This window comes from Temnothorax americanus, unplaced genomic scaffold (assembly GCF_048541705.1).
Source record: "Temnothorax americanus isolate GAGA-0224 unplaced genomic scaffold, ASM4854170v1 Scaffold59, whole genome shotgun sequence".
Lineage (NCBI taxonomy): Eukaryota > Metazoa > Arthropoda > Insecta > Hymenoptera > Formicidae > Temnothorax > Temnothorax americanus.
Genome location: NW_027509741.1, coordinates 132,693 through 249,999, shown reverse-complemented (window position 1 = coordinate 249,999; position 117,307 = coordinate 132,693). Strand labels below are relative to the sequence as shown.

General features: G+C 33.8%; 3 protein-coding genes and 1 pseudogene across 5 annotated transcripts; 3 read left to right on the top strand and 1 right to left on the bottom strand.

Annotated features, from left to right (window-relative positions):
• The first annotated feature begins 5,552 nt into the window (after nt 1-5,552).
• LOC143904846 (UDP-glycosyltransferase UGT5-like) lies at nt 5,553-11,857 on the top strand. Of its 3 annotated transcripts, XM_077419807.1 has the most exons (8): nt 5,553-5,715; nt 5,799-5,893; nt 5,987-6,342; nt 6,548-6,784; nt 7,433-7,849; nt 8,449-8,677; nt 10,174-10,393; nt 11,375-11,857. In XM_077419807.1, the coding sequence occupies exons 3-8, from the start codon at nt 6,112-6,114 to the stop codon at nt 11,649-11,651; spliced, it is 1,611 nt and encodes a 536-aa protein (XP_077275933.1). In that variant the 5' UTR covers nt 5,553-5,715; nt 5,799-5,893; nt 5,987-6,111; the 3' UTR covers nt 11,652-11,857. The 3 variants fall into 3 exon arrangements, with proteins under 3 accessions (XP_077275933.1, XP_077275934.1, XP_077275935.1); XM_077419808.1 differs by lacking the exon at nt 5,799-5,893; XM_077419809.1 differs by lacking the exons at nt 5,553-5,715; nt 5,799-5,893 and having other exon boundaries at nt 6,208-6,342; nt 6,541-6,784.
• Nucleotides 11,858-21,334: 9,477 nt separating this feature from the next.
• On the top strand, nt 21,335-98,913 carry Tk (tachykinin). The gene is made up of 7 exons (XM_077419793.1): nt 21,335-21,492; nt 91,973-92,165; nt 92,303-92,569; nt 92,881-93,138; nt 93,356-93,590; nt 94,377-94,610; nt 96,134-98,913. Exons 2-7 carry the CDS (start codon nt 91,974-91,976, stop codon nt 96,142-96,144), a joined length of 1,197 nt encoding a protein of 398 aa, XP_077275919.1. The 5' UTR covers nt 21,335-21,492; nt 91,973; the 3' UTR covers nt 96,145-98,913.
• LOC143904851 (uncharacterized) lies at nt 67,748-70,124 on the bottom strand. Its single transcript, XM_077419812.1, has 4 exons — nt 70,033-70,124; nt 69,802-69,946; nt 67,923-68,137; nt 67,748-67,832 (listed from the first exon to the last, which is right to left on the bottom strand). The coding sequence occupies exons 1-4, from the start codon at nt 70,122-70,124 to the stop codon at nt 67,748-67,750; spliced, it is 537 nt and encodes a 178-aa protein (XP_077275938.1).
• Nucleotides 98,914-110,695: 11,782 nt separating the features above from the next.
• On the top strand, nt 110,696-114,338 carry LOC143904850 (uncharacterized; annotated as a pseudogene).
• The last annotated feature ends 2,969 nt before the right edge of the window (nt 114,339-117,307 follow it).

Genomic DNA, 117,307 nt, shown 5'->3' with positions numbered 1-117,307 from the left:
ATCGAAGAACCTTATTCGCGTGGATTCAACGTTTCTTTTCTATCGCTAAAATCGAAGTACCTTATCCACGTAGATTCAACGTTTTTTTTCCATCGTCAAAATCAAAGTACCTTATCCGCGTGGATTCAACGTTTCTTTTCTATCGCTAAAATCAAAGTACCTTATCCGCGTAGATTCAACGTTTCTTCTCCATCGCCAAAATCGAAGTACCTTATCCGCGTAGATTCAACGTTTCTCTTCCATCGCCAAAATCGAAGTACCTTATCCGCGTGGATTCAACGTTTCTTTTCCATCGATAAAATCAAAGTATCTTATCCGCGTAATATCAATGTAGATTTTGCGTAGATATTTCCACTGTTTTACTGACATATAATTTATCAATCTCAGGAGACATTGATGTTGTCAATCGCAATAATATAGCTAAATGGAACGTTTTAATGAATAATTTATAATTAATTAAGCTGATCCATCAACTATATGTTTTGCAACTATATGGTTAAAGGTTAAAGGATATTTATCTAATGAGGCCCTTGTAAGGATTTGATAAGAATGTTTTAACTTTATAAATATACTTTTTTCATAAATATATTTACGAACACAAAATTTCATAATGAGCCGGCACTGGTTTCGGATATTCACCCGACATTAAGAAATAATATCATATATCCAATTAAAAATTTTATTACTTTTTTTTAACTAAATTTGTTTCTTAAGATGATTTTTGAAAAATTATATATTTGCGCTGGTTACGACATATGTAGACTATATATAACACTTACATCTAATTAAGAAGTAGTCTACCACGTAAGGCAGTTAGCTCACGATCCAGAGGTCCCGAGTTCGAATCCCACCAAGGTAAGTGTGTTTTTCTGAGTTTTTCAAATACGAGAAAATATTTATAATCATAGACTGCATCTTAAGAAACAAATTCAAATTTAGTTATAAATTAGTAATAAAATTTCAATAAAAATAATTTTTTTTTTATGCCGGGTAAATATCGGAAATCAGTGTCCTCTAGTATTAAGAGGTTTTTTTTTGAGTGAGTAATTCAATACTAACAATAATAAGCACCAGTAATCCAGTAATTTATTACTGTGTATTTTTAGTACTTTTTTCTGTAAGGGACGTGAAACTTTCACGTAAATTCCACGTCGAATCGATGATCTCATCCACGTGGATCCGACTACCGTTTTTAAGCGGATGATCCACTCGATTGTCTACGTGAATTCTACGTCGCTGGTCCACATGAAAGAAACGTGGATTCCACGTTCCTGTTTTACTGGGGATATCAGAGGAAAATCCTCTAGCACGAACCAGGAGCCGCCAAACTACAGAATATTTTTTCAGCGTTTGCCATGCGATTTCAAAATTGTTGGCGGTAACCGCGATGTTTGCGATGCATTCGGCAGCGCGGCCCCTCAAACACGAAGACAAGAAATGTATGCGCGTGAAGTCGTCGAGCTCCCTGTTCTTACGGATAAGCGCGGTGAATCTATCGCGGAATTGCTCCCATTCATCGTAATTGCCGTCGAAAAAGGGCATAATCGAATGGGCGGAAGGTGAGAGAGAGAAAAGGCCGAACCGTCCGTATACGCATGGTCGACGTGGCGAAAGAGTGATTGGGACTCACTACCGGTTCCAGCTCTTCGAGGCACTCGGCCATGTAATCCAGGGCGGCTTCGTAGGCAGCATTCGTCGTCTCGAACGGTTCTCCATGAAGTAGGGGAGGGTCGCTCGCACGTCCGCGGGAATTGTCCTGGCTAGGGCCGCGTGTCCGTTCAGGAACTGGTTCCAAGTCTCCTTGAGTGACGAGATTTGGGAACGGATTTTTGCGGGAGAGAGATTGTTTCTTCCGATCCTCTTGAAATTCTCCAGAAATCGCTCGATGATTCGCTGGAGCTGCGGCTGTCCGCCCAGTTGCTCCGTCATGTCGCACTAGAATGTCGCTTCTTGAATCTCTGGCCTGCCTCCGCACGCGCGCCGAATCCGGCTCGAAGAACCAATTTGTTCAGGCGCAATATCGCTGAGATCGCCTGAGATGCCGGGTCGCTCAGACTTGAGCTCGGTGCGGGTGTGACTCGGAGGATTCTGGTGGGTACTCGAGAGCAAGAGAGAATAATGCGAGTGTAACAACACAAACTTTAATGCTCAAAATGACAGTGCAGAGAGAGAGAGAGAGAGAGAGATGATAGCCCTTTGTTTTCTCCAGTCCTTGAGAACTATTGGCGCTTCGTGGTTGTTGCGAGCGTTGACCGGGGTTTGGCACCGCTGAAAGGCCGTTCGGCGTCGGGCGCACTCTCACTCACAATTACAAAATGCAGTGGAGAACAAAACTTTCGATTCTCCTTCCCGATTACAGGCTTGATTCGGATAGAGAAGTCCGCGAGCGAGCGAGAAACGGAGCGATCGAGGTAGGATCCAAGTCGACTCTATGCTTCGTCTCGGGACGAGCGACTGACTCCGAGAGCGATCGCAAGATATCGCGTCGGTTTTGGGGATGTTTATTTTCTCGCGTTGTTGCTCGCTCGCTCGATAGATGTGCACGCAGCGGGCGCGTGATCTTAGAGACGCTCGAATTTGCGCGTAAACTTTGCACAATAAGCGAGGTACGACCGTATGAAAATACAATGAAATGAAGGAAGGCGCTTTTGACGGTCTGGAACTTAGCTGGCTAATAACATTATTCGTATGAGGCTGACGTACAATTGTTCAACTTCGAACAAAAATAAATAATAGGATATGATTTTAAATAACATTTTTCAGGTGGAAGTTGATTTAATTCAAAATTTTGGTTAGAATATTCTTCTAATGGTTTGCCACAATTTTTTATCCGCTTTTTAATTTTTTGCATGTGATTTTCAAATTTAAAGCAACTAAAGGTATCTAAACAGCCAAGAGTTTTGACATCATTTGCAAGATGTTGTAAGTTATGAACATTATGTGAAAGATATTCGAGTCCGAAAATATTTCTGTACTGTGAAATAAACCAAATTATTAAAGAATGTGCGAAATCATTAAGAACTAAACATCGTTCTGGATCCGCGAGTATACGAATAGTTATACTTAGTAATAAAAAATGATTATAATAATCTTGAGATACAAATGGCTGATATTAAATGGCTTTAACAAAATTAAACCTAAATAAAGCACAAAAAGGCAAACTTCGGTAGCTTTCCAACTGTCAACATATGATAAATTTTTTGGCATTCTTGCAAATTCTTTAATTATATATTTTCTTGAGTCAATTAGATGTTTGTCAATTGAATCGATTGCAGCACTAGGTAATCTTACATTTTTCCTACCCCTAACATAAAATTGCAATAAACGTCTTGTACCTAAACCAAAAAGATGCATATAATCTAGAGGAATTTGTAAAATCATATCTATAGGAAGATTTCATCTACATGATGCTCTTCTTGACTACGAGTACGAAATGATTCGTTTGTTCTTAATGTAGAATTAATTTCCGGAAACACAACTCGATTACATATAAAATCTCTTTCTTGTGAGCATTTTGAACATGAAAAATAACCTGTGTGACCTTTCGTACAGGTGATCAGTGACTTAGCAGGAGCATCGCATAATATTGCATTTAATAGGACTTTACAATGATTGTTATCTAATGACACACCTCTTGAAGAACAATTTGTGCTTCAGGACGAAGAAAATCATTGACGTTATTTGGTTTTGACATTCCATAAAATATACCAACTGCAAAAGGCTCGGTATAAAGAATTTCAATTGATGCAAGAATAGGCCAAAATTGGCTACCTGAACTTTTACTCAATGGTAAGCCATCGATATTAATATTTATTTTTACTTCACAAGGCACGGTTTTACAATATTTTGATATAGAACGTTTTATTCCCGAAGTTAATCCAAAATGAATGTATCTTCCACCACTAACAGAAGCTATATTTTGAGAAATATTACGTGGTGTTTACATTAAAGTTTATCTACAGTACCTTGAGGTATACAACATTCTGAAACTAAGATTTGCAAATCTTCTTGTAAACTAAAATTTTGTTCATTTTGTGAGATTTCATTATTAAAATCGATTGATTCAGTAGAAAAATCAGATAAAGAATCTTGATCATTATCTTGATATGCAATTGGAATGTCGAAGCTATTAGATGTTGAAGAATCATAATTATCCCTTGATAAAATTGGGATATTATTGGATTTTCAATGTTCATATCGGAAAGACGTTATATATATTGCCAGTCAGGTCGATTTAAATTACTTTAATTGTTATTATTGGATGAATCCAAAGTGTTATTATTACTGAAATGGGTATTATATACTATCAGTTTTATTTGAAAATGTTGTGACCTCTGAATTAAAATCATTACACATAATTTCTACATTAGATTCAAAATTAGTTTCAGAATTAGTTTCAAAACATTTTTTTAGGAATATTTGATGTAGTTTCAACCTTATCTAATTGAGAAATGTGAAATGAAATTAATTGGCTTTTACACCTTTTTGATAAATGGTGATATGCTTTCGGCATGTTGAAATCTTGATTATTAATATTAGAATAAACAATTAAGCTTTAATAATTAGAAAAATGATAAACATGACTAAGTATTGCAATAAAACAGCGTGTCGACTTTGCCCCTGTCGACTTTGCCCCGAACGTCGTTTTTTACTTTTGTTACTCCAAAAATATAAAAATTTTGAAAATATGCAAACATTATTATCGGATTCGTATAAAACATCGAATTTCCCATCAAAATCACTTACCGGTAGATTTGCAAGAGTAAAGCTCGATGAAAGAGTAGACATTTTCGAGAAATCAGAAAAATTACTTTTTACTATCAAAAACGCTTATGTCGCGTTAAAAATTACACTATAACTCAGTATGTTACCAAATTCCGTTGATAATACTGGCACATAAAGACTCATTTACAGTATGAAAGGCAAGTTTCTACGATAGATTTAAATTGGCAAAAAGCCTAGTGTCAAGTTAGCCCCGTTGTCGGCTTAGCCCCGGTCTCCCCTACCTATAATAGTAGCATAATCTTTTTGCAACTTATTACTAACAATAAGTAGCAAAACGTTTAGCAAAACTTTTGCTATTGCAACAAAAGGTTTTACTATTATTGCAAAATTAATAGCGTTTGCTGCAAAAAATATTTGTTGTCCCATGTTTAACGAATAGATTTGCTTTTTTTTCATGTATTAGTATACTTAAAAATGATTCATGACTGTGTGCTGAATATGCATTCTATTCATTGCATTAGAATTGTAAAAAAAAAAAAGAAGCTGATAAAGCAAATAGTGGGTATATAAGGCAGTTACAGATAATGTGCTTATATACGGTATATGTTTATTAGATACTTTTAGATATACAGTATAGATGTATTAGATATATTAGTTATATTAGATATACAGTACATACATATGTATATTATAAATAGAATACACTATATCTTTATATATTTTTTTTAGAAAATAATTTTATTTTTTTTTTACATGATTAAACTTATCTTTAAATAAGCTTCAATTTAATTTAAAAAAAATATGAAATTTTTAAATATATTGAAAATATTTTAAAAATTATAACATTGTATTTTTAAAAAATCTAAATACATTGCTATAAAGTACCTTTGAGACTATTAAAGTTTTGTTTAAAATATTTTTGCATACCTACTGTTGTATCGCTGATATTCACTTAGAAAGTCGAAACATAAAAGTCAATTTTCTTCAAAGGTGTGTTTCATGAATGTGCATAAAATTACTTATGAAAAAAATACGTGTTTCTTATTATGATACATATTACTGATACGTACTAGAATATCCAAAACTGGTCTATTTGTATTTAAACATCTATTGTATTTAAAATATCGGGAAAAGAATACTTGAGTTCCTAAGTTTCTTACGTTTTCTTGTAAGTTATCGAGAAAATGTAGGCAGTTGCTAGTTATTACGTAATTTCAAGTTTATCTGTTACTTACTGTTAATTTTGTGCTTATTAATATAGGTCAAAAGGGCTATTAACTTGAAACAAAAAGTAAAAGAATGTAGTGCTGGACTCGTATACTAATATATACGGTTTCTGGAATTGATCGGAAGATCACGCGAGAGACTTTCACGTTCGTACCAACAATGAAAAGTTGTACCATCTTGTTTCACCTTGTTTGTTGTATTTTAATGGGCCTTGTGACTTCGTCGAAACCGCTGTCGATTTTACTCCTGCAATCTCTGCCATCGACCAGTCATCACATTTGGGCGACGAATTTGGTCAAAGGATTGCTTCATGAAGGCCATCATGTACACGCAGTGAGCACACTTGAGACTAAGGTCGAGGGTAAACTCGCACAGAACTTGACATATGCCGTAAGTACATATGTATTACAAGACTCAAAAATATTCTGGATATGCATCTATTATTTCCAATTTGTAAAACACAAATGCGAAAGAATATAAGTTGTTTTTTTAAATATTGTTTTATATTTTATGTGAGATTAATATACTTTCGAGAAATCTAATTTATTAAGTTCTACATGTCTTTTTCTCCTAAAATAAAAAGTACAGTTTTCAGATTTTTGAAGGTCTTATGAATTCTTCCGATGAATACGAGGATTATGGTCCGGCACAGTGGGAAAAATACAATGCATTTCATATGGCGTATGTTACATATCAATGGGCCATCTACGGATGTGACAGAGTGATAAAAACTAATGCAGCGAAAGAACTTTTAGAAATGATCAAAATCTTTAAGTTTGATGTCATAGTGCAAGACGTTACTCTACATCAATGTTTGTATGGACTGTGGAAGGTAAAGATAAGCGATGTATATTTAGTAAACTGTAATTATTAAGTCCGTCGCATTTTTAAGCGACTGAAATTGTTTTGTAAGTCAAATTTTGTTTACGGCATTGTACAGCTTTGAAAGTATTTAGTCATTGTTCAATCAGTGATAACTTTCCATTATCGCTTATTAGTTGAAATAAATGGCATTTTTTAAGCTGTAATATATATAAGAAAAAAATATAAGAATGTAAAAATTCTCGCGGCCTTCTCTCTATGGATTGTAAAACACAATCTAATTGTAAAAGAAGTTGGAACTATATGTATATAAAATTATATAACTTATTTTATAAGATGATTAAAATGATGATAGATACAACGACATGAATAATGCACTAATGTTTTGCACTGTATGCTAATAAAATAACGGATTTTTGTTATAAAGTAGTATTTAATTAATTTCATTATTTTTTCTCAATCATTTTCACAAATAATAGCTACTTAGTTTTAGCAACTTTGCCATTGTTACCTTATACATTAAGAAAAAAAAATACTTAAAAATTTATTTGTGGAATATAAGGTTTATTTCACAGAAATAAACCTTTTGTGAAATAAAGCTTTTATTTCACAAATAAATTTTGAAGTATTTTTTTCTCAGTGTAAGTATTCTTTACAGGTTGCTAAAGGTAAGCCACCCATAGTTGGCTTTATTCCGTTAGGCGCTGCACCATGGCTCAAGGATTATATCGGTGGTCCAAGTTACTCAACTGTTCGACCTTATGCAAGTTCAGATATTGCAAAACCCGTAGGTTTGTGGCAGAGAACGTGGAATACTCTGTATTTTATCGCGGACGATTTCATGAGACACTATTATTTCTTGCCTATCGTTCAACGGCTCGCCGAGGAATACATAGGCCACTCAATCCAGCCATTACATGAAATAGAAAAAGACAGTATTAGTATCGTATTAATCAATAGTTATTGTGCATTCGAGCCTGGGATTCTATTGCCACCGAATGCCTTGGAGACTGGAGGATTGCATGTTCAGGTCGTGCAACCAATTGTTGGAGACGTAGTGGTAACATATTCTGAGGTAAGAATAATTGTTCTTGTTACTTAAAAAGTAGCAAAAATATAGCTGCAATATTAGCAAATAAATTGTGTATACTAAGGAAACAGAATTTTAACAGAATTTTAGATCGTGATCAAAAACATTAGAACATTCTCGGACTTACAATTTCTTTTCACAGAACTTATTGCAAATATAAAGTTTTAAAAAAACTTAACAAGAAATATAATTTCCTCAATCTTGTGTCTTCTATTAACAATTAAGTGGAATTCGAAAAATGTATTTCACTAACACAGGAAACAGTAATTCTTAAAATATATAACACAGAAAAAGATGTTACATCACGCGTCCCAAATTACGCATACGACGTAATTGTGAAAAACACTGCCTAACATATATATGCTTACAAAGTTGCAATACAATAGCACTTAAATATATGAGTCATTGAAATCCAGAAACATGTGACAACTATCCCATGAGACAACTAACTCCGGTCTCCTTTACGTTGCTTTTTGCTTATAGAATAATACGTTTTCTTAATGTATTGCTTACTTTTGAGCTGTTTTGGAAATTAAGATATATATTTTCGTACATTATTAAATGTTTTTATTATTATTTTGCAGGATGTGCGGATATTTCTTGATGGAGCAAAGAGCGGAGTCATCGTAATATCGTTAGGAACAAATTTGAAATGGAAAACTGTTGAACTGAACAAGATTAAGAGCATAGTATTTGCTTTGTCGAAACTGAAGCAACGAGTGCTTTGGAAGCTAGATGCTAAAGCTAAAATGCCATTTCAAATACCGGACAATGTAATGACTGTGAAATGGATACCGCAAAGAGAAGTTCTGTGTACGTTTCTCGATTCTTATATAGAAAAATACAAAAATCGTAAAACATGATTTATATATTATATATATATATTTCAATATACATATGTTTAATTACTTATTATACATTTCTTTAAAAAACTGTTATACGTATTCAAGATTACCTTTATGACTTACTTGTAATTTTTTATTAACGATTAGAATGTTAATTTATAAAATTCAATTTTTAGATATTATTGTTTTGTGTTATCTTAGAAATAGCATTAAAGGGATTCTATAGTGGCAGTAGTTACCGACATTTTTTTATTTTAAGAAATCTTTGAATTGGTTTTACAGAATTGCAAAATTCTTTTACATAATTAAAATACGCACAAAAATCTAGTCCGCGAGACACGATTTCATATCGGAAACAAAAGAAAATTAAAAATTTTACTAATCTGGGCACATACAGCTGTCATCTGACGACAATAACAAAAATACTACTGCAGTTTATATACATATAAAATGACACCCAGGCGGACTAAGGACAACATGTAGAAACAATATTGTGTAAATAGACCTAAAATTCAACGCCTAGAAAAAAATATTTTTTCTAATAAAGTTTTATTAAGCAAAAGCACATTCAGGTTGATAGGATAAGCAGTATTGCGTGTAGCGAGAGATGGCGCAGCAATCGAACAAAGACAGATGCCTCTCGTTAGACCAGGACAGATATAGATATATTAGAGTTCATCTAGAAAGAGTTAGGACACCGTCCGCCATTAACAGGGGAGAAGTTAGTATGGGAGTGAGACAAAGCACAACTCGAAGTACGAGAGTGGGGAGGCTGTCTCTCTCGATCGTTCGCATAATTCCCTGTTAATGGCAGACGGTGTCTTAGCCAACTCTTACTAAAAGAACTCTAGATATATAACACAGAAAACAGGATTAGAAATGTTGACATTACCGACGTCGAGGAAGTTCGGCCTCCACTATAAGATTCCCTTAAGTAGAATAAGATTTGTAATTGCGAAAATTACTTATACGTTTTTATATTATTAAAATCACCACTCAAGTATTTTAGTAAAATATCTCAATAGATTTACACAAACGCATCGCGCTTATAATTAGTTTTTGGATTGAACAATTCTTACACATATCATTTATCATAGTAAAAACTCAATTTTAAAAATATATACGGTACAATGTTTGCAATTAAACTCATTTACAATTAGTTATTTTGTAGTTCGTAATGCCTAAACAATTTTATTTTATTTTATAACTTTGTATACTACAATAACTTTATTTTTTTTTTAATTACACAATTACATTTTATAATATAATCTTGTTTTAAAAAAATTAGTTTTTCTAATAAATTTGTTTAAAAATAATTTGCAAGCAACAAAATTTGTTGATTAAAAAATACTAGTTAATAATTTATAAATGTAATTTTTACAATTAACAAAATGCTTATATCAATTTCATATTTTGATTATAATAATTGAGTCATAATTTGTTAGAATAAATTTTTATGTTTAGCTCATAAGAATGTGAAAGCATTCTGGGCGCAGGGTGGTCTTCTCAGCACGCAAGAAGCCATTTGGGAAAATATACCTATGATCATAACGCCTTTTTTTATGGATCAAAAGTCCAATGCGGAAATATTAGTGGCTAAAGGCGTTGGTATTCGTTTGGATTTTAAAATTATATCTACGCAATCCGTACTACACGCAATTGAAGAAATATTTTATAACAAAAGGTATTATATTTTAATATAACAATTATTATTTGAAAAATAAACACAATGTAATTATCTCCAATAATGTCTAAATTAACATAGTATAATTAGTTTTATATACAGTCCTGTAAAAATAATATGCAAAAATAATATAGAATTATATATAAAAAATATAGAGAATATAATATAGAATTTTATTTTTTGTTGTTTGCCTATATTTACCCACACAGTAAAATATATCTGAGATATAGCCAGATATCTTTATGCCTACAATTTCAAGTCAAATCTAAGATATCTTATTTTCAGATATTCACAGAATATTTACAGGACATTATTACTTGATATCATATTATATCTTTGAAAAAGACATCTTTGCAACATTTGCATTCGAAATGGTCGATTTAGAGTCAGCTTTTATATTTTATAAAGATCAACTCAAGTTTATTCATAGCCAATAAAACAATCCGAGAGGACTTGGACGCCTTTGTGGGCAAAAGCCGCGAGGGAACTAAAAAAATTTTCACTCGGGCGGCGAAGGAGGTAACGACTGCGGCGCGAAAGCATCTCACCGCAAGAGGACTTTTCTTTCAATAAAGAAAGAAGGAGAAGAAGAACGCTCCAAAGCATTTGTAGCGCCAAGTGGACCGCAGCCTTAGAAAACTTTTGCTTGAAAAACAATTAATTTCATAAGTCGAGAATTTAAAAAAAAATTCATTTATTCTTGCTATTTGGGTTGTATATATGTAACATATCTGCTTTTAAATGAGGCATTGATATCCGATATATATATATGCAGATATCATATCTAAGATAAAATTATCATGGCTTTTTATAATCTTGAAGATGTCCTGAGATATTCTCATAATATCTTGCGCAATCAGATATTCTGTCATTCAGATATCTTCTAGATCTCTTGATGATATATTTTGCTGTGTGGGTAGCTTTATCTTTTAGTTAAGTTTATATTGTAATATTTATAATGGTAAAATATTTTTCGTGCAGTTATACAAAAAACATGAAACGATTATCCAGCGAATTTCGGGATCGACCATTACCGCCATTAGATTTAGCTATTTGGAGCATTGAACACGCCGCCCGTCAACCAAATGGAAGTTTAGCAACGCCGCTGAGATTTCAAAGCTGGGTGGAACAAAATCTGATCGATGTCTATGCATTTCTGGTTTTTACTGTTTTTAATCTTTTGATAATATTGTTAAGTGTATTTTTTGCATTAAAGTTACTCATTAATTTTTGTTATAATCGCATCGTGCGTGTTTAAATTGAGCAAGAGTAAACAGTCGTAAGTTGTTGAAATATTAACAGATATTTCGTATAGTTATATATGTAATGTTATATGTAATTTAAGAAAATAGAATTAATAAATAAATGTAGAAACTGTGGTATTAACTTTATATAAATATTGTAAGTAATAAATAGTATGTTGTATTATGATAAATTGTCCAAATAAATAAAGATGCTGGTAAACATTAAGAATATTTTATATATTTGATAAATCAAAACTCTTTTTCGCAATGAATAAAATAAAGTGTTATTGTTCAACAACACGTACTTTTATTAAATATTTACACCAATATAAATATTTTAAAACATTTTTATAATTTGAATTTAAAGATGCAAACGTTATTGTTTAAAATAAATTTTAATGATTAATTTCAAAACAAAAAGATAAAATTTCTCACAAAAAAAGATTGAAAAAGATCAAAAAGATTGAAAATAATGTCGTTAATGTGGAAAGTCTAGAAATTTCATTTCAAAATGTAGATCGATTATGCGTTAATTCTCTTTTTGTTTTATTCGAGATTTTTCTCCCTTTTCTGGAATTACGTAAAAACGGTTTTTCGGCATATAGATCCTTGATACGCACGCCGCGCCGTAGGCTGGTTTGATTTCATTATTTCTTTCGATGTGCACTGACCTATCTCTCAGGATTCTCACAATCGTATCCTTTATTCTTTCCGTCCCTTTACGATCTGATTGAATGATTCCGCTAAAACGGTTCCGTTTAGATGATGTTATCCTTTGTATCTAACAATTGTGATAGCTTAACTAAAGAAAAGAGCAAATCAAAGTTGATATTTTTCTCGCAATAAACTATGAGTATCGTGAAGAGACAATTGTCTGAGGCTGTAGGTATAATAAAAAGATGCGCAAGAAAGTGATGTTGAATGTATCGAATATGTGCGCACACAAAAATGTGTTGAAAAATTAAAAAAACACTGTAATTATTATTAATCAAGAAAAGTGAAAATAGAAATAGAGAACGGAAGTGAAAACGAAAGTAAATATTATAGTGTTTGAAGAGAAAATATAAATAACTTCTATTTCCGCTGCTTTCTTTTCTCCTTCTTGACAGCAAGAAAATAAAAAGACGGTCTTTCCAATCTTACAATTAAGTTTAAGAGAATCTTAATTGAGTCTTAAAAACATATGAGGTCTTTTAGAGATCTTAAACTTCACCTTCTATCTTTTATTTTGCGCAAGAAATAAATAATTGAGGCTATCAATAGTAATTAAATTATTCTTTTACTTTTATTTTTTATTTGTTAATATTTTAAGCCAAAACTAAAGATAGTAAAAAAATATATAATATTTAATGCTAAAAAATTAAATAAATTTATTTATTTATATATATATATATATATATAAGTATCTTTAATTATTCAATATATAAAACATCTTTGAAAATTCTAACAAGCGTTTTAAAATTAATGTTTCTTCTATTTCATATGTACACGCATATATTTTTAAAATATATTTTAAACCTTTCTTTGTTATAGCAAAAAATTGTGCCGGAGTAATTATATACTCAACCTATTTTGCTTTATTTTTTAGTAAAACAATATTTATTGCAGCCGATGTTTTTCTTATAAATGGCCAAGTAGTTCATTTACATGCTATAGACGACCTGAAAAGAATGCTAAAACGGATGCAAACTCATCACGCGGTTATTACTATAAAAACAGTCAGAATGTCTGACTGTTAATCGTGCCTTTTAATGTCTCCTAGTATGTTTTTGTTTGATTTACGGAAGCATATAAACTGACTGGGTAATCTGCATTTGCAAGTTATGAAAATATTATATATACTTATAGATTAGGTATGTTCTTAACCCTCCAGATACCTTACGTTTTTGCGCCCGATATTACCTCACCAGGGTCTGAGAGACCCCTGCCGTTTTCTCTAGCTTGTATTTTTAAGACAAATACATCAATTTGAAGTCTTTTTTTTAATCGATGCGTCTTTTAAAGATCTACAAGACTGTGCAAGTTAGATTATTCCAAGTTCAAAAATGTAAATGTTATTTAAAAAAAAAAAAGACATGTTTCTGAAAAAGCGAAAAAGATTGCTTTTTTTCAAGTTGACGTAGTATAAAAAGATACAAGGGTTTATGAACGTTTTAAAGACCCTGCACGTTTTAACAATGTGCAGAGTCTCTCAGACTCAGGTGAGGTAACTGAGGGTTAATAATTACTATTGTAGAATTGTATCAATTTTAACCACATGCTGATTCTAACTTGGGATTAACTCAAAGTACAGATCCTTAATAAAAATATCAAAAGTTCAGTCATTTGTTACGAGTTACGAACAATCGCAAATTGTATTTTACAAGTATTTTATAAATATTTTATAAGTATACACAGAGAGAAACTTCTGGTATACATGATATAAATAATGAAAAAAATTTTAGAAACGCAACTAAATTATATAAAAATTTATTAATTTGTTTAATTTCAAGTAAACCTTTTTACTGTAATAGAATTTTAAGACTGCAACAGATTTTCGAGTTTATTAGAAATTACATGAATGAAAAAAATCTGAAATACACTATAAATATAAAATATCTTACTAAAAATCTTAACGCTATGAAGACGATTTTTTGCAATGTCCCTAAGACAGGACTAATAAATAATATGTTTTCTAATAAGGCATATGTAAATACAATTTTATCACTAGGCAAGAACGATTTGTGTTCCGTCCACGGAAAAGTTGACAATTTTTCTTAAAAAAATTATTTTTTCTGTCTTTGATTATTGTAATGATTTCACACATGAGAGATCGAAACTTAGAGAGCACGATTTAAGTAACACGATCAAACATATGCATCAAGGCATGAAACACACAAATCTAAACAGCTATTTCTCCCGCAAGAAAAAAGGGATACATTACTTATTGGCTTCTGAATCCAGACTATTCACTTGTTTTCCATAGGACAATTTTACGGTTGAATGGAGAAAATGTGAGGAACAGATTTCGAAAAGTGTTATATCGATGTCGTAATAGATTCTACTTTTTCACAGTTCAATATTTCATTTACTTCGTATATGTGGCAAAATCAAAAGTGTTTTAATTATTTTTGTGTATTTTGGATATTACATGTCGATACATATAAGACATTTAAAATCTAATAAAAATTTGCAGTAAATAAACAAACATTTTAAGACCATATAGAATTAAAGCATTCGTCGATTGATCTTTGGACTAACAATAAGATTTTAGTCTGACATTTTAGTCTGTTTTAAAATTTAGTCGTCTGTTGCTATTATGACGAGAGGTTTTGCCGTTCTTGGATTAAACAGTTGATACAATAATTTATCGGAGATGAACACACAAATGTTCGATGTATGTATGTTCATTTATGAGCAACGCGACAAGTCACTTTAACTCGATTGCTGTGTTTCCGGTATGGTGATAACAGGATATCGAGTATTAAATCGGAATCCATCAATTTCTGAAAGGAGATAAACAAGGACCTTTGACAGGATGCGGTTCTTCGTAGCATCAAATTTGATCGATCAATGTAGTGTTGGATTAAATCTTTTGCTAAACTAAAAGTAGTCTAGCTACCAAGTGCAAGTGGCAAATTTTTCCATTCTTTTCCATTCTTTTACTCTTTACGAACGGAACATTTTCGTTTCTCGCGTTCGGGCGAAGCGACGAATCAATACAGATATGATATCGAAATTTTTTCAACACTTTGCTATAGCTACAACTCACGAGCAAGATTGAAGATATAAAAAAGAAATTGAATGAGTTGTAACCAAATTGCTTAACATGAAATATATATATTGAAAAGCACAATGTAATAATTATAATATATATATAATTGTACAATAAAGTATTATAATTTTATTATAAATAATTTTTAGAGAAGCAAATAGAATTTATTGATACTTTAGCAAAAAATTTATTTCTATGTGATTTTCATTTGTTTTGTAATAATAAAACGATCGTAAAGATTATATTTTTGCCTCTCGCGATAAATCACAAGCGCACAATTAAAATTGTATCAACTGATTACAATTTTTCGGCGCGTGATCAGTAAGAAATAAATTTTCTGATATAAAAGCCATACAAATTTTAACGGAAAATGTGCTAAAGCGCCTGCGAGGAAAGCCGGTGGCGAGATATTTTTAGTTTCGACATCAATTGAATTTATTATATAAATCAAGCGAACATTCGTGTTGTGTGATGGGCGATCTGCTAGCTCGTATTATATTAGTATAATGTAAAACAAAAGGATGCGGATAGAGTCGAGCAATACGTGAAAAAACTTCTCTCAATAGCAAATAGATGTGATTAAATAAAAGAAAATAATAAAGAGAAATTTACTTCAAATAATCTCAAGTATAGCATTAAGAGATTTTGCAACAACACTGAAAAAAGGTTTTGGTTATAATAACCAAGGCTTGGTGAAATAGCTTCAACTAAAGGGTTTAGTGATTATGACAAAATATTTGGTTAATGTTAACCAAATTTGTTAACATTAACCAAATTATTTTGTCATAATCACTAAACCCTTTAAGTTGAAGCTATTTCACCAAGCCTTGGTTATTAACCTTTTTTCCGTGAATACGTTTCTCTGAATTTAAGATTATATTATCTACTGCTTCCATTTAATGGAAAATTTTTGTTTTTATTTAATAAAAACAAAAAAATATATATAAGTATTTTTGTTTATATTGTAAATATACATAATTTGATATGTGTTACATATTGAATAATAAAACAATTGCAATACTGACAAAATTTAAACAATTTTAACACACACGTAGGGGAAACGAAGGCAAAACGGCACCTGTAGGTATAACGGACCACTTTTAATATATTTAAACCATTAGCACTCTGTGTGTGTGTGTGTGTGTGGTGGTAACTAGCGTTATTAGATAGTATGTCTTCTACTCACATTTGGTCAGTGCGCTCGAAGCTGTTATTCGTCTATGCACTGTAATTTGGCAAGATAAGATTTTTTTTTTATGGTTTGATCTAAATTTTGCAATTTTCAACTAGCCTTCAGTTTATTTGGTTTATCGTAATAAGTTTTACTGATGCATATATAAATTAATATTGTTCTTTTTGTTTTAAAGTAAAAAAAAATTAAAAAAATAATCCAACATAATTTCAAGTTTAGAGATTGATTTAATCAGTACCCAAAAGGCAAAACGGATCAAGCAAAACACATGGTCTGTTAACGACATTATGACTTTGACATTGTTTAAACGTTATTATTATTATTTGTTAATTTAGATGGTGAATAACTACAAAAGAAAAATGAATCGACAGTCTTGGGACGAAAATAGTATGAAAAAATTCTATTGTAAAAGTTACTGCTGGTGCAATGGGTCTCAATAAGGCGTCGTTTTTAATGCGCCAAAAACAACTTAAAAAAAAAGACTGACTAAATATAATTCTACCAAAAATATTGACAAAACCACAGAAAAAAAATGATAGGTCCATTTTGCCTCCAAAAGTAATCCGTTTTACCTTGCTATGAATAAAAATGGACCAAAAGGATAAAATTATTTAATATCTTTTTTATCTGTGACTAGACATCACAGACGCGCGCTTCGCGCGCGCTATTTAACTTTAATATACACACAATTGTCAAAATATGCTATGACAGCCGCTCACGAAGTTAGCGCAGCAACAGAGTCAATCAGCATCGCGGAAAAGAGCCAACAAAGCAATTCGAGACTTTCGAGAAGACTTCGAGAGATACGAGTATCGATTTAACATGCCTTTTTTTAGAAAGGATTTGATTAAAGTCTGATTAATAGATAATAAGAAGAAATAAATTTCTATTTTATAACATATCTATATAATTATGTTATAATAATTTTAATTTTTATAATAAAGCTTACTGTTTCTGTGCGTAAATATTTTTTGTTGTTAAGTGTGCCGTTTTGCTTTTGTTTCCCTCACATATACAAACGGATAGATAGGTGATAGACAGACAGATATTATAAGAAAATTAGATGCAAATTTTACGAAGCATATTCTCTATGTACAAATTGCAGGATATATACATGTTTCTCAAAGAAGAACGTTAGAGACAGTCACTCGGGAATATTTTCTTCTCTGATCGTTAGTAACGGTTCTCGACCGTAACAGATCGACCGTGAAACTGAAGCCATTTTATTTTCTTGCAAATGCCATAGTCACTCCTCTTAAACTCCTTAGGAAAAACCACCGTCAGTTCTTCAATCGAAAAACCAACTTTGTAATGTGTTCGACGATAATATTATACATACAATAAATCGTTCAACTATATAACGTAAGGTATGTACATGTCATAATCCACTTTTTAAGAGTTTTAATTATGGACATGACTTACATCATAATAAAAAGTTTATAAATTAAAGAACTCGTATAATTCATAAAATTTGTTTATCGATATTAACCGCAATTCCGCAATTAATTATTATTCTAATTTATAATAGCTCTAATTATTATATTATTTGAGGTGCATTCGTTAAGAAATTTAATAAGAAGGAATTAAAAAGTTGCAACAGATTAAGAGTTATTTAATCTTTTAATCAAGAAAATATTGCTGTGAAATTTTTTTGATAATCTATATCTGTTTTTTAAATATATATTTTTAGGCCTATAAGTTACTTTGTATAGTGTTTTTTAAGTGACAGCTACAGAGCGGACCCAGTTCTCTTCGCACGCAATTCAACAGAGAAGATAGAACATCGAAGATAATGCCTCTCGACTTCTCTTTCACATTCACACACACATATAGAAAACCAATTTGAGAATGTCAACGAGGATGCTTGAACATATGCGTTTGTAAGCCGCAACACACGTTTTTCTCAAAGGTCAGTATAATGGCGTCGACTACCCTCTACTTGTCTTTTATATAATACATCAGCTTATAAAAATACTTTACAGAAGTGTTATGTTATAAGGTAACTTTTTCTTTGTTCACGAAGAACATTCGCGACTATAGGCGCAAATCGCGCTCGATCGATCGAAAACGCTTGTGTTGTTCCCTTCTATTCGAGAAGTAAAGTAAGCGATCTATTAGAATATCAGAATAATATAAATTTAATTAGTTACTCTAACATTTTTTAGGAAATATGTCTTTAATTTGGTAAATTATCTTTTTTCACTTCTTAATTGGATGGATATTAATATTTAAATGTCAAACTGACAAATATATGTCCTGACATTTATTTTCAATTTATCTTTTTTAATCATATATTACTTTTTATTATTATGATGGGTGTACTTTTCTTTCATTACAATGTATAAAATATGTATTTTTTGTGCATTTATTATATATATAAATTACTATATATGTATATATATATATATATATATATATATAGACTATTATACAGATTTATATAATTTTGCGAGAGTTTTACGATTATTTGATATTATATGTTTCTGAGCATCAACGTATTTTAAATTATTATTTAAATTTATAACTCTCTCTTTCTTTCTTTCTCTTTTTTCCTATCTTGAATATTTGGTTATTATTTGTGTGTAAGTATGAATAAAACAATGTGTATTGATGAATTTATTAATTATATATTATTGTTACATGCTTGCTATAAACCTCAACTTTTTGTGAATTTTTATATTTAATTTTCGCTTTTATCGCGGCAGTTTTTTGTGACAGTTGGACGATAACAGAGAGATATACTGCAATTGCTTAATGCGAGAATCTCGTTAATCGATAATGTCAAACATATGACACGTTCGACGATTAGCAAATACTTTTTTCTTTTATTCAAAGAGTGCTGTTAAAACTTATGTGGTATCACATTGATAACATTTATCTTTATAGCACTTTAGAGAACTAAGGCAAATGCTACTAATATTGCTATTATTTGTATTGTACTATGGCCAAGAATAGCAGATCGACGAAAGTCAAAGCACTCTGTACAAAAGTGAATACGAATGCTTTATTTGTGTGCGCGCCTAATAAATTTTCAATGTTTCAGAACGGCAAAGTTTGTTACCTACCCCAGTTGTGTTCTATGAATCTTCATAAAGATTACAATCTTCCGAGATCACAGATAAAAAGCGATTAATAGCGCGTTTTTGGGGTTCTAATTCGGTTATCACGTCTATTTCCTCGGGTGAAAATTACGTCTCCGCATTAACAGTGTCTATATCCCGATTTTTACTAATATATTATTAAGACATTACACATAAAACTGTTACATATTTCCCTGTCGATCTCGTATCATTATCAGAAATTAAAACGTTTAATTAATTGTCTTAACTGATTTCCCCGCTTTAATTGGCTATTAACTTATATTACACAAAAGGTATGCCTGATGATAGCTCGAGGTTTAATATGCAAAGGTGAGAATGGCGTCTCTCTCCCTAGATATATCGTCTCTCTTGATAAATGATTCAGGTTCTCTCGGAGGGTAATACCGAGAATAATGCACAGCTCGGTTGCTTAATGTATTCTGGTTGATAGAAAAAGAGACATTACGACGTTTCGCGTTTTTTTTTGGAACAACTGCCGAACTTAATGATGCCGGTAGGCTTTTATAGGGACATTATAATGACTGCGACTTTTACTATAAAAACTGTACTCCTTTATAGTGGTTTTTTTAATAGTATCTGCTTCATGTCCTGTTACATCATGATCACTCTTGTGTATATAATTTTATGTGCAAAGTATTAATAACGTTAAATGTGTTTTTACACATAGACATATTCTAGAATGTCTTTTGAAATATAATGACATTTATCTTTTGCTTGCAAGCAATCTTAAGTAAATTAAAACGTGAAGAAATGTAATCTTAAATATGTTTTATGTTATATGCTTAATATAATACTTTTCATTATATTCTTAAATTGTGCTAGCAGAAGAAAAAGAGAAAACTGTGTATATTCAAGTACTTATTTCTTATTTCTTAAATTTTGAATTTGCAATATAAAAACCAGTTTTTAAAGCTCTTCCTGGTCAAATGACATTTTTTTACTGCAAATGTTAAAGATAAGTACTGTTAAAAATAAAGAGAAAATATTATTTTATCTTTCTTTTTTGTCCGGAAGGCTTAAAGAAGAGACTTATGTTAAAGTATAGAAGAAAGTAGTTTTTTCGAGTGTAAAAGTTACGTTTTTATATACATAAATCATTGATTGCTTTAGTTCCATATATATATCAACCACCATTCATTACACAAAGTAATAACAGAACGCATCTTTAATTCATGTTCGTTTAATTCGCGAAAGGATTACGAGTATCGACTCGCCTCATTTTTTAGGCAAGTCAGGCAATGGGCGATGACCACCAATTGAGGTGTAAACTACGAGGTCATGGTTGGTCAGCGAAGTAAGTGAACTCGTCATACGTACCAAACGCGATATCGCGCCATCTGTTTAATAACGGCGATCTTATAACACCTTCCCATTCACCAGAGTGCGAGAGCACGTCATCGACGTCACAATTGAACATTTTTCACGTGGGCGAAGTACGCGGTTGAAGAAGTGAGCAAAAAGGGAGGATCGCGCGCAATAAAAGGAGAACAGACGATCGCCGTTCATGTCCAGGTGCAGGCTCTCTTTAAACCGATCGGTGGGGGCCGTTCTACCCCTGTTCTGGGCGCAAGCTCAGTCCTCTGATTGGTCTTTGTGCCCCGTGACGTCACCGCGCCGCTAGCGTTACGTATAACTTCAAGCACGCGGAGCTTTGGATTCAGTCAGTTGACTGGTATTCGCCATACCGAGCAGGTCTCTCACTTTGAGATATTAAAGATTGCCGAACTTGAAGACGGATCGTCAAGCTCCTTCTGATCTAACTGTTACATCGCCTTGTTTTTTGAAGTCTCCGGTCTTACTTCCGAAAGGTAAGTTTTAATTTTTAATTTAGCAGATACATTTTTTAGTGTATTGTAAATAAGAAATTGTTAATAAGAAATGGAAGAAGATTTATGAACAGAATAATAAAAAATGCTATAATGATTAAAAATTAATGATAATTAATTTTTTTAAAATATGGTTTATAGAATTAATCAATTACTAGCGTTTCTTTTTATTTTTTTAATAAATTTTACAATTTATTGGTTAAAAAGTGAAAAAAAGTATAAAAATTGTGCTTCTTATAAATCTTAAACTTGTGACAACCTAAATAATGTTCATTTGTACTTGAAAATGGTAAGATTTATATTTTAATAAAAACAGAAATTGTTCAAATAAAAAATATATTCTGTTTTACAGATATATAAAAAAATGCTTAAATTATTAGTAGTTGTGACCATATTTATGTTATAGAAAATTATATCTTTAGAGTTATAAAGAAATGGTTTCAATCTCCTTTAAACAAAATTAATTTAAAACAAGGAATTGTAAAGATAATGATCTTCATTATTGAATAAATTATGATAGAGTAAATTTGTTAGCCTTTTCGTAAGATCAAGAGTCGAGTAAGTATAGCATGAATTTAATATTACCTTTCTTAAAGCCCTTAATTTGGCTGCTTCTTGCAGATTAAGAGTTTATACGTTGCGTGTATCTTATAAATTTGGCCATTATACTGATAAACTTTACAAAATGTACGGTTATTAAGACAAAACTGCCAGAAGATCTTTCACGAAAAGTTAATTATTTGTTACGTAAACTTTCTGTTACGTAAAGAAAGTTATAGAACAAAGAAAATAATATATATATATATATATATATATATATATATATATAAGATTAATAAAATATAAAATAGATAACTTACATATAAATGATTTAAATCGAGTCAAACTCTGGAAACTAATATATGTGCAAATATAATTGTAGTTTTTTAGCATAACATCTTAATGCTTAGATCTGCTTAAGACGTTTATAAAAAAAATATTTGAACACTCTTTCTACTGTGAAAATTATGTCGTTTCAATTTTCCATTTCAAATATTTTATTACATTTTGTAATGAAAGGATAAACAGTTTTTGTTTTGCTAATTGTGAGGTAATAGCTTGTATTAGTTCGGTGGAAATTATTCATATTATTATAAATATTATGTGAGTCATGTCATTTTTGGAGAATGGAATAAACTGCAAGAGCTTTTTGTTTTCAAATATTCAGTTATACGTATGTACAAACTATACTTTGTTGTAACGACAGAAATCCATTATCCTCTTAACTCAGCTTTGTGCAAATTTAACCCAACATCAGTCGTTTAGTCCGCAGACAAGGGTCGTCGGGCAAGTTCCGTGCCAATGTTCGATTATATCATAGAAGCAACAGGCTTCCGATGTAATATGTGTAACCTTATATGATAGAAACAGATTTTCTTTTTTTATAAAACTGATTAAAAGCTCTACGTTTATTCAACATTGATACGAGTTTTACGATTTAACTAAAATTTGTTAATACATGTCATGCAACGTGCAAATAACGTTACTTTAGAAGTATATTATAGACTATAAGAGCATTACGTGACAAAGTTTGAGTGCTTTATGCTTTATACCATTTTATGTTGGAAGATATGCACATAACAAAAATGCAAAACGCGTAAATTCCTTAATTATATATTTTATCAAACTTTAACATGTGATAAAAGGTATAATATAATAACAATATGTCATGGCAAATAAAAAAAAACTAAAACAATTTTTACGGTTAAACAATTTTTTTAAATAATTCTGCCACGCATACATCGATAACAATTGACTCAAATTATTTTTTTTCGAAAATAATTAATATCCGTTTATAAACTTCAGTTTAACAATATTTTGATTATAAAAATATTTAACATTAAATTTAAAAAACATTAATATTAAATATATTTAAAAAAATTATTTTTAAAATTTATATTTATTAATAATATTTTACACATAAAGAAAAAAAGATAAAAGAAAGAATGCAGCTGCTTTGGATTATTGGTTAAAAACAAAATACGAGCAACGAGATTTCAATATGTATTAAATATTTTTATTTAATATCTGGCCTTTATTTTTTTTTTCGTTCTGATTTCTTGCGCATTGACATACCATTTCCTGTTTTCTGCATCAATATTTTCTGCTTTTCTAGCCGCTGCAACTATTCTGTAACATTTTAATGCAAATACTGTTTTTTAATTAACGTATGACTTTTAGATGACAAAGAGATAATAACAAAATATTTTCGACTAATATTTTTTTAGAAATTTGCATTTTCCATATTTCACATTAAAAACATTTATTTTGAAGTAAGAATTTAGAAAATTAATTTACGAGTTTTTGAAAGTTTTTATTTGTTTGCAATTTAATAAAATTATTGTAATTTATTAGTTTTAATTTTTTATATTTTTTAATCTTTAATATTTGAAATATTATTTGAAATATTATTATTTGTACTTTACAAATCCAACTTTATTTTGTAAATTGCAAGAAGCTGTTCTAAAAGCTGCTTATCTATCATATGCAATACGCAAATATCACAATATTTTTTTGCAGGAATCATTTCTTTATTTCTATAAAAGCAGAAAATAAAAATACGGAAAGAGTGTTGAATTATAAGAGGCATATGTGCCGGCCAATTCTATTTTCTGTACGGCATGGCGGCATGAAAGGCGATTGAAAGCAATTTTAAGAAACGTCAGCCGGAATGTGGCTTAGTTCGGAGAATGGGAATCTCGCGCGGAGACAATCTTAATTCCCGATGTTTTACGACAGCGATACCTATATATCTATTCTCCTGCGACTGTTTCAAATGCGGTTTACACCAACGCCGATGAAGCATACTTCACGTCACCGAGCTAACTCCGCTACCCGTCGCTCGTTAGCGCGAAATACAGTCATCCACTATAACAAGCCGATGTGCTCCGAGGGGACGAACATCGTATTTATTGAACTCTACGGGACGTGGACGCGAGTATAAGTGCCGAAGTTTCTATCGAGTGGGAGTATGCCCCGGGACGTGGAGCAACTTTTTAAATTCCATCGTGCTTGTCTATTCCGCGGACCTTTCTCATGTTTTTATCGGTTCGAAAATTGACGGTTAAACTCGCTCTCTCTCGCTGGTCTCGCATGTACAAGCCACGATATTTCTCCGTGATGAAAATTTTTACTCGTGGTGAAGTTCCTTCTGTCTGGGATTTCGTGAGAAATCTTTCAGGATATTGGCGACAAAATAATCGTTATTTTGATTTCACTATTGTAGCGTTAATCCTTTACTCGGAAGTTAAGCTATACTCGATATCATATTTTATTCCAGTAACTTGAATGTGGAGCTATGTTTGACATGGATATTTCTAAAAGTTTAACGTATTTTTTATATTATTAAATTTTTAAACATGACGACGTATTATAATGAAATTTAATGTTTTTAAAAATAAAGGATTTTTTTATTTAATTATCGGAGTTGTTGAAATATAAAATAGCGAATTTATTACAGAGTGCAAAGAATTAAGATTCTTCGATGTTCTTCGCGGTACTTCGCGCGAGAAAAATACCCGAAAGCTAGTTTGCACATTCTTCATTTAGTTTAAATCGTAATTATGTGTGAGTATGATTGATTCTATTAAAAGCACTTTTAAATGCTTAAAAAAACGACAAGAGAGATGCAACGTTCTTTTTTAATAAAGGCTGCATTCTGATATTCACTGTCAGTATATAGGTACTAAAAATCTATATTTTTCTATATTTTACGTCACGTGTATACTATAGATTTTCAGTACTGACAGTTGCTGATAGTAAATATCGAAATACAGCCAAAGTTTCCTAAGAGAATTAAATAAGACATTATTATAATTGTTTTATATTGATATTGTGTTGGTCAAGTATCAGTCTCTAATTATTAGGAGTATAATTAATTTACGTCATTGACTTACTTAGATATAATATATGTTGTTGAAACGAGGTCCCTAGCTGAGGGCCGTTCCACAGTTTAAATTGACAGTGATTGTGTATATAATTTACTCAGGCAAAGGGCATTCCCATGTGTGCAGAAATCATGAAAGTAATTAGCAAGTTTTGTATAATGCAATCTCTTACAATAATTTCCCCAGGTAATCTCTAATTAAGTCAGAAGATTAATCGGCGCAAAAACTTATAATTTATTTAAACGTTTCATTATCCAGAGCTAATTCTTATGCAATGTGCGGACTATGATATATTCCCTTATAGTCAATCGTTTTAATTATTTGATTAGGCAATCGCGCTCGCGATCTGTGTGACCTGCAAATATTGCAGTAATCACGACTTGATGAGAAATAATATTTTAATAATAAATAACGTTTTTATATATCTTCAGCAAATATTTTACATTAGCAAATATTTGGCACAATTTGTTTATATAACAAAGGATACGGTTTAATTAATAATATATATTCTCAAATACACGTTTCGACCATGGTTTGTGGTCCTTATCAAGAGTGCACTTGATATACATACACTTGATAAGGATCGCAAACTATTGTCGAAACGTTATGTATTTAAGAATATATAAGGTGTTTTTAAATATGTAGGAAGTATTGCGGTAGTAGATTTAGGACACAAAAACAATGAAAAAAGTTTATATGAACATATATGTCCTATTTGATCTTGTTTTCGAATTATAGCCATTTTTGTGCTTCAGTAATTTATACCTGCTTACCTTCATAGATGCTCGAAATGGTCATTTTCGGTTTGTACTTATAAACAGTGCTCAATATATCTCCAGAATATACTTCTCGATCTTGTTGATTTCATATACATTCTATTGAGTAAATTATTAAGTGCTTCTAATAGAAGCAAGAGAACGAACTGAAGTGAGTAAACTCAATCAATAGAATGTGTGAAATCAACAAGGTCAGGAAGTATTGCGGTGATATTGAGCATTGTTTATACAAATACAAACCGAATGTGGCCATTTTCGAGCATCTGTAACGTTAAACAGCTCCATATTACTGGAGTACAAACATAACTGTAACTCGTCAACAAGGTCAAATAGGACACATGTTGATGTAAACTTTTTTTTATCGTTTTTGTATCTTGAATCCATTACTGCAATGCTTCCTACATATTTGAAAACATCCTGTATATTAATAAATGGCCAGTTAGATATTGAATGAAACCTCCTTTGTTAATCATTATATTGCAGAAGAAAAAGATTACTTCTGATTGTTTATATAAAATTTAGAATAGTTTAACAATTTTTTAAATTAAAATTAGGAACAATTTCAAATTAAGATTATAATTTATTATTAAACGTTTCCTAGAAGTACAGGATGCTTATCTTTAAAATTTATACAATATTAATGTCTGAAGTAAAACATTTGATATAGAATCTTTTGCTATGACATTCTCCAATAATTAATAATTTCAATTATCCGATCTGTTGTAAAAATAAAATTAAAATAATGTCAAACTGTAATCAACCGCAACGTTAATCAAATTTGCAAATTTCCATATTCATGAGGATAAATTGGCAAATGTTTATTTTCAGCTCGATCGTAATTCAGTTGAGAAATCAAGGTCTATAACCTATTAATGTCTCTTTATTTTGCAATACTATGAAGTAACTATAGAAAATTATAGATATTATAATATTATATCTGCGTACAAAAGTTATATCTTATAGAATTTTATATAGTTTCCAGAATTAATCTCATACAACTCTTACACTTCTTTGCTTCTTTTTCTTATCTCATATCTGGATTATTAGTAGGACAAATAATATTTTAAAGTAAAATTATAAAATATAAATCAATTAATATATTATTATCACTGCAATATGCATATGTGATTTGACGAAAAAAAAAATAATGACATTAGTTGTTCCATATACATTCTTTTCTATATACATTCTCTGATTATAGTATTTGCATAGAAAATGGGACACGCGAAAAGACAATTGGATGAGTTTTGAGAAGGGTCTTACCAAAGAGATTACAACTTAGGGAACGATAAGAATAAAAAAAAGAAATGCAAGGGAATAGCAAATTATAGACTCAATTTCCGGAACTCCTACTCATGAGAGATTAGTAATCTTCATCAGGATTGAGTCTAATTAAGATTGTGATTAATTAAATAGTCTAATAATAAATTAAATGTTTTCTTCACATACTCTTTTTTACATATATATTGTATATATAAGTATACAGAATATTCTCTTATAAATGTTATAAGTAAACTAATTTTTAGTCTTACAAGAGTCTTTGTATACAGTTATTTTTTTTACCTTTAGTCATAAGATAATTCGGATGGTCTAATTTCACGATATTAAAATTTTTCAATGCACAACACTTGATCTCTCTCTCTCTCTCTCTCTCTCTCTCTCTCTCTCTCTCTCTCTCTTCCCCTCCCTCTTTTTTCTCTCTTCTTTCTCAATAAAATAATATTTTACAATATATACCCACCAGTGGTAGATTTTGAATAACAAGCTATTAATGATAATCACTGACAAATCAAATTATCTGAGCACCTCATTTTGGCATGGGATATCCGTGTCCATCGAGTCCATAACCGCAGATTGCGTATCTCGAACAATGGAATAAAAATAACTCTGCATTCCTAAGCGCATTATAATACTCTATCATCCGATTAAACTTTCCAAAACGGAAATAATATTTCGAAATCTTGTTTACTGGTTTCCGAAATTGCATACGGAGGAATAGCGAAACGATGAACAGAACGAGAATCGTCACGTTTACATACATATACGTGAATTAATACGCGGGCATTTCCAAACTGGCATTATAGAGGCCTATTTCTCTTGTTATAATTGCTGTATATTTCAGATTTTGTAAAAAAAAAAGCTAGTTGATTAAAATTTAAGTGGTTATTTGAACTAGCAATCTATTCTAATATTTTTATAGCTTATATTTTATTTTTTATTTAAATTAAATAATTTAATTTTAATTAAATAAAATTAACTCTGCTAAAAAAATATAATAAAAAATAATATGCAATTTTACAAATTAATACGTAAAAATCTTAATATAAAGAGAGAGATTGCTTAATAATATTAATTAAATATTAATTAAACTGATATTACTATATAATGCATATACACATATAGATAAAAAAAAAATAAGCATACATTCATATTACTCTTCTCTATACATATATATTTATTTCTGATTAAAAAATTAGTTCATTTAAATGTAAAAGGATATAAAATGGACTGTTTTAATTAAAGAGATAGATATGCGTATCTTTCTTTGGTTTATAACTCCTTTTTCTAATTTTTATAATTCTGCTTATTGTTAGTTTTTAGTAATTCGTACATACATATATTATAGCTTAGACAAAGGTTTTCGATTGAAAGATGCTCGCGACATGAATTCATGTTTACTTAGCAGAGTGTATCTTAAATATAAGTCGAAATCAATAATATTTAATACAACCGGAATAGCTGAGATTAAACATGAGACCAATAAATAGAGAATAGCAAAATTAATACATTTATACATATATTGACATATATAGTTTTTATTATATAAATTATTAAATTTTTATAGCAGTTATATATGTAAAACACATAAATCATTTTTATATTACATTTATTATTTTAAATCTATAATTGATGTTTATAATATCTGCTCAGTCTCAATTGCGAATTATCTTTATTATTAAAATTATTTTGACATTTGTGTAACGTACAACGAAATAAAATCGAAATCGACAAATGTGTCCTATTTTCTTTTCTTTTATGTGTTTTGTGATTTGAAATTAATGTGTTCTACATGTACATATTGTACATTGGTGAATGTACATACGCAAACCGTGTAGATATAGCTCTACGTGATCGAGATTACTTTCCTTACCTTTACTGGTAGAATCTAATTTCTTTCTGCTATATATATCTTACTTTTACAATCTGACGACATGACAAACGGCTACATGATAACAATAAATTATTCGTAGAGTGACTACTTGTCTCTCTCGTGTATTGTCGAGAATTGTCTTATCAGTTGATTACATTGTTCTACTCCTTCGGAGAAATAGGTGAGTCCGAATAATCATAGATTTTGTTATTATTTATGAATAATCGTAGATCTCGCTATTATTTATGCAATAATATCTCCAAGACACGCTAGACCATCTTATTTAACTAAACACATTATTTTAAGAAGATAATTGAATACATGTTTGTACGTAATTACGTTACTTTAATTTTAAAATTCTAATTGGTTTCAATAATATATCTTAATAATAATCTTTATATTTAAGATATTTTGAAGCCATATTTTATTAATTAATTGAAGTTTAGGGACATTAAAGTTGCGCGCTACAGCGTCTCTACTGTTTATTACGAACGAAGTTTGTATGTTACGTTATTTAATCTTTAACAAAACTTCCGCTAACGAAATTTATAATTTATACCAGCAATATGCAAATGTTTGTATCGAGCTTTTGCCTCGTTTAATGCAGTTTGTTCGAAATCTTCATAATGTTGCAAATTGACTTTTTAATTTTAATTTGCTTTTATTTCATACTCCAGTTCAAGTAAACAAAATGGTATATTGTACAATATTGTGACACAAGGAAATATTTTTACATTTAATAGACAATTCGGGATTGTAATTTTTTGTGAAAGAGTGTTATTTACTATTAAGTGTTTCATCGAAACATGATTTGCATCTTTTCGTATCGTGATGTTTGATTACCTCGCAATATTTAATTTTAACAAATGCTATTCTATAATTAAATCATTTAATAAAGATTTAATAATTGGACAATATGTCAGAGTGTCTTCTGTTTAAAATACAGTAAATCCTCATATAACACGGGGGATGCGTCCCCGTGCTATATGAATCTGTGTTATACAGTCACATAAGATTATATGTTCATATATAATTTATGTACATTATGCATATATTTATAAACATGTAATTAGAAACATATTTATAAAAATTGTAAGATTTATTATAAAAATTTTAAAATAAATACTAAAAATAAAACGATAAAATATTATTTTTTATTTTACTTTAAAACAAACAAATATTGAAATTTTTCTGTCATGTTATACGAGTTCGTGTTATATAAACCCATGTTATATGGGAAGTTAACTATCATTTGTATTATCCTCTGTTCAAACCGACACTGATGTGTGGTATTCGATACGTGGTAACGAAAACGTTCGTTACAAGAGCTGCAAAACACCCACATCTATCCTATATTCGTGGATTAGCGTTGATTTCCGTGGACCTTCAATCTAACTTTTTTATAGAAAATTTGAGCTTAATTAAATTTAAAAAAAGAAACAAAACCAAAAAACAAAAACTATGTCTATCATCAGATAAATTTACAAATTGCTATTTCCTCGTGCGCGCACAAGAGATTACTTATCTATAGGTATCATATTTATAACCACAGAACGTAAAATATCAATAAATGTCAAAGTTAAATCCATTGGTTGGATATACTGCGGTATCCGCTTATTTTGCGTAAACACTACGTATTACAGCAGGTTTGTAGATTAAATTTGTCCATGCATTTGTTCGAATATAGCTAGGCCCAATTCGCAATTTTATGCTGTCGAACGCAAATGTATTGAGTTATTCAGCAATGACAAATGCCTTGTCGATTTCTTCTGATACGACGTACCTTTCTGCATCTAAAAGTTTTTGTGGGGCTATTTCTTTGTGCAAATATGCTAGATTTTATCGGCTTTATATATCAATAAAGCTCTTTTTGTCAAAATTATTCTTCCTACCTACTCCTGATCCAATTTGCAATTAATCTCTTTTCAGCGAAAATTCTCGATGACGCGTGATGTCATCCACATGTGTTCAGTCTTCGATATTACATCTGTAACAAGAAATTAAAATTCCGTTAAAGCAAATTATGAGACAATTAGATAATAAAAATTCTCGAGGTATATTACTTTCCTCTCGCTAGTTTTTATCTACTAAATTCGTTAAATATTTCCATTTGTAGTGAATATATTATGATAGACTGTCATGTTGTTGTCATGCCATGCGGGAATATTTCGCAATGCAATAATGTCCAGTTATGTTGCAAATTGGTCACAGCAATAGCTAATTGAATGGATTCGTACAAGTTAATTAAGGATGTATTACCTATACTTTCCCAGCCAAAAGTACAGTAATCTGAGAAATTCAATATATATCGGTTGTATGCATACTTTAACGGCTTACTACTATTTAATATCATAACGAGGACATTAATGTTACTGATTTAAGTGATTTTAACAAGTTATTATGATTATTAACAGCGTATTTGTAAATATTCTTAATAAAGGCTCAAAACTTTTGACTGGGAATCTTCCCTGAATCTAACTGCTAGAAATAAAAATTATACATGTATAATGTGGATAAAGACAGAAAGTAACGGTTAAATATGATCAAAAATATCACGCAATAGTATAAAATATTATTATAAAATGAAAATAATACGCTAAATACGAGAATAAAAAATATAAATATCGAGCAAATAACACAAGAAGACGTGGCAACACCGCTTGATTTTAACTGTTGGCTGCACTGAACGCCCGACTGCTATCACATGACTGTCATAGTATCTGTTGTATATTGACAGCCGATTATTAGAAAAGTGTGGTTAAATATAAAATGTTGAAGTGAATAAAATCCCGCAGATCCCGCTTTTAATATATAAGGGCAAGTGAATTTCAGATGCTGTATATAAACATCGGCTGAAAATGTCGGAAACCGGCAAAAAAAGGCGAAAAATATCCATATTAGTTATCGATGAAACAACGACGTTGCCACGTCTTTAGGCGTCTTCGGCGCGTCAAACGCCAAAATCTGCGAGAATGCTGCAGTTTTTACTTTTTTTCTCAGAAACTAGTCAGTGAATCATCGTGAAATTTATAGAGAACATGTGCCAATGTATCCTCTATACACCGTAATTTCTCCGAGATTTGTTTTCTATTTTTTCTTTACATTCTGAATGTATATGTTTGATAAACTGTCAATCTCCATAAGAACACTTACAAAATTAAAAAATTAATATCTTTTAAACGAGTCAGACAATCAATCTGAAATTTAACACAGGTTTTTAGAACATATAAGTGCACAATCTCTGTAAATTTCAGCTTGATTCCTTTATTTTGACTGAACGGACATACATCCTTAATCTGATTAAAAAGTACAGAAAATGCTAATCACGTTCTGAGCGTAAAGATGGGCAATTAATTAAAATTTTCCGTTGCGATATAACATTTATACCGAACTTGATGAGAATCGCGAAACATCAGTAATAAAATTAAGATAATAATTAATCGTTGTTCCGTTTGCAAAAATTATTCTTGCAATTATATAAAATTACGTGTCAAGCAATAATTAGTTTTTGGATGCCGCGTGTATAATCAGTATGTCTGACACATATACGCTCGTACTACTTGCTTGCTAATGTTTTTGTCTTACAATCTCTGTCACTTTACGTAAGCACAAGATTAATAAACATATATAAAACATTTTTTTCTATGAGATCGTGTTTTTTTGTTTTATTGTGAAATTAGCATAACGGCATTTTAATGCGCGACGATAATTACATAAATTACTATATACCATTATATATAACCATACATATAATTACCATACAATCGTATAAATACTATAGATTACTTTACGCTATCATACTTTCTCTTTCAATCTTTTTTTTATTTAGGATAAAATATCTTCAGTCTTTTTATATCTTTATAGAATCTTGAATTAAATTAAAAATTAAAGATTGAAAAAATTATTATTTAGCAAATACATTTAAATAATTTTGATAAATAATAAATTATATTTTTTTAACGTGTGATTTTAAATTGAATTAAATTATAGAGAAACTTAATTTGAGTTTTAATTGTGTGTTGTGCTAAGATATTTAATTTGTAACCGTGGTTGCAAATTTTATACCATTATATATTACATATGCTTCAAGATAAAATTTTTACAGTTTAATGCGTTTTCCAAGGCAATTTTTTGGAATGCATGTTTACAAATAGAAAGTTCCATGTTCGATAAATCATATGTTCTCAACAAATGGCATAACGGAGTTAATTTTAATATCTATTTTAAAATGTGAGAAACGGCAAAACATATTGCGCGACATAAAAAGTTTGACGTTTAAGCAGGCTCCGAGGAACAAAGGAAAACTAGTAATACACTTGTTGAGCCTGCTTCACATTTTGCATTGCATACGGAGATATAAACAACAATATTATAGCATTACAGGATTTTTAATGATAAAACGTTTCACGTAAAGATTCCACTTAAAAAACCAAACCGTTGAAATCTGTTATTATAGTATCGATTGTATTTTTGACTTATAGAATAAGTATGTGGTTAGTTGTTATTTTAAATTACAAATTAACAAAATTTATCAAATGCACGTAAAGCAATAATCGAAGTAGAATGAAGTATATGATCACTTAATTCGATATGCATACAATTCTATTTAATCAATTTGCCGCATTATAGAACATGTATTGTTCTACAATAAACTATTAAACACGTAAGTCCTATTGCATTGACCGCAATTGTTAAATAATTATTAATAGTTGTGCGAGATATTTCACGCGTCACATTTGGGGCGGTTATTCGCAACGAAGCGTGCTATTTTCCAATTACATTATGTCGCATCTGCTACTTTACGTTGCATGTTATATTGGACAGCGTATTATACTAAAGAGATAGCGGACAGTAAGTGGATTTCAAAATTGCTACGGTATTTGCTACGGTATCACGTTTATTCTGAGATTTTTACTTGATGTAAGATGTAAAAAGGTCGATATGAAAAATTGTGGTTTATTAAGTGTTTCGTGCATGCATATCGAGTTTGTCTCTTTCTTCAATATCAGCGAATATACCAGCGATCGCAGATGGGAATACTGAAGGTCCGTCTCCCTCCGGCAAGACAATTTAAAGAACATTTAAAATCTCAGTAGGCTAGATACGGTTTATATATATATATGTATGTATAGGTGTTTGTATATTTTTACAAGGTACACAACCGTCAAATAAATATCTTACGATGTGACGAAAGTAGGTCCTGGGAGGATTCGCACGAAAATTTCATAAATCAAGCTCGTGAGAAGAAGAGAAAGAAAAAGCGGGCATGTTTTTCTTGGGACAAATATGAGAAAATATAACATTAGTTGTCTCGCGTATTGAATGACAATGATATTATGAAAAAGAAGGATTGTAACGCGAAGACAGAAAGCGTTGCTTTAACAATATAGAGTATTAGTTGCGTTTGATATATTCCGCTAATAATTACAGGAAAAAGATATCTATGCTAACTTTGTTACATTTAATTAATTAATTTAAATAAAAATAAATTAAATAAAATTATAATAGTCTATTTTTTTGCATGTAGTAAAAAATAAAAATAAGTTTTTTTAAATTATTACTTTTTATTAAATTATTATTAATGTATAAAGATGTATTATCCAAAATTATTTTTTATTTTATTAAATTTTTATAATTCTATTTCATTAAATATAATCCGTATTTTACATAATCATAACTAAGCCATGCCTTTTTTTGCAACAAATGTAAAAAAAGAAAACGGCATTTATAATGCATCGGGAATTATGAAATTTTTTGTACCATTTGGAATGTGACTAAACGTTCTGGAATGGAATTTTATGTAATAATAATGCAGATTTTGCAATTAAGAGGTACAGATAAAATGTGATTAAAATTTAATAAACTATATTTTTTCTATTTTTTTACAAAACCAGTGTGCAACGATATTATATACGAATGTTTGATAAAGGAATTGTTGTGTAACACAATATCGTGTAATTCATGTAATAATAATTTAATTGTAATTATATAATGTGCACGCACGTGTATGTATATCAAATGTATATATTTTTATATAAACAAGAATATTTATATATTTTACATAAAGTGGTGTGATAAAATACTTATAAAATAAGCGACACTCTCGGGAGGCATAAATGCATCACAGATAAATGTATCGTTTTATATGTATAAAATCTTCCATATTGTCATTTTGCTTTAGTTTTCACTAGACTGTTATCGTCGAAACAACCGCTCCCAAGAAAGTAGGCAATTTCCATGGTGGCTCTGGTACTTTGATAAACAAAAGCGGAGGACGCATTATCGATTTCAAAGTTCTCGCGTATTTCACGACACGCAACAGCTTTGCATATTTAGATCTTTGCGTTCAGGCCGTTGGATATAATCGCGCGTTACTTCCTACCTTCTCGTAGGAAAGCTTATAGCGCTCCAAGTTTTCGTTCGTCGAGGCTATAACTTTAAGAAACCGGCGCATTCCGCTACGTCTACGAATATGGTTGCATCGCGATGCAAGATATGCGGTGGTCAAGCACTCGCAATCCCAACGTCGACAAACATGACGCTGGTGGAGCGGAAATACCTCATTGATCTATTTTGCGTGTATCCCACAGCGTGCATCAGTATCCCGTGGGTAGATTGGTAAAATAAATTCTGGAACCCGGAAAACTTCGTGCTTTCATATCACGTCCGTTCGGCGTAATGATATGATCTTGTCACACATTTGACCGCAATATGATGTGCACTTGTTTCTTATTTGCATATGTGCCGATATGTAGGATTGCCTGTTGCGTGTTAACGAAGGAAACAAGGAAAAGAAAAAGGTGAATACTTGCGTTGGCACCGCGAGACCAATGGTGGCTATATTAACCTGTAAAGAATATCGACTTTTAAAGTAAAGAAGACGTGTTAGGAATTAAAATTTCTGTGTAAAAGACTAATATTTTGTACAGAAAAAAAGAATATATTAATAATAAAGGATGAAAGCTATTTATTTGAAAAGACTTAAAGACAGCATTTATATATAAAGTACATTAAAATTCTTAAAATTTATTTGCAATTTTATTACAAGAGAGTTGAATTTTGAATGTAATTTAATTATTGTATACATATTCTTTTTTTATAGAAATTTTTGTTTTAATTTAAGACATTTATAATTTATATTTTTAATATTTATAATAATAAAAGTCAGAAACATGGCATTTCATTATCCTATAAATGCAAACTAAAATCAGTAAACTTTAACAATTGTGGTTTCAACATTTTATCAATGATATATATCTTAACAGTTAGATGTGTTATGAAATGTATTCACACAGAAGAGCGTCTGACGTGAAAGATATAGCTGATTATAGTACAAAACGGTGATGCTAGGGAGATTTCAACGCACCGTATGATGAAGTACAAGCGGGATGTTGTTATGACGCGCGGCAAATGCCCAACATTTCTGGGTTACATGAGGCATAATACACAAATAAAGGCATAAAACAGATAATAAACCTTCGAGTTGTTTCTTGAAAAATCTTAAAAGACGATTTTTCTTGGTAAGATAATTGTGTTAAGAAATTGAATTTAAAAAATAAAAGCTCTCCAAATATGAAAAAAAAATGAAAAGTATACACAAAGAATATTATAGAGAATATTATATCCATTATGTGAGAAAAAAAGTGATGTTGTATCAATAGCATCCTTTTTTGTATATCAACAGCATCAGTGTTATTGAGATAAAATTTATTGATGCAACATCAATATTAATGAACAAAAAACATCAGATAATTGTTTTAATAATTTAAATATTTGGTCCAATAATATCTAATTGAATTAACTACATATGCTTGTGGCAGCCCGTGACATCGACGTTTAATTGAACCAACTCCATTTTTTTTCGTGTAGGAAATGCTTTGGAATAAAATATAATTTTTCTTTGCGTATTTAAAATTATCATTGCAGAATTCCAATGCACAAATGATGCGAGAAATGATGGGTAAGAATGTTGCCGTCGTATTTATTTTTAAAACTCACAATCGCGTGTATCGCAACAGGTAAAGTGACCAGGGGGGATGCTGCAGCAAGATGAGATCCTGATTGGAAGCTCGTTAGAAATTTACTCACGGTAAATCGTGGATTACGAAGCTCGAGGTAAATATAATTTGGACGCTCTTAAGCGGTAATCGTCCTAAGCAGACAAGTTTTCTCATTGCCAGCTAACCGGACGCTAATCTGACGGTAATTGAATAGCACTCCGTTATTGCTTAAAGTTAATTAGCTCCCTAAGCACAGAAACGTAATTTAAAAAATAAGACTTTTGTATTTGTCGATTATAAAGCAGTCCATTTATTTGTTTACTGGATAAAAATTAATTTAATCATTTAATTAACACCTAAATATTTTAATTTATAATTATGTATAATAATTATTATATTATAAAATTATAAAACTTTAATTTTTTTATTATAACAATTTTCATATTTTTATACAATAATATAATGTAATAAAATTTTATATTCAAATACTTTAAGTTAATATTTTAGAAAATTTTAATGGTAGCTATAAACATATTTAGAACTAGAAACTTTAAATTTGTTGTAATTAATTACTTTCCATGTGTTCGAAAGTGGACCGCGCGCGCGAGCGAGGACACGAACCGCGAATAGGAAGAGACAGTCAAAGAGCAGAGTTGACGGACAAGTACAGTTTATTGGTCTATTTACACTATTTACACAAGCTGTATCGCAATTATGAGGATGAAAGCGATTGTGTCGCGAAAGCGCATGCAAGCGCCGATGCAAGCAGTGCGAATGATTAAGCGAGCGAAAGAGCGAGCAACTCTAACTACTAAGGCGCACGCGAAAGAAAAGGAGCGAGCAACTCGAAATATATTGACAGCGGCAACTCGGAAAGCAGAGCGCGACTGGCCCTGTTGCCAGGGGCGCGCGTCCTTTTAAACTCTCGGGGGCTTCTCGCAAATTCGAGACTTCTCCAACACACAAGTCACCGGGAGAAGTCCCCGAGAGATCCGTGATCGACAATTATAAACAGAGGAAACAAAGCGAACACGCAAAGATCATTCGCTCGGCAATGCCTCGGTTTCCTAATTGTTTACTCGTTAGGTCGTCACGGCGTTACGGCGATAAAGCACGCTCGAGTCTCGGTACTCGCAATTACGGTGCTGACATGTAATTTATTATTTTGACTCCGATATCGATGTGAACTTTTAAGCAATCTTAAACACCATGAAATCTTTTTTAAATAAAATTTCAAAAAAAAGTCTTATTTAAAATATATATTACTTAATTAAGGCTTCCGCACAATGAAAAATATAAGGAACAAAGAACAGATATTAGCGATTATATAGAAATAAGAAATCTGGAATAAAGATGGATTAATACACGACTTCTCTCCGATAGGTTAAAAATCTATTGTCTGTGTTATTTCCTGTTTCCTGTATTTTTCATCGTGCATCCAATTTTATTCTTAATTCTTTAGTCCTAATCGCTAATATTTGTTCCTTATTCCTTATGTTTTTTATTGTGCGGAGACCTTTATAAATGCAAAATACAAAATATTGTCATACAATTATTTATAATCAAACAAAATATAAAATTATAAAAATATGATATAACATTACTGAACATTAATTTATTATGTAAGAAGAATCGGGCATTTGTGCAAATTTATGGGGCGATATATTGTTCCTGCAAATTGCAGTTTTACATATATGTTATTAATAAAACTTTCTTAATAAATTTTACTTTTATATTTTGTTAATTGATGTTTAAGAAAGTTATTTATATTTGAGATGATATAAAGTTGTATCCCCCTTTTCTCGAAAGATTTTCAAGAGTAACTTTAAGCTTAATTAAAACGCACCGAGAGTTAAAAGGTCGCGATAAGTAAAAGCGGAGCATCTTGTATATCGTTTACGACTTAGGAAAGTGTGTATAATTTTAGCGTACAGGAAAGAAAGCTTTATCTCGTAGATATCTTCAAAAAGATGTAACAAGTTGAATCGTACTTTCCTCTTTAAATATGAGAAAATTTGTATCATGACAATCGATGTTATAACTCAATCAGTTTGGCAGAACAAATGATTACAAAAACAAATATTAATATTAGAATTAATATTAAAAGATAATCTTTTGTGTACGAATCATAAATAATAATGTAATTTATTCTTAACTGTTGTATAATAAAGAGTTTAAAAAATATATAGAATTTATTTAAAATATATAGAATAAATTATTCCATAGTCTCGATATTTAAATGTGAATTAATTTTTTTATAAATCTTTTATTTTGTTTATCATTTTCTTAAGAAAAATCTATCTAGATGCAATTGTTTATCCAAAGACACATTTATCATCATAATTATAGATTCACCAATAAGAATTTTACAAAGTAACATATATAACAATAAAAAGGTTTAGTATTTTGACTATATAAACGTTATACATAAATCTGGACAATAGAGCGTAATATCTTTATTCTTCATTCCTTGCTTCAATTTCTTATTGCAATTCAAATTTCTCAAGTCGAGATCGTGCAATCATGCATTTGAAAAGATCGAAAGAGTTACAAGGATGAGGTTCATGGAATTGCTTTGTGGTACTTTAAGAAAGGTATTGTAATTGCAAATTGCTCTCCGATCCTGAATGGTCTGCTTTCTTTCAAGCACACGATATCTACGAGTAAATATGAAATGTTTTCTGGAAATCTGAGTACCAACAATGCACACAATTTGCATCGTTTAATAAAGACATTTCATCCATTGATGAATAAATTTATTTGTGCTATTTAAATAAGAATCAAGTAATGTGGTAAAATAAGCTCGTATGGAGTAATCTCATATTGAGCCAGAAAGTGTTTGATATATAGATTAAGATTGGGCTTGTAATTCAGAAGAGTACACAATAATGCGTATAGTAAAAGCATATAATTATACGTATTAAGCAATGCAATAATTTTCAGTTAATACGCTCTTAAAATACTACCTTGCATAATACAAACGTGACGTATTGTCAATATTGTGTCATTAGAGAATCCATTCATTTTACTTAAAAATTTATTTTATTTTATAACAATTTTGAAACCGTAATATAATTATATCCAGTGTATATGTGTATATATCTGTATGTTAACTGCTATTAAATTTTGAGATGTACAAATTAGAATTAAATTATTAACTAAAACAGAATAAGAGAAGATTTATTACAATATTATCGTATTGATTAAAATGTATTTTTTACATGATAATGATCAAATCGCCCGACGGGCGATCACGAGTTATTATTAACTATCCAAACTACTATTTTCTGTAAATAATTGATAAAGTACCTACAGATATTAATTTAAAAATATACATTAATTTTTTATTAACAATTTTAATTTAATTGCATATTGCAATTAAAATGTAAAAATAACGTCCGTTTGAATTCTTGGTCAATTAGTTGTTCAATTAACTCAATTAATTTTGCACTTGTATCAAAGTAAATGGAAAAAAAACATCAGTCTTTCGAGAAAGCGTATCTGTATGGCTTGCTTGGTAGTAATTGATTTGCAAACATGGATGGTATTTAGACGGAAATTCTTCGACGGGACAACAGCTATAGTTGAACACTTCACGACCCTTCGTGCCATATAATCGAAGCGAGAGAGCGCGACCACCAGTTTACCATAGACTCAGTTTACTAGTTCTTGTCTATGTGCGGCGGTAGCGAGTCTGATGCTAATCTGGTCGGAATTGCCCTTTCCACAGTTCGCGTAGGCATGAAGCGCACCGAAAGTCAAGGTCGCAACATTAAATACTCAAAGGAGATGTAACGATGTTGACATTTTAAAATATGAAGAATAAACATACGATTGAATACAATATAAAGAATATTTTAGGGCCATGGCACAAAAAAAATTAAGCAGTAAAACTTAAGCGGTAAGCAAATCAGCCAATCGCAGTCAAGAACTTAAGTGGCATAACGTAAGTGGTAATAACAAATCCAAACTGTTGATTTTCTTACTGCTAATGTTTTACTGGCTTAAGTCTCCTTATGAGTTTGATGATGGTTTTAGATAATATTTGTCTAAAAAATTATGGTGTTTAAATTTGATTCTTTTACTCTGAAAAGATCATGCATAACTTAAATTTAATAGCAGCGAACACTGCTTATTTGAAGCGATTTTTATTGGACGATATGTAATTGAGAATAACACTGTTAGTTCTTTTGAAAATCATTTTATGACAATACATAAATACAGGAATATGCAACGATATAAAAATATACTCTTTTTTAAGTTTAATGTCGTTTTATATTGACACGCGACGAATTGGACGCGTGTGTCTTCTGGGAGCTATCCTGCAGATTTATGTAGCGTCGAGAGAGATGAATATTCTATAAAATCACGTATGAAAACGTATATAAATATGTGGCACAGGAAAAAACAGATAGGAACTTGGCGCAGATAGATCAAGACTTTAAGAAACAATATATATGTGTGTGTTAGTGCACTTTTATTTTTGGTTTTTAATTTTTTGTTTTTAATTTAATTCTGTATTTTTAAAGTAATAATAGAAGAAAAATAAATTTATATTTATCCCTTTATTACCTTCGTTAGGCGAACGCTAATTTGTAATCACATCTTTATTTCTTCAATTGCATAGATGTGGCATAAAATTTGACTCTAAAACATTTTAATTTTTTATTTACAACTTTTTAGATTATATCTGTATGATTATTTTGCAAAATTTTGTTTACAATTTTTAGATTAGACTTTGAAAGTGCTAACGTACGTGTGATGCTCAGCGCTCATGTCAAGAACAAATAAGAGCGCTTATGTCATGCCAAATAAAAGTTTTACTGTTTTAAATTGATGTACCGATCAATGTTTCATTCTCTTGTTCTTACAAGACTGTGTTTGGGAGATTTCTAGTGTCTGTCAATCTCTAATCGACCATTAACTTTCAGAATAGCCAACTTCTATTGATTATTCTGAAAAGTTAATGATCGGTTAAAGTTAACAGATGTTAAAAATAGTGACTCTTGATCTGAGAAAACTATGTGGCAATATCACACTAATACAGTGACAAACATACAAGCGCAGCGCAGGACTAACACGAGAGACTGACGTTCGCTTGGTGAAGAACGAGGGCAATGGAGGTTTATATTTATTCTGTGCATATTTTATATATATATATATAATATTATGTTTTGTATATATATATAACATTTAAAATTGTACCGAATTACACAAAACTGAAGTTGTATCGCAGATTGAATGATTTTTAAAATTACAATAATCAAAAGATTGATTTAATACTGTTTATGTTTTTATACCCTTTATTCCGCTTTTGTGATATACGGTTTATTTATCTTTCTCCTGATAAATATGAAATGTCAAAGCAACCAATAAATAAATACTGGCGCAAGGGGAAAACTGCGAAAGGTTGTTAGCGATAAGGATACGAATTTGACAAATTGCTATTTCTGAAAAGCATTGCAGCTTTATAAATTATTTTTGTCCTTTTCTAAAATATTTACAATATTAATACATTTATTAGACGGGTTTTTAGATTAAAATGTCAATTGTAATTGCTATTCACTAATATATATTATAATATATACAATATACATATATTATTTATTGTACATATAGATGTATGTATATATACGCACAATGTTTACATCATATCATAGTATATACTGTAAATTTGGAATGTAATCTTTTATATTGTGACGTTACGGCCCGCCACTTCGTGGCAGCGCCCCGCCGCCGTCACAAGGCGCGGAAATTCGCGCCCAGGGACGAGCCAGGGAGGCGACGACGAGATCTCCAGAGGCCAACATTTTATATCGTTTCCGCGTTTTGACTATTCTTTTATTTTCATGTGTAAATTGTAATGAGCACGGCGCCTCACCCACACCACGGCGAATTTTCGAGGGAGTACCGATAACGAGAGGGGTCCGGGAGGACCAAGGACCGAGGAGAGGTGGCGAGAGCGGAAGCTACATGGATCACGGGCGGCGAGAGCAACGCGGCAGGCGTGCGGCGAATGAGGCAGCGATGGACAAGGCCGCCGATAGCGGGGCCCCAGGTACCGGGGAAAACCCGGCCTCAGCAATCTGCCTCCACGAAATACCGGCCCGCGGGGTGACTGATCACCGCCCCGAGGTCAACCGGAGGCACACCGGCCAGAACGAAGTCCAGTCCGCTGCCCAGGGACAAATTGAAGAAGTCGCTACGCCGTCGAGGGACCGTTGCGCGCCCCCGAAGGATCCACCTTACGACGATCCTGCGTTAAAATATCGCGCGAGCTTGCAAACTCGCTCTCGATTGGTTGGCACGCCCTTACGGAAGGAGGTGCCGCATCGATTCCGCTATCGAGCGAATCTAGCGGGACACTCTCTGGTCGTCCGTCGGCGAGTCCGAACGTTCTTCTTAAGATAGGTACGCGATAGCCACCCCGAGTCGGGAAAATCTGTTACGCTGCGACGATCCTCCGTACGAGATGACGGCGATCCGAAGAGCTTGCTACGAGGAGACATCACATCGGTGAGGTTGCCCGCAGTAATTAATATCGAGATGTAAAGCCACGACGCCGCCCTCCGGTGCACGCTCTCGTCCGGGAAAAACGTTGTAACATCGCGACGCGTACGGTCCTTTGAGACCGCGTATCGAATGGCGATCGACAGCGAGAGCGAAGGGCCTCGGGATGGTATCGTGGCCGCGGAATTGAGATAAAGACGCGATTGCGAGCCTCTGGAGATCGCGATAAATTCGTGACGAAATCCGTTACTGCAAGTCCGTTTCGTGTAATGTCCGCGCTCGTGGTTGCGTCTCGCGCCTTCCGTGTTCCCGGCGTATCGGATTACCAAATATTACTCATGTTGGAATGTCGTCCGCGTCGGCACATCAATCGCGTTAACGTGCCATTTATGTGGGCTAATTGAGTATTAGGACAGTTAAGTTCGGATGCGTTGTTTGGTGATTGCGTGTGAGGTGCTAGCGGGAGAGCGTATTCGCATGATTTACTCCATTCTCGCGATAGGCTCAGTGCCGTCGTGATCGTGTGTTATTATTGCTCGCGGTAATTCCGCATAGTTCCCCGCGTTCGTTCCAGGATTCTGCGCTATTTCGAGTATCCCGGTGTATCGTTCTGCGCGTTACAAAAATCACTGAAGACAAGAGTATTGTATTCACCCGAATGACTCGCGTTAGGCTTAAGATAATTGGCGACAGAATTCTCGTGCGACTCCCGGCGTTGCGTTCACGCGCTCCGAGCGTGAGGTACCGCCCTCTCGCGATCTTTCCTGCGAGATCTTATTTTCGATTTCCTTGATGATTTCGTGTTTACTGTCGATGTTCCATATTAATTGTTTCGTCATACTGTACCTCTCTGATCTAATCGCAGCGCTTTCTGCGCGTTTACTATACGATAACGCAGTACTTCGTTCATTCTGGCGTCCGCGCTATCATTATTTCCTTTTTGTTTCATTTCTGACGCTCGCGTGATTGATTATATGATTTGTCTGATTGACCAAAGCCGAATCGGCCTTTATTGTTTCACGCGCGAATTTTGAAAGAATAAATGTTATTTTTATTTGTTAATTGCTTGAGTCCGTGGCCTTATTTATGGCGTGTCACCCCGCCGAATATCGCGCTGCCTTTCATCACCCCCGTTTCGCTTTGCGTCTCGTTTTGGGTTTTCTTTTGCGATTTCGCGGACGCGCATTGACGCGTCTGGCGCCCAACGGTAAATTTGTTTCGCGAAGTGTTGGAGGTGCAAGGGAATCGTCGGAGAGGCCCGTCATCCCGCTCTCCTTACTCCTTTTGATCCGGCACACGTCCCGGAGCGGTCCGGGAGTGAAAATGTCGTGACAATATATAGAGAACAAAAAATATATGATTTTTTTTAATCTATAATGTTACGAATATTTTCGTATAATGTTATTACGGTAATTATTTTCTACCACAATTTACATAATATATTCTTATTTTTTAATAAAATTCTATGTCAGTTGTAACATAGTTAATGAATTTATGTGATTAATTGATGAATATTACAATTCAAGATATTCTAAATGTGTTCTAAATATTATGATCGCATAGGATTAAAAATAGAATATGAGATAAATCTGATCGTTTAATATTATAGCCTAACACGATAATATAGCTGCAATGTAATTACATTATTTGTCAAATTACGTCAAGTAGGCAAGAATAAAATCATATATCTACAACACAAATAAAAATGAACAAATGTGCACGAATTATTAATAATAATTACTACTACATGTCGTTAAATAAAACGCGCAGAGAATAATAAAACACAATTTTTTGTTGTATTATTTAGAGATAACAACTCAGATTTAATATTGTATGCCCATGATGCATACGAGCGATCAAATTTCGGTTTTTCACCTTCTTGTCATTATTCTAAAGTGTCAAAAGTATAGCTGATATAATGAATATTTCATCGTTCTATTGTCAAAATGTAGGTTGCAAGCAATCATTTAATTGTTATATTATTTATTCATTTCAGCTAACTGTTTACATACAAGTATTTGTCCAGGCTTAAATTTTTCGTCACAAGTATGTACAAGTCATACAGACAGTGTTTTTTGGAAGATCTTTCATGACATCGCTATTTACCGATTTATTTCGATGCTGCTTTAATAAAAAAAAAAACGGTATAGATATAATTCACGTTTTAAAATAAGCATACACATTTCCTCATTTACCTGTTAAGGAAGTACTGCGAAAAGTTGTCAGTTAAGTCTCACGATTATAACGTATTCAGGTATGAATATTCCACATTAAGATTGTTCTAAAATAATGATTAATTAAAGAATAATAATTACAAATTATTTTATTTTAATGGTAATAAGCCATATTGTATTAGAAAAAATGATAGTTTTTTCTTAATTTTACTAAAAATATAATACCTTATGACCTAACCATCCATTATATGATATTCTTCGAAAAAATGTAACGTACAAACAATGTTTATGTAGTGCAATTAAATATAAAATTACATTTAAGTTAATTATTATTTCTATTGCGGCAAAGTACAATAAGATTGTTTATAATTTTGAGTATTATGTAAAAATAGAGTAATATACCAATGAAATTTCAGAAAAAAATGATATTAGATTTCGTCGAAAAACATATGACGAATAGCTCCATGGTCGAATAACTCTACCGCACGTTATACGTTCAAATAAAGACTGATAATTGACTAAAATCTCACGGCACAGATGTTTTTCCGCGAGAAAAGAACTGCGGATAATACCTCGTTGTATTAAAACATTACTCTGGTGTCTATTATACTTTCAGAATTAAGCAAAATAAACATATAATTGGTGAGCGTGCATTGAAAGCAAAATACAGTCGGAACAACAGAAATCTTTGCGACGATCATCACTAGACATAGGGTGGCGAAGAGTTACAGTTGTATCGTATAACTATAGTCGGCAACTGCAATAGTCGTGAAATTATGGCAATATCGCGTTGACATTTAGCAGATACTCTTGAAAGCTGCTCGCATGCTCTTTCAGAGTTGTTAATACGAGCGAAGGTGTAAAGCGGTGCGAAAGGTAATGTATAATGTTATGACGGTGCCTGTCCTACCTTTATGATTACCATGGCACGAAGGTAATTACTGAGTGGAGCGCTTCGCGCCGCTTATCTTACGCGTCATTAAATTCTGACTGTACCACTAATTACATGTATGCGACGTGTGCGTCGAATCTCTGAATGACTCTAGCTTCAGAATAACTGACTAAGAATAGAAATAACTGTTAATAATAATTTTTAAATACTATAATTGAAGGTTACGTAATTTAATGTTATCCTGGAACGTTACTGAATGTTACTAAAATTATTATAATTTTATGTAAATATTATAAAAATTTTTTTTTGCAAATATAATTAACTGTACTAAGCTAATATTAGAAGATAGCGGATCTCGCAAAGATATATGCGAATAAATTATTAAATGCGCAAGTAGAGCGATAAAAGTTTTAATCGACCTTTTGTTTATTTGGTTGAAAAAAAATGTTTTTATTAAATCGAAAAATTAATATTCGAGTAATTAAGTCTCGCTCGTTAGGACACCTCGATATTATTAATGTGTATATTTGCATGTACATAGATACACCAGAGCAATTGTAATTTATGAAGAAATTATTTCAGCAATAGATGATATATCGTGCACTATCATTATCGATAAATAATCTTTTACAGTTTTAATATTAATGAGTGCATTTTAATTGTTTTGTTTTTCACGTTGAGCATACTTTAGTATTTCCTATGTCAATAATGTAATACACGAAGCTGTTTTACATCAGAATTGGAGAATATTCAATTTCAAAGACTTGGTAACTGTGTATACAATCAATTAATGTCTATTCATTTATGCGCGGCATTTTAAGTAGAAAATTATGATAAATGCATATAAATCTGTGTTACGTCATTAATGTTATTATAACGTATTTTTATTTATGGCTGCGGTCCACTTGACGCTACAAATTGCTTCGAAGCATTGCTTTTCTTTTTTCTTTCAATAAAGAAAGAAGGAGAAGAAGAACGCTCCAAAGTAAGTATTTGTAGCGTCAAGTGGACCGTAGCCTAAGTCGCACAAAACACTCGGTGTCGGTGCTGGCTGGAGGAACGTTGAATTCTCGTAAATTTGCGCTGAATGGAAAAATAATATTTTTATGAATTATTAAGCCTAACAATTGTCAACACTTCTTCTTCTTCTTTTCTAGTTTGTTTTCATCCACTCCTGGACATAGGCCTCTTCTATTTTCTTCCATGTCTTCCTTTCCTGTACTGTCTGCATCCACCTCTTTCCTGCGTGGCGTTGGATGTCATCACGCCATCTCGTTTGTGATCGGCCAACGCTTCTTTTGGATTCTTTTGGTCTCCATTTCATCAGGACCTTAGTCTATTTGGTGTTGCTTCTCGCAACATGTCCCGCCCATTGCCATTTTTGTCTACTTGCTCGTTTAACCACGTCGGCAACTCCTGTTCTTCTCCTTATCTCTTCGTTTCGGATTCTATCCCTCAGGCTGATTTTCAGCATTGCTTGCTCCATTGTCTTCTGACAGATTCGTAATCGGTTTGCGCTGTTCGCTGTGAGAGTGATTGTTTCGAGTCCATATGTCGCAACTGGTAATATACACGTATCATAAACTTTCCGTTTGAGGTTGATTGGGATTTTTGGTTCTCGGAGGATGTAGCTTAGTCTGCCGAATGCTGTCCACGCCAAGCCGATCCTTCTAGTGATCTCAGCTGTCTGGTTATTTTTTCCTAGCTTGATCTTGTGCCCTAGATATACGTATTCTTCAACCATCTCTAAAGTGTGGTTATCGATGCTAACTAGTATATTGGTGGGGCTCATGATTTTTGTCTTCTGGAGGTTCATCTTCAGGCCGACCGCTTGGGAAGCTTCCCTGAGTTCTTGTATCATTGTTGCGAGCTCGTCTGCATCGCTGCTGAATATGATAATGTCATCCGCAAAACGGAGATGGTTTAAACGTTTCCCATCAATATTGATGCCTTTTTGATCTCATGTTAGCCTCCCAAACACATCCTCCAGCGCCAAGGTGAAAAGTTTTGGTGAAATCGTATCGCCCTGTCTCACACCCCTCCGGATAAGGATTCTACCTGTAGTCCAATCCTCTTCCATTTTAACGTGGGTGGCATGCTCGTATATGAATTTGATCAAGTTAGAATATCTTGAGTCAACTCGTGCTTCATCCATTGCTTCGAGCACTGCCCATGTCTCAATTGAGTCGAAGGCTTTATAGTAGTCTATAAAGGCCATATGCAGTGGGATATTGTACTCGGTGCATTTTTCTATAAGTGTGCGTACTGTTTGTATATGATCATTCGTGCTGTACCCCCTTCTGAATCCTGCCTGTTTTATGGGTTGGTAGAAATCGAGCTTCTGGCTTAAGCGATTCGTTATTATTTTGGACAACAGCTTATAAAGGATTGAGAGTAGATTAATAGGTCTGTAATTTTCCATATTTGTGCAGTCGCTCTTCTTAAAGAGCAGGATGACCTCTGCGTTTTGCCACGAGTCAGGAATCCTGCTTTCTTCCGGACATCTGTTCAGCAGTACCAGGAGTGCTTTCTCTAATTTTTCCCCTCCAACCTTAAGGTAGTTCGATGATGAACGACTTTTGCCAAAAGTGATAGGTTTTATTTTTTATATCGAAAGAAGGAACTCTCCTGAATCGATTAAGCCCAGAAAGAAGATAATTCACCGTCCCGTTCTCAAGATATTTAATTTCAAAATTAGGTGATTTTAACATTGGTCTAATAAGAAAAAAGATATTTTCCTATGAATAACACGAGTTTGCGAAAAATCTTTTGCCAAAAATGTCCGAACAATATATATCGATAGAAAGAGGACACTGTGAGGAAGCCTATAGTTGAAGGTGAACACGATCCACCGTACAGTTTTTTTTTTAATTAATAATTAAAGTTTGGTTTCCGGTGCTCAAGCGCTGATTTTCACAACTCGAGCGTGGCGACGTTGCAACGCCGCACGCTGGGATCGTCGGCGTAAGGTTAGGTGTACGTTAGGTGTGAGTGAGCGCAAACAAACAAGTGTACCAACCGCACGAACTGTTTGGCGTTGCCAAGTCGCTGCCCTCATCTCGTACATGAGGGCAGCGAGGAAAATTGTTTATGTAAAAAATTACATGCACCTTGTGGCAAAATTACTGTACTTCAGTAAATCGCCATAATAACGCAATAATTCAATTGAAATAATCTCCGAAGTAGAGCACTCAAGAGTTGGCACTAGTTGAAAATTAGTCAAACGACGCATTAACACACACTTCATTTTAATCTATTTCAGGCAAAATATTATTCTACAACGTAAAAATTACTTATTAATGGTCTTTCTACGTTGTTACGAAGCTTTGCAATGCATTATCTTATTTTTTTATGATCATATAAATGATTTGATAAAAAAATCATAAACATTGTTGTGACTTCGGCCCTTCATCATCGAACTATCTTAAGCATCTCGACTGTTATCCGGTCTTCCCCTAGTACTCTGTTGTTTTTTAGTTGTTTCAATGTTGCTTTCAGTTCTGACTTGTTAATGTCTGGTAAATCTTCGGATCCTACATTCAGAATTGTCTGTCTCGGTCGTCCTTGCTGGTTCGGATTTGGAGCTGATTGGCTGTAAAGTTTTTGGTCAACACTATGTACGTGTAATAAATATATAGTTTTTGCGAATAAAATTCGTTGAAATTTTGAATAGAAATTGCTTTTTATCGCGCGCGTAACTTTGTAACTCGGATTTTTCATACTTTTCTGGATCATGTTCATATTTTTGCTATAGAACGTTGGATGAAAAGGCACAATATTCTGTACCGTTGTCTCTTTTTAAAAGCATATATACATTAAGCAAGATCCATCAGTCAACGAAGCTTTTCTCTTTCCAACGTTTTGTCAACGGAACGTTGACCGAGAGGCCTTAGATGAAAAAGACAAGAACAAAGCACACAATATGTACTTTTCATTTTCGTGAATTTCATGAATAGAGCGCGTTAGATTCGCATTTTAAATCAATGGTATAATAAAAAAAATTAAGTTAAGCGATTTAATATTTTTAGTAGCAAGTTGGAGTTTTCTTTAACTTATGCTGTTCTTAAAAAAGATTTGATATTAACGCACAATGAACGAATGAGAAGTTACAACGTTAATTAGCTCAAAACAGTGGTGTTGTAACTTATCCTATGTTAAATAACATAATGAGACTTGCTCGCACAGATTTTTACAAATGATAGTGGGAGTTATACTTATTTATTGTTTTTGTCTTTATTAGCAGTCTCGGGGAAATAATGGATATCATTATTCATATAAATTTTGTAGGAAAACTTTTCATTAATTAGTGACTCGGACTCGGAGACTGACAGAGTAATCTTCTCAAAACTTACGAGATGCATAACTTTAAAGAAATATCTTCTTCGATATCGTATGTGTGCTCATACTCTTTCATAACTATACGAAAGCGAGTACGATCAAAGCGAATACATCAATTACAAGTTGTTGCAAAGAAATTGATTGCACTTTAACTGCACAGCTTTAATATACTAAATTGATAGTGACATTTTTAATATGCTGAATTATATTAAATGTTTAATTAATAAAGATTCAATTTTATTTGTTTGTAATACACAAATTACTTGTATAAATTTGAGCTATGTACGTTTAATGATTGTTTTAAATACAGTAAAAAAATCCATATTCATAACTCGGATGTGCGTTTCATTCTGTATCTTGCTTGTCTCATACAACGTCATTTCCTGAGAATCTTATTACCTTCAATTGTTAAGTGAAGTGAAGTACAGAATGCGAACGCGCGATCTTCGAAATTTAAAATTCTAACAAGATAAATCTGCAAGTAACAAAGGAACGAATTTAAAAATTAATATAGATGGATTTGTGAAAGCTTGCTAATCGCTTTTAACTCTCTTTACGTTGAAGCAAACGAAAGTTAATTAATTATTTTTGTTAGACAATCATTTCTATGTCCAACCTTGGACAGAGTTGCTCGATATTGATCTGATTCACCCTCCAATCGCGTATATTTACCGATGTTACTCTACCAATGCGGCAAGTTACGACGTGTTTTACGACGCACGTTAGTTTGTTGTAACGACGAGAGCTGCTCGCACGTGCGTTTTCCAAAGAAGAAACATGTTTCTTTTATTTTTATTTTTATATCGTATCACGTTATTGGGACGTGTTTTTATACATCGTCTGCGACGCCGCTCACGTTGCTTCCGGACATTTGCTACTCCGCTCTCTGTTTTACATCGCCGCGGTGGCGGCGATCAGTTTTCCGCAATGGTGAATCTAACGTCACAATTTAATCTTGAGCCGTGAAATTGCACGAGTCGGCAAATTAGAATCGGGCGGTTATGGACGACTATATCGAGCCTTGAGTTGCGCACGCACGCTTTCCGCGGACGCCCCGCGACAAATGTCTCTTAATGAATCCTCGACGGTTGACGGATGTAAGGGTTGGCTAAAGCGATTAACGACATTTGCTGTCAAACTAATGTCGTTTGAAGGCACTTACAGTCGTTATGCATGTTTTGTTACCAAACCACAAGTAAAATTTTCTCTCAAAATGTACGTGCGCGCATCTCGTCTGTTTTTCTTACGCTATTCTCCGTTAAAATTGTTTATTCTATAGCTGCATATGCATAACGTAAGACTGTCTAGTCCAATGAGCATCCAGCTAGCCATATTGATTTACATAACAGCATGTTTTACGTTGGATACTTATTGACCTAGGAAGTCTTATACTCTAACAGCAAATGTATTCTGAGAATGTTCAGAAGATATCGTAAAGTATAAAATATTATAAGGATGTTCTCAGTATATTAAGTACATCATATATTCTATAGATATACAGGATATTATTGCTATTAAAGATGTTATGCATATGCAGTTATGTCATTTTGTGTGTGGCAGGCCCTAGATCCATTAGATAACGATTGTGCACGCGCGGAGCACACTTCCCTGTAAAATTGACGCGCGTTTCCAATCTTTCGATTATATGTATGTGAGGAAGAGGATTAAATCGCGGTCGGTTTAAAGTGTCGCCTACCATTTACCGAGTAGTCATTTATTAATGGCTAACGAAATGACGATTCAATTTGCAGTAAATATCTTTGCGTCGGTTTTAGTTGATGTCTGCTCAGTCTGCTCAGTCTAATCTAAATACCAATTGATTGTACGAAAAGATAATAATAATTTAATGAGAGTAAAAAATAAAAGAAAAACCTGATATATCGTGAATTTATATATCATTTTATAAAAAAAGTTTATACTAGTTTTTAAGCAAGATGAGTTTATAGAAAAATTAACGACACATTATCATGTATATAAAAATTTAGCTAGTACCACATTTTCTAGTCAAGAACATGATGGTTATAGAAGTTTGTATGAAAATATACTTGAAATTGCTTCACTTGCCGCCTCTTTCGTGTTTGGAATAATCATCGAGCTACACGTATCTTACGATACATCTTATATATAAACAAAAATAACCTATAGATAACGTCTTCGTATAAATAGATTAAACGTTCCACTAAAAATATATAACCGCACTTTTATTCGATTTAAGCGCAACTATATCGCGTGGAAAATTCAATACAAAGGCGTGCTTTTACAATCCATTGAGAATTTGTTTTTTATAACTCGTAATAAGCAAGGGTTGAGTCTCATAGCATGACGCATGAAGAGCGTTCTCGCATACTGTAATATAATGACGTCCGCATATCCGATATGTGTCGTCACGGAGTTAGAGGGAGTAGAGGGAAGGGGTCAATGTGTGTGTGTGCATTTCATGTTAAGTAGAAAACCGTCCATTGCTCTTTACGAAAAATTTATTTATACTTTTTATATATACATATATATTTTTTATTTGGCCGCAAAAATGTACACATATTTTTTCCGAGATAACGATAACTGTAAAGATACAAATTCAGGCGAAGAAAAATAAAGAAGAAGACTTATATTTAATATTTCTTTGAACATATTGCACATATTGCATTTATTTATTCGAATTGATCCAGCGTAACACGTAGCTGTTTTAACGTCGAAGATAGAAAGGAAACTTTAAAGGGTGGAAGTAGCTCGTTGTAGTTGGAGGGTAGTTGAGAGAGTTATCTTACAAGCCATTTTTCTAAACTTCTTTTTAAAGCTTTTCTCGCCATTTTGTAATGACTGGAAGCGAAAAATAAGTCTATCATCTCTTTGAATAATTGGAAGAATAGTACAATTCGCTGATTTTCTTACGCTTTAATTTTTCTTTTCTCAGACACGTTTCATATTATTTTTGCATTTTTAATAAAAAAGTGCGCTTATTATCCAAGAGTATTTTTCTTGGGATGAGACAAAGGAACATTACAATAATTTTTCTCTTTGTTATACTGAACGCTTGATTGAAATGTTTATTACTTGTTATATATTTTCTTTATAGGTACACACAGATTTTGCCTTAAATTATTTATCATTTCTATCAGATCTTCTAAAATCAGTGTCTCCTCTCGAAGCGTTTTCATTACGTAAACGTGCAATTGTTCGGTATAAAATGTTGCCTGGAATAACGTTTCCAACGTTTAATGATTTTTTTATCGCTACCTTAAAAGCCCCACGAGCACCTTTGTAGCCGAAAGGTGGTTGAAGTGAAATACTATCCTGAAGATGGGAAGAAAAAATTTAGAGGAGTGGGATTTTAATCAGTATCCTTAAAAATCATTTTAAAACTGGAATTATCGTGTGATATCATATATTCAATGAATTGCTTATTAATTTAATCTAATTATCAGAGATTATTACTAGAAATCCATTGGTGATATCTGTTACCAATATTATGATAAATTTAAGATAAGGATGCAAGACACGTCAGACCTTTACATATCAGCGTGAACATTAGATGAAGAATAATAGAGCATAATAATTAAAGCAATTTGATTTATTATCACCATTCTAGTTAGTCTAGGATGATTTTTATGCCATAAAAATTATACTTAAATCCAGCAAGATAAAATCGGTCTATTAATCATCGTTTAATCCAGTTACGCGAATTTGCGAATTCTATATAGATAGATAGATATTCTTGCCGTAGCACTAAATCGCGGCGCATTTTATGATATTAATCTATTTATAAAGTTGCCGTATTTTATGAGATAAACAATATTTTGTGAACCTGGTAAAATCTTGTAAAAAAGGATATTATTAAAAAATACCTATGTTACCAAAAAGGATATTACCGAAATTTTACAAACGTATATCTACAAGAAAATATATACGTAGCGATTGTGCGTTTGTAGATTATAATGTATTAAATTTTTTGTTACGGTCGAAAAAAATGCAACTAAATACGAAAAATAATCAATATAATTCGTACATAGTATATAAAAAATTTGTACTTAAGGATTTTTTAAAATCTATTCTTTATTATAAACCTGTTTTTTCTTTAAAAAATTAAAAGATTTTATTTAAATTTTGATATAATTTGTTTTAAAATAATTCTAGAACTATGTTACTGCAGTTTAGCTTATGTAGTTAATTGCTCGAATACATTATTTTGTATAATAAAAAATCATAGAATCTCACTTCTCGAAGTTTTCACGTGTGAGAATACATGCGCGCTGGACAATATTAATACTCTTAATTGCACTGTATATAATGTAATGTATACAATGGTATAAGCGTTACTACGCGTGGATACAAATGAGAAAAGGTAGAGATGTGATTTTGGAAGATAAAACATTACAAGATTGAAAGCAGCGATCATTATAAATGAAACCGTATTATTCCAACCCTCCCGCCTGCGCAGATATAAAAATCCACTTTTTGAGCATCCCCTTTTGGAGGATCGTAATGTCTCTGTTATCTGATATTATTATCTACATTTTTCGTGTTTTCCCAATTTTATTTTATTGTTTTATTTTTACGCAAGTCGCAGTGATCATATAATTGAATTGCGAGGCAAGAATAATAATCACAGAAACACGAATTAGGATTCAAAAAAACCGTTTACGCAATATTAAGTTATTATAATTATTAATCAAAATTTGAAGTTAAATTAATTTAAAAAATGGATATTTTTCTTCCGATTATTTGCTTTTTGTGTGTGTGTGTGTGTGTGTGTGTGTGTGCGTGTGCGTGTGCGTGTGCGTGTGCGTGTGTGTTTCTTTAAATATATTTAATATAAAAAATTCGGAATGCAATGGAAAATGCAAAATTTATTATAATGCAAGAAAGCAATACATATTTAAAAAAAGTTTCTGAAATGGTTTTAAACCTTAGAATGCGGAACGCGACAGTTTATATGGCTATGAATAGATCGTAGAGTAAATAAATATTTATCACTTAAATGGTTAGATCAAGACGATATAACGCGATCATATATGCTTTGAAATTGTAGAGTCTTGTGAGCATTAATCATTTATAGCAGACATCTATATATTGCCAGAGCGCAAATGTCATTAATGCTACCTAACATTATCCGTTATTTAATATTACACTTTTATTTTATTTTATGCAATGCTAAAATTTTGTGTGTGTGTGTGTGTGTGTGTGTGTGTGTGTGTGTGTGTGTGTGTGTGTGTGTGTGTGTGTGTGTGTGTGTGTGTGTGTGTGTGTGTGTGTGTGTGTGTGTGTGTGTGTGTGTGTGTGTGTGTGTGTGTGTGTGTGTGTGTGTGTGTGTGTGTGTGTGTGTGTGTGTGTGTGTGTGTGTGTGTGAGTTGCAGTTTCTATACATTTAAACAAGATAAACAATGATGAAATTATATTTGTTATTACTGTAAATACATTTACATAATTAAATAATCTTTTCTTGTCAATTTATAATAAAGTATCTGTGTAAATATCGATTATTTGTCATGATTTATATTACTTAAAGTAAACTTATACATTTCAGAGCATAACGGAACATTAGTCTACGGGACATAACGTCTTGTTCTTAAAATATTTTATTTTTTCTTTCATATTCTATCAGTAAATACCTATATTATATTACGCGATATTGATGCCAAAGATTATTACACCAAAAATTTCGATTTTTATTTATATTTTAATAAAAAAAATGTGTAGTGTAATAATAAGAGGAGTATTATTAATAAAATATTATTATTATATAATTAAAAGTGTAATAATACATTTTTCTATATACATATATTGCGTGTTCTATATATAAGTTCTAATAAATCACTTTTAAGAAGTTTTAACTATTAATAAAAAAGTTTTGTGGGATATCCCATTATGTCCCGCATAAAAAAACTCACGCTTTCAGTAAAACAATAATTTTGTCCTTTTAAACTATTCTTTTGTAGTAAAACTTGTGTTTTTCTTATAGTGGATATGTCAAAGAATATTTTGGTGCAAGACCAAGTTTATTAATTGATTTTTAATATGTTTTAAACTTGTTTAAACCCTTTAGCATTCTTATTATGCCCCGGGTTTCCTTATATATGTGTAATAAAAACATAAAAACTGTATTTTTAAGAGAAAAATAATTTAAATATAAATTTTGTATTAATATATATTATATATTATTAGTTTTAAATTCTATTAGCAATTATCTAACTGTCTAACATATAGAAAAATGAAAAATCTGATAATAATTTGTTTCGAAACATAAAATTTCATTCAAGTCTGCTTTCAAACTTTGAAATCAACTTATTATATTGAAACAGCTACAGTAGTTGAGAATTCTCGAGAAATATTGTTTTATCTTGATACATTCAGTAGAACACAAGTATTTTGAAGAGGAGAAATTCTACGGAGTAACCGCGAAAGAGGTTCGTAGGTTTTTCATTCATAGTTCTGCAATTTCTCTTCCGTAGCTTCTGTTGGATTTACTTGAAATTGTTAGTTGATTTGTCAAGTTTCCAGCCAGTACGATTGTACTGTTCTCTGCCATTTCATTTCCGAATCAGCTTATTTCCGCGTATCTGTATTTTCTTTCACGTTTTTATTTATCTCTCATTTATTGAATATTTTTCCTTTTTTTTTTCATAAATATATCTTTACTTGCTACATTCATCAGCATTGTCAGTCTCAGATATCTTGTGTAAATATTTGTTTATTAAATTTATTAATTTATATTTAAATTGCATATTGTTATACGTTTTTATTATATATGAGAAGAATTGTTATTGCAATAAGTATTGATTTTTATCCTTATTCATTAAAGTTTAAATGTTAAGGCTCAAATAACCTTTTATATATACGTTAATCTTTAATTGACATTAATCAGGAATAAAACGGAGGCATACGAAGTAAAATAACAGGCCTCTGTACGTGTATGTAAGCATTGACGTTGTGCGGAAAGGTATTATGTGAGTATAATTTGAAAGCAAAAACTTGTTCAAAAAATTTTGTGCAAAAATCCCAAATTATTATCGACGCGGGAGAAGTGCAGAGCGCATTTACGCTAAAAACACAAAAAACGCGCACCGGGTGCTAACAGACTCTTGCGATGAAGAAGAGCATACATGGCACAGTGTACATATGAAATACTCGAGATTTACTCGTGCATTTTCAAAAATAAATTCTTAACTTGAAATTAATTATCATTAAACGAAATTGTCGAAGTAATAAGTGTATTTCTAGTTTATAAGTAATTGAAACTTTTGTTTTGTCTTACGCTTTAGACGTATAAATATCAATAATATAATTTTATTCTTTTTTAAATCCGGAGTAAATCTTGCACAAAATAATGATTTATTTACAGATATTTAATATTAAATAATTAAAATTTGTAAAAATTGATAATAATTGTAATAATAAATCATGGGACACTGTGTGTGTGTGTGTGTTAGTGTCTCGCCCCAAGTATACCTAATACGCGCAGCGCGAGACCGCCGCCGCCCCGTGTATCTTTACGCGAGCCAACGAATTGCGAGTATAAAATTAACGTAAAAAAAATTAAAAGTTAATTTGTGATAAAAAACGATAAAGAAAACCTGGTATATACTATTTGAAACACATGTCATGTAATAGTCTCATAATGCAGAAAACTCATGCATGCTTCTGTCTTTTCGTCGTTCACCGCATAAGACATTTTCTATTTATTTATAGGAATGCCATATATAATCAAAAGAAAATGTTTTCTTAAGATATGCTCCAGTGGAAAGAAATAATGACGTAAACTGAAATACATGCATTTTGGCTTTATCGTTAAAAAAAGATATAAAAAATACTAGATATAAAAGATGTAAAAGAGATATTAAAAAAAAGGGGTAGACTTCCGAAAACGGCCCCCCTCCGATTTCGATGAAACTTTGTGAAAAGCTTCGTTTTGGGTTAAAATGAAAGCCCTTAAAAGGAATTTTGGCGACTCCTATGATAAAGCCATTTTTTTAGATAAAATGATAAAAAATATAGGAAAATCTTCGTAATTCTACAGGATGTTATAAATTGAATATATACTGTTTGTATTTAATGATTTAATGTTTTTATTATATACTTACAGCAGAATACATAAATAATATGCTTTGTAATATATTACACTTTCCACGCGAACCGAGGTTCACGCACACCCCCCCCCCCGTGCTTTCGGGGGAGGTGCGGTAGTCCCGAAATAGTTCACGCATACACTTTCCACGCGAACCGAGGTTCACGCACACCCCCCCCGTGCTTTCGGGGGAGGTGCGGTAGTACCAAAATAGTTCACGCATACACTTTCCACGCGAACCGAGGTTCACGCACACCCCCCCCGTGCTTTCGGGGGAGGTGCGGTAGTCCCGAAATAGTTCACGCATACACTTTCTACGCGAACCGAGGTTCACGCACACCCCCCCCCCGTGCTTTCGGGGGAAGTGCGGTAGTCCCGAAATAGTTCACGCATACACTTTCCACGCGAACCGAGGTTCACGCACACCCCCCCCGTGCTTTCGGGGGAGGTGCGGTAGTCCCGAAATAGTTCACGCATACACTTTCCACGCGAACCGAGGTTCACGCACACCCCCTTCCGTGCTTTCGGGGGAGGTGCGGTAGTCCCGAAATAGTTCACGCATACACTTTCCACGCGAACCGAGGTTCACGCACACGAGGTTCATGTACCTCAACTTTTTTTAAAATCTGAGAAATAAGATAAAATTGCATGGCATTTAAATATCTTCGTCAAGATCTTAATTAACAATACCTAGACAAAAAGCTTCAAGTTTTGTTGAAAAAATAACTGTTTGCTAAAAAAACGAATAATATTTACGTAACAACACAACGAGAATCTATTCATTGTTACGCACGGAACCGTGACGGAAAGAACAATGAGAAAAAAATAAGATACGGCACTGTGAAGTAATTATAAGAGATAAAAATTTCGGCAAAACGTTTGCAAATTCTTATCTTGCAATTGCATACAATATTTTTAATTATAATATTAGTAACTTTGATATCTTGATTAATATGTATACATATATGTATATATGGTAGATATTGAACAGAGGAAAATGATGTATGATATATGAAAATTAGTTAAATAATTACGTATTTCTAAAATATAATTTATTTATAAAATTATGATATTATAGTATTTATTTGATTAATATTTAAAATGTTTATCTAAAATAAAATATATGTTAATACAGAAACATTTTGTCACAACTTTTTGACTTATTAAATATTAGAAAAGAGACGACTTTTAAGAGAATAATCTAAAGATTCTGCAATCATTAATAGAGCTAGAATAAACAAACAAAATAAATTATTAACCAGTAAATATAATTATTATAAGCTGTATAACTAAAATATCTCTTTTAAATGGAAAAAGTATTTTTTCATTTAAAAAAGAGGAAAAAATTAAAAAAGAAGGAAATACTGCTTTTATTAAATATTCATAAACTCGATATATCAGAGTGAATGGAGAAGTTTAAGACTTAAGTTCAAGTGTTGAAAAAGCTATCCGATTTGCTTGCTGAGTAATTGACAAATGGTACAGTGCCTCAGTACTAGTTCCGTTTTAGATAGTAGGTCTTTATTAAAATCTGTTTTTTTTTTTTATATCCGAGATTAGAAATTGCGTAGGTGTTTGTATGGGAGATTCTAATGGGTAAAAGTATCTTACAATTGTTAATTAAACAGTTATTTAACAGTCTATATTTTACTTAAATTTAAGTCTAATTTAAGTCAAACTAATTGTAAGATTAAGAGGGCCGGTTGTTCCAATTTATTGATAAACTAACTAATAGTTAAATCATATGTCTATCCTTATTGTTTTATTTAAAGAAAAAACAAAGACACATATGATTTAACTATTAGTTAGTTTACCAATAGGTTGGAACCACCGGCCCTAAAGACTTTTTTATACATACATATATTTATTATTTTACATACATTTTATAAAATAAATATTTTCCATAATATATATATATAATTTTATATTGTTTTTTTTGTAAAATCATAAAAAAAAGTTTCTTTACAAAAAATAGCTGCGTTTTAAAATAATTATTTTTACAAACCATTTTGTTTCTTAAAATAATCAAAATGTAAATTATTGCTACATTCAATTATTTTATTCTTATATGTGTTAAATGAAGAAATAATGAACTAAAAATTTAATATCTAAAAATAATATGACATTACATTATAAATTTGTATGTGTCTAAGCAGCGCAAGGTATTTTTTAACGCACAAATGTTCACACACACACACACACACACACACACACACACACACACACACACACACACACACACACACACACACACACACACACACACACACACACACACACACACACACACACACACACACACCACACACACACCACACCACACACACACCACACACACACCACACCACACCACACACGCACACGCACACGCACACGCACACGCACACGCACACGCACACGCACACGCACACGCGCGCGCGCGCGCGTATAAAATGTTCTACTGATTAATGCTGAAGTAATATATTACAATGAAAAATATATTTTTTGTCTAAATTATATTTTACAATTTTTGCGAACCGAAAGATCTATTAGTAAAGAATTGCGTGAAGCAATTGACATTTTTCGAAATAATTTTCTCTCATAAATCGACATTTCCTACATCGACCAAAATTCGATTCATGCCTTGAGTAAATAAAACGAGGTTTACGAACGGCGCGAAAGTGCATTCATACTACCTCCATTAACGCAATTGCTCCATGTGATTGCAGCCCGAGCAAATTCATTTTCGAATGGACGAAATCGATCGGGCCAACCGCCGATTCAGCCATAATCGGCGGAACAGTCGCATTCCTTGTCCGCTTCTCGTGAAAGGCTTTCCGGCGACAAGCTAGGCATCCACATCGGGCTTACAAATTTTTGCACATACGTCACATTGTAGCGGAATCCCGTATTAGCGTCGCCCTTCACGCGACAGCTAATATTCGACGATCTTTTGTAGAGCGTCAAAGGTGGTCCGCCTTCTCCTCGCGGCGGATAAATAAGAATCTTCTCCGAGTTCGCTCCGCCGTATCTGCGCCTCGGCTTCTCAAGCCTCGGGCGAGCGGAATCCGTTAACCATTCTCTCTCGATATATCTTGCTCCACGGACGGCCCTCCGAGCGCTGAACTCGAATTGATTTTTCTCGTCGTCGTGAGCGTATTTCCGCGCATTAGTTCTCGTTGCGTTGCGACAGGTGGACTTTGACGGCTTGCGGAATATATCTTGATTTACCGCCTTCACCCGCTCGCAGAAGGACTCGAGTTTCTTCACCGGATCTTTTTCGTCGTGAGAAGTAGATGACGAGCAGGAGCAGCAACAGCAGCAGTAGATCGTATCGGATATCCTTCGCGATGAATCGCTGTTGTTTCTCTCCGCATTCTCGCAATTCCCGATGCAGGTGCAAGAACCAGTCAAACACGCCGCTGGAAAATCGTGGAAGGGCTCCTTGCATTCACATGTGGAGTCAGCTCCGTCGTATCTTAATCCTGAAGAGTCCCTCGACACGCGTTTTTCAAAGCTTTTTATCGCGTAAGAGAATTCCTCATCTGCAGGATATCTCGCGGTAATCTTTTTTTGTAACGCCGTCCGCGTTCCCATTGCTTTTCCCTGGCTGCTCTTTAAATCGTTGCTCAATTTCTTGTACTCCCGAGCCACTTCGCTCGAGCCACGGCACGCCCGATCGTCTCGAAATGATGTGCGCGGCTTTAAATCTCTTAAGTCGATCGTATCGTCGTAGTTATTCGTCCTCGCATCATCAAAGACGTCGAACGCATGATTTTCACACATTCTTATCGCATCCTCATCCTGCAAATATTCTTCCATCGATAAATTGATCTCGGATTCCCCTTCGTCGTTATTTCGTGACCGTACCGATTTAAGCAACGTTTTATGGAGTGTTGCCGCTGTATAATTGATTTGTTTGCTCATTGGAACTGGCCGACGCGCGCTCTCGCGTTGCAGCCGAATGAAATCGTTCGCGTTTTCGGAGCAACGGCAATACGTCGAGCAGTCCGCTGTCTCGTCTCGCTCGGCGTTCTCGCAACAGCAGCCGAGCCATTGCTTATCTTCGTGGGTGGGTACCATTTTACACAGCTTCCCGGATTCCCTTAAGAGGCCGGATCCGCGATGGCACAACAATTCTTGGTTCCCTAAAATATCCGGCCTTCGTCGCCATTGATTTGTGTTGTTTTTGCCGTTTGTCTCTCGCCAGTAACGCCTATTGATTGATGTTCCCATAATGGAACTAGATGCTTTCAACGGAGATCCTTCATTCTCCCATCGCAAAGTTTGTCCCTGCAATAACAAGCTAGTTTCGGGCAGTCTCGCCGATGCCGTCAACCTGTTGGATCGCGAACTCAAACCCCAAGAAGTCGGTCGTCTGGATCTCCTTACAGGATAACAATACCCTGAAGTATAACGTCTTTTGTAGCCTCCGTTCCGTAGTGGAGCTTGATAAGAGAACGCTGTATCTCGACTGGAATAAATTTTATTAAGTGGCTGTGGATTCTCAAAGTCGCTGATGCTACTTTCTCCATTTAATTTCTTCATCCGTGCTTCTCTTCTAAGTTTGCGGTTACAATAACGAAGATTTCTTCTCGTCGTCTTCTTGTTGGGTGCACTTGGGCAAATGTTTACGTAACATGAGTTGTCGTCAAATTTATTTCTGCGCAGTGACTTAAATGTATGAACGTTTGCAGATTTTCTATCGGTGATTCTCGATCTGCTAATTCTGGAATTGCGAGTGGCGTTTTGAGGCCAGTCTTCGGTAACTTCAAGGCTGGCCGCTTCTGTAACTGCAGGCCTTATTTTGTGGTTCTTTCTGGAATACCAATCGTAGAGTGTCGGTGAAGATTCACGATACTTGTAAGAATTTCTTGATACATTCGGATGTCGATAGATAGATTTAGTGGATGTATTTAAATCTCTCCTACAATTTTCTCGAACGGTAAGATCAGAATTACCACGGAAATGAGGTTTTCGCGCCGAACAGCAACGATTGCGAGCATCCGTGGCATTATGACCGAGAGACCGTTTTCTCTCCCTTCTCAAAGCCGTATTTTTATGTTTTCTCGACGTCACTCTAGATTTATTTTTTTTAAATGATCTAAATTGTGTACCTGAACACCTTACGCTGCAGTTGCTGGACTTTTTTGTGCCAGCATAATCCTCGTCGCCGCTGCTCACCTCGAGGTGACAATTCTGTTCAACGTCCTTAATGTAATTCAATATATCTTCGTTCTTTAGCCTCTCAAGATGTTTGCTCTTGCTGTGTTTCTCATAATTTTCAAACCACTGAATGTCCTCGGGATCATCGTTACCATCGAGATAAACCATTTTCCCATTTTTTGACATTATTTATGTTCAGTATGCCACGTGCGAATCAAAATGTAACCTCGGTATAGCGACGTACGTTTATAAATCTCTCGGATGAGACGGCGAGCGATGTATCACGTTTCTTCGCATCGTGATTTGAATGCACCTTGTTTATCGACATGTCAGTGCTGATGTTGGACGCACGCAAAACCCATGAGCCTGCGACAGCGTGTAGCTAAGCTGTTTGAAGGATCTTCAATAACTTCGATATTTTTAGATATTTTCGATATTGTTATACGATTCAATCGTGAATTTGGCCACAGAGGTATGATCGATGTTTTCCACAATCTCCTTTCTAAAAAAGGGCATGTTAAATCGATACTCCGCATCTCTCGAAGTCTTCTCGAAAGTCTCGAATTGCTTTGTTGGCTCTTTTCCGCGATGCTGATTGATTCTGTTGCTGCGCTAACTTCGTGAGCGGCTGTCATAGCATATTTTGACAGTTGTGTGTAATATTAAAGCTAAATAGCGTCTGTGATGTCTAGTTTAATATAAATCCGCATGATCCACATAAATTTACAAGATTTCGAGATGTTCTGCGTGATGCAAGAAAATAGTAATATTCATAATAGACCAAGAATCTGTCCTAAATGCAAGTGTAAATTTAAATCTTGAAAGTTTACGTGCAACACGCGGTATATGTAAATATAAAAAAATTATAAGAGATAAGAAGATGATAAAAGAAAAAAGATGATAAGATGGATAAGGATGATATTTGTGTAATCGACTTTTATGACAAGCATATAGAAAATAAACTTTATAAGAAGAATAGTAAAATGATATTTTTCATTGGAATTTCTGTGCATTTGAATCCCAAATAACATATTTCCTTTTTTAGAACACAATTAACCGACAAACAACACATTTTTTTATCTCGGCAATATCTAGCTTTAAAAATGAGTAGGCGATTATTTCTATAATGTTTTAACAAACAAGAAAACAAAATAATAAAAATATACGGCAAAATAATATGTCCCTCTCTTTTTTGAAATCTCTGTCCATTTGGATAATCGCGTAATAGTGACATTTCCGAATCCAAATAATTCCAAGAATAAAGTTACGTTAATGTTAATCCGATAATGCAATTTTCTTTTTTTTTCTCGTGCATCATAAATTTCTCTCTCGTTAAGGCCAAAGCGCAGCTACAGAAATGTTGGGCGCATTTTTACTGGCTAAGAAGACAACATAGGTAGACAAGCAGAATGCAGCGTGGCAATTTTTATTAAGTAGTATACGTTTATGCATTAGCATGCATCGCTTGTTTTAATAACGTCAGTTCCCACTTTCCCAGTTTCCTCTTTTATACAATTTTTCTAGTTAGCAGAAGTAATGTGAAGTAATAAATAAGTTAACACACGAATGGAAATAAACGTCAGTTCTGCCGGCTATACCTCACGCTTCATATAACGTTAGAAGTGATGCCAAGTTACTAATCTCCATTAACATTCGACCGTTACATTCCATGACATTTTATTTTCTATGTAGCATTTATTAATCACTTTTGTTAGTTTTGCGCAATAAATCTATTTTGTAGAAGTTTGACGAAGCGTTTTTGCAACGTGTCGCTAAAAATATTAATCCAATTTAATGGATGATTGATTTAGTTTTATTTAGCTAACGAACGATTTATTTACGTGATGTAGATATATTTGGATTTCTATGTGTATACGTATAAAGAAAGTTGTAAAACAAAAAACAAAGAATAATCTAAATACTAGGGTAATCAACTTATATGCAATATAAAATTTTGGATATTTGTAATTAATTTACTAATATTTAGTATCGAACGCGGTTTTTGAGATTATATAGATATATGTTACAGAAAAGAAAGTACCTATAGGCGATATATTATCAAAGTATGCGCAGGAATGGTAATGCTTTATTATGCTTTCGAATATGCTCGAATACATTAACCAATAAGATATATGTCAAATTGATAAGAGTTTGAATAATTAAGCGAGAAGTAAGTTTCTATATAGATTTCTATTTTTATGGGATATACATTAATTTATTAATTATTTATATTTTATACTATATTGTATAATATAATTTATAAAATTTATATATATTATGATTATATTATATATTTTTTTATATATTATATTTTATAATTGTTTTTTATTATAATTTTTTAAATTAAAATTACAAAAATATCAGATATATTGTTAATTGAAACATGCCGTATCACTTCTTGGCATTTTCTAATTGGCTTGGTTTTTTCTAATTGGAAATACTCTCGGCGCTGGAAATTTATAATTTGAGATACGAGATCAGAGAACAGTATTGTATAAATTTGTTTTTTATACGTTTTATTTAAACAGATAATATAGTTTTATAACTGGCTAAAAAATCTGAAGAAAAATATGTAAAACGCAATGTGTGTAAAGTCCATGTAATTTAGAGCCAATTCAGTCAAGTTGATCATCGGTATTGCTTAATTAGGTTCTGCTTTTTTAATTACGCAAGAACACATTTTTTATATCTGTTATTAATACATATCAATTACGTATATATAAATTATTCATTTAGTTACATTTAAAAGCTCTCTTTATAAATGATATTTTATTAATATATTGGATTATAGAATTTCAAATGGCACGATGGCTCGTTGCAGGCAATATCGTTGGTTTTTAGCACCCATTGGTTTATTTCTATCAACAGCGATGTGGCTTTATTATTGCAATAATTACTTTTGCAAAGAACATGAGGATGACAAAGAGGAAAATTTAAAAAAACGATAATTATCAGTCTAATTAATATTTTTTGAATGGCATTTAAATTGTTAATAATATTATGTCATAACCGTGTGATTAAATTATTGTAATAAAACTGTCGCTGTCGAATGCTTTTACAAAAGTCAATATTATTCATATTTATTAATATTATATACATTTGTGTTAATATTATATATATATATATATATATATATATATATATATATTCATATAGATTTTTAAATATCAGAAATTCTTTTTGATATTTTGTTAGAAGAAATAAACAGGGTTTATGTGCAAAAATAAAATTCATTTATTTAATTTTTTTATTCTTACAAAAAATAGTTATTCATTCATCAAAATACGTCTTCGCTTTAGAATGCTCGCTTTTCTTTTTTGTTGAGTATCCATTTCAGTACGGTAACACGGTCTGTAATGATATAGGATTAAATTTAATTTTAAGTTAAAATAAGAATACTATAATACTGTATTTAAATTTTAGATGAATTATAATTCTAACCGCAATTCCGTTCCCATGTCAATGATGGTTTCTCGTAGTCGTGCAACAACTGAACGCCATAATGCCACAGGATCGTTCTCGACGATGTCTTCTTTTATACACTCGTGTCCAATCCACGTTCCCATAGTGAGAATGGCGATCACTATTACAATTCCTTGTAACACTAACAGCCACTGATTTCGAAGCACATTCCTCCAGTATTCACTCGCTCCAATCTATTTATTATACATCGTAAATTATAAAACACAGAATGCATATATGTATATTGTATATACAGGTAGTGTTATTTTTTCAACTTGATTGTATAATACGAAGCGTTTCTAATCTACGGAATATATTTTTAATTACATAATTAGAAAAGTCATGTCTGATTAAATTTATTTACAGTAATTTTAAAAATTAAAGGATTATAATTAAATCAAACTAAGCAACTTGCAAAATCACATTTTTAGTTAATTTTGACTAAAATAAATTTTGTAGAGATCTTGATTTTCTCTAATATCAAAAATAAAAAAAACTTTTATCAAGTTGGTAAAAATTAATTCTTTAACGGATATCTGTTAAAATTAGGATACGTCCTGTGTACAGTTCTTTATTATTCAGGTTAATTGGCTGTTAAAGAAATATCCTATATACCATAGGATCTTTTCTCTGCTACCAGATCTCTCTTACGTAATAACGAGATTACCGAAATACAAGCTAAGAAAAGTTTGTTTAGTTTTCATTATGGCGAGCTCTCTCAAACGGGCCACGTAAACTTTTTTCATCTTCTGAATTTTGGGAAGCGTTCTGTACGAAAGCTTCATTGAACCCGAAAGTTTAAAAGCCTCTCATTGTAGTACGCAGGAGTGCGCTGACACTTCCTAGAAATCGCAACACGACGACAGTGTGTCGTAAAAATTCTATTTATTGACTTTCTCGGCAGCCTTTTCAATTGCTCAGCTGTCGTTAAAAGCCCGTTGCAACGCACTTCCACGTGACGCTGAGCTATTACCCGCAAACTGTATAACATTTGTTCTTTAGCAACAGTGAGCTCTTTTTTTTCTTTCCGTTTATCATGTATGGAAATAAATATCCTGACGAGTGCAGGATTTGCGTCACATATATCGGATATTCCTCAGATGGCTCAAATAATGAGTGATACAATAGGATATAAATGAGAAATATATTATTTCAATGTTATTAATTTATTTCAAATGGTAATCCTTAAGTGCACATATGCAAAGCAACTTTTTGATGTACTCTCCTATAGGTTGAATTGAAACCGCACAGCTTTGCATATCTCTTTGTACATCTCTCACATAATAACAAAAATAGTCCAAAAAGGATTTAAATGGTATACAAAGTGTTCAAAGGGTTTAAAAAGAGTTCAAATATTTTAAAAATTAGTAAAAAAGAAATTTTTAAATATTTTTTTAAGAGTCCTTAAGTAGTTATTAATTATTTAAAGTATACTCACAAAATACTACAAAAAACTGCGCATTTAAGGGTTAACAAGAGAAAATATCAAGAATTTTAATATTTCTTTACTTGTTATAAACTTATCTCATCATGAGAGAATGTATTTGTCTTTGTCAGAATGTTTTGTCAGAATGTTGTAAAGCCTGTCTATAGTTATAAATTTCAAATTTCAAAATAACATTGATAATATATTTTAATATTAAAACTTTAAAAACTAATGCGTTAAACGAAGAATAATAAATTAATTAAAAATTGAATGCAAAAAATAGTTTTGACCGGATTTTGAACCTAGATAGCCCTGTACTTTTCGCGAGAGCTTTCACGGCTGTCAAAGTTTATCGTTATTAAAGACCTTCGGAGTTACAATAGAAGGATATATTAGAAAGAAAATATTACGAACAAATTACAGCAGAATAACCTTTAATTTATTCTTGTAAGAGTCTTCATTTCTTTGTACTTCCAGGGTATTTACAGTTTTATTGTCGAAATCACCACATTTAGTATTTACTCGTAACCTTAAAGCTTTTGAAGTATAATTATCCAATTTGTCAAATTTGGCTATACTGAAAAAGATAATTATTATTGCTACATTTTATTTAATTATTCAACACATATAAAGACGGCGCTATCATGCAAATAATGATTTTACGTAATAATATGTGAATTCGAATAATTCTTAAATGATTTTCTTTTTGCCCTATGGAATATATCAAATGGCGAATGAGCTACGAATTTTACCATACTGTTATAAACAAAAAATTTAGCGAAAACGTGAAATTAAACTAAATATTTAATTTATACGCTATCGATTTATTTTTGCTATCGATACTATGAGAAAGATTCATGAAGTTAAAATTAATAATGACTGTTCCAAAATTCACTGCTAGAAATCTATAGTATATGTATTATATATGTAACGCGTGCTATAGATTTTTAAGCAATGAATTTAACAATTTGGCTTTGCATTCTAGTTTTATTTTATACATAGATTTTATTTCGAATTCCATTAAAGCGCTTGTATATGTATAGATACCTATACATATATAGAAATTTCAAATAGTTCCTGGATTTAAAAAAATCGAATAGGATTATATAATTGACTTTTTTACTGTAAAGTTTCTAATTTTATATACAATTTATTTATTGTAAAAAGAGATTTATCATTTAATTCAATTTTATAAAAAAATCAAAAGTATAATTATAATTAAAAGTAAAAGTATAATTATACATATAAATACGATTGTTCAATTTACAGCTGTTCTTATATGCAAGAATTAAATCCTTAAATAACAATCAACATAACGCTACAAACGCTTCTTAAGGGATTATTATCTATTCTGATTAAACTGGGCAACTATATCACGTAACCTCTACGGTTTCCGATCGGAAATGCTGGTTTCCGACTGGTGAGTTTCCGACGGCAGTACGCATATGCCTTATCTCGGATCTCGTTTGAAATCAGCCCTCCATCGTCGCAAAACAAAACGAGTGATAGCAGCCTCGTTCAATCACAGGGTAGAAGCTTTCCGATCGGAAAGCGGTAGTCTCGGAAACGACATTTCCTTCGCCCTCAAAGTGTCGGAAAGCTTAAACCTTTCTCAGATATAGTGCACAACATTCCTGACTTATTTCCTCGCGTTTCTCTTCTCTCCTTGCGGTTATGCTAAAGTTTCTTCCCTCGCTCGTGCCACTTTAATCGAACTCTTTAAGGCAATTTATTGTCTTCATAAGTAAGATCAAGTTTTCAAGTTCAGTAGGAACTAACTTATCTTTTAATATGACATATAGATGTATATATACTTTGTATATATCTTTTTTATATACAATTTTATCAGTTCGCAACATTAATGACGAATAATTTAAAATTATTATTTAAAATGTCAATGTTGAAAAAAATATGGAACAATACAAATTGTTTTTACATTTAAAGCTATAAACATAAGTATAGTGCTAGCTTGCTCCGTTACGTTAGACATCAGTTGGATAATATTTCCTCAGAGATTAGCATCCACTTTGTTATATCCGAGAATTTGCCACGCAATGTCATTTATAATCCTTTACTACAGTATTAATACTGGTATTAGCCACAGTTGTTAATGTATCATTATATTATTATTGGCTTCTACAATAGCTGTTTGCAACGTAATGCTCATTATCTAACATTTGTATACAGTTTACCGAAAATAATCTAATTTATCATACATGATGTTGAGTAACTTAGACTATGGCTGTTGAACGCCATACAATACAACATAACAATAAAGCTATTTATAGAATTAGTGTTGGTTATAATGTTAGTTTGGATTACAACATAATCATTTATTTGTGATAAATTTTACAAAATATACATGTTCGCTCTTGAAAGGTGTTTAGTAATTTATAATGCATAATTCGGCTTTTATTTTAATTGTTAGTTGTTAAACTGCTACTAAGTATTATTAAGCCCATTTATTTTTAAATCGCTTCACACAAAAAATGCACAGGACGACTTTAATTATTCTGATTGACTAATCTTCATTGATTTTAATATTTATTATTATTATATTATTGGCACAAGTAGAAACATATATCCTTCAGAAATAATCAGTAAATAATAATAGTAATTAACATATTTTACAAATTTTTTGCTAACATCGCTACATGATAAACGCATATATAATATTTACAAATTTTGATAAATATCCTAAAAATAGCGAAGTTTCGGAAATAACATTGTCATGCATGTTTATTTAACATCATTAACTTCCATCTCGCGAGCGAGGTTATATTTATTTTAACGATTTCATGTTATTGATCGATCATATCATCCATTTGGAAAATAAAATTAGACTACGTTAGCATTTCAACATAACAGGCGCAATATGCATAGTGAGCTTAAAGATGAGTATAACGTTGGAGGCAAAGGTCATCCTTAACTCTCTGGCGACGTGGGTAGGAATCCCACGAGGAAGTGGTGTAAGATTGATTGCAGGCGCGAGAAAGGTGCGAGAAACGAGTCGGAACGGTGGTCAGCAGTTTTTGCACCAACCAAGCGAACTGACGTATATACTCGTCCAACATACAAGTTGATACTTACTCGATGTCGCGTGGTGTGATTATACTTGCGTTCTATTTTCGCAAGGCACGAAGATAAAATCACGATTTGTCCTGCAAATCTCTAGGACAATAAACAAACAGTGCTTTTGTATTACGATAACTTTTTTTGGTAACTATTTTATTTGTGATGTATTTAAAAATACATAGTTATGATAATAATAAATTTCTAATGACATCTATTGTCAGATTCTCTTTCTATCAATTATATTTTTCAACATTCGTTTAATGTTTGTTTGACAAACCTTCTTTATCAATTTATTTCTAATTAAGGTAATTATGCAGTATAGGGGAGGCACCTCCGATGACCTTGACCTTGACATATGTTGTCAAGGTCACCCTCCTGAGTGACCTTCAGAAGGTTTTAGCCGTCGCTCGTTTTTTATTAAAAAGTTATTAACAAAAAAAGTTTGGCGACCTCACCGATTTTAATGACCTTGATATATGTTGTCAAGGTCATGACCCCGAGTGACCTTCAGAAGGTTTTAGCTATCGCTCGCTATTCGTTAAAAAGTTATTAACAAAAAAAGTTTGGAAAATATAGTATATATAAGTGCATATATAGGTTACCCAAGCAGCATTTTGACGTCCGCCCGACGTTAAGATAAACACACTTAACGTTGGTATCCAACGTTTTTGCTACGTCGTTCCAACCCTCTTTTGCACTAATTTGGGGAATCAAATTTAGGTTGTACCAACGTTGGAATCCGACTTATATAAGTTAAATTGAGGTTACATTTTTCCACCAGTTTTAACGTTGGTATGTAAACTTTGATTTTGTACACTCTGCTAGACCTGAGGTTATTTTTTCACAACGTACATTTTAGGTGTAGTTTTCGTGCTTCCATTCAAACCATATGACGGCATTGGTGTAATAAATGTATCATAATACGTACTTATCAATTTGGCACAAATAAAATGGCTTTATAGGAAAAATATAGTTTGCGCAGTCTTTGATACTATTATGTAATTTTGCCATAAATACACGAACCCAGCACTGAAATTGTATAACAAAACCCACTTTATTGATAAATGTGGAAATGATAGGTCAAAATTAGACGAATCCTTTCTAAAATATTCCAATTTACTAAATATTCTAATAAATAATTAAAATTTTCCAAAGTGTAAATTTTAATTTTTTTTTATCAAAATTACTTTTAAGATAAATATGTTGTCAAAACCTTAACAACATATATTATATAAATGCTTTAAATTGTTAATAAAGTGCGTTAAAAAATTTAAATCTAAATATACTGGAAAATGGCGGATTATTTGCCTTCCTCTTTGAGGAATGAAAATGGCGAAGTCAGCGTTCCACACTATATCAAACTTTACGTAGTAAAAGGTGCGATAAATTCTACTAAAATTTGTTTTCTCGTATAAAATAATTAACTTTTTCAGACTTTTCCAAACTAAGTAGTATACCACTGTAGGCAAAATTGTACCTATATTGACTAAAAGTCTTAACAAGGTCGCCAAACTGACTTAACATGTCGATAAAGTATCAATTAGTTGAAAATTCTGTACTAGATTTGCGAATGAGTCGTATATCTTAACCAAATCCGACCTATGCAATACCATCTATATGGTGATCTAGAGCATGGTTATGGCAGCCGTGCAGCCGAGCGAACGCGCTCTCGAGCTGTGAACCGCGCGGCGCGCGCGCGTTGTTTCCCGACGACGCGACGATAACCGCGTGAGATGAGATGGACCGGTTCGGCCGTGGATCGTCAACATTCGTCGCATAGTCCTCGTAGCTCACGCACGACGCCGCGAATTGCCGTCGACGATGCCCGCTTGACGCAGCAGTAATCTGCTCTACATTCTTTTAGGCAGAATTTGTTACCATTTCTCGCGATTTCTTAACGTCAGTCAGAAATAACCACAGGCGACGTTTCACAACGTTAGCGTTTTACAACGTTTGATAACAAAACGTTGTTTTACGTTGGGAATTACGTATTGAAGTCGCTCGAAAAGTGTAGTGCAGAGTATAACGTCAGGCGAACGTTAAATATCTTAACGTCGGGTAATAGGACTTAAACTGTTTCGAATTTGACGTTGGAAAAGTGATAAAAAAAAGCACGTCGTAATTTTAACGTTTAGACAACGTCCAAAAAACGTTAGTAATTATAAGTTACATTATATAACTTTCTTGAACCGCTTACAACGTTGTGATTAGTAGAAAAGTAGTCCTTAGTCGGAAAGTTAACCGAAAAATGCTGCTTGGGTAGTTGACGAGCTTAAACACTTAAATACTTTTAAAGCGCGTCAACTAATCTATGTAGGTTAGTGATCAACGATTTACTGCTTTAAATGTTGTGTTTTGGTAAAGCAGCGACTTTTTCGCAAAATAAAGTATTCTCTGCTTTAACAAAAAGACTTCAATTTATCAACAATTTACTGGTTTAAATGTTGTGTTTTGGTAAAGCATATAAAGTTATAGAAGTTGTGATCTTCTTTAAAGCAGTGCACACACACATGTGTGTATGTCCTGCTTTATAGAAGTTGTGATTTTCTTTAAAGCAGGGTACACACACGTATATATTAGTTATTTATGTCTTCTAATACTCAAAATAGCTGCTATATTTTCCAAACTTTTTTGTTAATAACTTTTTAACGAATAGCGAGCGACGGCTAAAACCTTCTGAAGGTCACTCAGGAGGGTGACCTTGACAACATATGTCAAGGTCAAGGTCATCGGAGGTGCCTCCCCTATACTGCATAATTACCCTAATTAAATATAATGACAAATTATGATTTTCTATCGGCTTATAAAAAAATTAATATTAAATTTAGCAAGAAATTTGGAACTGAAAAAAAATGCTGGTATATCTCTTTAATTGTGTCAAAATATGACATACGACAATTATGACTGAACGACTTTCATGAACTTTATCAATTTATTAATCATTCGTTTACGTCATGCCACGTGCCAACTGTTTACACTGCAATACTGTTTGCATGCAACATTTCATTCAAATTCATGAATGGAAATCAGATTATCCAAATATCATGCTGCTGTGGTAAATCTTTGGATATTTAATGTAATGGCTAATTTAACGGTTAATATAAAATAATGGCAAAAAAATTCTGACGTATAAGTTGCAGCATAATCGTATAATCTTTATTTTAGAAATAGGATGATCTTTAAAGTTTTGAAATGTTCTATACATAATAAATATAACTCAAACTGATTAACAATTAAATACATAGATATTAAATGTGCATATGTACGCATCAGACTATATATATATTTTATCTTTAATTCTTAAACCTATTACTTAAAGCTAACAAATATACTTACATATTCCGATATAGGTATCCATTCCCCATATACAATCAGTAATTTAAAAAAGTATCTACAAATAACAAAAAGATTTGTAATGTGAATTACAATTTGAAAATTGGAAAGCGAATAGATGTAAAAAAATGCAAATTTTTATAGAAAGTTAAAATTACTCACTGCTCGGAAAATCGTTGCAGCTGTTGATGTAGATCCTCGAGTTGTCACGGGTCAGCTTCTTGCGGTTTTGAGGGTGAACTCAGAATATTTTGAGAAGCACTCTCGTGATGTGGCACAATGACTTCGGTTCAAATGTCAAGATATATGATTCGGTAAAGAATCGACCTTTCGACGCAAATCTCGTCTTTGATAACGAGGATGTAACATATCCTCTTGAAAAGATATGTCATGAGTCATATTGCAGGTTTTTCTTTTAAACAATATTATGTATTTGCATGGAAGGATCATCTGTACGCAGAGAAAGACTACCGTATTCAACTTGAAGAAGATTACGAGATGTAAGTATTTGACAAACCGGATTTCTCTTCGAGCACAATTCGCAATTTATATAGGGGAAAAATTAAAAATATAAATAAATAAAATTAAACTAAAAAAAGAATTAAATTAAAAATAATAAACACTCAGCATATTGGCAAATACAAAAATAAAAATTGTAATAGTAGATTATTTCTAATTATATGATATAAATTAAACAATTTGAACAATTCACTATTCCATGAATAATCAATAACACACACATTGCAAGAATTATGTTAAATTAAAAAAACAAATTATAGAATTTGGGTTAATAACTAATAGGTATGACTAATAGGTAAATAGGTATTGTGTGCCTTTAGAAAACAATTATATTAGATAATATAAATAAAATCTTTGTTAATCAAAATTCCGTGAGACTTCTCTGCTAGAGATTTCAATCTCAAAAGCAATCACGATAACAAAATTTCTATTATACTCAGAGTGGTACAACATTGTGTTTGACTATCAGAGTTACTTGATATATATGAAACTATTCAACAAGTTTCGTACCATTATCAAGAATCACGTGTCCCAGGAATGGATGAATTGTTCGCGGGAAAGCTTTGTTCTGGTAGGAATATATACTAAGTGTCATCACTGTCTCTTCTCTTTCTTTCAAAAGACACTAAATGAAAAAGTTGTAAAAACTTATTACTATTAATGCCTTATTGTGTACATTATACCTTTTAAAACATTTACGTACACACATACGTAACATATATACATTACGTAACATATTGTATAATTGTGTTATGAAATAAGATAATGAATGAATCATATGACTCATAATGGAGATCAGATGCTTTTATCTTTATTTATTAAAAAAGTACTTTAAACACAATAATCTATATATATATGGTAACTCCGGTATATACGCCGCAGCTAAGGGAAACTTAATTTATTGAATACTATTTACTATAATATTCAAAGGCAAATGAATTATACCAATAAAAACTTTATACTGTCCATACTACTATAAAAAAATAGAAATATAAAATATTTATTTTTTGTATTTGATAAAAAAAATTTTTAGAAACTCTTGCATTTTTGCCATATATCCCAGAGAGGTAGGTTATATGACATTCATGGAAAATATATACGCTTTATAAAAAATTACAAATAATGTTTATAAATAAGGCAATAAATTGTCATAATAAGTTATAAAATGTGTGTAAAAAGTTTATTAAGATGTAAGAATAATAAAACAAATTATAAAACCAAAAAATTTTTAAAAGAAATAAAAGAGTGATAGATGCATTAAAGATTATTGTTATACAATAAAAAAAAAAAAGAAAAAAAAACGGGCACAGTTGTTACTATGTCCGTTTTTTTAGCTTATAAATTTTTTTTTATAAGAAATTTCTCAAATTATTAGCATATAATGAATTAATTTCCTTTTAAGAAACTTTATAAGCTAAATAAAATGATGTTGAATCAATATGCAAGTTTTTAATTTGCAAATTTGTATTTGTTTTCTGTAGTTTAAAAATTTTTTAGAAGTAAAACATACAATAATTTTTTTTAAAGATATTTTTAAAAAGACAACAAATATACATCCCGTAAAATTTTTTACCGTAAACGCTTTTCAGAGGTCTTTTCTCTGGTCTTCTGTTTAACATTTAGTACATTTTTTGCTTGCTTTCTTTTGTATGCTAACATAGCGCGAAGCAAAACTTCATCTATTCCATCAACCATAACTAAATTTAAAAACAGAGAAATAAATAAATAGATTATACAAAGATACATTACACAGCTTTAAAATTTATGGTTAAACCTGACTAATTAATAAATAAAAATATTTGTATTACATGAAAAAATTGAAACCTTTTTTTTAAATTTAGTTAAAAATAAAATTAATTAATTTAATTTAATTTACTCCTGGAGAATTCATTTCTTTCATTAGAGTGAGGGCGCAAATCTTTTACATCCAAATTTGTAAAAAATAGCTCTAAATAGTTTACTCTAAAAATATTCAGTTTTGAACACCACCGTATTTTAAATTGACATATAATAACTACGTGAAAACAGCAACTTAATTTTTTTTTTAATTGAAAATTAAAGATAAAATTAAAAAAAAACAAATTTCATGGATGTGTGATCAGTCTCTTATATTAAATCAAAAAATATTTTCCTAGTGTCGGTAATCCGCATGCCCTTTTACCATTGGCGATCCGTGGTTCTACAGAGGCGCCACTCCTAGGGCCTTCATCCTACAAAGGCGCCACTAACATCTCATCAAGGGGCCTTTCACCCTAGAAGCGCCAATACTATCTATTCTTGTTCACTCACTGTCTGTCTGGCATTCTTGCTGTACATACGCATCTTTTTGATACGAGTTATAATAAAACGTGTGCATAGCAGTTACTCGACGTGTACGTTCGATTGCCCTCCCGCGCTTACCTGCTAACACCTAGAAAATAAAGTTTGCATTTATTAATTGCATGTTTTTGAAGCATGTTTACGAGGCTATTATTCTATAAATTTTATGAAGTTCCGACATTTCTAACAAAGAGAAGATACTTAAATGAGGTCTCCGATTCATTCAAATTTTAATATACTTAAGAAAATCAATTAATAAAGTAAATGAGTAGTTTTTTTGTTGTAAACCGATTTTCATGAAACCAGTACTAAAATTTTTCCAGAAAACAAAGCTAAATCTTAAAAAAATTAAACCCATCGTCGCCATCTTCAAAAAATTAGAATTTTGGAATCAGATCTCAGCGTTTTAGAACATTCTGAACACATTGCCATATCAAGAAAATCGGTTATAAAAAACCACCAAAATAAATTGCAGGAGCATTTAACTCACATTGAGAGCTTTATATTTTTTAGATATTGCGTCGAGTGACACTGTTGCGAACCTTGCGCTCTTGTAACTAGCTTATAATTACATAGTTTATTATTCATGCAGCGCAAACGAGTGTGCATTAAGTGTACCAAAACAATCGCCGGTCAATCTGTCTTCTGTAGTAATGCGCTAGGGAGTTTTATCCGGGTTGTGTCAAATCGTACTTAAGGTAGTTGTATCGCGACAGTATTAGTCAAAAATAATGATCACACTGCAATACGATAATGTACGGAAAACTCTACTTATCTGTGTAAAACTTTTGACTGAGTTTGTACTGTTTTTACTGTTTTCACTCGCGTCAGTAATGTCAGTATATACCATCGAGATTAACTCGCGACACTCGCGTTAGTATGTGCTATCGAGGTTATTTTGAATAAATAGAAGAAATAGAAGCGAAAATATCTGTTGAACATTACAAAGGAAGATTAATGAAAAAAAAAGTATTAAAGAAAAGACATAAAGCTTTAGCGGCAATGTCTGAACTATATTTATATCTAATCTTTATATGCGCAGTGTTGCAAGATTTTTACAGGTTAGCTGTCGTATGCGTCCACCGCTATGAGAAATTGTGTACTTTGTGTAACAATTGCTTCAAAACTAAATAGATAAGGGTCTTGTACTTTTGTAAGAATATTTTTACAAGTCTCTTTTATCATCTCTTTGTTTTTCATTAAAATCCTATGAGTAGTTTGATCGCTACAATTACAAACGTGATATAGGAAGCCGTTTTCGTCCTACGATACATGTAAAAAGTGCTAAGTTTGATTTCCATTATTTCAACTTTGGTATAGTCAAGCTTTTTCTACTTGCACGTGTGTGTAGAGCGTGTTTACATTAATGTGCTGTTCAAATTTTAAAAGATTCCTATGAAAATGGGTTTTGTGACACAACTACCTTAATCAGTAATCACGAAAGCTGCTAGTGACTATTGCAAATCTCAGCTGTCGAATATGCCGATCATAAGAGATGAACGCCGTACGTTCTCTCATGCCGTTCAGGGAGACACCGCGTCTGTCGCTGTTGGTGCCGCGCACTCTGGCGCGCATGCGCATCCTATCACGTGCGATACTGCGGGCGGTGCCGCGCATGACTCAACGAATGACTCAACGAATGAGCTTTTGCGTGGGTTGATTGAGCGGATGGAAAAGTCGGATGCGAAACTGACTGCGTTTATTGACAGTCAGCAACGCACTAATAAGGAAATCAGTGACAAACTTAGTCACTTAAATCGTCTTGCTGATACCGTGGCTCAAAATAGTCAGCGCATTGCTCAATTGGAGCTGGATAATGCTAATCTGGTTCGCGAAGTCAGTGACTTGAAGTTTGCTCAGTCAGCCTATGGTTCTCGGGGCACTCATATAGCGGTAACGAGTTGATTGTTTCTGGTCTGCCTTCGATGATATCGATCACTCCTTCCAAACTCGCCGAGATCATTTTGACAGCGCTAAATGTGCCTGACTTGTCGTGTCATGTTCTCAACGTGAGAATGTTAAAAAAAAGCAATGCCGACGGCTGCTCAGGATCATTTTGCGAGTACTACACTATCGAGTTCAACGATTGTTGTTGTGACCTCGAGTGCTGTTCGTGACGCAATTATTGCAAAGAAGCGTGAAAAAGGTGCGCTTACACAGGCAGATGTATGTGGAGGTGGTTCTAATCGCAATATTTATGTGAATGAACTGCTTTTAAAGTGCACTTACGACTTATTACAGCGAGCTAAGCGCTTCGCTAAGGAGAGCGCGTTTAAATATGTCTAGGTGAAGAATGGCCTGATATTCGCTCGACGCTCTGATGGCGAACCCGTCATCTTTATCAATACTGACTCTGATCTCGCTAAGCTCGTTTGACAAGTTCGGCCTGTATGTTCTTCGTCGTCCGTTGGTGTGCAGAAATCAATACGACATTCTACATCGTTTCGCATAGCTCAGTTCAATGCTAATTCCCTTCGGGGACATATTGAGTTCATTAAGCTACATTTTAATACTAGCTCTTATCATATCATCTCTGTTTCTGAAACGTGGCTTAATGCGAGTGTCTCTGATGAACTTGTGGCGCTAGACGACTACTTTTTGATTTGTCATGACAGATTGGAACGGATGGGCGGTGGGGTGGCATGCTATGTACATAAATCGTTAAAAGTTAAAATTCTAGCTACCTCCAGTAATGTTTATGTTGATGTACCTGAATACCTTCTAATTGAAATACGTACTCCAGACGGTGAATCAGTACTATTCGCGTCCATCTATAGAAGACCCAAAGGTCACCTCTTGCATGACTTTGTTGAGTCACTAACTCGTTTCTCACATCTTTACAAAAACATAATTATTGGCGGTGATTTAAATTGCAATCTGTCATCGACTAATTTTGAAGCGAATCACTTGCGTGAACTCATGTCTGGCTTATCTTTACATATTGTTAACTCCGAACCTACATATCATACTGCGTTCTTTGACTCTTGCCTTGATGTCCTAGTTGTGGATGATGTTGACAAAGTTTTATCATTTTCCAAATTTCTAAGTCCTTTCATTGCGGGTCATGATCTGTTAGAGTTGTCAATGTCACTCAATTCTGATCTAATATCTGAGCGAACCATTACTCGGCGGAGTTACAGAAGCTTTGATGGTTCTGAGTTCTCTGAGTACCTCGAATCTATTGCTGATGCTGTACGGATTGAACTGGATAAATTGTCTGACGATACTGATGTTGATGGATTTTGTGGGGTCCTGTCGGATGCCATGTTAGAGGCACTTGACACCTTTGCCCCTATTCGTGTACTTAGAATTAAAAGGCCACCTGTGCGGTGACTTACGGCGGAATTGATTGCTCGGCTGCGTGCTCGTGATCGGCTGTATAAACAAGCTAAACGTTCTAGCAGTCTTTTAGGCTATGCCACTTATAGACACTTCCGCAATGAGCTCAATGCTGATATCAAGCGTGCGAAGAGTGAATTTTACTACAATTCACTTATTAACATCACCGATCCAGCAAAGTTATGGAGAGAACTGGCTCGATTAGGACTTGCGAAATCTACATTCACATCTCCGCTACATTTTAATGTATATTACGCCTCTGTTTCTAATGCTCAGCCTCCATGCCTACATTCTGACTTTATATCTGCTATTGCTTCAGTCACTAGTCCCTCAAATCATCCAGAATTCATGTTCTCCTCCATCCTGCCATGTTCAATTTTTGAGCTCATCATTGCACGACTCTTACACTCTTACGCTTCTGGCTCGGATGGTATCCCACTTTTTGTCTTGCGTATTGCGTGGCCCACTTTTTCGCCATGGATTACCTCTTTACTTAATCGATCGTTAAATGCGTCTTTGTTTCCGTCTAAATGAAAGAGAGCGTACATTCGTCCTTTTTTGAAAATTTGTACACCTCTTTCCCCGTCGGACACGCGACCAATTGCAAATTTGCCGGAACTGTCCAAACTATTTGAGAGAATTGTTGCTTCACAAATAGTTGACTATTTAGATAATTATGATATACTGAATCCTAGACAGTCTGCATATCGCCAGGGCTATAATACTCAATCTGCGCTACTGCGTGTCTGTAATGACATTAAGTTGGGGATTGAGGATGGACTCATTACCATAATGATTCCCTTCGATTTTAGCAAAGCGTTTGACACGGTTCCTCATTTACAATTACTCATCAAATTAAAAGAGATTGGTTTTTCTTATGCTGTTATAAACTGGATTTTCTCTTATTTAACTGGCCGGTCTCAAGCAGTTGTTGATGATGAAAGCATTTTTTCTAATTGGCTATTTACTTTATCTGGAGTGCCTCAAGGTTCCGTGCTCGGCCCACTGTTGTTTGCTTTGTACATTAATGACATTTTTAAAGTGTTGTTGTATGTGTCACATATGATTTTTGCTGATGCTATTCAGATATACCGCTCATGTTCACCTGCTAATATTCTTCACGTTTTAGAGTTAATATCTAGAGACGCCAATGCCATTTTTGACTATGCTAACAGGAATGGCCTTAAGCTTAACCCTGCTAAGTCGAAGGTTATTATATTTGGCAGTCAAGCACATGTCAATGCAATTAATCTCAACTGTCTACCACCAATCATAGTGAACAATACTCCACTACCATTTGTAAGTGAGGTGAGAAATTTAGGTGTTATTTTTACGTCTAGTCTTTCGTGGAAGAAACACATCTCCTTTGTCTCACAAAGAGTTCACTGTGCGCTACATAATCCAAAGTTTAACAAGAACTCTCTCTCTACCGATTTCAGAATTAAGCTTGTTACTACTTTGATTATGCCGCATATAGATTATTGTTGTCTTGTCTACCATGCCCTGAGTATGGCATTAAACACTAAATTGCAGAGACTCGTCAACTGCTGCATTCGATTCATCTTCAATCTTAGATATGATGAACACATTACTCCATATAGACGTCAATTGGGATGGCTCACTGTTGAGAACAGACGATTATACTTCCTTGGATGCCAGATGTATCGTATTCTTCAAATGCGATCGCTTATGTATTTACGTAAACTATTTACCGTCCCTGACTCATCGCTTAGGAGATCTGACAGGCTTGCTACTTCATCAGCTCAAATCTTCCAGATACCTGCTCATAGAACTGTAACCTATAGAAATTCTTTTCAGCTCTCAGAAATATATTTTTGGTATTCCCTTCCTAGTAACATAACAACAGCACCTTCTCTTGCATCCTTCAAAAATCTTCTCCGCTTGTTTTTATTGTCATCTGAATCTGTTTAATACTTTGGGCTTTCCGTGCGAGTTGCATTAGTGCAATTGTTTAGTGTCCACCAGTCGGATAATACAGTTTATTGCGTTGCTGCGTTTTACATATTATTATCTTAGCTTAAGTTGCGCGTTATGTATTTTTAATTTAGTTTTTAAGTTATACTTTAAGTTGCTTTTCGCCTTGCTTTTGCGTTTCTTTTTTGTAGTTAAATATTAGTTTTAAGTAATACAGTGGGATGCAATATAATTGTCACTAAGTTTTTTTTTATTACTATCTTTTTTCTTCTTCGTTTCTCTACTTCTTTCTTAGCTTATATTATATTGCATTCTATGTCTGTGCTATTTTGTATATTTGCCCTATAGCTTAAGTTCGGGCATAATAAAATAAAATCAATCAATCAATCAATCAATCAATCTCTCTCTCTCTCTTTCCCTCTCTCTCCCTCTCCCTATCCCTTTCTCCCCCTCTCTCTCCTCTCTCACTTTCTCTCCCTTTCCTTCTCTCCCTCTCTTTCTCTCCCTCTTTAAAAACATTTCTCTCTCCCTCTCACTTTCTCTCCCTCTCTTTCTCTCTCTTTCGTAACCGATTTCCAAAAAGATACCGGTTCCCAAAAAGATCGGTAACAAAAAACTATATAATTTATAGCACTCTCCGGAAAATTATACCCCTGTTTTAAATACAATTTTTTAAAATTCAATCAATTAATTCTCAAAAAATTGAAAAAATTTCGGTACTGGTTTCCAAAAAAATTAGTAACGAAAAATTATACACTTTATAGCATTTTCTGGAAAATTATATCCTTGTTTGATCTATAATTCTTTGAAATTCGGTCAATTATTTCCCAAAAAATTAGAAAAATTAGAAAAACCGGTTTTTAGAAAATCGGTAACAAAAAACTATATACATAGTGGCACTCCCCGGAAAATTCTACCCCTATTTCATATACTTTTGGTAAAAATTCGGTTCAGGGGTTTGGGCTGGGCGTTGATGAGTCAGTGAGTCAGTGAATCAGGGAGTCAGTCAGAACATCTTCCTTTATATATATAGATTTATTACGTACTTGTAATATTAACAAATCAATTACAATTCACAAAACTATATAGTATACTCATTTTCAATCTATCTAGCAATGTTATTCAATAAAAAATATCTTTTCTGTGTTAATATCTTTATAACATTTTTGAAATTGACATACACACTATCAATTCAAAAGTTTTGGAAGCACTACCTTCTGAAAAACAACAGTGCGGTGTGCCAATAAAATTCTTCTTTTTCAAATAAAATTTTTCCTTGAAAAATGATTAGAAACAAATAATACTGTGTTCAATAATTAAATCACACAGTAAAGTTTTTTGTACATGACGTTTTTCTTTAGAAGTATTGGTACTACTGTTGTTTTTTTTTAAGAAGGTAATGCTTCCAAACTTTTGAACGGTAGCGTACGTGCGATGAGAAGCACGTATTCTTACAAAAAGCACATTTCGTTAAATCTATTACAAAACTTATTTCTTGTTAGATTTTCGAGATCTAACTTTCGTTCAGATATTCAATCTGGAGATGGTAATCCGGAGGTACGCATATGATTTTGCTTGAATTTCATTCATATTCGTGACGCACATCGGAAGATTCTGCTTCCTCCACTTTATGTTTGCTTGAAAACTCGACATCCTCCAAAATTCCTCATTTGAATAATAAAGTTAGTAAAGTCAAACTGCTTCCGACAATATTGGAAAGTACATATCTCAAGCGATTAAGTAATACGGAAATTGCCAGCAATGTGCGACCACGCACATTGGATGACTTACAAGAGAGAAGCATGCATTTAATTTTTTTTTTAATTGACATTAATTAAATAACAGATAATGCAATAAAATTTCTCAAAATATTGTGCTTTTTAATGATGTAATTTTTCTGTACTTTAGCGGTCCATCGGTTCTTATTTGATACACGATCAAAGTTATAAAATCTTTTTACTTATAATCAAGACTTTGTCATTTGTTCCTACAGCCAGCTTATTAGTTTCATTGAGATAATTGCGTTCACGATGATTGTCTGATTTACATAAAAATTGAAATCTTTGGTAAATTAGAGAAAATGCTTAATAATGAATATTTTATGAACGCTAGCGACTGAAGCAGAGATTGTCAATTAGGAAATTTTTGTTGATAGTTTTTTAAATTAAATCTAAATGCTCTTTTTTAATTTAGAGAAAATCGAATTTGTGATGACGCAAATATTTTTTTTAACTCAATTGTGTATACAAATTCAGAGAAAGTAAAGTACTAACACGAACGAAAAAATAAGGTTAATTGTTAATACACGTTGTAATACCCGTAGTACCTATAATATATTAAAGTCAAAACTAACGAGAAACGGCTATTTGATTAAAAAACTTTGCTACAGTATAAAATAATTGTCCATTTTTATACCTTCACATGTGCAATGACCGAAGTCCTAGCCATGTGCATAGGTGAACAAAGAACAAGATGTCTACTTTATATGTATAAAAAAAGAGAGATTTATTTAATGACAATTTTATATCACATTACGTTATTATATATCATATTTCCATAATTCTTATAATGTATAAATGTACAAATTAAAATACTTACTTATAACAAAATGCTTTATTATAATTTTACTAATTTATTAGTAAAATAAGAGAGTATTATTATTACTACATATTTTTTATTATAAACTTTTATTATTGATTTCTCTGAATTATAGATATATTTCTTACATAAAATGGAATGTGTCAGTTTGAAATAAAAAGTTACACTGGCACGTCTGGTTTATTAAGACATGTTTATAATTTTTGATACGAATCATGGTTCTTGCACAGCTAGAAAACTAGAACACGCGATTCACAATGCGGATATCTAGGCAATCCTCAGCATGCATGTTTTACATTATGTACATACTACGCCACGCTACTTTGAAGACATAAATATACGCTCGCCAGAAACAATGGAGAGACTCTTCTATCTGTGATTTTCCTTCGTTGCAATTTTTTCTCGTGTATGTTTAGATGTATCTTAGCTTTTCTACCGATCTCTCTTTTTCATGAAAGTTCATCGTTCAAGTAAAGCGCCCTTGTGTTTCATATATGCGTACATACATTATTGACTATACATATTAATCGATGTATGCTAGGTCTTTCTGCACTATACATGATACAAACGTCAATGTTCGCCGGGTTTTAAAGGTCAAATTTTAAAGTAAACACACTTGACATTTCGCTCGTTTTGCTAAAAATTTTTTTTTTTTAAACATGCTAACGTAAATCATTGAATATCGTTACTTAGTGCTGGAATTAATTAAAATATGTAATTACAAATAATAATATTTTGTACTTTTTTCGTGGATTGGTATAATTAGTATATCATTCTATATCAATCGATAATCATGACATATATAACTTTTAGGAATTAATATTCTTTAAAATTGGTTTTCCTAAAATCACTATTTGGTAGCCTCATTTTTGCATATCATTTACATAGTATTTAATTTGTAGGGAAAACAGTTAATTGCACAAAATACAGTTACTTTGCTACGTGATGTACAACGTTATTCGTAGTACGATTTTATCGTTGATGATCTTCGATGCGGAAATCGGAATTTCCACAAATCGCGCAATTAAACGTGTTGCACGAAAGCGGGAACGTTCAGGCTCTTGATCGCGCCGACTTTAAGGGAGTAAATCGCGTAGGACCATGCTTGCTTAGAACGATTACACGAGTGACCGATCGGTGGTGAGGCTCACCATCCCAGCAGCCGTCGCAGTCTCTCACGTATTCGCCGCCCTCCGCCCCTTTCTCCTCTCTTATCATGTTGCTCCTTTTCTCATCTTCTCTGCCCGACATGGCACGTTCCCGGCTTCTCGTGCCCCTTCGCCGAGCTAGAATTCTCGCTCCGTTTACTTTGCGCGCAACGAAGAGGCTGACCTCGGCAGTTTACAATGGTGCGCGCATTAACACGTCCCGCGTTGTCTTGGCGTCTTGCGATATGATTCTAAGACGCGATTGAGATCTGTGGATATATCGCTTTTTCTATTTCTTTTTATTGGAATATTATTATAGCTAAAGCATGTCAATGAGCGCGCTCTGATATTATTACAGTTCTGAAGTAAGAGTGTGGTTCCATTAATTAGAAAAGTTAAAGTTTATAACAGCGTGTGTTTATACGAAATTAATCGAAATTTATCGTTGGTATAGTTATTGCATAATGTGCTGCGAAATATCGCGAATGTATATAGAATATATAGCCGTGCAGCAATTGGAATTTATACGTATCATTAACGTATTAACATTAATCGATGATACGGTTGCATATATTTACGTAAGCAAATTGGCTATAGCCCATGGGACAAAGTATGCGTGTTTAGGACTTTGGAGTTTACGCCTACTCTATATTTACTCGCGCAAATTTACATCCGATTGCAACACTTCGCTATAAGAAGCTGATATATATACATATATTATGTGGTTCATTATCTGTACTATTTGTTATATATAATAAAATAAAACTAAAACCAAAAAGAAGAAAAGAGCACGACTTATAAATATAACGATGGACTACAGCAAAAAAGATAAACAAAAAATAATATATAAATATTAAGACACTACATTTTTACTGAAATATTTAAGAATCAAATGAAATAGTTAATGTAATTATGCGATTCCACATCTTTTTACGTGTTTCAGCAATTATTTTTAATTATTTGCTTGTAGTGAAAAACAATGTAAAAGAAACGAGTCTCTCTGGTCGCAAGCTTTCGAATTATGAGTATCTCTAAATATGAAAGAAATTATTAAACTTTTATATTAATTGTGTTAAGTATTTATTTGCATGTCTATGACATACAATATGCTAATGTCACGTGACTCACGTGTTTACGCATGAATATTGGATCGCACTGAATGGAAATTTATTAAACTGAAATCGATCAGCGTGTCAATATGACGGCAAAATAATATGCTTTAAAAAATAAAAAATAATAGCGAAGCAACGTCGCTCTTCCACTCGATAGCTTTTACGAAGTTTTACATGCATATATACATAGAGCTGTTGTATGTCATATAAATCACATATTTTTAATCAACTCTTCTTTAATATTTCTATACAGAAGAAACAATGTTATACGTAAGACATCAAAAATATTAATAAAAATTATATTGCAATAAATCTGTTAAACAAAATCAATTACATTTTAAGACTTTTTATTTCAGCACAGTTAAAAAATAAAAAATATTTACACGATTAATTAAGTATGCTTATATATACTTAACCAACAATAAAAAATATTTATAATAAGAAATAATTACTTAACTATGTTAATTTTTAAAAACTAATTGATACATACTGAAAACATTTTTTATGTTTAATTTATTTAATCAGAAAAGAGATTAGAAATATAATGTAAAAACTTCAATGAGATATATAAAGTGCGAAATTCGATTACTAGATTTTGAATTTCAGAATATCACTTGTAAAAGAGAGTGGAGTAAGTGCAAACATGGGGTAAACGCGAATGATACTATTGTGTAGTAGGTATATTAGAGTAGTGCTATTTCTCCCATCACTTTTCGTACTCGTACCACTGAGCGTATATCGGACTATCGCTGGGTGCGAGAAGTGGGAGAATATCACTACTCTAATATACAATAGTAATCCACTCTCCCCTATAAAAAAGTATTTTATTTTTAATCTTAATGACGACGGTGGTAATTGTAACCGCAAAGATGCTTCTATCTCATATGCATATTAAGAAAAGTTATTCCACTATGCTGCAAAAGGAAATAAAGTTATACATTAGATATGGATAAGATAGAACAATTTGCATACAGATTATTTAATAGAAGAAAAGTTCATATAATTAAGATATAATATTTAATGTAGCACATTTTGCAGTCGATAAATGTATTTAAATTTATATGTTTCCATTTGGCCATAAAAAAACACCAATAAATCTACACAGGCAGTTTCATTATTTAAACACGAGAATTTAAAACATGTTCTCGATTTACAGCGGGAACGTACTTTTCCCATTTCTCGATGGCCGCTTATATTGATATTCTTTAGTTTCGCTATGGCACAAGATGCTTTGAGAAAAGCAAGCCTTTATCCTATCCTTTGCTAATTATAGTCTCCGCTTTGAAGGGTATAGCGGCACTTTTAAACCTTATAAAATTAAACAATCTGTCGAGAAGCGCGGCAAGAATGGAATTACACGAGCGCCGTTTTTTTTACCGTTGTATTTATACGTTTGGCGCAAGTTAAATATGCCTTAAAAGTATACGATTATTTCCACACGGCGTGCATTTCTTTCTAAATTAATCAGGAGCTCCCTCGTAAGTCGATTCACTCCCGATTTATCGTTCCTCTTAATATTTGTGCCATATACCTATGCATTTTTGCTTCCTCATAGAGGAAGCTTTGTAATGGTGAAAAAATTTTTTTTCCAGATTTTGATGGAAATAGGTTTAGAATGTTCTAAAATGTCGAAAAATCATATTAGTAAAAAATGTCCGGAAGTATGTATGTATGTGTGTGTGTGTGTGTGTGTGTACGGATTTTTGTACACGCATCTACTTCTACAATTTTTTAGATACCAGTTTGAATTTTTGCACACAAATAGAGTATCATAGAAAATATGTCCTCCTCAAATTTTATTGAAATCAGTCTACCAGTATAGATTTTATGCAGATTTTCCTTTTTTTGAAAAATGTGTTTTACGCTGCCGCTTTCTCAATATTTGAGATAGCGATTTATTTTTAATTTTATTATATTTTCCAGTTTTTTTTCTACCCCTATTTCATATATAATTCATTAAAATTTGATTGATCAGATCTCGTATTACACACATTTGAAATTTCGAAGAATTCGTACATACATAGAAGCTTTATAAAACTTGATCTGATCAACCAAATTTTAACCAATTATATATGAAATAGGGGTAGAAAAAAGACTGGAAAATATAATAGAATTAAAAATAAATCGCTATCTCAAATATTTATAATATCGGGCTGATTTTTTTTATCGATAAAGTATTGTTTTAGTTTTTAAGTGGACAAGTATTTTTAGTATTTTTTAGTGAATGTATATAATTATTTACGCAGTCCCCAAAAGAGTTAAGTGTGAAATCAGAACCTTTGCTAACAAAGCTTCCTCTATGAGGAAGCCAAAACAAATAAATACTGATAATTATACCTCGAATAAAATAAAAACTTGCACACTTAGGAACTATGAGGAAGCAATGTGCAAGTTTCTACTTGCACAATTAAAAACTACGAGGAAACAATGTGCAAGTTTCTACTTGTTCTTGAAATGTTTTACCGATTCAATACGCGGGTATATTTTCTTTTGATATCGCGCGCAAAAATGATTTTGCCCCTTCCTGTATTTCCGGTATCCACTTTTATTTTACACGTTCCGAGTCGCGTAAATATTTTCTCGCAATATGATTTTCTTGTGATAAATTCTTGCGTGTATAACATATGTATCATGTGAAAAGCGTGCTTTAAGCTCCTCGTGCTTTCTCTTCTCTAGCGTAGCAGCAAAATATTTCTATTTATGCGCGCATTGTACTTATACGTTAGATTTATTGTGACGGATGCAAATGTAGTTATACTTATTTAAAATCTAATTTCTTTTTTTGCAAAAATTAACAACTAAAAAAATAACTTTTTTCTACAATACAATTAATAAATAAATAACGTTTTAAATGACTGTTTATTCGTTCTTTCTTGTATTGTGCTTTAAACACTACTAATGTGTAACAAGTATGCGATTTGAATTAGTGTCATTTGAGTATTTGAGGGCTGTATCCGACGGATCGTTAGTCCCGGCTAGGTTTCTGATGAACAATCAAATGTGGTTACGTGACACGTCGATAAATTAGTTCAGCGTGATATAGATTGATTTTCGCGTACATGTCAAGATACAACAACGAGAATAGCGCAACATCCGGCGCATGTCCTATAACGCGAAAATTCGATAGGCATCCACATTGAAGGATATAAATATCGAAGAGAGATGATTGTATTGATGAATATACTATTTTATAGATACTGACTATTTATCTTCAATATGTTTTAGAATGCTTATCAGCTCGGTTCTCTTCGTGGCAGTCTGCACTAGTTCGTCATTCGCAGAAGAATTGTCCTCGAGTGATGCCGCTTCCGCTAAACGAGCACCCATGGGGTTTCAGGGTATGCGCGGAAAGAAGGACCTCATTCCCACGGTCGCGGAACACAGTGAGCTGTCTAAAAGAACGTTAGTGGATTTTCAGGTAAGTTACTGCTCTATTAAACTTTTTTATTAAAATCGACGTAAAGAAGGAGTAATTAAGATCTAACTTTGTCTAGTTGTCTAGTTTTTATCTTTTGAATTATTTATGAGAGAGATTTATTCGTTCGATGATTACAGGGTAAGGACTCGAGCGCGCCCGACATTGAGGACAATCTCTTGCACGAGGAGTTTGACAAACGAGCACCGATGGGATTTCAGGGTATGAGGGGGAAGAAGGATTATTTGATACCTGATTTTGAAGATTCCTACTTCCGTGAGGACTACGAGAAAAGAGCGCCAATGGGTTTTCAGGGTATGAGAGGCAAAAAAGCATTCGAGGACGAATACTATAAACGTGCACCCATGGGATTTCAAGGAATGAGAGGGAAAAAATCTTTGGAAGAGGTAAGCTTAAACATTCGAATAAAATTATTATGTTGGAAGAGCTCTTAGGGCGATAATAGATCAACATCTACAACTTATAAGATTCTCCTTAAATATGAGGCTGTTTACACAGTGGATGCTACAAACAGACTATTAGTTCACTCTTTCTTTGAGCCACTTCGTCAGTTTATGTAAGCACTGCAAAAAGATTCTTGGTCGTCCAAGCATTTTAAATATTAAGTTGCGTGCCTCTTAATTGGCAGACTTTAATTTTCCTAAAACGCTGTCATTGTCGTTTATATTCTATTTTATTAAGAAGTGGCAATCTGCAGGTATTGAGCGAAATTGAAAAGAGGGCCGCGATGGGCTTTTACGGTACTAGAGGGAAAAAAACATACGTTTTTGAGTATCCACAAGATTATGAAAAGAGACTTCTTGCGATGGGATTTCAAGATATGCGCGATAAGCTGAAAGAATTTCCGGCAGAGTGGGAAAAAAGGGCTCCCATGGGATTTCAGGGAATGAGAGGCAAAAAAGCATTGCTCGACGAGATAGAAGAACTTGAGAAACGAGCCTATATGGGTTTTCAGGTAAGTTAATCAGTTGCTTAATTATGGAAATATCATATCTAATAAATTTTCTTAAAAGAAAAAATATTCTATGCGAAGTGTAATAACTTTGTGCTGTGGTTATTATGAAAGAATGTAATAGTTTAGTACAGTAAATCAATTGATAAAAAACATTAGTAAAAAATAAAAAATAAAGTTTTGGAAAGTTTATTAACTGTTTAATTAATGATTGTTTCAGGGTATGAGAGGCAAAAATGACGCCTTTGAAAATTATGTAGATTACATAGATCCTGACATGGATTTCGACAAGAGAGCGCCAATGGGTTTTCAAGGGATGAGGGGCAAGAAAGACACCGATAAGAGGGCACCAATGGGTTTTCAAGATATGAGAGGCAAGAGGAATGTAGGACAAAGATTTCAGACCGGCATGGATTTTGACTGGCATGGAACTCAATCATTAAACGAATATCAAGGTAGAGTCCGTGCTGCTCTTATATATGTGACCTATAATAATTAAATAAGGGAGAAGCATTTGAAATATTATGACAATTGATATTTGTTATTAATATTGGTCTTTGTAAAATATTTCTCACGTTACAATTATTAGTGGTCTTATAAAATAATTTAATTGTGAGATAAATATATTTTATCAATAATTTAAAGAGTAATTAATCGAGAACCATTTACTTTGAACTCATATGAGTCTAGTTTCATAAAGCTTGCTATATCATTATAATACATTGAAACTTGTATTATCTTTAGTATAAATTTTAATATTAAAAGTGGTTAATGCAGCAACTTAATAAAAGTTATTTCTTTTATATAAGAAATTTCAAAAACCTGAAGATGCGGTTGCACGAAAACGAAACAAAATAAAAATTATTCGCGTGCCTGTGTAGTTTTTATTGCAGTCGATATATATTTAATTAAATGTGCTGTAACTCGATGAGAAATATTTTCTTTTGTTTTTATCGCGCATTCCAGAGTATTTTGTGAAATAGCTAAATGCTTTCCGAATGTCCCTCGTAACGCCACTAGACGATACAATCGATCGAGTCCTTGTAAGTGGAAAGAACGCGTATAACGAAGGCTTCCCAAATATTTAATTGTCTTATTATCCATGCATCTCCGAATAAACTCTGTAGTGAGACGGCGGACAATTTTCTTTTTGTTCCCTTCTTTTTTCTCCGTCCGCGTACGCCGTACGATTTTTGGCTCAAAATTGTCACACTGGCCCACGTTGTGTTTTCCCCGTGCAGGAATGAACGATAGGAGACATGCTCTAGCCTCGTGCCAAGTCGAAAAACGATCGCCCTTCCGATATTTTGATATACGCGGTAAGAAAAATCCACGATGGGAGTTACGGGGAATGTTTGTGGGGGTGAGAGGCAAAAAGTGGGCGAGAGCCCCGTACGAGGACAACAGCCCGTTCGTAAGGGTGTTTGATAACACCGAGAGGATCGGCGTGGATGTGGATTCGCCGGCAACATTAGGTAATTCGATCAGTTGACAGCCAATTAGTAACAAACATTTATGTTGCGAGATTCTCTTTTTCGCTTTATTCATTTTTTATGCAAAACTAATAGCTGAAAGATTGCGCTTCTAGTATTTATCAAGTGTCAAGTTAATTATTAGAATTCGTGTTTGCAGAAAAAAAATTAATTAAATAAAAAAAATTAAATTAAAAAATTATCTTTTTTCGTAAAAGTGTTCATCAAAGTATCTTCTATACAACTATCATAAATGCGGCATATGTCATTTGCAGAAATTTTTGATATGCAAAATATCATATATTCTTTTATCTATTTATTTTGCATGCGATGCATCGAGCATTTAAGTGTACTCATTGTCAGTATACTTGCGTAATATACATTGATATATCTTACTCTCTTGTCGTAATAAAGTTTATCTACGCTTCTGAATTCTATACTTTATCTATATTTTATAATTAATACTTATAATCACTCGTTTACGAATTATTCCGCACTATTAATGCTGTGAAAATATTTTTTTCCTTGCATACGGGTGCCAAGTGACATTTAAAACAAAGCTAAGGATTATCTTCCTCGCAACTACGAGACAATAGCGACGCAAGAGTCTGCTTTAAAAGTTTCTCCGCGGCATATTGTCATCGAAAAGTTGCTTACCATTGTGTATAGACGATTGCACGAAATAGCGATAAAATTCTGCATTCTAACTTTGGGATGACAGTTTGACTGAGTTATCTATACGCATAATTCAATTACAATAACTGGTTTTATTAACTAGTTTATTGAAATGCATAAAATGCATAAATATTTAATCAATCTTGCATTATTTATTCTTTATTGATATTTAGCTACTTTATTTTAATTTTTATTAAGAAAAAAATAGTAACAAAGGATCAAACAGTAAATTTTCTAAAAAAAATACACTTCAAATATTCTTTCAAGCAATTTTTATAATTGCACATAATTTCTTATTGGTGTCATGGCATTATATAAGAGGTGTTTTATTTAACTCTTAGTTGAAATATCTCCGTTACTTTTACAAATATAAAAAAGTAGTTAACTTTTTGCATCTTTCCTTTAAAACTATACAACTTCTTCCTTAACTTCTTTTTCATATTTGTAAAAGCAACGAAGTTATTTGAGATGTAAGAGTTAAACAGGACACTTTGTATATACGTATATATATCATCGTCACATATGTATAATATAAATATGTCCTATTTATATGCATTAGGTATACATATAAGTATGTAAGTGTATAAAAAGTTTTTATTTTTTAAATGGGAAATGTTAAGTAAATAAATAATGTAGAAACTCTCTTTCACTTCAAGTATAAAATTAGGAGTGTGTATATATAAGTTATTCTATTACATTATACAGCAATAAAAGTTGTTCTTTAGATAAAGTTTAGTCCTTAGCTCTTCGTATAATTATACTGAACAATTGACGGTAAAATGTAGCGTCGATTCCCCAAATATTTAGAAAGGTACCGTATCGTAAACTATATTTTCTGCTTTGTGTTTCAGATTTACAATAATACAGCAGCTCTTAGAAACGGTAACAAAACTGTTACGAAACGTCTCCTCTAAATAATTTAACCAATGTAGCTAAATCTAAGAACGAGAAAAAAAAAGAAGAAGACGCGTTTATCAGTTATGATGATGGGTGCAAGTATGCTGTCGTCTGTTAATTTATCAATCCGTTAATTAAGGCTACGTTATTATAATTATTTTTACATGTCATAAGCTCTAATGTCATAAGATCTTGGTCTAGTCAACGTAGTTCGTTATATATATCCTATCATTTATATTTTGCCGCTATATATTACAAGATTCAGAATTGCGTGCGTTGAACGCAGGTCGCAAGCCGCATGTCGCAGATATACAATTACGATTGAGGGCGTAAACTCAAAGTGTACACAATGAACACAATGTATGAAAAAAGAGTTTTACGACAGTGTTTCATAAACGGTATTTTGCGAAACTTTTGTTGCAATTCTATGAATAACTCTCCTGTAAGAAATAGTATATTGTACAACTAGTGAGAAAAGTGGTCGATTCTGAATGAGTGTGAAGTTGTCGCACGAGCAAAGCGAGTGCGACCATCACACTCATTTGGGCTTGACCACTCTTCTTTCCACGAGTTGTTCATACTATTTTTCTTAACAAGAGCGTGAAACAGGCCGCTTTTCGCGCTTGTTTTACAATTTCATTTCTCCACAGTTAAGAAATGGCTCCATTTCTCAACGCTTACGTCATCGATGCGAAATGGATTGTTTTGCTCACTCAAAATAAGCGCGAAAAGCGGCCCATTTCACGCTTGCGTTATTATAGGAAAATTAAATTATCTAAAATTCTTATTCTATATTTCATATCTATTGCTAAAATATATATTTTGAAAAATTTTATATATAAAAAAGAAATATTGTTTAATTGACGATTTTTTATATCAAATATACGATACATAAATTAATCAATCAAATCACTCAAAGAATTTAATCTGCATTATGTTAAATAAAATCTAAATTATGTTTAAGTATATAATATATATTACGCATTAAATTAAATTTTTTGTAAAAGAAATTGTTATTAATGAGACAAGAGTTTAACATGCATAAAGTTAGATTTATAAAAAATGTGTCTAAATTTCTAAATGTTAATTAAACTGGTACTTAAAAAAATCATGCTTAAAAATAGATATATTTAAATATAATACTATTAAATTTTGTTTATTTTTTAAACAAAGATGTGTGCATTAATTAGATATAAAGAAGTTTGTTAATTGAAACACGAGTACCTATCTGTTTTTAGGTTGCATTTTAATATAACTACAAAAAAATTTTGATTTATATATGTGCATTTACGATTTGGGTCTTCCGACCTGTGTTGCAAACGACACGTTATACTGACGATGTGTAATTAGTAAGTTTGATTAACTCGAAGATATCTTCCGCCGATTACAATTGTACATGTCAGCGAAATCTTTCGAAAGATGCCTATATCAGTATTATTATTGTTGATTCATACAGAATGTAAAGAATAGCAATCATAGTAATGATACATTCTTGAATGAATTTATAGAAACGATTATTCCTTAACAAGAAGATTCAAATAAAAATTGATAGTAATTTTGGGATTTTTAACATCAAATATTTTAAACATTTAAAAGTTAAAGTAAAATATCTGTAAAAAGAATATTGTTTTTAAATTAACAACAAGACAAAAATTTAATGCATGCTCAAAATTAAGTTTACAAAAAAATATTTAAGTTTTTAAATGTTGAATATAAGCAGGTACTTGAAATAAATCACATAAATAAAATAATTTTATTGTTAAGGAAAAATTGATTTAGGATTCATGGAACAATGTACTTCTACTATTAATATTGTATGGAACACTCTGTATATTTATAAATCCCGTGCAGGATTTGTTCTACTTTAATTTATGGACACATATCGGCGCAATTACGACAAAGTAATTTTACGTCCTCGACTCCGAGAAATAAAATGTAAACGGGGAATAGATGGCGTGTAAGTTAAGATTGAATAGTGTATAAAAATATCTAGCGTACTCGTGACATAGATAGGAATTATATTTTTCTCTGGATGTTAAGCGGTAATTGTTATCGTAGATACAATTACGTTCTTAATTATTGTCCAAATCGTTTTATTTTCGTCTTTCAACGAGATGCAGAATTGATTGACGTTGAAAGGTGACCATTTTTGTGGTCATTGGTTCCGCTCAACGAGATAAAATTTAATTCTGATCCTGTTGAGACACTTTTAAGTAATCATGATCCGAAACATTTTACTTCACGTTTAATTTCTCTCTCTACTAATTGTTATATATTTTTTCTAATATAGTAACGCGATATTACAATAATAGTGGTATTGCACATAATGAATTTCTTATTGAGGAATTATAACTTACTAATTTCCATCACGCAGTATGCGGAATTTATGTTGTCATGTACCTCTATGTTTGTTGCATATCTTGTTATAAAATAATAAATTGCTTCAGGCTCTAATATTTCTATATAGCCTGTAATGTTTTATTCATGTCCTTTCTTTAATTATTTCATAAATATACAAATGCGAAAATTTAGCATAAATAACTATATGTGTATATGTATAATATATATACTATATTGATTGGGAGTCGTCCTTTTTTATTTCCATTCGATGTTATGTAACTTTTTCTGGATCCGGCATGATTAGAGTGAGAAACTTAGAAAAATTTCAATGAAAATATTGCAAATTCTGATTGTAATTAGCATAAATAATAATCAATAAATGGCTGTCATGAATTATTTTGTGACATTTTAAGTACCCATTTACGTTCATTTAATGGATGTAAATTTGCTAACAAATAATTATATTAATTTAAAATGGCAAAAGTCTTATCGTTAATGTGTATTATTGAAATAATGAACAATTTGTTTATTTAATAATTATTACATGTTTTTAAGAAGAGTTTGAAATTAAGTTATGCTAAAATGTCTAAAATTATATCGAGTTATGCTAAAATTGTGACCAAAATCTATGCTACTCATCAAAAGAGTTTGGAAGTGATAAAGATCCGTACTAATTGTTATTGACTGTCTGTACTATAATAGAGGCAACCTTCTTTTACGTGTTAATGCCTGCCACGATTTTCTGTTAATTGTACTTATATCTTATTTCGTAGTAACCAAAATATGAACATGCAGCAACGTGGTCATCTTGCCTTGGTACTGGTGAGTAAAACTCAGGGTAACAAATATATGTGTAATAGATACAAATTTGATACTTGATACAGGTCTCATCGTCTGTTACCGTTCACATTTGCATCAAATTTACATATAAATTTTTAACAGAGCATACGAAAAGTACCTACACAAAAGATTTAATTAGTATAAGGGTAAGGCGAATGTTATGATACTTCCACTGCGCTTTCTTCGAATATGTACGGATATTAACTCGTGCTAATTATGGGTCAACCTTATCTTGATTGTTTATATGCTTTTTATTTCAAAATCTTTTTATGAATAAAAATTGCATTTATTATTTAAAATAGTATATTATACACTTGCAAAAAATTTGTATCTAACTAATAATACGTCTCTTAACTTTATTCACTCAAAATGGCGAATATTAATATAAAATATCGAGAGGCTCAAAAATTTACTTTGATACTACTAAATCAGTTTTTTATATTTCTTAACTGTAATACTATTTCGATTTTAATAAAACTCAGGGGAACGGCCAAAAAGCAGGGAGTCGTAGGATTATTTCGATCAATTAGAATTTAACATTTACTGGTAAAATGCAGAGAATATTAAAAAGAAATTCGGATATCTCAGAAAGGTAACATGAGAAGAATATTAAGGACACACTTATTAAGTAGACACGGAATGTTTCCCGATAAAGACCTCACACTACCTAAAAAGCTACGGCAATATTACTCGGACTTACCAGAACATAAGGCAAAATGTAATGAATGCGGTACAGTAATATCATATGTAAAGAATTATGTCTATTTAAAACGACATTTAAATAGAAAACATGACACAATAATCCAGAGTCTTCATGAGTACGTATACACATTCAAGAAGTTATTAAAATATTAAAACTTATAAAGTAAATGTTATGATAAAACAAGCAATAACTAACAAAAATTTAATAATTTAAAGAAAGTCTATAAAACAGTCATTTGTAATTTCGATCATAAATGTGCTTATCAATACGTAATAATTAGAATCTTTTAATTATTTTGCATATACCGGGTGTCTCAGACCACCCGTATCACCCGATTTATTCGTAAACGCAACATTTTAGAGAAAAATGTTCCAGACCAAAGTTGTATGGTTTCAAGGGGTACATAAGATGGTGTCATTAGTTTCACCTTAAATAGTTGCTTGAAGGTCACGTAAATGTCACCTTCAATTTTTTAAATAAAACTACCTACTTTGTAACGATGCACCCCCAAACATGCATCGTTCCGGCGCAAACACCTCGCCGAAGCCACCCCGCCGACCATCCGCGGGGTAAAGACCGGGCACAGTGCGCCCATATTTTTAATAAACACATAATATTAGGAAGTCCGCGAACGGACTTAAGGCCGTGGCACATAGAAAAACTTAAGCAGTAAAACTCAAGCAGTAAGCAAATCAGCCAATCACAATTAAGAACTTAAGGCACGGCCCTAAGCGGTAGCGAATCCATACCGTTGATTTCTTACTGCTTAAGTTTAACTGCATAAGTTTTTCTATGTGCCAAGGCCCTTAACGCGGCAACCGCCTCACCGCGCCGAGCGATGCCGAAGGCGGCCGAACGCCGCCGAACGCGATCGCAGCGTCGGGACGCCGTAACCACCGATCGTCCCGCCGCACCGTCCCGGCGCTCGCGACCGCCGTCGCTACCCCCACCGCGCCGCGACGCCGCAGCGACGCCGCCGCGACGCGTATATGTATAAGCCCGGCGTCGGACTCCGTCTTGAGACATGCTCCGAGTAGGACGTGTCTAGTTTACTCTCTTTGGGCGGATTCTATCCGATTACTGCTTATATATTTTCGTAATTTTATTTTATTCGCTTCACATATATCCTGCTTTGCGCTTCGCAATATATCCTGCTCCGCATTTGCATGGGAATGCTTGCACGTGTTTCTGGAATGGCTTGGAGGAGCACATGACGCAGGAGTATTGGCCGCTTACTTGAGAACGCTGAAGACATTCTGTGAGCTGACGAGCGAGATAACTATGTCTGTTCTTTATATGCCTTACCTTTCTTTAAAAAAAATAAAATTTACTCCAGATATTTTTACTCCGTTTTGCTATTATACTTTGGGTTTATATTTTCGTTTTCACCTGTACTTCTTTAGTTAATTATCGTCATTCTTAGATACATTCTGGAGCATTCCGTACGTTGGCCTTACCGTTCTTTAAAATTCACTTCGGATATTTTCTCTGTTAAGCTACTATATTTACTACTTCGTTTTCGCCTATATGCTCATATTCGCTGATTTCTTGCTTATGCTTATATATTTAATTAATTAACTATAGTCATTTTGAGATTCATTCTGGAGTTTTTTGATTTTCTATTTCTATTGTTATTACTATTTCCTCAGAATAGCTAGTATCTATTGAAATTTTGTTAATTTGTACTATACTTGTATGTGCTGTCGTTATTGTATCTGTATTTATTATTCGGGAACATTTTGGATACCGTTCATATCAGAACATTTCATTACATTTGCTTTATTAATTACATTACGAACTTGCAATATTTCGGAGTATTCATTGTATGTTTGTTCTTTACATTGTTACTTTTTGCATTATATGCCTTATTATTTATGATTTAATTGTATTTTTCTTTCAGCTAAATAGTTTAATATTTATATTATTGCCTGCGATAGGTTCTTTCGGAACTCGTTATTTCGAATTGTGTGTTTACATTCCGTTGCTCGCCTTGGTTTTTGCGTGTTTTTCAGAGGCGGGCTGCTTCCTTCTTGTGTTATTGTAACAGTGTGTTCTATTCGAGAATATTTATGAGAGTCTTTTCTTCGCATTCTTGTTCCATACTCCTTATTATTCTTATTCTGATATTTCTGTTTCTCTAATAATATATTATATGGTGAATAAAATATTATTTTTCATTTCGTTTTTATTATTATTGTTTGTCTACTAATATATGCGGAAATATATTTTACGCATACCGATTTATTGTGTACTCATCATGACTAAGGGTGGGAATCGAGGGAATCGTTCTCCCTCCTCCCCTAAGGAGAATAAAAATGGTAACTTTTCTAAGCGACTTAAAAAGGACGATAATAATGAGTCGTCTTCGTCCTCGTCCTCGGCCTTGGTCCTATTGAATAATGACCCGGCTTTTTCTAGACTTCGCTTTATTCAGTCTCAGTTGGGGAATAGATATTCGGATAATATTTTTGCTCCTTTTTTGGTTCATATTGAAAGTGTTTCTAACTCGTCTGATAATATTGGTAATGCTCACCCTATGAAAATTGGCAAACTTTTATGTAATAAATATAATATTAATACCCTGCAAAGACTTGGCAGAAATTTAATTAAAGTCGAGTTTGAGGATTACTTGGAAGCTAATTCGTTTGTTGAAACTAAAAACCTCCTTCCCTCGGATTTGTATGTTTATATCCCTAATTATAAGTTGTTCAGAACCGGAATTATCAGAAATGTAGATATTCACCTTTCCGGTGAGGAAATTATGGATGGTACTTCTTGGCCTGATGCTCCGGTGAAAATTCTCTCTCTTGAAAGAATGAAGTATCGAGATAGAACAAGTAGTGAAATCAAGGATTCGTTTTCGATTAAAGTCTCTTTTGCATCTAATCTCCTTCCGGAATTTGTATATATTTGGAGAGTTAAGTGTAGAGTTTTTCCCTTTGTTAATAAAGTTCGTAACTGTCATAACTGCCATAGATAGAGACATTCTGCGGTTGCTTGCAGAGGTAAACCTTTGTGTGTGAGCTGTGGATTGTCACACCTTACGTCTGAAGCCTGTAACTCGGTTCTCTGCTGTATCAATTGCAGGGGTGAACATGTCTCATCTGATCTTTCTTGCCCTACCTATTCAGCACATCGGATAATAAATACCGTTATGGCCTATACAAATTCTTCCTTCTCTCAGTCGAGAAGACTGGTTAGGTCTAGAGGCATAGAGTCTTGCCAACAGGCCATTAGTGAGTTTAGGTCCCAAGCCTATTATGCCTGGATTAAGGTGGTTCCTAATGAGATTGTGGAAGGTAATCTTCGTCGTAAGAATAAGAGAATTAGTCAATCGACTAGTGATAGCGATGGATCTGAATTGTCTCCACCTCCCCCCCCTGATTTGGAATCTACTATACGTCCTTCCGGCGAAGGGTCTATGTCTGGCGAGGCTATGGACCTCCAAATCGAACCTCGTTCGGATTTGATTTCAGAATATGTTTTGCCTTCATTATCTGGTTTATTCCCGAATCCCGATATTATTCTTAATGATATACGAATGTTATATAATAGTGAAAAATCCGAACATATAAGGGCTCATACCGTGTCGCAGTATCTGCGTGTTTTGTTTAGTAAACTTCAGTAGGGCATAAGTTATGAAGATTATGTAGTGGAACAGCAGGGGTATTACGGGTAAATTTCAAGAATTTTCTAATATGATTAATGATTTCGATGTAGTGTGTTTGCAGGAGACTTGGCTCCATGTGAGGTCTTACTTTTCCTTTAAAGATTTCCTCGCTTTTAGAAATATTACTCAACGAAGTAAATTGAATAGATATACAAGCTCTTTCCCCGCGGAGGCTCTGGCGATTATTGCTGCTGTCGATTTGACGCTGGTCAATTCGTGGGAACATGTTAACATATGTACGGATTCGTGGAGCGTCTTGCAAACTATCGCAAATATTAAACCATTTAGCAATGGCAAACTTAGCCCTTTGGTTCCGAATTTAGAGTCTAAGCTCTGTCTTGCCGCCGTAGCGGCTTGACGGTTAGATTTCCATGGTGTCCTGCACATAAGGGAATTTTGGGTAATGAGCAGGCCGACTCGGCTGCTAAGGAGGCTTCGCTAAGTGGCTCCTTACTTAGTAACAAAATTTCTCATAAGTATATTTCATCTCATCTTTTGTATGCTTACAACGATATTGATGCGGGGTTCTTGGACCGTATTAATAATGGATTGGGCAGGTTTTACATGGAAAATCTGGCCGATCTAAATTTGAATCTGTCATTTCTATCAAAGTTTAGAATTAACAGGAGAGATTTTGGATTTATGGCTCGTTTGCTTGCTGGTTACCCATATACTAACGTTATTAAGTATAAGTTTGATATCGGCGAATCCCCCTCATGCCCTTGTGGCTGTGAGTATCAAGATGTTGATCACTTAGTCTGGGCATGTAACCGGTTTGATAGTAGTAGATCTAGGTTTTTACGATTTCTTTTTGACCTTAAACTCTTGGCTCCTTTTTCTTGCCTATATTTATATAGTAACTTAAATTACAAGATTGTTAAGGCAATACTCTCCTTTATTAAGGATTGTGATCTCTGGTTGTAGATAGTTGCGCATGGCACATTTTTTATTTTTGAATAGTTATCGACCTCTCAGTTGGTCAAAGTAATAACTGAATCGGCTTAAAGCCTCCTGTAATTGACACAAGAGGGCTCCAGTGCTCCCCGCCACTGGATCCACTGTCTTGTATGGAAAGCGTGGTACCATGGCCTGTTGAGCCGGAGATCCACTAGGAACGCAAAGAAGAAAGAAAGAAGAAGAAGCCCGGCGTCGCTGGCACAGAGCGCGATTCCCGATCACCCGTCGTTCCGCCAAACCGATCCTGAGTTCCCGCACCAAGCCAGTCCGAACCGAAGGTCGAGCGCCTCTGGCATTCTCTGTCTTCGCCGAGTGAGTCTCGGCAAAGGACCAGCTCCTTTCGGTTAGCCAAAGCTTCTTGGATTCCTGCACTAAGCCAGTCCGAACGCAAGGTGGAGCGCCTCTGGCATTCTCCGTCTTCGCCGAGTGTGTCTCGGCTAAACGACCAGCTTTGCGCAGTCATCCGAATCACCCGAAGCCTGTCCGGACAAGAGGATAGAGCGCCTCCGGCATTCTCTGTCTTCGCCGAGTGTGTCTCGGCCGACGACCCGCTTCAACCGCGTTACCCACGCTTCTCGATTCATATCGCCGCCGCGCCTCGCGCCATTTTTCCGCGCTCCGGGCCACGCCGACCAGGAAATTGGCACCACCCGGACCGATCCTACCACCACGCGATCCGGCCCACGCGACAAACGAAAAGCGCCGGCTCCGCCCCGCACATACCGCGGGCTTCCCCGCGCCACCCGCGGCCGAACCAACGACGCCTCACGCGCACGCCCAACCGTCGAAAACCGCGCGGGCACACGCGAGCGAACCCCGCCAAAGCGGTACACGCGTGCCGACCCCTTGCAAATGTAGCGAGGGTATATTGTAAAATAATAAACGTTATTATTGTCAGTTAATCGAGGCACGACTTCATTTTGCTAACCTCGCCACCCGTCTGCTTCTCCGCACCTCCTTCGAACCCCGACCCGCCGCAAGCTAGATCCGCGCTTCGGAGTCAGGTTGTTTTATGGCGCCCGAACAGGGACACGACCGTAAGAAGCAGACCCGGGAGAACGGCAAGATGAAGGAGTTTTACTACCGGCTTAGTAAGAGCGACCTCGCGTACAAAATGGAAATGCTCGGACTCGACACCGTCGGCAGCCTCGACGACCTCCGGAAACGATTGAGTAAATTCATCGACGAAAAGCCCGAGATGTTCGAAGCACGGGACACCCTCCACCTCCCGCCCCCGGCTATAACCCTAAATCAAGACCCTCCGCTCACCCCGGTAACAGTGATACACACCGACCCCCCCGAGTAACCCGTCCACCAAAATCATGAATCAAATGCGAAAGTGGGGGTTGCACTTTGAAGGGAAGGACCCGTGGGCATTTATGGAGCAAATCGACGAACTGCGGGCCGCCTACGAGTTTTCCGACGCGCACTGGCTACGCGGGCTGCCCGAATTACTCCGGGGGGACGCCTTACTGTGGTACCGGAATAACCGCGACAACTGGACCCGCTGGGCGGAGTTCATAACCGATTTTAAGGATACATTCCTGCCGCGACGATACCGACTGCAGCTAGCAAACAAAATCCGTGACCGCGTACAGAAGGAGGGGGAACCGTACCTAAAATACGCGACGTAAATACTGACCCTTATGCGTAGGGCGGGAGGCTACTCGACTGAAGAACAAGTCGAACAGCTCTACGAAAACATGCACCCCGACTATCAAAGCCGCATCTGGCGGAGCAATGTGCGCAGTCCCCGGGAGCTGCAGCAGCGGGCAGGGGAATTCGAGCGACTGCAGCAAAATCGCAGGAAACACAGTGCCGCGAAAAGCACCGTCGCCGACCCACCGACTACCGCCGCCGTATACAACCGAAGCGAGTGCTGCTGGCGCTGCAAACAGCGCGGGCACACGCGCTTCGACTGCCAGCTCCCCGCCCATAAATTCTGCTCGCAATGCGGCAAAGACGGCGTCCTGACAAAGGAGTGCCACCCGCCTCCGGGAAACAACACCGGGACCGCGGAAACTCCGGCCACCCCCCGGTCCTCCCCGTAAAGTTCACGCCCCGGCCGCACCTGAAGACGCGCATCCGAGACCGTCCGCTGGACGCCCTGCTCGACACCGGATCAGACATCTCCTTCATCAACGAGCACACCGCCCAACTCGCGCAGAGCCTCGGCTTCCCCGTGACCCCGGAGGAAGGGCAAGTCCAGCTCGCCAACGGGCAGCATATCACGTTACCGGGCCGCGTCCGGCTACCGATTCAGACCACCGGCACAACAATCTGGCATTCGTTTACGATTATGCCAAACCTGAGAAGCGCGGTACTACTCGGGGTCGATTTCTGGGCGAAGTTAGGACGCGCCATCCCCGCGCCCGTCGATTCGGGACCCCGCGACCAGACCCCCGCCACCGCAATGACCGAGAGCATCGCGCCACACACCCCAGCCGAAATTAAGGAACTCCGGGAATTCCTCGCGGAAGAACTCCCGCTCTTCGACCAAGTAAGCGGGCCGACTGACAAAACTGCCCACCACATCCGAGTCAAAGAAAACGTCGAGCCGATTAAACAACGGTACCGACCGCGCAATCCCGCCATGCAGGCCATCATTAACGCCGAAGTCGAAAAAATGGAACGGGAAGGGGTAATAGAGCGATCGAATAGCGCGTGGAGCTCCCCGGTGGTCGTGGTACGAAAAAAAAACGGGAGCCACCGATTCTGCATCGATTTTAGACGGGTAACGACGCGACCGAGACCGACGCCTACCCCCTCCCTCAAATCACCGCGACGCTCGACAAATTACGCGGGTCAAAATACCTGATGACGCTCGACCTCAAGAGCGGGTACTGGCAAATGCCGCTCACCCCACCCAGCCGACCGATCACTGCGTTCACCGTACCAGGGAAGGGGCTCTACCACTTTAAAGTAATGCCGTTCGGCCTACACTCCGCTCCCGCGACATTCCAGCGGCTGCTGGATACCGTGCTCGGGGCAGAACTCGAACCGCACGTCTTCGTATACCTCGACGATATTATCATTATCTCGGAAACATTCGAGGAACACCTCCGGATTTTACGCGAAGTATTCCGGCGCCTCCGCACAGCAAGCTTACGACTCAACCCGGACAAATGCAGATTTTGCGTCGACCGCCTACAATACCTCGGCCATATAGTCGATCGCGAAGGGATCCGTACCGACCCGGAGAAAGTGCGGGCAGTCGCCCAGTGGCCGCGGCCGAAAACCGTAAAACAAATCCGGCAATTCCTGGGGGTAGCATCGTGGTACTCACGATTCATCCAAGACTTCGCGACCATCGCCGCGCCGCTCACCGCCCTGACGCGAAAGCACGCCCGCTGGAGCTGGGGGGAGGCAGAGGATACCGCGTTCAAGAAATTAAAAGATACCTTGACCTCCGCGCCGGTCCTCACGTGCCCAGATTTCACGCGCCGCTTCATCCTACAAACCGACGCAAGCACGACCGGCCTCGGGGCCGTGCTCACGCAAAACTTTCCGGAGGGGGAGAGAGTTATCGCATACGCCAGCCGCACATTAAATCAGGCCAAACGGAATTACAGCGCGACCGAGCTCGAATGCCTTGCCGTAATCTGGGGAATCCGGAGAATGCGCGAGTATCTAGAAGGATACTCATTCACAGTAATTACCGACCACCAATCCCTCCGCTGGCTGCAAAAATTAGATGCACCCACCGGCAGGTTGGGACGCTGGGCATTCGAGCTCCAACAATACGATATGGACATCAAGTACCGCAAGGGAGCCCTCAACCGGGTCGCGGATGCCCTGTCGCGTCAAAACACCGCCGCCGCCGTCACGACCCCGCCTCGCTGATCGTGGTGCCGCCGGACGCTACGAGCGGTGCAAAACACTCCCCGGGAACATCCCGATTACGAGGTGAGGGACGGGAAACTGTACCGGCACATATTGCACAACCTCGACTTTAACGAAACCCCGCCCGAAGCCCAATGGAAGGAATGCGTGGCTAAGGAACTGCGCCCCGAGATCCTCCACCGAAATCACGACGCCCCCACCGCCGGACATCTCGGCATCGCGAAAACGATGGCTCGCGTCGCCCAGTTATATTACTGGCCCGGCATGTTCCGGGAAATCGCACAATATGTACAAAACTGCCCTTGGTGTCTAAAGCACAAACCCGACCGGCGGGAACACTGCACGCCACGTCCGTCACCCGCCCGTGGCAACAGGTCACCTTCGACAGGTGACCTAATCGGACCGCTGCCGCGATCGAAGCAAGGCCACACATGGCTCCTGACAATGCAGGACCACTTCTCCAAGTGGTTGGAGATGCGCCCCCTGCGTCGCGCCACCGCCACCGCCGTAACCACGCACATCGCCGAAGCGATTATATTCCGCCACGGTTGCCCCGACACGATATTATCGGACAACGGCACGCAGCTCTGTTCCAGCAAACTCGCAAAAATGCTCGCCGCCCATGACGTCCGACACGTATACGCACCGGTTCACGCGCCGCATTGCAACCCGGTCGAGCAAACAAACCGGGTTGTAAAAACAATGATTTCGCAATACGTCGACCAAAACCACCGTAATTGGGATGAGCGCATCCCCGAACTCTAATTCGCGTACAATACGGCTCGCCACGAAGCCACCGGCTACACCCCCGCGTATCTCATATTCGGCCGAGAACCAATCTCTCCTCTCAACCGGGAGACCGCTCCAAACACCGCGGCCGCTCCATCGGACGAAACGCGCCGACACCTCGAGGAGGCCTACGAGCTCGTACGAATACATTTGGCGCGAGCGTTTCAGAGGCAGGAAAAATACTATAATTTACGACGCCGACAATGGGCACTAAAAGTCGTGGAGTGGGTATGGAAACGCGAATACCCACTCTCCAATAAAGCCGCCGCAGATGAATTTAACGCCAAACTAGCGCCAAAGTTCCGCGGCCCCCTCGAGGTGCGCCGAATTGTATCACCGGTAATCGTCGATCTCCGCGACAGAAGCGGCAAGTGAAGCCGCCACATCCACGTACAAGATTTAAAACCCGCGCCCACCGCCCCCGCGCCTAACGACAACGAAGAGGGCAATGACACCGAAACCGACGCCGGCGAAAACAACGAACCTGACATCGAGGAGGACAGCAATACCGAAACAGAAACTGACAACGATGACAACACGGAACCGGGGGATAACGGCAATAACAATAACAACGAAACAAATTCGGAGGACGACGACGAAGCAGAAGATTAGGCGAAAAACATATCGCCCCACTCTCAAAAAGGAAAATAAACACCAGCGCCGAAAACGAACGAGCTCACAGACGAGCCATGGCTACCGTCCAGAGCGAAACGTCGATCGAGAGAGATATTCTCGAGGAAATCAACAAGATCCTCGTCGAGCCAGAGGAGTATGACCCGGCCCACCCGGACATCGGGCATACTTGGTCGAGGCTCTTTAACCGAAGGTCCGCCGCCGCCGCCGCCCTCGCCAAGAGTACCGAACCCGCAGGCGTACCGCCGACACAGAAAAACGTGCCAACAATCGGCTGCACGATCCAGCGGTCCGACAAGCAGCAACGGCGGAAATTAGAGTGGCTCACCACCCCGCCACTTCCACTGAGCCAGCCGAAACCGCAAACCGTGCCGAGGATAACTAAGGTGGAGAGGACGAAAGTCGACCTGAAGGCCATACGAGGCCGTCCAAGACCCCTAGCACCGCCACCGACACCGGCCAACAACCCGCCGGCGCCGGCGAGACCTCCGCCGATACGGACCACCGGCCCGACGGCACCGCCAAAGGCAGCCACAACGAGAATCCTTGCGCCGCCGCCGCCGCAACCAGCACCAGCCGAGGTCCGACCACTACGGGCGGAAGGGACCCAGCCACCACCCCCGATCCCGGTAGCCGTAAAGGACGGGCACCAGGAGCTACAATCTCCCATGGTTTTGGAGGAGCCAGCGTTTGTGGCGCCCTCGCTGTATGTCACCCACAAGAGCTGAACTAATAATCAATATGGCTGTCGGTATCAGTCGGTATTTACCTTTTGATTACGCGTGACCACGCATTACACAGGTTGAGGTTACTGTTCATTACTGTTATTAAAATAATCAAGTGTTATCCAATATTACGTGCTTTGAATATCCGACTTGATCCAATCAGATTAACAAGAAGCTATAATTGCTAATTAACTGGTGAGTAATGTGGTAACTGATTTATTATCTCAATTGGCGTTCTGTTAGTACATTTCACAATATTATTATTACTTGCTGTTATTAAGTCGCATTATTACCACTATAAATTACCCTCGCTATAAATTTGGTAATATGGTGAGAAAATGTTTTGTCTCGGAATGTCGGTCGAGAAAAAACGTTCCCTCTCATGCGTTCCCAAAGGATGTCGAACGTCGCAAGAAATGGTTTCAAAAATTGAATATGAAACAATTAGAAGATGAAAGTGAAATTAAAAAATTAAGAATATGTTATAAGCATTTTCGTGATGATGATTACAGCGGTTCTCCAACAAGAAGAATATTACTGCACTTTGTAGTCCCATCTGTGCTTGTGTCACAACACATATCAGAAGTATCACAACATGTATTTGAAAATATTAATATCGATTATAATGAACATGGAAAACAACATGTAGAACAACATGAAAAACAACATGAGCAGACATTGCACATATCAGAAGTATCACAACATACATCTGAAAATATTAATGTCAATTATAATGAACATGGAAAACAACATATAGAACAACATGAAGAACAACATGAGCAGACATTGCACATATCAGAAGTATCACAATATATATTTGATAATATTAATGTCGATTATAATGAACATGGAAAACAACATATAGAACGACATGAAGAACAACATGAGCAGACATTGAACAGACAAGAAGAAACATTGTTGCACGAACAAGAGACGTTGCAACAACAAAACAATATGTTGTTGCGACAAGAAAAAAATGAAAAAGCATTAGCTGAACAGCAAATTGAACTGCAAAAGTATAAAGAAGCAACATCATTTGCGTTAAGGCAACAACAAAAAGATATCGAGAATATTCAAAAGACATTTAATGAACAAAATGCACGATTAAAATTATGTGCAAGACCCAATTTTCAAGAAATTACTCGTAAAAATTTATTAAGTCCTACAGCGAAGAAATTATACGAAAAAATAGTAAAAATGAAGAAAGCTTATAGACGATTAAAGAGACTTACTAACGTAGCGAAAAAAAAAACAACAGGTCACGAACAATACAATTATGTACAAATGATCATAAAGGGAATATAGATACAACAGCACATGTACGGCAGAATTTTATGAATATGCTCATAAGGAACCATGATAAAGCACCACAGGTACATTTCCAATCTTAATCGAAAATCTAATCTTACTATCGTATAAACATTTCTGGTCATTATAATAAAACAGAGTATTTAGTCTCTGACAACACTTGCAATTTTTATGGAATTTTTTACATTACAATCAGGAATTTGATCATTATAATTATGTAAATATGAGTTTTTGTATACTTAAACTACAGTTTCTAATATATATATTAAAAAATTTATTCAAATGAAAAAAAATTTTTAGATTAAATAATGTACAGTAGTTATATTAAATTGTATTTTAAGCCGTCGTATAAACGTAGTCAATAATTACCAGGAAAATCCGGGAAATATCACGGCATTTTTTAAATAAAATTTTGATCATATCCCTATATAATTTTCTAATTTTTTTTTCATAAATACAAGTATTGTTCAATAACTTTTTCATAATTTCTTTATAGAATATTTATATGAAATGTGTGTATAGATTAGGAGGAGTCTACAATGATAGAATTTAAGGTGAAAAATTACGTTTTATGCCTTAAGCTGTAAGAAATTGACAAATCACAGTTGTATGTGAAAAAAATATTTAACTATGATTTGTCAATTTCTTACAGCTTAAGGCTTAAAGTATGAATTTTACACCTCAAATTCTTATTGTAGGTCCCGCTTTATGCTTTGTATATTTATATATTTACTAACATTATGTTATATTTTTACTATCATAAATATGTAATAGCTATCATTGTTAGTTCCGGTGTACAATAGATGTTTTAAATTCTAAGGGCCGGTTTCTCCGATTAACGCGAGCCTCCGATTAAGTAACAAATCCAGTGGAACTGATCAATTGCACTGCTTAAGGACAAATACGATTGTACAGTTCATTGGATATGTCGTACTTAATTGGAAGATTGCGTTAATCGGAGATGGTCAAACCGAACCTAAGCCCCAAGAAATTAAAAATTATAGTTGACTATTCTTTTTGAATTCACACTTACACAAGTCGTCAATAACGTTTTTTCGCTTGCAGTTAACTACGTTTCCGAGTTGAGAAATCATATCAAAATGATGTATGAATATCTAGATGTGATAAATACATGTAATATTCTTTTCATTGATATATTATGTTGATATAATTTTTGAAAAATATTTTTTTAATTTATTAACAGGCCAGACGTTTTACGGTTGAAGAAAAGATATTTTGCATAGGAATTTGCCATAGATCCCGCTTATCATACAAATTTCTCTCCAAATATCTATTGTGTCCTTCAATAACTACCTTGAATAAACAATTGCAAACTATTCCTTTAGACACTGGGTGCAATAATATCATGTTCAAATATTTGAAATTAGTCGCAACAGAAATAGATCCCAAAGATTTACATGTAGTATTAATTTGGGATGAAATGTCATTGCAACCTGCCCTACATTATGACAGAAGTAAAGATAAAATAGTTGGAATCGAAGATTCGGGGATGCGAAGAACGAGAAAATTTGCTGACCATGCAATCATGTTTTACATTCGATGTCTTGCATCTGGTAATCATATGCCTATTGGCTATGGCTCTTGTAATAGTGCAACTCGTACTGCTCAACTAATAAGATGTATAAAGCAATGGTTAACAGTAATTATAAAATGTGGCTTCAAACCTGTGGCAACCGTATGCGATCAGCAGGGAGGGCAAAATATCGCAGCAATTAATATGTTGATAAAAGAGACTAATAATCTACGGTATAAGCAGCATAATAATTCTAGTAAGTAAATTGTAGTTTGTTATTTAATTATATAAATTATAATACTTAATTCGTTTCTTTTGTAACTATTTCTTACATATCATGTAATATATGCTCATTAGGCTTTATTTTTATTGCAGAAAATAAATTTATTATTGGAAACCATGAGATCGTTCCTCTTTACGACTATGTGCACCTACAGAAAAGTGTACGTAATAATTTATTAACGAAAGATTTGGTTAATAATAAGTGTAAGAAAGAATCGGAAAAACAATTTGCATAATGAACGATATTGTAATAGCATATAAAATGGATATATATTCTTTTCTAAAACAGCGACAGATGCCAAAGTTAAATGACAGACACATTTTCCCGAATCTCATTCCAAAAATGAAAGTGAAATATGCAACGCAAGTAATCAGCCATACCGTGGCAAATTTTATAAACATCGTACTTACATGGAATAAAGGTAAAGTGCATTCATTATTGCCAAATAAAATAATAAATATGTTTATTTAAGTTATGTAATACAATACAACGGACATAATACTCAAATGCTGTTTTTTATTACAGGTATTGTGAATACCGTAAAGGGGGAAATGTGCCTACCAGCCAGTGCTGCAATAACAGCAGACATAATATTATTTTTCGATAAATTGTTTGACTCCTTTAACAAAAAAGAAAATAAGGAATTGTCATGTATTATAAGTCCAGTAAGTAAACACATTTCATTTTGGCAAAATGCTGTTAATAAAATTCGGCAAATAGATTTTATTGAAAATACAACCCATAAACATATACGACATAATGCAAAATGTCTAACGAATTGGATATGGACTATCAAAGGGGCACAGTATGTGTGGAATATACTGCAAAAATGTGGATTTTCTTTATTCAATTTAAGATATCTGAATCAAGATCTTGTAGAAAACTGTTTCAGTCAGATTAGAGATCACGGGCACAGAAACAATAATCCAACCTCATATCAATTCTGTGCTTCTTTCAAGACGCTTGTGACGACCAACTTGACATCTAAGCATTCTATTTCTTCTAATTGTAAGGAAAATGATGAAGGGACATCATTATCGCTATCAAAAATGATTTCTACAGCTGCAAGTTGTGAAAACGACGAAAAAGAAGAAGAAACTGAATGTACAGATTCTTCAATACCATCAGCGACAAACTGTTATATTTTCGTGGATACAGATAAAATAATAAAAAATATTATAACGAATAAAATTGTAATGCAATGTGCAGAATGTGTACAATGACTAAAAAATGAGGATATTTTAAGAACTATAAAGCACGCATTTCAAGTTGCAGAATTGAAATTTGTAAACTTCTTCTATGAAACAGAAATCAAGAAGAAATTAAAAAGTATTTTATATTTAGAAGTATTTACAAGAATTTCAACACATTGTACCACGCTACTTGATTATTTAATAGAAGAAACTGCACAAGAGTTTATTATTCAATGGTGCAAATTTATTAATAAAATATTAAATGGAACCCAACGAGAAAATTATAAAAACAACTACATTTATAATGAAGCGAAAAGAATGTCAATGAGGTTTACAAAAAAGAAAAATTTGAAGCAAACAAAATAATTGTATCAATCTAAAAGAAGTGGCACCATCTTTCGACAGATTGTAAGTATATTACAGTGTCTTGATTATTTTAATTATTATTAATTAAATTATCTGAAATTGAAATAAATATTTTATGTGCAAATTAACAATAGATTAGTGATTTTGGTATTTTTTATTTATATATAGCAGTAATAATTATATAGTAGACGCACTTTTTGTATCAATAATATATTTCTTATTAAAAATTATGTCAAAAGTTATTTTATATCACTAAATTATTGAATGTTATATACTTAATTTAAACAAACAACTTATTTTTTTCTTTTCTTTTTGCAATTTTATTATAAATGATTAAGACGCTATTTTTCTTATCAATTTTCTAAATAACTGATAATATTTTTTCTCAATACTAGGCCGAAAGTACGTCGTTCCGGCTTCCATCTTACGGCAGAAAGCCTAACTTTTATGCCGTGATAGTGTCGCGCATGCGCTCTGCGACAGCGGGCCGAAAGGTACACTGATGAGACTGGTACACAATACACAAGACGGCCGAAAGTCGAGAGTCGCTCACTCTGTTACATAGAAACTTATTCGCGCGCATTAATACAATAAAAGAAGTTCCCATCATACAGTAGAACCTCTATCTTCTGTATTAACATTCTAACCACACTCCGCTAACTACTCTTGATTTCTAACCTTAAAATTTATTTGCAATTGATGTATGCCAATATTTGACAGTTATCTAATTTTGTGAATTGTGCATAATAGAAATTGCTATTACTACAATTATGAGTGCAAATGAATCATCCGATGAATCATCAGATGAAGATGAAGTTAACAGAAATTTTGAAGCCGAAGCGCAATTAATTATTGAAACTGACACCTTACCTAAGAAATCTGCCGAGAGATACCTACTTGTGTACGAAACATATAAAAAATGGAAAACGGAACATAAAAATGCATTGTCACAATCCGAAGAAGATAATCTTATAGTATATTTTCAAAGTTTACAAACAAGGTTAAGTCCGGCAACGTTGTGGAGTGTGTACTCAATGTTGAAAAACATATTATACACAAGAGAGAACATTGATTTAAGCAAGTATTACAAGTTAATAAATATAATTAAAAATAAAGCCAAAGGTTATAAACCAAAGAAATCTGCTGTGTTCACATGGGATGAAATTATGAAGTTCATGAATGATGCGCCGGATCCAATATTTAGGATTAAAAGTATGTATGGTCGGGGGCAGGCTTCAAATCAAATACATCTAAATAAATAAATGTAGTTATTTTTCTGGAATACTTATTTTTTATTAATTTGTAAAACGAACTTTTATTATAGTTTTATGAAGCTTGGTCATTATTTTGCGAGTAATAAAAATTATTAACAATATTGCCATGAAACACACAATTTTCATATTTTATACTTGAATCTTTGATTTTAGCTGAATGAGTAGAAGTTAAATCTGATGCCTGGTTATCCCTTTCAGTTGTTTCAAATTTATTTCTTTTTATTGGTGGTTTATTTTCTTTCTGACAGTGAACAACAGAGATCGGTGGTTTGTTCATGAAATGCGTTGGCTTGATTGATTCACTATTAGCATTTACAACTATTTTTCTCTTGCTCCCGGCATAAAAAAATGTTGGTGACTGTTTTGACTGTCCTGGTAGAATCAGTTCTTTTGGTAAAGTAGGTTCTTTTGGTAAAATCGATTCTTCTGGTGGAATCAATTTCTCTAGCTCTGCTAAAGCGTCATTATCAACTTCGAACTTTTCATGAAAATAATCATAACCAATTTCTAATGTGTTTCATGGCAATATTGTTAATAATTTTTATTACTCGCAAAATAATGACCAAGCTTCATAAAACTATAATAAAAGTTCGTTTTACAAATTAATAAAAAATAAGTATTCCAGAATAATAACTACATTTATTTATTTAGATGTATTTGATTTTTGAAG

Coding starts and splice junctions, on each gene's coding strand:
- Tk (XM_077419793.1), top strand. CDS start 91,974: ATGCTTATCAGCTCGGTTCTCTTCGTGGCAGTCTGCACTAGTTCGTCA. Junction 92,166..92,302: donor GAACGTTAGTGGATTTTCAG/GTAAGTTACTGC, acceptor CGATGATTACAG/GGTAAGGACTCGAGCGCGCC. Junction 93,139..93,355: donor GAGCCTATATGGGTTTTCAG/GTAAGTTAATCA, acceptor TGATTGTTTCAG/GGTATGAGAGGCAAAAATGA.
- LOC143904846 (XM_077419808.1), top strand. CDS start 6,112: ATGAAAAGTTGTACCATCTTGTTTCACCTTGTTTGTTGTATTTTAATG. Junction 6,343..6,547: donor CACAGAACTTGACATATGCC/GTAAGTACATAT, acceptor TACAGTTTTCAG/ATTTTTGAAGGTCTTATGAA. Junction 8,678..10,173: donor ACCGCAAAGAGAAGTTCTGT/GTACGTTTCTCG, acceptor TTTTATGTTTAG/CTCATAAGAATGTGAAAGCA.
- LOC143904851 (XM_077419812.1), bottom strand. CDS start 70,124: ATGGTAAAATTCGTAGCTCATTCGCCATTTGATATATTCCATAGGGCA. Junction 69,947..70,032: donor TCGAATTCACATATTATTAC/GTAAAATCATTA, acceptor TATCTTTTTCAG/TATAGCCAAATTTGACAAAT. Junction 68,138..69,801: donor CTTACAAGAATAAATTAAAG/GTTATTCTGCTG, acceptor TATAATAAATAG/ATTGGAGCGAGTGAATACTG.